The sequence below is a fragment of the Chiloscyllium punctatum genome, chromosome 6, assembly GCF_047496795.1.
Source record: "Chiloscyllium punctatum isolate Juve2018m chromosome 6, sChiPun1.3, whole genome shotgun sequence".
In the NCBI taxonomy this organism is placed as follows: domain Eukaryota; kingdom Metazoa; phylum Chordata; class Chondrichthyes; order Orectolobiformes; family Hemiscylliidae; genus Chiloscyllium; species Chiloscyllium punctatum.
Genome location: NC_092744.1, coordinates 20,293,211 through 20,434,420, shown reverse-complemented (window position 1 = coordinate 20,434,420; position 141,210 = coordinate 20,293,211). Strand labels below are relative to the sequence as shown.

General features: G+C 41.3%; 1 protein-coding gene across 1 annotated transcript; it reads left to right on the top strand.

Annotated features, from left to right (window-relative positions):
* The first annotated feature begins 28,822 nt into the window (after positions 1-28,822).
* On the top strand, positions 28,823-113,437 carry skila (SKI-like proto-oncogene a). The gene is made up of 7 exons (XM_072572094.1): positions 28,823-31,277; positions 86,897-86,989; positions 87,718-87,818; positions 95,461-95,702; positions 101,600-101,862; positions 105,473-105,700; positions 107,481-113,437. Exons 1-7 carry the CDS (start codon positions 30,159-30,161, stop codon positions 107,661-107,663), a joined length of 2,229 nt encoding a protein of 742 aa, XP_072428195.1. The 5' UTR covers positions 28,823-30,158; the 3' UTR covers positions 107,664-113,437.
* Positions 113,438-141,210: the final 27,773 nt, after the last annotated feature.

Sequence of the window (141,210 nt, the reverse complement as noted above, 5' to 3'; positions counted from 1 at the left end):
TCTCTTTTTAGAAACATATGTTGCACCTTCATCTGATGATATTCCTGTCTGAAAACAGCTTCAGAACATTTGAGATTAGAGATAAGATCGTCTGTCAAGGAACAGTTTAGAACCAGCTCAAGGAGGAGTTGTTACATTTGAGTGCTTTTCCTTGATGTTACTTTGTAAATATGTACAGTCTGTTAGCCATAATTGGTAATAGTACATGTTGTTTGTCCCTCTGATACTGGTGTTTTTTAAGATTATAAAATGGTACCAAAGATTAACGAACTGTGAAGGCAGAACTAATCTAAAGCAGCTGAAGGAAGGGTGGATCACATCCTGTCTGCACCACATCCTGTTACCTAGAAGCAGTGGAGCTTTATAAGAAGGGGCATTCACCCCATCTGTACTTATGCACCAATTTCTGCAGTTGACCACAAAGCATCCTTGTACAAAGTTCCATATGATTCATTTATTCAATCTTATATAGAGAGGATGGTTTTCACCAGAAGCAAGCAATGACGATTATCTTCTGCCATGAAATGAGCCTTGATATTATATTGGGCTAGGTTACAATAAAATATCAAATTAGGTTTTCTCTGCCCACAAGCATTGACAGTCCTTCAGTGTTATGACTTTTTAAAAGAAGTTTTAATTATTGGCACACAAAATTACGAAAGGCATTTTGTAACAGTTATTAAACTGTGTTTCATCACTATTCAGAATTCTTTAGTTATGGGCATTGGAGGACTGCATTGGTCCTGGAGAGCTGCTGCACCAAAACTATAATATGGCAAAAGCAGGGCAATTTTGTTTGAAGTAAAAGCAATGACTGCAGATGCTGGAAACCAGATTTTGGATTAGTGGTGCTGGAAGAGCACAGCAGTTCAGGCAGCATCCGAGGAGCAGCAAAATCGACATTTCGGGCAAAAGCCCTTCATCAGGAATAAAGGCAGAGAGCCTGAAGCGTGGAGAGATAAGCTAGAGGAGGGTGGGGGTGGGGAGAAAGGAGCATAGAGTACAATAGGTGGGTGGGGGAGGGGATGAAGGTGATAGGTCAGAGAGGAGGATGGAGTGGATAGGTGGAAAAGAAGATAGGCAGATAGGACAAGTCATGGGGACAGTGCTGAACTGGAAGTTTGGAACTAGGGTGAGGTGGGGGAAGGGGAAATGAGGAAACTGTTGAAGTCCACATTGATGCCCTGGGGTTGAAGTGTTCCGAGGTGGAAGATGAGGTGTTCTTCCTCCAGGCATCTGGTGGTGAGGGAGCAGCGGTGAAGGAGGCCCAGGACCTCCATGTCCTCGGCAGAGTGGCGGGGGCGGGGGCGGGGGGGGGGGGGGGGGGTGGGTGGTGAGTTGAAGTGTTGGGCCACAGGTGTGGTGCAGGTGTCCCGGAGATGTTCCCTCAAGCGCTCTGCTAGGAGGCGTCCAGTCTCCCCAATGTAGAGGAGACCGCATCGGGAGCAACAGATGCAATAAATGATATTAATGGATGTGCAGGTAAAACTTTGATGGATGTGAAAGGCTCCTTTAGGGCCTTGGATGGAGGTGAGGGAGGAGGTGTGGGCGCAGGTTTTACAGTTCCTGCGGTGGCAGGGGAAGGTGCCACGATGGGAGGGTGGGTTGTAGGGGGGTGTGGGTCTGACCAGGTAGTCATGGAGGGGACGGTCTTTGCGGAAGGCGGAAAGGGGTGGGGAGGGAATATATATCCCTGGTGGTGGGGTCTTTTTGGAGGTGGCGGAAATGTTGGCAGATGATTTGGTTTAAGCGAAGGTTGGTAGGGTGGAAAGTGAGCACCAGGGCGTTCTGTCCTTGTTACAGTTGGAGGGGTGGGGTCTGAGGGCGGAGGTGCGGGATGTGGACGAGATGCGTTGGAAGGCATCTTTAACCACGTTGGAAGGGAAATTGCAGTCTCTAAAGAAGGAAGCCATCTGGTGTGTTCTGTGGTGGAACTGGTCCTCCTGGAAGCAGATTCAGCGGAGGCGGAGGAATTGGGAATACAGGATGGCATTTTTGCAAGAGGTAGGGTGGGAAGTGGTGTAATCCAGGTAGCTATGGGAGTTGGTGGGTTTGTAAAAAATGTCACTGTCAAGTTGGTCGTCATTAATGGAGATGGAGAGGTCCAAGAAGGGGAGGGAGGTGTCAGAGATGGTCCAGGTAAATTTGAGGTCAGGGTTGAATGTGTTGTTGAAGTTGATAAATTGCTCAATCTCCTCGTGGGAGCATGAGGTGGTGCCAATGCAGTCATCAATGTAGCGGAGGAAGAGGTGGGGAGTGGTGCCGATGTAATTACGGGAGATCGACTGTTCTATGTAGCCAACAAAAAGACAGGCAGAGCCGGGCCCCTTACATGTGCCCATGGCTACATCTTTGGTCTGGAGGAAGTGGGAGGATTCGAAGGAGAAATTGTAAAGGGTGAGGACCAGTTCGGCCAAATGAATGAGAGTGTCGGTGGAAGGGTACTGTTGGGGACATCGGGAGAGGTAAAAAATGGAGGGCTTGGAGGCCCTGGTCCTGGTGGATTAAGGTGTGGATGGATTGGATATCCATGGTGAGGATGAGGCATTGGGAGCCAGGGAAACGGAAGTCTTGGAGGAGGTGGAGAGCGTGGGTGGTGTCTCAAACGTATGTAGGGAGTTCCTGGACTAGGGAGGATAGGACAGTGTCGAGGGAGGTAGAGATGAGTTCAGTGGGGCAGGAGTATGCTGAGACAATGGTTCGGCCAGGGTGGTCAGGCTTATGGATCTTGGGAAGGAGGTAGAACCGGGCAGTGCGGGGTTCCCGGACTATGAGATTGGAAGCTGTGAGTGGGAGATCTCCCGAGGTGATGAGGTTCTGTATGGTCTGGGAGATGATGGTTTGGTGATGGGGGGGTGGTATCATGGTCGAGGGGGTGGTAGGAAGAGGTGTCCTCGAGTTGGCATTTGGCTTCAGTGGTGTAGAGGTCAGTGCGCCAGACTACAACTGCGCCCCCTTTATCTGCCGGCTTGATGATGAGGTTGGGATTGGAGCAGAAGGATTGGAGGGCTGCGCGTTGTGAGGGTGAGAGGTTGGAGTCGGGGGGGGGGTAGACAGGTTGAGGTGGTTAATGTCCCAGAGGCAGTTGGAAATGAAGAGGTCGAGGGCGGGTAATAGGCCAGTGCGGGGTGTCCAGGTGGATGCAGTGTGTTGGAGGTGGGCAAAGGGGTCCTCAGAAGGTGGGCGGGAGTCCTGATTGTGAAAGTAAGCTCGGAGGCGGAGGTGGCGGCGGAAGAATTGTTTGACATCACGGCGTGTATTAAATTCAGTGATGCGTGGACGGTGGGGGATGAAGGTGAGTCCTTTGCTGAGGACTGATCGTTCGTCCTCAGTGAGGGGAAGGTCTGGAGGGATTGTGAAAACTCAGCAGGGCTGGGAGCTGGGATCTGGTGTGGGTGTGGAGCTGGGAGTGGGGGCGGAGCCAGTAACTGGAGTGGGTGTGATGGTGGGGGGAATGGGGGTGGAGTCATGAACAGGGGTGGTGCTACCCTTAGGGTACTGGGGGCCGGGAATGGTGACAGTGGGATCTGTGGGGGGGCGTGTCAGCAGAATGCAGGTTAAAGTGAGGGTGATAGGCCAGAGTGGGGGTGGGGGCGGAAAGGTCAGGAAGAAGATTGCAGGTTAGGAAAGTGGTGCTGAGTTTGAGGGTTGGGACTGAGACAAGGCAGGGGCAGGGGAAATGAGGAAACTGGAGAAGTCTGAGTTCATCCCTTGTGGTTGGAGGGTTCCTAGGCGGAAGATGAAGTGCTCTTCCTCCAGGTGTCGTGTTGCTATGGTCTGGCGATGGAGGAGTCCAAGGACCTGCATGTCCTTGGTGGAGTGGGAGGGGGAGTTGAAATGTTGAGCCACGGGGTGGTTGGGTTGGTTGGTCCGTGTGTCCCAGAGGTGTTCTCTGAATCGTTCCGCAAGTAGGCGGCCTGTCTCCCCAATATAGTGGAGGCCACATCGGGTGCAGCGAATGCAGTAAATGATGTGCGTGGAGGTGCAGGTGAATTTGTGGTGGATATGGAAGGATCCCTTGGGGCCTTGGAGGGAAGTAAGGGGGGAGGTGTGGGCACAAGTTTTGCATTTCTTGTGGTTGCAGGGGAAGGTACCGGGAGTGGAGGTTGGGTTGGTGGGGGTGTGGACCTGACAAGGGAGTCACAGAGGGAGTGGTCTTTTCAGAATGCTGATAGGGGAGGGAAGGGAAATATATCCCTGGTGATGGGGTCCGTTTGGAGGTGGCAGAAATGACGGATGTTACGATGTATATGGAGGTTGGTGGGGTGGTAGGTGAGGACCAGTGGGTTCTGTTCTGGTGGTGATTGGAGGGGCAGGCCTCCAGGGTGGAGGAGTGGGAAGTGGAGGAGATGCGGTGGAGAGCATTGCTGATTACGTCTGGGGGGAAATTGCGGTCTTTGAAGAAGGAGGCCATCTGGGTTGTACGGTATTGGAACTGATCCTCCTGGGAGCAGATGCGGTGGAGATGAAGGAATTGGGAATATGGGATGGTGTTTTTACAGGGGGCTGGGTGGAAGGAGGTGTAGTCTAGGTAGCTGTGGGAGTCGGTCGGTTTATAGTAAATGTCTGTGTTGATTCAGTGGCCCAAGATAGAAATGGAGAGGTCTAGGAAGGGGAGGGAGGAGTCTAAGACGGTCCAGGTAAATTTGGGGTCAGGGTGGAAGGTGTTGGTAAAGTGGATGAACTGTTCAACCTTCTCGTGTTCCACATATCCTACGATGAGGCAGGCATAGCTGAGGCCCATGCAGCTGCCCATGGCTACTCTTTGGTTTGGAGGAAGTGGGAAGATTGGAAAGAGAAGTTGTTCAGAGTGAGGACCAGTTCAGTCAGTCGAAGGACGGTGTCAGTGGAAGGGTACTGGTTGGTACGGTGGGAAAGAAAGAAGCGGAGGGCTTTGAGTCCTTCGTGATAGGGGATGGAGGTGTACAGGGACTGGATGTCCATGGTGAAGGACTCAAAGCCCTCCGCTTCTTCCTTTCCCGCCATACCGTGGAACAGTCCATCTTCCGCAGCTACACTGGCACCACCCCCCACCTTTTCCTCCACTACATCGATGACTGTATCAGTGCTGCCTTGTGCTCCCAAGAGGAGGTTGAACAGTTCATTCACTTTACCAACACCTTCCACCCCGACCTCAAATTTAACTGGACCGTCTCAGACTCCTCCCTCCCCTTCTTAGACCTCTCCATTTCTATCTCATAGCAACATGATAAGTGGATTGCTGAGTGTTGTTAGTGTGAACCCAGTTCTCCGTGACCAGTGACCAACAGCAATAAGCTATCCTTAGTTTATTACAAAGCTGGCAACCTCAAAGAAACCACAAAGGTGATTCAGGTTGATTTGTGGCATGCTCCTGGAAGATTGAATTAGGGAGGAGAATCATTTAATTTCTGTTGTTGACTTATGTTGGTTAGAACTCTCAGCTCTGAGTCAGAAGACTGGATTCATGTCCAGGGAATTGAGCGTAAGATCTAGATTGGCATTTTGAGGTCTGCACTGTCAAAGGTCCTGTCTTTTGGAAGAGACATTAAATCAGGATTTCTTTCTTCACAGGTGGACGTGTAAGATTCCATAAGACCATAAGGTATAGGAGCAGAATTAGGCCATTCAGCTTATCAAGTCTGTTCCACTGTTCATGGCTAATGTGTTTCGCAATCCTATTCTCCTGCCTTTTCCCCATAACCCTTGATCAAGAACCAGGCTTTCTCTGTCTTAAATATACTCAATAACTTGGCCTCCACAGCCCTCTGCAACAATGAGTACCACAGATTCACCACCCTCTGGCTGAAGAAATTCCACCTCATCTCAGTTCTAAAGGGTCATCTCTTTACTCTGATGCTGTGCCCTTGGGTCCTAGACTCTCCCACAGTGGAAACATCTTCTCCTTGCCCAGTGTATTCAGACCTGTCAGTATTCTGTAAGTTTCAATCAGATTCCTCCTAATCCTTTTAAACTCCATTGAGTACAGACCCAGAGCCCTCAACTGTTGCTCATATGACAAGCCCTTCATCCTCAGGACCATTCTTGGAAGCCTCCTCTGCACTCCTCCAATACCAGCACATTCTTCCTAGATACAGGCCCCAAAACTGCTCACAATATTCCACACGTGGTCTGACCAGAGCCTTGTACAGCCTCTTTCTTGTATTCTAGCCCTCTTGAAATGCATGCTAATGTTGTGTCTGCCTTCCTAATGGTCAACTGAACCTGTATGTTAACCTTAAGAGGATCCTGAACCAGGATTCCCAAGTCCCTTTTTACTTCAAATTTCCAAAGACTTTCCCCATTTAGAAAATAGTGTACACCTCTATTCTTCCTACCGAAGTGCAGAACATCACACTTTCCCACATAATATTCCATTTGCCACTTCTTTGCCCATTCCACTAGCATGTCCAAGTCCTTCTGTTGCCTCCCTGCCTCTTCAACACTACCTGGAGCGAAATCGACGTTTCGGGCAAAAGCCCGATTCCGGATGAAGGGCTTTTGCCCGAAACGTCGATTTCGCTGCTCGTTGGATGCTGCCTGAACTGCTGTGCTCTTCCAGCACCACTAATCCAGTATTTGCTTTCCAGCATCTGCAGTCATTGTTTTTACCTCTTCAACACTACCTGTCCATCCACCCATCTTTATGTTATTTGCAGACTTAGCAATAATGCCTTTAGTTCGTTTGTCCAGATTGTTAATGTATCATGTGAATAGTTATGGTCTTAACATTGTCTTCTGCAGAACTCCACTAGTCACCAGCTGCCATCCTGAAAAAGACCCCTTTGTCTCTATTCTCTGCCAATCAGTCAATCCTCGATCCATGCCATATCTTGCCTCCAACATCATGGGATGTTATCTTGTTTCGCAGTCTCCTGTGCAGCACCTTGTCAAAGGCCTTCTCAAAATCCAAACAGACCATGTCCACTGTCTCACCTTTGTCTAACTTGCTTGTTAACTCCTCAAAGAATCCTAACAGATTTTTCAAACATGACCTCCCCTTGTCGAAGCTTTGCTGACTCTGCGCTGTTTTGCCATGTGCTTCCAAGTACTGCGCAATCTCATCCTGAATAATTGACTCTAAAATCATACAAACACTGAGTTAGAATAACATTCCTATCTGCTGCCTCCCTGCCTTCTTAAATCAGGATGTTATATTCGGCATTCTTCAGGCCTCTGGGATTCTCCCTGACTCCAGTGATTCCTGAAAGATCACGACTAATGCCTCTACAATTGCCTTAGCTGTCTCTCTCAGGGATGAAGTCCATCTAGTATGGGTGATTTATCCACCTTCAGAAATTTCAGCTTCTCTTGTGCCTTCTGCTTAGTGATGGCCACTACACTCAACTCTGCCCCCGACTGTCTTGAAGTTCTGGTATGCTGCTGGTGTCTTTCACTGTGAAAACTGATATAAAATATCTACTCAATTCCTCCACCATTCCACAACACTACCTTGAAGTAAAGATGAGGAGATCATCTTTGTGTTCTGGGTAAAACGTCTCCCTCAATCAACATAATTAAGACAATGGATATGCCTTTTTGTGGGATCTTGCTGTGTGAAAATCGACTGTCGAGTTTCCCAATCTGCAACAATGACTTCGTTTCAACAGAACATGTTCTTCATTGGCTGTAAAGTTAAATAGAAATGCAATTTCTTTCTCTCTTTCCTGTACCCCTGCTAAGAAATCCAGATTGTTTTAAGACTACTTGCAATATGTCGTTGTAGAGGGATGTTTCCCTTTGTGGGGCAATCTAGAACAAGAGGTCACAGTTTGTGGTTAAGGGCTGGCAGACTTAAAATAAGTGTAGGGAGGAATTACATCTTTCAAAGGGTTGTGAATCTGTGGCATTCACTACCTGAGAGTGTGATGGGGTCCAGGATGCTGAAGAAAATTAAGGATTATATAGACTGATTTTTAATGGGGCGGCACGGTGGCTCAGTGCTTAGCACAGGGACCTTGGTTCGATTCCTGCCTCGGGCGAATGTCTGTGTGGAGTTTGCTCATTCTCCCCCTGTCTGCATGGGTTTTCTCCGGTTACCTCCCACAATCCAAAGATATGCAGGTTAGATGAATTGGCCATGCTAAATTGCCCACAGTGTTAGGTGCACTGGTCAGGGGTAAATATAGGGTAGGGGAATGGGTCTAGATGGGTTACTGTATGGAGGGTCGGTGTGGACTTGTTGGGCTTAATGGCCTGTTTCCATACTGTAGGTAATCTAATGTAATCTAATCTAATTATAAATGGATTATTGGATTGTGAGGAACAGACAGGAAGGTGGAGTTAGAGCCAAGATGAGATCAGCCATGATCATATTAAATGGTGGAGCAGGCTCAAGGAGCTGAATTGCTGCCTTCTCCTGCTTCTTATTTTCTTGTGTGATGAAAGATTTTCTGGATGTTTATAGGTCTCAGCATTCACTGGTATGCTGTCTAAGGCCTGCCAAGTGGACATATTCTGAGTTGCAAGGTGCTATGATTCCATGCTTGAACCTTCTTTCTGAATGATTGGGGTCTGAAGAAGATATAGGTACTTCTGCTCATGTCTCTTCAAAATCACTTTTCAAGGGAAATCATAATTATTCTTTCTCTACATGAGGCACGACAAGCTAGACTCTACTTCAATGACACTTCAAGTTCAGATCAATTTTTGACATAAGTTGAATGGTATGTCAATTCATCAATAACTGTAACTTTCATTTACGTAGAATCTTTGACATAGTAAGGCATCTTAAGGCCTTTCACTAAGAGTGTACTCTGACAAGTTGACAGGCATAACAAAGAGAAAGCATTCTTTTCTCTGCCATTCTTGTTACTAAGATGCTCTGTAGACAGAGCGACCATTGGTGCTGATCTTCCTCAGCTTGGGAAGTCCATAGGTTTACCAACAATATTTCAAAATAGTTGTGTCACCATACAGAGTGATGAGAACAAGGCAAGGATACTTTCCTTCCCAGAGCACTTTTTGATTTCCCTTTTAAGTGTGCTGATGAGGAGGCTGCAAGAATTCCAATTAGATGTGGAATGAGTAGGTGAATTCTGAATGCTTTAAATGTAATATTTGATTTCCAAATGACTGCTGCTCGTGTACCTGTTCTATCTAACACCTTAATGACTCATGTGGTGTCTTCTTTTGGGACCCACAGATTGAGGAGAGGATGTATGATCATTTTACACAGTGGGTTATTCAGTTTTGTGTCTGCATTTGATCTGACACACACTATCCAACAGGAATCATGCAAAGAATTGCAATGTGTCAGAAATGCTTCAGAGTTTGATAAAGCTGATATATCTCCTCAGTCTGTATTGCAATAGTTGATTAAAGCCAATGTAACAATAAGGTATTTTAACTGTTCACCAAACTATTTAGTGAGAGAAGGTGTTATCGGCCCAAAGGTTCAATCCTGACCGTGATCCAGTGACCTCTGCTGGCATGTCGGCTTTAGTAGCTATTTAAAAGGTCATTATTGCATTCAATTCTGACAATGTGGAAGGACACAGCTGCAAAGACTAAAGTCCCAGGGCTAAAAGTGCATAGTCTCTGTGATGCAGCATATCCTTTTTAGATCATTCTTGGAATGTGGCAGCACAAGTAATGACAGCATCTAATTGCCAAAAGCTTGAAGGTGGTGTTAAGCCACTTTCCTCTTTATAACTGATTAGCTTGCTATGTCATTTCACTGGGCAGTTAAGAATACATTACTGTAGATTCGGAGTCACATAATGGCCTCACTGGGTAAGGATGGCAGGTTTCCTTCCCAAAAGGAGATTAGCGAACCAGATGAGCGAAATAATTCCACATAGGCTGGTATCCCATCACCAAGTCACCCATTAATTACATGTGGAAAATCCTTGACACAGGTCTGGCTCCCTCAGAGTCAGCTCGCTGAGTGAATAAGATGTCTAATACTCCTGTTCTTATGTCAGTCAGGGCTCCCTGTTTGGAGCTGTTAATCTGATCCAATCAGGGAACTCATATTCTATGATATTGTGACCCTGGCTGACCTCATTATGATAACCACAGTAGGTTTTGTTTTAAGAAAAATTCTTATTTAATTGTAACTATTACTAATATTAGCTTTTTAATTCCAGATTTGTTTTCCATTTAAATGATTAAATTTAAAAACACCAAAGTTGGGGTGAGATTTGAATTTATCTCACAATTTTGCACTCAGCAATGTAACCTCTATATCATTGTTGCCTCTAGTATGTGGAAATTCAGTTGAGTATGATCACGAGGTTGCAGTCAGCCTGGTTGAGACAGTGATTGTAGCTCATCAAAAAAGTCAATTAACTTAAATAAAATTAAGTATATATCTGTTTTCCTACGCTGTAATGAGCCTTAATGAATATAAACATTTATAAAATAAATTATTCATAGGATCTTGCATGTCATGCCTACTGTAGCTTTTTGAAAAAGACAAGCCAATTAGTCCCACCCCTCTGTTCTTTCCCCATAGTCTGAAGTACATTATTTTGACATATTTATTCAATTTTCTTTTGAAAGTTATTGTTGAAGATTCCAGATCATAATACATTGAATTAAAAAGAAAGTTTTTACCTCCCGCTAGTTCTTTTTTTCAATTATTTTGAATCTGTCCCATTTGGTTACTGACCCATTTGCCAGTGGAAACAGTTCTCTTTATTTCCTCTACCAAAGTGCAACATAATTTAGTATGTTTCTGTTAAAATCTCCACTCAAAGTTCTCTGTTCTCATGAGAATAAGCTCATTTCTTGAATTGTTCAAAATTGAAATTTATCATCACTGGGTATCTCCTTAGCATGAATAAAGCACTCCATTGGTTTAAGGAATCATAAATGCCCAAGGGGATGAATGTCCATGATTTTTTCATATGTTCCATTCCTGGAGATTCTTGTCAGAGCCACACCACTTTGAGGAAGCGTTCAAAAGGAATAAATGCTTCCGCAGGGAGAGAAGGGGAACATCCAGTCAGCAGGTTCCAGAGAAGCAAAAGCAAAGCTCTGGACAAGTTGATTGCTATAAAACCCATGATCCTGGCTGTGACAGATATACAGTTCAGTAAAAATGTGATTGCCCCATGTTAAGATAGTGATTTCCATAATGTGGAGCTATACCATGAAACAAAATCAGAAATAACTGCAGAAACTCATCAGGTCTGGCAGCAACAGTGGAGAGTGAGCTGAGTTAACATTTTGAGTCCAATGAGCCTTCTTCAGAACCTTTCAGACCCTTTGTCACTGGACTCCAGCAACTTCAGTTTTCATTTTTTCAACATTTGCAGTTCTTTGTTGCATAAAGCTTCCCAACTGTGGTCATTTCTTAACTGACCACCGAAATACCTGAGCAAACCATTAAATCCTTTCCACGGTAATTATGGATTGAGCAATATATGCCAACACTCTCAACAGTGCCCACATCCTAAGAATTAATTAAAGGCATCCCTTGTGCATGTTAGTCTTCATAATGAGAGATTGAGAATGTAAATGGGAGGAAATACCTATACAGCGTGTGAAGAAAATTGGATAGAATAATTGCTGAGCTAGAGAGAATAGTAAGATGTTTATTTTGAGAATGAATGCTGATATTGACTAATCGGGACAAGTGGCCTGCCTTTTGCGCTGAAAAACTTTTAATGTTTCATTTTCTAGAGGCGCATATTTTATAAGTACTAACAAATCTCCTAATTCTAGATACACACTATTTCCTTTGGGGGTTTCTCCAAATGGGTCATTTCATTTGAAGCATATTAGCTTTAAATCTGTTCTCAGCAGTCCTGTGGTGGCAGTCTAAACAGCGTAATTGTACCGACAGTCATTTTTATAGTGGCACAGTTTAAGTTTGGCTTTCAATGGAGCAGTATCATGTGAGTCATCTCCAACCATTAAGCCACTAGGTTCAGCTTATTTATTGCAGAAGTAAGGCATTTCTGGAGGTATTGGAAATGATGACCTTGTGATGATATGCTAAACTGCCAGTCCTCTCAGGCAGATGTAAAATATCCCGGATCCCTACTTTGAAAAACAGAAGACAATGCAGTCCAATTGGCATGGTTCCATTGATCAACAACTTAAGCAGGTCATACAGTCATAGAGATGTACAGCATGGAAACAGACCTTTTGGTCCAACTCGTCCATGGCGACCAGATATCCTAACCTGATCTAGTCCCATTTACCAGCTCTTGGCCCATATCCCTCCAAACGCTTCCTATTCAGATATACATTCAGATGCCTCTTAAATGTTGCAATTGTACCAGCCTCCACCACTTCCTCTGGCAGCTCATTCCATGTAAGCAGCACCCTCTATATGAAAAGGTTGCCCCTTAGGTCCCTTTGGTACCTTTTCCCTCTCACCCTAAACATATCCCCTCTGGTTCTGCACTCCCCCACTCCAGGGAAAAGACCAATCCATGCCTCTCGTGATTTTATAAACCTCTATAGGGTCCTACACTCCATGGAAAACAGCCTCAGCCTATTCAATCTCTCCCGATAGCTCAAGCCCTCCAACCCTGGCAACATCCTTGTAAATCTCTCTGAACTCTTTCAAGTTTCACAAGAAGATCATTTAGTTCATTGTTGTTGATGAGGACTTGCTGTGTGTAAATTGGCTGCTTTATTTACAACACTACCATTCTGATTACACTTCAAAACTACTTAGCTTTTGGGAATCCTGATGTATGAGAGGCACTCTTCAATCACAAAATTATCCTGACACAGAAGGAGGCCCATTGATCCTGCATCCACTTGTTAAATAAGCATCATTACATGACACCAATCTCCTGCATTTTCCCAGTGGAAGTGCACATTTTAAAAATCTAAATAACCATCCAATAGCCTCTTGAATGCCTAAATAGAACCTGCCTCCACCACATTTCCCTGGCAGCGTATTCCAGACTCCTACCATTCTCTGTGTACACATCTCATTTGAATTTGCTTCCCCCGCCTCTTCCCACCTCCCCCCCCCCCCCCACTCCACCATCTTAAATACATGCCTTCAAGTTATAGAAATTTCAACTCTGGTAGAAAAGATTCTAACCATCAATCCTATCTCTGCATTTCATAACTTTATAGACTTTTATCAAGTCTCCCCTCAGCCTCCACCGTTCCAGAGAAAACAACCTTATATCTCATACCCTGTAATTCAGGCAGCATCCTAATAGACCTTTTCTGCATCCTCTCAAATGCATTCATATCCTTTCTGTAATGTGGCGACCAGACCTGGATGCAATAATCTAAGTGCGGCCGAACCAAAATCTTATAAAGCTGCAATATGACACCCTGACTCTTGTACTCAATTCCCTGACCAATAAAGGCAAGCTTTACCTATCTACTTGAGTGGCCACTTTTAGGCAGCTATGGTCTTGAACCCAAGATCCATCTGTACATGAATGCTGTTCAGGATCCTGCCATTAACTATATACTTTTCCTTAACATTTGACCTCCCAAAGCACAACACCTCACACTTACCCGGACTAAACTCCATCTGCCATCTAAGTATCAAAAATCAAAGATCCAGCTCAATGAAAGACTTGCATTAGTGCAACACCTCTCATATCCTCAAGATTGAGAGTAATAATCCACATACTCTTTCAAAGTGACAGTTCAGATACAATGGGCCAAATAGGTTCCTTCTGTTTTGCATCATTCATTGATAAGATAGAATTTTTTGAACATCTCTAGGGATGAGAAGCATGGCAAATGTGAGACATGTAACACCTGAGGACCTAACAATCTTCAATGCTGCTGGAGCAGTTCACACCAGGATCAGGAAAGGTGAAAAATTATGGTTCATTAACTTAACAAGACAGCAATTTTGTGATGATTTTAATCCAACAACAGGCACAGGTACTCTGCTAATCCATAGAGTGTATATTGACAACTTAATAATGGTTTTGTGTTTAAAATATGTTTTCTTCAAGATAACAAGTTAGAATGAAATTTTTACAAAAAGTACAAGAAATTCTTACAACAAAACAGAAATTGCTGGAAAACCTTTGCAGGTCTGGCAGTATCTGTGGACAGAAAGCAGAATTAACATTGCGGGTCCAGTGACCCTTCTTTAGATTTGATGGTAGCTACGTAAAGGTTGTACTTACGCAGAAGAGGTTCTGATTGCTGGTTGCACACTGTTTCTATGTCAGTTCTGATGAAGTGTCACCTGACGTGAAACAAAAACTCTTCTTTCTTCATGCAGATTGTGCTAGCCCTGCTGAGTTTCACCAGAAATTTCTACGTGGTGGAGGCAGATATGTTAGGGGCATTTAAGTGACTTTTCGATAAGCACATGATTATACAAGAACTGGAGGCATATGGTCCAAGGGCAGGCAGAAAGGGTTAGTTTAATTTGGCATCGTGTTCAGAACAATATTGTGGGCCAAAGGGCATGTTCGTATGCTATACAGTTCTAAGTTCTATACAAATGATTCAGAGCTGACTTTCTGCAGATGTATAGCAGTGGCATCCCAGAATCAAAGCAAACATAGAAGAAGCTTATAGCCATCATGCTTTGTTTAATATGCGCTGTGCTCAGCCAATTAAAGAGATGGAATTCTTTGTAGTGGGGTATTTTTCAAGATTCAATTGACTTTTGGGTACTAAGGGAAGGTGGAGATGAGGTAGAACAACAGTTTCCAATGTATTGATTTGTGTTGCAAGCTTGGAAGGTCAAATGGCCCAGACTTCTCCTAGATTTTGCACATGCAATTACACATGCAATCTGATCAGAGCCATTTCCATACTATCCAAAGTCTTGGGTGATAGATTTTCCCCGAACCCTGAATTTATTTTCTGTTTCAAGTGTAAATCAAAGCTGTTTTGGTTCTGTTCGCTGAGCTGGGAATTTGTGTTGCAGACGTTTCGTCCCCTGTCTAGGTGACATCCTCAGTGCTTGGGAGCCTCAGGTAAAGCACTTCTGTGTTGTTTTCTCCGGCATTTATAGTGGTTTGTCTCTGTCGCTTCCAGTTGTCAGTTCCAGCTGTCCACCTGAATCCGTTCTGTCTGGCTGTGTTCATTCTGACTTGCCACCAGTCAACAACCCACAAGCCAGAGACACAGGGGACGAAACGTCTGCAACACAAATTCCCAGCTCGGCAAACAGAACCACAACAACGAGCACTCGAGCTACAAATCTTCTCACAAACTGTAAATCAAAGCTGTTTTGCAATCCTTCATTCATTTCTCTTTTTCTAAAAAAAAACTCTGCGTTATCTCATTTATAATTGCAACATAAATAGGGCAAAGGTCCTTGTCTGAAATCAAAGAAAATGTTTGCAAACAATTGATTACAATTAAAGGCACTAACCCTTTAGCAATCATGAAAGTAATTGTTTAGCCTTAAGTCAAGGTGTAACCCAGATGACATCTGTTTTCGGCCATAGACTACACATTGTTATTTTTCCTAATACATTGTCATGCATGGTTTCTGTTTACTTGTCTGTTATTCCCCTTGACAACATGTGCCTCACTTGCACTTTTCTGACCAAGAATTTCCTATAGACTAATGCCTTTGTAATAGCATATATACAACATTCTTGAGTGGGAGAAAATAGTGAAGAAATCATGGTTTAAGTAAGTTAAGCCATTACTTATGGTGCATTCATCATCTTTTCCCAAAACTTTTGGCTTCTTGGCACACCTTTTATTAAAACTTATGAGATGTAAATTACAAAAGTCAATTCTGATTGTGAATTTCCTTATACAATGGCAAATTTCACAATGCTGTCACTAAAAGCTGATTAAAAAATAATTGTGTGTTGTCTTAGTACCAAAATGATCAACGATTGAGATAAAGGTTCAATTTATATTTGAAAATATGCAAATGCTGTGCAATTCTTAATGTTTTCACAAATTCAGAATGATCTTAACCTCTGTGTCCATGTTAGGAAGGTGAAGGCCATTCGTTCATAGGTTTGGAAAATCTAGAAATGGTTTCTGTTAAGGTTGCTTGTGCAATTTATGAAGACCGAGAAGAAGACTGGGCCATTTAACTTTGAGCCTACTACACCATTCAACTCAATGCTACCTGATGTTCTACCACAACTTCACCTTCCTTTAGCACTCAAAAGTCTCTTGACATTGGTCTTGAACATACCCTACTTTGAAAAATCCCAGCTCTTTAATTAGTAACACTGTATATATTAAACTACTAGAAATCGTATGAATGATAAACCATTTTAAAGCATAATGTTTTTATTAGGGCTTCATAGACAAAACAAGGCCAGAATGTACAGATCCTGCTTGTTTTGCCAGGATGAAATTAAGTTCATGTTGTCATTATAACTCGAGGGAAACAAAGTCTCTCTTGAAGATGAGGGATCAAACAACAGAACCAGCCATAATTGACTTGACTGGAATATTTCCCAGTCCCATGTTCCTAACCATGCCCTGAGTTCATCTGCCTTCCCTGTTCAGTCTCTTGCACTGATATACACTACATAGGAACATATGAGAAGACCAAATCTATATGGTGGTTTTACCACATTACTTTCTGTAGCATATTCTACTTAGAAGACTCAGAAACTGCAAAATAATTTAGCAAGAGCAAAACGGTAACATTTATGGTATATGTCATTTACAATGTAAATTAATGACTTGGATGATGGAAATGAATGTGCTACAGCCTGGTTTGTGGATGACACAAAACTAGGTGGGAAGGCAATCAGTGAGGATGACACAAATAGTCAACAAAAAGGGATATGGACAGGTTGAGAGAGTGGGTGAAAACTTGGCAGGTGGAATACATTATAGGAAAATGTGAGGTGATGCACTTTGGTAGGAAAAGTAGAAGAACTGAATATTATTTAAATGGGAAGAATATAGAAAGCTTGACTAGGGATAGTCAACACTGTTTTGTGAAGGGTAGGTCATGCTTCACAAACCTTATTGAGTTCTTTGAGAAGGTCACCAAACAGGTGGAGGAGGGTAAAGTGTTTGATGTGGAGTATATGGTTGACTAAACTATGAGACACCTCTCCCAACTTTGGCACTAATCCAGACATTAATAAGGAGGACTTTGTAAGTTGCCCTTGGAGTATTGCGTACAGTTCTGGTCACTGCATCATAGGAAGGATGTGGAAGCATTGGAAAGGGTGCAGAGGAGATTTACCAGGATGTTGCCTGCTATGGAGGGAAGGACTTATGAAGAAAGGCTGAGCGACTTGAGGCTGTTTTCGTTAGAGAGAAGAAGGTTGAAAGGCGACTTAATTGAGACAAATAAGATAATCAGAGGATTAGATAGGGTGGACAATGCAAGCCTTTTTCCTCAGATGGTGATGGCCAGCATAAGGGGATATTGCTTTAAATTGAGGGGTGATAAATATAGAACAGATGTCAGAGATAGGTTCTTTACTCAGAGAGTAGTAAGGATGTAGAATGCCTTGCCTGCAACAGTAGTAGATGTGACCACTTAATGGCATTTAATTGGTCATTGGATAAACATATGAATGATAATGGAATAGTATAGGTTAGATGGGCTTCAGATTGATTTCACAGGTCAGTGCAACATTGAGGGCTGAAGGGCCTGTACTGCGCTGTAATGTTCTATGTTCTATCTATATTGCAAAGGGACTTGGTGGTTCTTATGCATAAATCATACAAATGTAGTATCTATGTTTAATGTTAATAGGAAGACAAATTGACTGTTCGTTTTTATTTCAAAGGAAATGCAGGGTGAATACGTTGAGGTCTTGCTAAACCAAGGCCTCATAGTATTATCCAGAAACCCAGCTAATGTTTTGGGACCCGGGTTGGAATCCTATCATGGCAAATGTTGGAATTTTAATTCAATTTTTAAAAATCTGGAATTAAGAATCTACTGTTGACCATGAAACCATTGTCAATTGTCGGAGAACCCATCTGGTTCACTAATGTTCTTCAGGGATGGAAATCTGCCATCCTCACTTGGCTTGGCTGACATGTGATTCCAGACCCACAGTAATGTGGTTGACTCTCAACTGCTCTCTGAATTGGCCCAGCAAGCCATTCAGTTACATCAATCACAATGAAATTTCAACAAAGAATTGAAACTAATGGACTGCTGAGCATTGACCTAAGCACTGGAAAAGACAACAGCAGAAATAACCCCGGTGAACTTGCAAAGTCCTCCTTAATAATGTCTGGGATTGGTGCCAAAATTGGGAGAGGTATCTCATAGTCTAGTCAAGCAATAGCCTGACATAGTCATACTCATGGAGTCATACCTTACAATGCGCCAGATGTCAAAATCACTATCCCTGGATATGTCCTATCACATCTACAGGAAAAATCCAGCAGAGGTGATGACACAGTGGTATACAGCCAGGAGGGAGTTGACCTAGGAGTCCTCAGCATCGATATTTAGATGCCATGAAGCCTCATTGTTTCAAGTTAAACATGAGCAAAGAAACCTCCTGCTGGTTACCACATACCATCCTCCCTCAGCTGATGAATCTGTACCTCCTACATGATGAACAACACTTGGAGGAAGCACTGCAGGTGGTAAGGGTGAAAAATGTGCTGTGGTGGGGGATTTCATTGTCCACTACCAACAGTGTCTCTGCAGTAGCACTACTGATCGTGGTGGTCAGGACAAAGGACAAAGCTGCTAGACAGGGTCTGAAGCAGATGTTGAGGAAATGAACAGGAGGAAAAATACTTGATCTCAGCCTTACCAATCTGACAGCTGCAGATGGATCTTTCTGTGACAGTATTAATAAGAGTGAGAACCACACAGTCTTTGTGGAGATAAAATCCCATCTTCACATTAAGAATATTCTCCACCATGTTGTGTGGCACTGTCATCGTGCTAAATGGGACAGACTTTGAACAAGCCAAGCAACTCACGACTGGGCATCCATGAGGCACTGTGGGTCATCAACAGCAGCAGAATTGTACTCCAGTACAATCTGGAACCTGATGGCCTAGCATATGTTCCAATAATTCATTATCATCAATCTTAGTTCAATGGAGAATGTAGGAAGGTATACTAGGAGCAGCACTTAAAAATGAGATGTCCGTTTGGTGAAACTACCAAAGGGGTGTGCTTGCATGCCAAACAGCATAAGCAGAACTGATAGAGCTAAGCGATCCCAGAACCTAAGGACCAGATCTAAGCTCTGCAGTTCTGCTACATCCAGTCATGAATGGTGGTAGACAATTAAAGAACTCACTGAAGGAGGAAGCTACACAGGTATCTCTATCCTCAATGATGGAACACATCAGTGCAAAGGATAACACTGAAACATTCACAGCAATCTTCAGCCAGAAGTGCCAAGTCAATGATCCATCTCAGATTCCCAGCATTATCCAGTCTTCAGCTAATTCGATTCAGTCCACATGATACCAAGAAACAGTTGGAGGCACCGGATACTGCAAAATTTATGAGCCCTGGAGATTAGTGCTCCAGAACTTGCTGCTCCACAAGCCAAGATTGCCCAGGTATGTCCTGTTTATAAAAAGGACAAAGCCAAACCAAACAATTAACACCAAATCAGTTTACACTCAGTCATCAGTAAAATGACAGAAGATGTCATCAGCAGCGCCTGCTCAGCAATAACCTGCTCACTGACACCCACTTTGGGGTCCACCAAGGCCACTCAGTTCCTGACCTCATTACAGTGTTTGTTCAAACATTGCCAGAGGTGAGGTGGGAGTGACATACTTTGACATCAAGGCCACATTTGATTACTCCTCAGATACTGAGGACTCATCAAGAACTTGCAGCAAAATTGAAAATGGTTGGTTTTGGGGGTAATCTCTCTCTCTGGTTGGAGTCATACCTGGCACACAGGAAGATGGTTATGGTTATCGCAGCTCCAGAGCATCTCTTCAGGAGTTCTTCAGGTTGGTATCCCAGACCCCACCATCTTTCACTGCTTCATCTTAACCTTCCCTCCATCATTAGTTCAGAAGTAGGGATACATGCCAATGATTGCACGATGTTCAGCACCATTCATGACTCCTCAGATACTGAAGCAGTCTATGTGCAAATGTAACAAGATCTGGATAATATCCAGACTTGGGCTGACAACTGGCAAGGAACATTCATTCCAAGCAATAACCATCTCCAATAATATTTGATCGAATCACCACCCCTTGACATTCGATGGTGTTACCATCATTGAAACCCCTACTATCAACATCTTGGGGTTACCGGTAACCAGAAACTCAGCGGCTACAAGAGGGGTCCGAAGCTAGGAATATAGTGGTGAGTAACTAAACTCCTGACTCCCCAAAGCCTGTCCACAATCTATAAGGCAAAAGTCAGAATTGTGACCCCATTTGCCTGATTGGGTGCAGCTCCAACTACACTCAAGATGCTTCATATCTTCCAGGACAAAGCAGCATGCTGAGAGATTCCACATCCATCGGCATCCACTTACTCTACCACCAATGATTAGTAGCCGCAGTGTGTATGATCTACAAAATGCTTTGCAAAAATTCATCAAAGATAGCACTTTCCAAACCCAAGACTATTTCCATCTAGAACAACAAGGCAGTGGATACATGGGAACAACATCACCTGCAAGTTCCTCTCCAAGGCTCTCTGCAAGTCGCTCACCATCCTGACAAGGAAATATATCATTATTCCTTCACTGAGCTGCCAGAGGAAGTGGTGGAGGCTAGTACAATTGCAACATTTAAGAGTCATTTGGATGGGTATATGAAAAGGAAAGGTTTGGAGAGATATGGGCCGGGTGCTGGCACGTGGGACTAGATTGGGTTGGGATATCTGGTCGGCATGGACAGGTTGGACCGAAGGGTCTATTTCCATGCTGTACATCTCTATGACTCTATGACACTGTCACTGGGTCAAAAACCCTGGAATTCCCTCCCCTAAGGGCATTGTGAGTTAACCTACAGCACATGGACTGCAGCAGATCAAGAAGGCAGCTCACATCCACCTTCTCAAACACACAGAGGAACGGGCAATAAATGCTGACCCACCAGCGATGCCTACATTTCACATGTGAATAATACAAAAACAGAAGACTCCCTTTGCCCGTTGAGTCAGTACTTCCAAAAAGGGTTTGAGGTCAGAGTCAGATAGATGTTTGTAAGAGAAAGGTTTTCTTTCTCTGGTAAGTGAAAGCTATTTAACGAAACTCAATTTGATATAACTGTAAAGACAGCCAATTTTTTGGGGGGGTGATTAACTGGCTCTTTGACACCTTTGGAAGCTTTGTGATGTCAGAAACCCTTCATGTATATGTTCAATCAGGGCATAAAAGTAAATTAAGGTACAAAATTATGTTGTAATTGTAATAAATTAACAACCCAGAGGCCAAGAGTTCAAATCCTAACATCATAATTTTCATAATAAGTTCAGTTAATCTACCCAAGTAAATCTGTGAGCTATTATCAGGAAAATGACAATGAATACTGCACATTGTAAAGCCCAAACTGCTATATATGTTTTTGTGAGAAGGGTCCTGTATACTCAATGTTACTCTAACCCCCCAGTATGTGGTGGACTCTCAAGCTTCTGAGTAATGGATCATACAGTGTTTCCAACATCCTGAGAACCAGTAGAAAATACCTACATTTAGTCCTGAAGAAGAGTCATATTTGTCTTGAAGTATTAATTCTCTCCATCAATGTCACCATCCCTGCTGAGTTTCTCATTATTAAAGATTTCAGGGCATTATTCTGAACTTTTCCATACATTTATCACTCAACTTGAAACAAATTTTCTGGTCGTTTTTTTTTATTTCAAAAATATACTTTATTCATAAATGATTTGATGGTCTGTACATTGGATCATGCCATACATATGTCCATATTTACAAACACAGATTCGACTTTATTCTTGTCCTTTACAATCCTGTGCATTTTTTCAATCTTGTATATATACATATATTTGGCTGAGGCATCAGCAGAGCCCAAAAAAACGTCTGTATGGGCCCCCTGTTCTTCTTTCGGCAGGCCGATCTTACACAGTGGTCTTTCCCCACCGCGCCTTGGCGGCAGCTGCCCCAAGCTTCAGCGCGTCCCTCAACACGTAGTCTTGGACCTTGGAATGTGCCAGTCTGCAACACTCGGTCGGGGTCAACTCCTTCAGCTGGAAGATCAACAGGTTTCGGACCGCCCAGAGAGCGTCCTTCACCGAGTTGATGATCCTCCAGGCGCAGTTAATGTTCGTCTCGGTGTGAGTCCCGGGGAACAGGCCGTAGAGCACGGAGTCCCGCGTCACGGCGCTGCTCGGGACGAACCTCGACAAGCACCACTGCATTCCTCTCCAGACTTCCTCTGCATAGGCACATTCCAGAAGGAGGTGTGTGACAGTCTCGTCCCCCCCGCAGCCACTTCGAGGGCAGCGTGCGGTGCGGCAGAGAGTCCGGGCGTGCATAAAGGATCTCACAGGCAGAGCCCTTCTCACCACCAGCCAAGCCACGTCTTGGTGCTTGTTGGAAAGTTCTGGCGATGAGGCATTCTGCCAAATGGCTTTGACAGTCTGCTCAGGGAACCGCTCGACAGGATCCGCCCTCTCCTTTTCCCGAAGGGTCTCAAGGACGCTACGTGCTGACCACTTCCTGATGGACTTGTGGTCAAAGGTGTTTTTCCTCATAAATTTCTCCACGAAGGACAGGTGATACGGAACGGTCCAACTACTCGGAGCGTTCCGCGGCAGCGAGGCCAGGCCCATCCTTCGCAACACCGGGGACAGGTAGAACCTCAGTACGTAGTGACACTTGGTGTTTGCGTACCGGGGATCCACGCACAGCTTGATGCAGCCACACACAAAGGTGGCCATCAGGGTGAGGGTGGCATTGGGCGTGTTTTTTCCCCCATTGCACCGGTCTTTGTACATAGAGTCTCTTCGGACCCGGTCCATCTTTGATCTCCAAATGAATTGGAAGATGGCCCGGGTGACTGCGGCGGCACAGGTCCTGGGGATAGGCCAGACCTGTGCCACATATAGCAATACTGAGAGTACCTCACACCTGATGACCAGGTTTTTTCCCGCGATGGAGAGCGACCGTTGCCCCCATCTGCCTAGTTTCTGTCTCATCTTCCTGATCCGCTCCTCCCAGGTCTTGGCGCACGCCCCAGCCCCCCCGAACCAAATACCCAGCACCTTCAGGTGGTCAGTCCTGACGGTGAAGGGGATAGAGGATTGGTCGGCCCAGTTCCCGAAGAGCATGGCCTCGCTCTTGCCTCGGTTTACCTTGGCCCCCGAGGCCCGTTCGAACTGGTCGCAGATGCACACGAGTCTGTGCACGGACAGCGGATCCGAGCAGAAAACAGCGACGTCATCCATGTACAGGGAGGCCTTAACCTGCAGGCCCCCGCTGCCAGGAATAGTCACCCCCCTCAGGCTCGCATCCTTCCTGATGGATTCGGCAAATGGCTCTATGCAACACACAAACAAACAAGGCGGGTGAGAGGGGGCATCCCTGCCTGACTCCAGATCTTACAGGGAAGCTATCTGATTCCCACCCATTGATTGAGACTGCACTGACAATGTTGGTGTAGAGCAGTCTGATCCAATTTCCGATTCCCTCCCCAAAGCCCATTTTGGAGAGGACATCCCTCATATATGTATGCGATATCCTGTCAAAGGCTTTCTCCTGGTCCAGGCTGATGAGGCAGGTGTCCACCCCCCTGTCCTGCACGTAGGCGATCGTATCCCTGAGGAGTGCGAGACTCTCAGAGATCTTCCTGCCCGGTACAGCACAGGTTTGGTCCGGGTGGATCACCGATCCCAGAGCAGACCTGACCCGGTTGGCGATGACCTTTGACAGGATTTTGTAGTCTGCATTTAACAGTGAGATCGGTCTCCAATTTCTAATTTCCTCCCTCTCCCCCTTCCGCTTGTAGACGAGGGTGATGATGCCTTTCCTCATGGATTCACTCATGGTACCTGCCCGGAGCATACTGACATACACCTCCAGCAGGTCCTGGCCGATCAAGTCCCAAAGAGCGGAATAAACCTCGACCGGTAAGCCGTCGCTTCCGGGAGTTTTATTCTTTTCGAAGGACTCGAGGGCCTTGGTCAGTTCATCCAGAGATAGCGGCTGGTCCAGCCTCTCTCGTGTTCCGTCATCTAGGACCTCCGTGATAGAGGACAGGAACGACTGGGAGGCCGCGCTGTCGGTCGGCTTCGAGTCATACAGGCTGGCGTAGAAGGATTTGCTGATCCTCATGTTATCACATCACTGTTTTGGTAAAACGATCCTGTTTTCTGTGGACAGTCTGATGAGATACTCTGTCTTCAGCCAAACAATGTTACCAGTTCACTCGAATGAGTGGTGGTGACTGGTCATTAGCTGTAGTCCATTAGGACTGTAGAAATCTCTCTCCATTAGAATGAGACAATTAGTTAAGCTTGAGGGGCATCATAGAGTCATAGACTTATACAGCACAGAAACAAAGCCTTCAATCCAACTCATCCATGCAAACTAGACATCCTAAACTGATTTAGTCCTATTTGCTAGCATTTGGCCCATATCCCTCTAAACCTTTCTATTCTGTACCCATCCAGATACCTTTTAATACCTTTGGGACCAGTGGCCATAGTTCTATTAATTTTAAATTAGTTATGGAGAGGGACAAAACTGTTCCACAAGTTCAAGTTCTAAACTGGGCAAGGCAAATTTTGATGGAATTAGACAGGAATTTGCAGGGTTGACTGGAGTGGTTTGTTTGCAGGTAAAAGGACCTCTGGCAATTGGGAGACCTTTAAAAGTGAGATAGCTAGAGTTTAGTGTCTATATGTTCCTGTGAGGGTGAAGGGCAAGGTTGGCAGGAATAGCAAATCCTGGATGACAAAAGGTATTGAGGCTTAGACCAGAAAAAAGGAGGCGTGGCTCAGGTACAGGCAGGTGGGATTAAAGGAATCCCTGGATAGCTACAGGGAATGTAGGAGTTTACTGAAGAAAGAAATCAAGAGAGTGAAAAGGGGCATGAAATAGCCTTGGCTGAGAAGATTAAGGTGAATCCAAGAGGTACTTTAAGAATATTAAGAAAAAAGAATAACTAGAGAGAGAATAGGGCCCCTCAAGGACCAAAATGGAAATGTATGTGTAGAACTGCAGGAGATGGGCAAGGTTCTCAATTAATATGTCTCCTCTGTGTTTACCATAAAGAAAAACATGAAGACTTATGAACTTGAGGAAGTTGATGGTCATATCTCACAGTAGAGGAGGTGACCATAAATCTCCTGGTCCTGACCAGATATATCCAAGAACCCTGCAAGAGGCTAGAGAGGAGATTGCGGAGGCCCTGGCTGATATTTTTGCATCATTGTTAGCCATGGGTGAGGTACCAAAAGACTGGAGGGTAGCACATGTTGTGCCATTGTTCAAGTAGGGTTGCAAATAAAAGCCTGGGAGCTCTTGTTGGCAAACTTAATATCTGTGGTGGGTAAGTTATTTGGGAAGATTGTTAGAGATAGGATATATGTGTATTTGAAAATACAGGGTTTCATTACGAGTAGTCAGCATAGCTTTGTGAGGGAGAGATCATGCCCCACAAAATTTGCCCGAGTTCTTTGAAGAAGTGACCAGGAAGGTTTTTCGAGGCAGAGCTATAGATGTAGTCTATATTGATTTCACTAAGGCCTTTGATAAGATTCAACATGGTAGGCTGTTTTGGAAGGTTAGATCGCATGGAATCCAGGGGGAGCTGGCAAATTGGATACAAAATTGGCTTGATGGTAAGAAACAGAGGGTAATAATGGAAGGATGCTTGTTGGACTGGAGGCCTGTAACTAGTGGAGTGCCTTGGCTTGATGCTGGCCCCACTACTATTTGTTATCAATATCGATGATTTGGATGAGAATGTACAACGCATGATTTCCCAAGTTTGCTGATGACACTAAAATAGAAGGTGTTGTGGACAGTAAGGAATGCTGTCAGAAATTGCAGCAGGACCTTGATCAGCTGGGGAAGTGGGCCGAGAAATGGGAAATTGAGTATAATATAGAATAAGTGTGAGCTCTTGCATATTGGAAAATCAAACCAAGGTTGGAGTTTCATGGTGAATGGTAGGGCCATAAGGGATGCAGTGGAACAGACGGATCTTAGAAAATGTGTTCAGGTTCACAGGTCTCTGAAAGCAGACTAACAGGTAGACTGGGCAGTGAAGAAGGCTTTTGGCAGACTGGCCTTCATCAGTCAGGGCATTCAGTATAGAAATTGGGAAGTTATGCTGCACTTATACAGGACATTGGTGAGGCCGCAGTTGGATCTGTTGTGTTTTGTTTCAGTCACCTTGCTTTAGGAAGGATGCTATTAAATTGGAAAAACTGCAGAAGAAATTTAGAAGGAAATTGTTTGGATGCAATGGTCTGAGTTAGAGGGAGAGGTTGGACAAGTTAGGACTTTTTTCTTTGGAGCATAGGACACAGAGGAGGGAACCTTATAGAGGTGTATAAGATTATAAGAGGCATGGATAGGGTGATTACACTCAGTCTTTTTCCCAGGGTTAGGGAATCGAGGACTAGAGGGCATCAGTTTAAGGTTAGAGGGGAAAGAATAAAAGGGAACCTGAGGGGCATCAGGTTTACACATAGAGTGGTACGGATATGGAATGATGTGCCAGTGGAAGTGGTTGAGGCGGTTACATTAACAGCATTTAAAAGGCATTTAAATACATGAAAGGGAAAGGTTTAGAAAGATATGGATCAAGTACAGGGAAATGGGGTTAGCAAAGATGGACATTTTGGTCAGCATGGACCAGTTTGGATCAAAGGCCTGCCTCTGTGCAGTAGGACTCTTAATCCAAAATTGTAATTGTATCTGCCTCCATCACTTCCTCTGGGAGCCTGTTCCATACTCTTGTGAAAAAGTTGCCCCCTAGGCCCCTTTCAAATCTTTGCCCTCTCACCTTAGACCTAATGCCCTCCAGTTTAGGACTTCACTACCCCAGGGAAAAGACCTTGTTTATTTACCCTATCCCTGGCCTACATGATTTTATAAAACTCTACAAGGTCACTCCTTAGCCTCTAATGCTCCAGAGAAAATATTCAGACTCTCCCTCTAGCTCAAACACTCTGGCAGCTTGTTCCATGTATGCACTACCCTCTGTATGAAAAAGTTACCCATTAGATCCCTCCTAAATCTGACCCTCTTGCCTATTCAGCCTATCTGTGCCTCTCTAGGCCTCTCTAGATTTTATAAACCTCTATAAGGTCAGCCTCAGCCTCTGATGCTCCAGGGAAAACTTCACATCATTGGGAAATTCAGGGAGATGGGCCTCCACGAATACCACAGCTGGTTCAGATCCAGCATCACATCCTAGCTATCTAATCAACTGAATTAACAAACTTTAATCATGGGCAGTGTATTCCTGAACTATTAAGGGTTATGCAGGTTCAAATCAGGATCCATCTGACATCAAGCTTTCTGTAGTCAGCCAATAAAGTGGGTGTAGCTTAGCAGATTCTGTTCAGTAGGATTGGAGAAATCGCTGAACCAGTACACAGTATATACCATAATAATAAATATTATAAAAAGAAAAGGTGCAGGAATAAAATCTCAGTCTAGTTGCGCTGAGCAGAGAAAGATGAAGGCAGAGGTTATCACCTGAAGTTCAACTTATTTCAACATTTTGTTGTTTCTTTCTTCATCCTTTCAGATGGCCTTTATGTGATTGGTTGTGCCTAGTTTATGCAGGACATCTGTTTCTTCATTATGTCCATTACCAGCTGGAGCTGGACTATGTGGGCATCCTGGGAAAGGGATCAGAGCCAGTCAGTGTTCCCAAACAAGTACGCATTAGACTGTGCCATCCTCTTGTATTTTCAGAAAAAATGGTCACATTAGTCTGTAAGGGGATTAATCTGTGTGCTAAACAAAAACAGTGTCCCTTTTCTGCAGGTAGGCCCATGGAATTGAGGATATTTTGCCTCAACTTTGTTTCAATGGTTGTTGAGATGGCTGATAAATCCCTTACACACTTTTTCTTTATTCTTTCATGGGATGTGAACATCAGGGGCAAGGTCAGCTTTTGTTTCCCATCCTTAATTACCTTTGAACTGAATGGGTTCCAGGTCATTTCAGACCGAAAGTTGGGTTCAACTGCATTGCTATGCATCTGGAGTTACATGTAAGCCAGACAATTAAGGACAGCAGGTTTCCTTCCCTAAGCACATGAGTGAACCAGATTTATTTTTCATCATAATCAATGATAGTTTCAAGCTCACTGTTACTAATACAGTATTACCTTTCAATTCCAGATTGTGAAGTGAATTTACATTCTGCCTGCTGCTGTTAGAATCCTTGTCCCAAAAGAGAACCTTCCTTTTGATTACTAGTCCAATGATGGTAGAACTACGTCACCATCTACCCCAAAACCTCTTTCACTTGTGGGGCACGTTAGTGCTTCATTGAGTTGCTGTGTGGATGGTTTTACAATGATATGACTAATCTACATCCCCAGATCAGCACTGACATTATCTTATAATAGTGACTGTCCATTGGAACTATCTGGTTTAACTTTGGTGGATTCACTGCCACCCATCTTTTTTGGTGCATTGGTCTCAGTTTTAAAAAAACAAATGGGAAGGATAACCATACAAGGTTTTCTGCAGCAGCCTTGATTAAAGATTACATAATAAAGTTACATTACATCTGAGGTGCACTGGAGGCGGTCGTGGTAATGCCACTGGACCAGTAATCTATCTGAATAAATTTTTTATAAAGTGTATTTGATTGATTGTGAAGGTTCTTTAGGATTTCCAGGGTTGGCGTGCCAACGCAGGGTAACTTCCTAGCATTCTGGGCAGTCAGGGTGTCCCTTTAAGGGCGATGTGGTCAGGTGACCGGGCGTCCGCACTGGGTCGGAGAGTGTGAGTCAGCGCTCCGTCTCGCCGGCCGCGTGACGTCGGCGTTTCCTGAGTGGGCGCCGGTGACGTCGGCGCTTTCTGCGCGGCGGTGACGTCACCGGCATAGGTGGTCCGCGGCGGAGGGAGGGAGACAGACAGTCAGTCAGACGGGGGAAACGACAGTCTGTCTGTCTGCCTGCCTGTCTTCGGCAAACAGCTGGCCCCCGGGGGAGGCGAGGATGGTCAAAGAAGTCTTGAGGAGCACGAACTGCGAGTAAGAGAAGCGGGAGAATTGTGCGGGTGAGGGAAGAAGAGGAAGGAAGGCCGGCCGCTGGGAAGAGGAGGGGGCTCGAGTATTTGACAGGTCCCCGGGACAACGAGAAGGCCTCCCTCGGCCTGTCAGCAAGCACCAATCCATCCGACACTGGGACTGTACAATCACTGACATATAGTGATTATGTAATTATTATGTATACAATTCAGAGAGATACATGTGAGGGGATATAAAATTGGAAGCGGTCTGGAACTGTCAGTCCTCAGTCCCCAGGAACCCCCCCCCCCCCCCCCGGCTCCTTTCTCACCCCCGCCCCCACTCCCACTTCTTCATTTACATTTCCAACCTGCTTGTGGATTAGAGGAGCCGCCGTCGATCTCAAGAAACAGGCTGTTCCCCCACCCCCAATCCCTGGGGGAGGCAAGATTTCAGTCGGCAGGCCCTCCTTGCACGTCGCTGCAAAGGAGCGAGACGGAGGGAGAGCGAGAGAGGGAGAGAGAATCGTCGTTTCATCGAAGAGAGGGCAGCGGCGCCTGCTTCCCCCCCCCCCCCCACTCCTTGTTCACTCTACCAAAGTAAGGAGCTCAATATCAGTCTTCAGTCAGTCGCACCAGGCGTGCTTTGGATCGACAATGTGTTAAAATTCAGTCGCGAGAAAGAAAGGAAGAGGAAATTTAAATTAGGACGACAGAAGTACGGACGATTTGCCGTGCCTTTGGCACATCCCACGTGAAATAGTGATTTGGATCCAAGTCCCTTTCTGGTTAGAAGGTGTATTTCCTCCCATCTGGCGAATGATCAAATCAGTGCTGAGAAATTTCAAACAAGGAGAAGGTTGGTTCGCCACCTGCTGAGCAGATCGTGTTTGTATGTGTGTGTGGTTTTCGTTACTCGTCTGAATATTGGCAGCGGAATCAGACTGCACAACCCGGCACTGTGTTGATTTGATAGAGGAGTGCAAATGTGGAATCAACCGAAACTCGTATTGTGCCTTAAGTAGCTTGATCATACAGAGACTTGAGACATTTTGTTCGCGACATTCTAATCTTTATCAATGATATGTGACCAGAATGTGTTGAAATGCATGAAGACCATCGTGTTCTGATTTTGTAGGCGACAGTCATTTAACCTAAAATTGTGGCATATACATTGGAAAAAAATCATCTGGCAGTTTTCCCAGTAATGATGACAAGTGCACAAGCAGCTATGAGAGTGATGGATGTAGTTAACTTGGGTGAGGTAATCGTAAAAAAGGAACCAATATATGATGGAGTGGGAGAACGAAGCAATGCGGAAAAGGAGTTTGATGGTAGTATTACAAACATGCTCAAAACCCCAGGAGTAAAGCAGGAAAGTGGACAGGGCCTTGGAGTGGAGGAGACAGCGCACACAGACATGAGTGTGTCCAAAGCTTGCCTGTTGTCAGGAGTTCGTCCATTGGATCTTAACCCTGCTCTCAAACACACGTTGGCGCAGTTTCACTTGAGCAGTCAGAGTTCTCTGGGTGGGCCAGCAGCATTTTCGGCACGTTGTACTCAAGAATGTATGTCACCAGGAGGGCTTGTGCCCATGACATCACCCCCAGTGCTGCCAGGGCCACTGCTTATACCCTCTGACAGTTCAACTGAGCTCACGCATACTTTACTGGAGGGAGAAACTATCTCATGCTTCATGGTTGGTGGGGAGAAGAGACTATGTTTACCACAGGTCCTGAATTCAGTGCTGAGAGATTTCTCTCTGCAACAGATCAACACTGTCTGTGATGAGCTGTATATTTATTGCTCAAGATGTACTGCAGAACAGCTGCAAATTCTGAAGGTTCTAGGCATCTTGCCTTTCAATGCTCCCTCTTGTGGACTTATAACCCAGACTGATGCTCAGAGGTTATGTAATGCCTTGGTTCATCCAGGCATACTGCCTCCAGATGCCAACAAACTCCCTGGCAAAACATGCCTTGCCCAGTTACAGAACACTGGTTGCAGTTTTGAAGTGGAACATTGGTGTCTTGGGAAATGCCAAGGTCTGTTTGTGCCACAGTTGTACAGCCATCCCGATGCTACCTGCATTCAGTGTCTGGACTGCCACATGATGTTTTCTCCCCAGAAGTTTGTCCTGCATTCACACAGGTCTCCAGACAAGAGAACCTGCCACTGGGGCTTTGATTCAGCTAAATGGCGCTGCTATGTGCAGTTGAGCCGTAAATATGCAGAATCATCTGAAGAAAAGGTCTTACAGCAATGTTTGGAAGAAATGAAAGAGCGATTCAGCCTCAATAACCAGCAGAAAAGAATGCTTCCAAAGGTAAATTCCACATCTCACTTGAAGGATAGCTTTGCTAATGATATATGTTACTATGAGCAAATATTTTCTGGTCAATATTTGTCTCTCAATTAACCTCAGTGAAACAAATTGTCTGGCATGAATTTAATTCTTGTATGTAGTAGGTACGCTGCATTTTAATACTGAATACTACATTGGTTGTAGAGCACTTTGAGATGTCTAAATAGTGTGAGGTAGTCAATTGGAGACCTTTTATCCAAGATGTCATAAATCTGTGTTTTGTGTGAGCTGAGTGGTGCATTAACTTCAACATAGTGATTTTCATGTCTGAGAAATCATTAAAATTCAGCTAGACTGATGGGACAAAAAAAAGTCTTCTCTACCTGCTGCCTAAATGGTCCCAAGTGGGGGAAAAAAGCTTGCAAAGTATCTCTCCAATTCCAGGTGAGCACAATGAGGCTTTAGTACAAAACTGCCTGTAACTTGGCACTGATTGACAGTCTTCCTTAGACCACAGCTTCTGGTTTGGGAAACAGAAAACAAAATATTGTTAATACCCTGGTGTCTTTGGAACTTATACACAATAGGGTGTACAATGTGATATAAAAGCTTGCTGATGCTGGGAATCTGAAACAAAAACAGTGTCGGAAATACTCAGTGGGTGGTAGCATCTAAAGGGAGAGCAGTGTTTTGGGTTGATTTTTTTCATTAGAAATGAGAAATGTCAGGTTTAAAGATTTTATTTTTAAGAGTTAAATAGAAATAATTTAAGCAAGTACAGGCGCAGGGAAGAAGAGAGTGGAGGAAGGAACAAAAAAGGAAAGTCTTTGGGGTAAATGTCTAGTGTGAGGAAGTGGCAAGGTGATAATTGGATAAATAGAAAAAAATGAAAAATGGGTGTAGAGGAAGTGTAAATGGGAAAAGAAGAATCATCAGCTGCTATCTGGAAAAAGTGAGTGCAGTGGTTGTCATTCATATTTTTCCCTGACAAGTTGTCAACCACTCTCATTAACATCCTGAATTTAATAAAATAAAAATGTGTTAAATAAAAAAAATTGTGCTTTTTAGATTCAGATTTTTTTTCCTCATTAGAATAAGTATACAATACGTATGCAAGCTGTGTACAAGGATTTAAAACAAACTCTCATGGGACATGGGTCTCACTGGCTGAGCTAGTACTTATTGTCCATTTCAAGTTGCTTTTGAGAAGGTGGTGGTGAGTTTCCTTGTTGAACCTCTGCAGTCCATGTATTGTAGGTGGACCTACATTAGCGTTAGGGCGTGAATGCTTGAATTTGACTCGATTACATTAAAAGTCAGAAGTCAAAAAAAAATTTCTTCTGCCTGGATTTGCAAAAACTGAATATAGGGTTCCAAGAATTCTTCATTCTGTTTGTTTTTGTATTTGTTTGTTTACTTCCATATTATTCCAAAAAATTTACTAGGATATTGCCAGGACTGGAGGGTTTGACTTACATAAAGAGGCTGGATAGGCTGGGACTTTTTTCACTGGAGCGTAGCAAGTTGAGGGATTTATAAAATCATGAGCATAAATAAGGGCTTTTACCTAGGGTAGGGGAGTTCAAAACTAGAGGGCATATTTTTAAGGTGAGAGGAGACTCTTTCACACACAGAGTGGATCGTATGTGATAAACTGCCAGAGGAAATGGTTGATGCAGGTACAGTTATAGCATTAAAAAAACAATTTGGACAGGTACTTGAATAGGGAAAATTAGAGGGATATAGGCTAAATGCAGGCAAGTGGGACTAGTTTAGTTTGGGAAACTTATTCGACATGGACCATATTTCCATGCTGTATGACTCTAAAACTGCAGAAAATGTTGGACTGATGGCGAATAGAGATACCCTGAGGAAATGCTTTTATTAGTAAAGGTCTCTGAATCCAGACAAGCTTTAAAATTATTTTGCATTAGTTTTAACCTTTAAAATTAACTGCATAGAATTTACAAAACAGGCCATTTGGCCTAACTGAACCTTGCTGGGATTGTACTTCAAATGAAATATCTCCGATAATTCCATAAGAAATAGGAACAGGAGAAGGCTGTCCAGCTCCTTGAGCCTGCTCCACCATTCAGTAGGATAATGGGTAGTCTAACACTCCTCATGTTCAGTTTCCTATCCTTTCCCCATAACCCTCAATTCCTCCATTGATCAAGAATCTATATATCTCAGCCTTAAAAATACACAAGGGCTTTGGAACTCCTTGCCACAGACAGCTGTGTGGGCAAAGACTCTGCCTTCTGAGAAGAAATTCTTCCTCATCTCAGTTTTAATTTGGTGTCCCTTAATTCTGAGACTGTGCCCTCTGGTACTAAATTCTCATATGAAGAGAAACATCCTCTTAGCATTTACCCTGCCAAGCCCCTTAGGAATCTTATGTTTCATTGAAATCACTTCTTATTCTCCTAGTCTATTTCACCCTAGCAGCAACTCTTTGATTTCTTTTCTCACTTATTTAGTCAATGAGCTTATAACTAAAGTATAGCATAAAAGATGCATCAGTGATGATTGTTTTATCTCTCAGATGCAGCTTCTGTGTGAGCTGATCATGGATCAGTTAGATTTATTGCCTAGCTGACATGTTTTATTTTCTTGAATATGATTGCATTGTGATGAAGTTTGCGCTAAACTAAATTGAAATCTTCTTCATTGTGATCTGCAATAGTGATCCCTAAAACTGTGAAAAGTCTTAAAGTTTCGTGACATTGCCAGCTTTATATAGAACATAGAACATAGAAAAATACAGCGCAGTACAGGCCCTTCGGCCCTCGATGTTGCGCCGACTGAAGCCTACCTAACCTACACTAGCCCAATAACCTCCATATGTTTATCCAATGACCGCTTGAATGACCATAAAGAGGGAGAGTCCACCACTGATATTGGCAGGGCATTCCATGAACTCTCAACCCGCTGAGTAAAGAATCTACCCCTAACATCTGTCCTATACCAACCTCCCCTTAATTTAAAGCTGTGTCCCCTAGTAACAGCTGACTCCATACGCGGAAAAAGGTTCTCACTGTCAACCCTATCTAAACCCCTAATCATCTTGTACACCTCTATCAAATCGCCCCTAAACCTTCTTTTCTCCAATGAGAACAGCCCCAAGTGCCTCAGCCTTTCCTCATACGATCTTCCTACCATGCTAGGCAACATCCTGGTAAACCTCCTCTGCACCTGTTCCAGTGCCTCCACATCCTTCCTATAGTATGGCGACCAGAACTGTACACAATAACCGGGGAGGGATTAGACAACCTTGGCTGACAAAGGAAGTCAGGAAATGTATTAAAGAAAAAGAGAGATCCTATAAAGTGGCTAAGAACAGTGGGAAATCAGAAGATTGGGAAGGATACAAAAGCAAACAGAGGATAACAAAGAGTGTAATAAGAAATGAGAGGATCAAATATGAAGGTAGGCTAGCCAGTAATATTAGAAATAATAGTAAAAGTTTCTTTCAGTACATAAGAAACAAACGACAGGCAAAAGTAGACATTGGGCCACTTCAAACTGATGCAGGGAGCCTAGTGATGGGAGATAAGGAAATAGCAGGAGAACTTAACAAGTACTTTGCGTCAGTTTTCACAGTGGAAGACAGGAGTAATATCCCAAAAATTAAAGGGTGTCACGGGGCTGAGTTGAGTATGGTTGCCATTACGAAAGAGATAGTGCTAGAAAAGTTAAAAAGTCTTAAAATTGATAAATCTCCTGGCCCCGATGGGATACACCCTAGAGTTCTGAGAGAGGTTGCTGAGGAAATAGCAGAGGCATTGGTTGAGATCTTTCAAGAGTCACTGGAGTCAGGAAAGGTCCCGGACGATTGGAAGATGGCTGTAGTAACCCCCTTGTTCAAGAAAGGATCAAGGCAAAAGATGGAAAATTATAGGCCAATCAGCTTAACCTCGGTTGTTGGTAAAATTCTAGAATCCATCATTAAGGATGAGGTTTCTAAATTCTTGGAAGAGCAGAGTCTGATTAGAACAAGTCAACATGGATTTAGTAAAGGGAGGTCATGCCTGACAAACCTGTTGGAATTTTTTGAAGAGGTAACAAGTAGGTTAGACCAGGGGAACCCAGTGGATGTGGTCTATCTGGACTTTCAAAAGGCCTTTGATAAGGTGCCACACGGGAGACTGCTGAGCAAGGTGAGGGCCCATGGTGTTCGAGGTGAGCTGCTGGGATGGATTGAGGATTGGCTATCTAACAGAAGGCAGAGAGTTGGGATAAAAGGTTCTTTTTCAGAATGGCAGCCGGTGACGAGCGGTGTCCCGCAGGGTTCGGTGCTGGGGCCACAGCTGTTCGCATTATATATTAATGATTTGGATGAGGGAACCGGGGGCATTCTAGCGAAGTTTGCCGATGATACAAAGTTAGGTAGACAGGCAGGTAGTACTGAGGAAGTGGGGAGACTACAGAAGGATCTAGACAGGTTGGGAGAGTGGTCCAGGAAATGGCTGATGGAATTTAACGTGAGCAAGTGCGAGGTCTTGCACTTTGGCAAAAAGAATATAGGAATGGACTACTTTCTAAATGGTGAGAAACTTAATAAAGCCAAAGCACAAAGGGATCTGGGAGTGCTATTCGAGGATTCTCTAAAGGTAAACATGCAGGTTGAGTCTGTGATTAAGAAAGCGAATGCAATGTTGTCTCTTATCTCAAGAGGGTTGGAATATAAAAGCAGAGATGTACTACTAAGACTTTATAAAGCTCTGGTTAGGCCCCATTTGGAGTACTGTGTCCAGTTTTGGTCCCCACACCTCAGGAAGGACATACTGGCACTGGAACGTGTCCAGCGGAGATTCACACGGATGATCCCTGGAATGACAGGTCTAGCATATGAGGAACGGCTGAGGATACTGGGGTTGTATTCGTTGGAGTTTAGAAGATTAAGGGGAGATCTAATAGAGACGTACAAAATAATACATGGCTTTGAAAAGGTGGATGCTAGAAAATTGTTTCTGTTAGGCGAGGAGACTAGGACCCGTGGACACAGCCTTAGAATTAGAGGGGGTCATTTCAGAACGGAAATGCGGAGACATTTCTTCAGCCAGAGAGTGGTGGGCCTGTGGAATTCATTGCCACGGAGTGCAGTGGAAGCCGGGATGCTAAATGTCTTCAAGGCCGAGATTGATAGGTTCTTGTTGTCTAGAGGAATTAAGGGCTACGGGGAGAACGCTGGCAAGTGGAGCTGAAATGCGCATCAGCCATGATTGAATGGCGGAGTGGACTCGATGGGCCGAATGGCCTTACTTCCACTCCTATGTCTTATGGTCTTATGGTCAATACTCCAGATAAGGCCGCACCAGAGTCTTATACAACTGCAACATGACCTCAGGACTCCGGAACTCAGTTCCTCTACCAATAAAGCCCAGTACACCATATGCCTTCTTCACAGCACTATTTACCTGGGCCACAGCACTAAGTACCTATGCAATAGTATTTTTTTTCTGCATTTGAAGAACTGCTTGCAGCTAATTGTCATTTGTAAGACTTGATTTAGCACACTACTTGGTAGAATTCACAAACCAATTCCATAGCTGATGTCTTATTTTCCCATTATTGGTTGATCAATTTGATGACTGTTGATCTGAAACTTTCTAGTAATATTTAGAGCAACTGGAACAAAGATTTATAATGTCAGAGAATAGCTGTTTTCATAAGTACCATCAATTTGCTGTAGCTGTTTCTGAATTTGCTCTTAATTGCTTGGACTGCCTTGCTGTACTCTGATACAACAACTGAAGGCACAGTCACCAGTGATGGAGTGACTAAAATTAAGTTGTTTCAATCTCAAATCTGATTAGCTGTGATGGTTATTGTAGGCTGTAGGGCTCGAGGCGATGTTGAACATAGGGTGGAGTGAGGCTATGAGTGAATTTGAAAACAAGGATGAGAATTTTGAAGTTGAAAATTTCCAAAGAGCCATTGGAGGTCAGCAAATGGTAATAGGTGAACAGAACTAAATTTAGTTATTCTGTAGACAAGTTCATTAAATTTAAGAGGCATTTGGATGGGTATATGAATAGGAAGGGTTTGGAGGGATATGGGCCGGGTGCTGGCAAGTGGGACTAGATTGGGTTGGGATATCTGGTTGGCATGGACGGGTTGGACCAAAGGGTCTGTTTCCGTGCTGTATATCTCTATGACTCTATGACTACAAAACTTCCTCTGAATTAAGAAATGGTAGCAGTTTTTGGACAACCTCGAGATTACATGAGGTAGAATGTTGGAGATCAGCTCGGAGTGCTTTCAATCAGACAATATGAGAGGAAATAAACATATGCATAAGGGTTTTTGCAACAGAAGAGCTTGACAATGAAGAAGTTTGGCAGTATTATGGAGGTGTAATAGGTGATCTTGGTGATGCTATAAATATGTGGTCAGAGCTCATCTCTGGGTCAGATTTGAAAGCAAGATAAAGTCTTTGTTTCCAGCGAGTACGATGGAATTTGCTGTTAGGGTACAGGATTGGGGCTAAATGGTTGGTCTCTATTACTCTTAGTATAGGATTTATGGTACCACTGGATATGGTGGAACATAAATCAGTGTACGAATATTTGTGTAGCAGCATTATAGTAGATATTCATAATAACATTATGGTTGCTGAAGCTAGAAGAAGAGGGCATAGCCTCAAAATTAAGATTTAAAGCTGAATTAAGGAAGAACTTCTTCACACAAAGGGTTGTGAATCTGTTGAATTCTGTGCTCGGTGAAGTAGTTGAGGCTTCCTCATTGCATGTTTTTAAAGTTAAGATAAATAATTTTTTGAATAGTAAAGAAATTAAGGGTTATAGTGACAAGGTATGTAAATGGAGCTGGGGACTAGTTTAGGTTGGGAAACTTATTTGGCATGGACCGTATTTCCATGATATATGACTCTAATACTCTGTTGGACTGATGGTGGACAGAAATACCCTGAGGAAGAGGCCACAAAAAGATCAGTCATGATCTTATTGAAATGGAGAGCATGCTTGAAGGGCCAGATGGCCTATTCCTCCTGATTTTTATGTTCTTAATATATTAGAAAATTATATAACAGCTATTTATAATATAATCACTACTGGTGAAAATGTTAAGTGTACAGTTTTAAATTGTTATTTTCAAATTAAATCCTAAAATTAAGTTATAAAATTGTACTGATACAGGCTGAGTTTTAAGACCTTAGTGGAAATATTTCAGCTGTTAAGGTCTGTAATTAACCATGTGACTAAGAAATAATTGATTAGTTTCTGCCAACTTGTGTGATGAATTTTGTTTTAGATAACCTGCTTTTGCTTAATCTCCTTACTATGCAAGAGGTACATTGTTTTTGGAAAGAAGGGGACTTCTGAGGTGATCTTCACTTTGTGATTTTGTGGTCAGGTTTCCCAAAGATAATTTTGGCCAATGATAAATGAGAGAATGCCTTTGCTTCTGAAATGAAGGGAATGTTTTAATTTTAGATTGTGGTACTTGATTCCATATACCTCCTGAACTGGAGTAATGCTGATAGCATTATGCATGTCATGCTGCATTTGCTGTATTACATTGAAGTTCGATGCCTATGAAAGCCTGAATATGTGTACTGTTTTCAAAACCACTGCTGAAGCTGATGTTTCTAACATGTTTCTAATACTTCGTATTGATGTTCTAGTTAATATAGAACGTTATAATAATATGAGAAGATTGGAGGGAATATCTATACTCCTTTATTGTATTACTAAAATTACAGAATTCAAAAAAGCTGGTTTTACATATGTTGCTATTTGAAAAGTGGAAAATGTTTTGGTCATTAGTGACCTCTACCCTACAGGTCAGGCCTGCCAACTGAAGGCACACTGCTGATTCAAGCCTTTTTGTTTGGGTTCTGTTCTGAATTAGACTGTCTGTTTGTAAAGCCAAACCTATGACAACCAGCTGGTACAATCTGTGAGCAGTAGTCAGGAGGGCCCATTTTTACCAAGATTTCCCAACTGTTGCTGCACATTCTGTAAGTGCAGCATTCTAGGTGCATTGCGGTCCTTTTGATACATTGTTTCAGTATGTTGATATACTGACAATATTGAAATGAGATATTTTTTGCCCATGCATTGCAGCATGCAGACATTATGGTGGGCACTTTGTATGTGGACAGTGTGTGCCCACTCTGAATAGCTGAATTAATTTTCCAGCTCCTTATACTGAGGTTTCGCTAAGAATGGTTTATATGGGTTATTGTCCTGTCCCCTGATAAACCAAAGAGGCGCAAGTTTAAGGTGAGGAGTAATTGGTTTAGAGGAGATCTGAGGAAAAGGTTTTCACCCAGAGGGTGGTAGACATATGGACTGAGCTGTCTGAGAGAGTGTTAGAGGCAGAATCTCTCACAGCATTCAAGAAGCATTTGGTTGGGCACTTAAAATGCAAAGGCATCGTGGACAATGGACCAAGTTTATATGGTTTTCTTTTAAAAATAGTTTCTGTAGAATTAGCAATTTCCAATTGTTTTGTGAACTGCAGCCTTGGATAGGGAAATGGGAGCAGAGATTTGGGGTAACTGGACAGGCACTGTGCCTGCTCGTGGTACGATCACTTGGTGTAAAGCACAATTACAATTTTGACCAGCAGAGTTGTGGTTGGCCTTTATGAGCAAATCTGTTTCAGACATGTCAGCACTCTCACCTCTGAGTCAGAAGGCTGTGGTTCTCCAAAGATATGAGCACAGATGTCATGTCTCTCACTCCAGTGCGGTGATTAGGGAGTATTGCACAGTTGGAGGCATTGACCTTTAGATGAAATGTTACACCATAGTCCTGCCTGTCCTTTTGGGAAATGTAAACTACCCCATGGTATTATTTTGAAGAAAAGTAGGAGATTGAAGTTCTTGAGAATTATTATGGATTAATTATCTGTAAATCACAAACACAGATCCATGTGGTCATTATCAGACTGATGTGGAAGCTTGCTCTGGGCAAATTGGACGCTGCATTTCCTACATTACAACAGTGAATGACTGCATTGCAAAGGCTGTTTGTGAAGTGCTTTTGAGACCTCTGGTGGTTGTATAAGGTACTATATAAATGCAAGCGTCTCTTTAGATGATTGCCAATGATAAAATTTATGAAAATACATCCATTTTCTTGCTTGAGCATTGCTGGCCTAGTGGTATTAATGAACTGTTGAATTTTGCATTTTGGGATGCATGGGACTAGGTGATGATTAAACCATATCAGTTAGTTTTGAGCTTCATTTTAAGAAATAAGGTGCATTGACATGGCACTTTTCAAAAATTTTTGTGGGTGCTTTTGCAGTTCTGCTGAAAGTACCGTAATTCTCTATGTTTGATATAGCTGTAAGTATGCCGGAATGTTCTTGTGGTTGATGGTATAAAGGAACAGGAAGTGCAAGTGTCAATAAGTAATCTCTGTGGACCTGATGTGTATCCAGTGGTTAGGGCTGTGGCAACCACAGTTTTTTTTTATTTTACATGGAACTAAGTGAGTCATTACTGTCCCCTCCCACTCCTACCTGAAACCTGTCCTCTCCACCCCACCCGTATAGGTCCTGCTGACATCACTGGCATTTCCAGTTGATAAAAGGAGATTGTGTCATGTAGTTTGTCTCCCCTCCTCACTATGGCACCTTTTATCTGGAGCAGTACTAGATTATTGAAAGATTGGCAGATCATGTAAAAGATGAGCAATACAACCCAATTTATTGTGTCATTCACTCACACAGCAACCTTTCCTTGTGTTTGCTCTTTTAATTAAAATTTCTTAAATAATTAGCAAATGAATTATTGAAATCTAGTTTTATTTGTTTAACATATATTGGTGTTCAATTTATTCCCATTTCTAGTACATTTTGTTCATATGGTATCAATGATTTTCTTGAAATCCAATTTTTTCTATAATGTGCCATGATTATTGTAGCCACTTTTTAAAAAAAACTGCGGATATGCAAGTCATTTGTGATGATGATACAAAGTATGTACGACTGAGCTAAGATTTAATCCCTAGTATTGTGCAGAAACCATACTTGATTTATTTCTCTCCCCACATTTTTTGCCAGAGCTGCCAATGTTTTCAAGTGTATTTGTTATCATTTCATATAACGTCATACTGCATTGGCAGCATTTTGCTTTCATTAAAATTTAACTCCATCTCCCTTCGCCCATTTATTAAGCTATCAACTGTCAGTAAATATTCTGGAGATGTCCACTTTAATTACCAAAAAAAGGAGAATTAAGGAGAAATTCTAATCATGTTAATATTGTTCCAGGAGATCTAGTTTAAACTTAATCCGAAGCAATGAAGCTGCGATAAGTATCCCAAGTCCTCCAAGAGTTGAGCGTAAAATCAAGGCCACTAATAACTGAAGGAGTGTTGCACTATCGAGGTACCCACTTTCGTAAGTGACACTAAGCTGAGGTCATGTCTCAGGTGAATGTAAAAGATCCCATTGCATGATTTTGAAGAAGAGTACACTCCAGCATGTCAGGGCCTTCAATTTGAAAATAAAGCAGACTATTCAGATGTACATTGGTGCTAATAGAAGCTTGCTGTGTGCCTGCGTGTGATGAGCCTCCTACATTACTATAATCCTGACACGTCAAAAAGTAAGTCATTGGCTGTAAACTGCTTTGTTACATCAGGGGTCATGAAAACCCATTTGAGGGCAAAACTTACTCTTTTTTTTTACATGCTCTCAGTAAGTAGTGTATAACTGGAAAATTATAGGAACTTTGCCTCATCGGCCTGTTTTTCTTTAATGTGGTTATGGTTGATCTGTAATCTAAATCCATTTATGTGCTTTTGTCCTTATCACACAATTGTTAAGGCGCAGAAGGAGGCTATTTGGTCCATTATGTCTGCCCATTTTTTTTCAAAAGGCCATCATTACCTAGTGCCAATCATCTGCTTTTCTCCCCATACTATTTCTATCCAAATTATCATCCAATGCCCTCTTAAATGCCTCACTTGAATTTGCCTCCACCACATTTCCAGGCAGTGCATTCCACACCCTAATAATTGCTGTGTGAAAAAGTTCTACAAAGGGGAACAGCTTCTTCCTACTCTGTCGACTCCGCTCATGATTTTGAAATGTCTATCTTGTTTCCTCTCAGCCTTCTTTTCTCCAAGGAGAACTGCACCCCTTTTGGTTTACAATGATCTGTCAATCTCAGATTTGAAATGAACATTTATTTCACTATTGATTGCTGTTTGTGCAATAGAGTTTCAAATTTCTATCATCCCTTGTGTGGGGAAATGTTTCATACTGTATTTGAGTGCTGGTTTGAACTTATTGTAAAGCAATAAGAAATTGCCACAACTGGGCATACTTTCAGTTGACTTCCATGATCTGTTTAATTGTTGTCTTGTTCATTTTCCAAGTGTGACATTTGATAAAAACAGTTTAGGATGTTAGTCTTCCAGGCACGAGGGTATCGATTTCCACATTCCCCTTTCTTCTCTTTCAAGATGATGTCTGGTATTCATGTTCCATTCACTTATTTTGATATGTGATATCGTACCAAAATAGTGAATCTTAACTTCCTTTTCAAATATTAGTGTTATTAATAGGCAATTTGCTGCTACCGAAAGTTATGAGCTTAATATGTTTTCTTGTAGGGTATATCTATATATGTACTTTACAGCAACAGTTACGGTATGTTAAAGATTGAGGAAACTGTCTCTAATTAGAGCAACTCTGCTGAGATGTGCAAAATCACTGTTGAACATGGAACGACTCAGAACTACTTTGCCCATGAGGATTAGTGCTGCAAAGGGCTGGCTGACTAGTTGTGGTGCCGAAGGCTTAGTTCATCTTCGATAAAGTTGAAAACAAATTGTATGTCAAAATTCCAAATTCTTTATTTTAAGTCTAGTTGTGTCATTAGAAGTTGTATGCAGCTTCCATGGAATTGGTTAATAAAATAACCATATATTTCGTACATTTGAAATGGAATTGCAATCAGGATCAACAAACAAAGTCGTATTTCAAGACATGAACTTAGGAAAGTCTTAAAAGGACATAAGGAATTGGAATTATTGTAGAGAGTGGCACCCAGTCAGCAGAAGGCATATCCATCAGTTGTAGACAGGATAAAAGAGTCAGGTAAGGAACGTGTGGAAAGCCAAAGCCAAAGGAATGCTGAAGGCTTGGGAATGATATTTTAAATGCCAGTCATTGATTTTGCTGTCTTGCTGTTGTGAGCAGTTTTTTTTGTCTGTATATTTTCAACTATGTCCTTATCTCAGATGGCAGTGCATTTATTTTTAGGACTGCTGATTATCTTTCCACTACTATTATCGCCAGTGTGCTTTCCAGTCAGCGTTGTGCCAGGTAAAGGGCAGTTTTCTGTGAAAGAGTTAATTTTTCCAATTGAAATAAAAATTTTATGACTTGTTTTAAAATGAAAACAGGAGCTTTGTGTCAATGGAAGTATTATACCCAAGTTTAGTTGGGCAGGGTGGTTACAAGAGTTTTTGAACACAATCATTGCACTTTTATGATTATTTAAAAGTGGTGGGAAGCATCTTGTGCTGTTTATAGTAACAGGTTTGGGATCACTAAAAATGTCCATGTTTGTGGAAATATCTTAATTTGAATGCTCATTTGAACCAGTGCATAATTGATGGATTCATACTTGCTTTTCTAAATTTTAAAGAACTTAATGAATGAGAAGCAATCTTATTGAAGCATGCAAGGTTCTTTGGGGAGTTGACAATATAGATGCTGAAAGGATGTCTTCTCCTTGTGGGAGAGTCTAGGACCAGAATGCAAGTATTAGAGTAAAGGGTGGCTTATTTAAGACAGAGGTAAAAACAATGACTGCAGATGCTGGAAACCAGATTTTGGATTAGTGGTGCTGGAAGAGCACAGCAGTTCAGGCAGCATTTGAGGAGCAGCAAAATCGACGTTTCAGGCAAAAGCCCTTCATCACAATAAAGGCAGAGAGCCTGAAGCATGGAGAGATAAGCGAGAGGAGGGTGGGGGTGGGGAGAAAGTAGCATGGAGTACAATAGGTGGGTGGGGGAGGGGATGAAGGTGATAGGTCAGGGAGGAGGGTGATAAGTCAGGGAGGAGGGTGGAGTGGATAGGTGGAAAAGAAGATAGGCAGGTAGGACAAGTCATGGGGACAGGGGGGAGGTGGGGGAAGGGGAAATGAGGAAACTGTTGAAGTCCACATTGATGCCCTGGGGTTGAAGTGTTCCGAGGCGGAAGGTGAGGCATTCTTCCTCCAGGCGTCTGGTGGTGAGGGAGCGGCGGTGAAGGAGGTCCAGGACCTCCATGTTCTCTGCAGAGTGGGAGGCGGAGTTGAAATGTTGGGCCACGGGGCGGTGTGGTTGATTGGTGCGGGTGTCTCAGAGATGTTCCCTAAAGCGCTCTGCTAGGAGGCGTCCAGTCTCCCCAATGTAGAGGAGACCGTGTCGGGAGCAACGGATGCAGTAAATGATATTAGTGGATGTGCAGGTAAAACTTTGGATATGGAAGGCTCCTTTAGGGCCTTGGATGGAGGTGAGGGAGGAGGTGTGGGCGCAGGGGAAGGTGCCAGGATGGGAGGGTGGGTTGTGGGGGGGGGTGCGGACCTGACTAGGTAGTCACGGAGGGAACGGTCTTTGCGGAAGGTGAAAAGGGGTGGGGAGGGAAATATATCCCTGGTGGTGGGGTCTTTTTGGAGGTAGCGGAAATGTCGGCGGATGATTTGGTTTATGTGAAGGTTGGTAGGGTGGAAGATGAGCACCAGGGGCGTTCTGTCCTTGTTACGGTTGGAGGGGTGGGGTCTGAGGGCGGAGGTGCGGGATGAGGACGAGATGCGTTGGAACATAGAACATAGAACAATACAGCACAGAACAGGCCCTTCGGCCCACGATGTTGTGCTGAACTTCTATCCTAGATTAAGCACCCATCCATGTACCTATCCAAATGCCGCTTAAAGGTCGCCAATGAATCTGACTCTACCACTCCCACGGGCAGCGCATTCCAAGCCCCCACCACTCTCTGGGTAAAGAACCCACCCCTGACATCTCCCCTATACCTTCCACCCTTCACCTTAAATTTATGTCCCCTTGTAACACTCTGTTGTACCCGGGGAAAAAGTTTCTGACTGTCTACTCTATCTATTCCTCTGATCATCTTATAAACCTCTATCAAGTCACCCCTCATCCTTCGCCGTTCCAACGAGAAAAGGCCGAGAACTCTCAACCTATCCTCGTACGACCTACTCTCCATTCCAGGCAACATCCTGGTAAATCTTCTCTGCACCCTCTCCAAAGCTTCCACATCTTTCCTAAAGTGAGGCGACCAGAACTGCACACAGTACTCCAAATGTGGCCTAACCAAAGTCCTGTACAGCTGCAACATCACTTCACGACTCTTGAATTCAATCCCTCTGCTAATGAACGATAATACTCCATAGGCCTTCTTACAAACTCTAGCCACCTGAGTGGCAACCTTCAAAGATCTATGTACATAGACCCCAAGATCCCTCTGTTCCTCCACCTGACCAAGAACCCTACCATTAACCCTGTATTCCGCATTCTTATTTGTTCTTCCAAAATGGACAACCTCACACTTGGCAGGGTTGAACTCCATCTGCCACTCCTCAGCCCAGCTCTGCATCCTATCTAAGTCCCTCTGCAGCCGACAACAGCCCTCCTCACTGTCCACAACTCCACCTATCTTTGTATCATCTGCAAATTTACTGACCCACCCTTCGACTCCCTCATCTAAGTCATTAATAAAAATTACAAACAGCAGAGGACCCAGAACTGATCCTTGCGGAACTCCACTTGTAACTGGACTCCATGCTGAATATTTACCATCTACCACCACTCTCTGACTTCGACCGGTTAGCCAGTTTTCTATCCAATTGGCCAAATTTCCCTCTATCCCATACCTCCTGACTTTCCGCATAAGCATACCATGGGGAACCTTATCAAATGCCTTACTAAAATCCATGTACACTACATCCACTGCTCTACCCTCATCCACATGCTTGGTCACCTCCTCGAAGAATTCAATAAGACTTGTAAGGCAAGACCTACCCTTCACAAATCCGTGCTGGCTGTCCCTAATCAAGCAGTGTCTTTCCAGATACACGTAAATCCTATCCCTCAGTACCCTTTCCATTACTTTGCCTACCACAGAAGTAAGACTAACTGGCCTGTAATTCCCGGGGTTATCCCTATTCCCTTTTTTGAACAGGGGCACAACATTCGCTACTCTCCAGTCCCCTGGTCCCACCCCCGTTGCCAGTGAAGACGAGAAGATCATTGCCAACGGTACTGCAATTTCCTCTCTTGCTTCCCACATAATCCTAGGATATATCCCGTCAGGCCCGGGGGACTTGTCTATCCTCAAGTTGTTCAAAATGTCCAACACATCTTCCTTCCTAACAGGTATCTCTTCTAGCTTATCAGTCCATTTCACACTCTCCTCTTCAACAATACAGTCCCTCTCGTTCGTAAATACTGAAGAGAAGTACTTGTTCAAGACCTCTCCTATCTCTTCCGACTCAATACACAGTCTCCCACCACTGTCCTTGATCGGACCTACCCTCGTTCTCGTCATTCTCAGGTTTCTCACATACGCATAGAATGCCTTGGGGTTATCCTTGATCCTATCCGCCAGGGATTTTTCATGCCCTCTCTTAGCTCTCCTAATCCCTTTCTTCAGATCCCTTCTGGCTATCCTGTATCCCTCCACTGCTCTGTCTGAACCTTGTTTCCTCAACCTTATGTAAGCCTCCTTCTTCCTCTTTACTAGACATTCAACCTCCCTCGTCAACCAAGGCTCCCTCACACGACCATTTCTTTCCTGCCTGATCGGTACATACATATCAAGGACACGTCGTATCTGCTCCTTGAAAAAGTTCCACATTTCCACCACATCCTTCCCTGACAGCCTATGCTCCCAACGTATGCTCCTCAAATCCTGTCTTACAGCATCGTAATTTCCCTTCCCCCAATTGTAAAAACTTCCTTGTTGTGCGCACCTATCTCTCTCCATAACCAAGGTGAAAGTCACAGAATTGTGGTCACCATCACCAAAATGTTCACCCACTAACAAGCCCACCACTTGTCCCGGTTCATTACCGAGTACCAAATCCAATATGGCCTCCCCTCTGGTTGGACAATCTACATACTGCGTTAGAAAAGCTTCCTGGACACACTGCACAAACACCGCCCCATCCAATCTACTTGATCTAAAGAGCTTCCAATCAATATTTGGGAAGTTGAAGTCGCCCATGACTACGACCCTGTGGCTTCTGCACCTTTCCAAAATCTGTTTCCCAATCTGTTTCTCCACATCTCTGCTGCTATTGGGGGGCCTATAATAAACACCCAACAAGGTGACTGCACTTTTCCTATTTCTGACTTCAGCCCATACTACCTCCAGAGGCAGATCCCCCTCAAACTTCCTTTCTGCAGCCGTTATACCATTTCTAATTAGCAATGCCACCCCCCCCTCCTTTTTTACCACCCTCCCTAATCTTACTGAAACATCTGTAACCAGGAACCTCCAACAGCCATTCCTGTCCCTCATCTATCCATGTTTCCGTGATGGCCACAACATCGTAGTCCCAGGTACCGATCCACGCCTTAAGTTCACCCACCTTATTTCTGATACTCCTTGCATTGAAGTATACGCACTTGAGCCCATCTCTGTGTCTGCAAGTAGTCCCTGTCAGTGCTACCTTCTCCACAGCCTCCCTACAGTCTTGGACATCCTGACACACAGCTAGCTTACTTGCTGGACTACAAGTCCGGATCCCATCCCCCTGCCAAATTAGTTTAAACCCCCCCCGAAGAGTGCTAGCAAACCTACCCCCCAGGATATTGGTGCCCGTCTGGTTCAGGTGCAACCCGTCCTGTTTATACAGGTCCCACCTTCCCCAGAATGCAGTCCAATTGTCCAAATATCTGAAGCCCTCCCTCCTACACCATCCTTGCAGCCACGTTTCAACTGCACTCTCTGCCTATTCTTTGCCTCTCTGTCACGTGGCACCGGCAACAACCCAGAGATGACGACTCTGTCTGTCCTAGCTTTTAGCTTCCAGCCTAACTCCTTGAGCTCTTGAATGACCTCCCCACCCCTCTTCCTACCTATGTCGTTAACCACGTGGGAAGGGAAATTGCAGTCTCTAAAGAAGGAGGCCATCTGGTGTGTTCTGTGGTGGAACTGGTCCTCCTGGCAGCAGATACGGCAGAGGCGGAGGAATTGGGAATACGGGATGGCATTTTTGCAAGAGGTAGGGTGGGAAGAGGTGTAATCTAGGTAGCTGTGGGAGTCGGTGGGTTTGTAAAAAAATGTCAGTGTCAAAACGGTCGGCATTAATAGAGATAGGGAGGGAGGTGTCAGAGATGGTCCAGGTAAATTTGAGGTCAGGGTGGAAAGTGTTGGTGAAGTTGATTAATTGCTCAACCTCCTTGCGGGAGCATGAGGTGGCACCAATGCAGTCATCAATGTAGCGGAGGAAGAGGTGGGGAGTGGTGCCGGTGTAATTACGGAAGATCGACTGTTCTACGTAGCCAACAAAGAGACAGGCACAGCTGGGGCTCATACATATTTAAGACAGAGATGAGGAATTTCTTTTCTGAGGGTAGTGAATCAACAGGCTGTTGAGGCTGGATCATTATGACTATTCAAGGCTGTGATAGACAGATTTTTAATCATAAGGGAATCAGGATTATGGGGAAAAGACAGGAAGGTGGAGTTGAAAGATTATCAGCAGTAATCTCATTGAATGGCCTACTTCCGCTACATTTTATGGTCTAATGTGGGTTGTAGAGTAAGATGGGAAGTGAAGGTCAGTATACAATGAGGTAATTTTTGGATTTGCTGTGTACATAGCGCAAGGTTGAGCTTATGAAACCATACTAAGTCCCATTTCAACAGTTGTAATTTCATCAGCCAGTTGATGCACATTTGTGCTCAGTATTCTGAAATATTCATGCTGGTAGCATGCGGTGTGCCACCCATTTTGTATAGGCAATGGTCAGGCTTCTGCCACCTCCTTATAAAAAAGAAGGCATTAAAGTCGTAGAGTCATACAGCATGGAAACTGACCCTTCAGTCCAACTAGTCCAAGCCAAACAAGTTCACAAACTAAACTACACCCACCCATATCTCTCCAAATCATTCCTAGTCATTGACATATCCAAATGTCTTTTAAATGTTGTAACTGTACCTACATCCACTACTACCTCTGGAATTTCATTCCATACACTAATACTGTGCGTGCGTGCATGTGTGTGTGTGTAAGTAAAAAAGATTTGCTCTTCACATCCTTTTTAAATCTTTCTCCTCTCACCTTAAAAATATGTCCCCTCATTTTGATGCTGCCAACCATGAGGGAAAACACCTTTGCGATTCACCTTGTGTGTCTGTCATGATTTTACAAACTTATGTAAGGTCACCCTGCCACCTCCTATGCTCTAATGAAAAAGGTCCCAGCCTATCCACCCTCTTTGTATAACTCAACCCTCCATTCCCAGCAATATCCAGTTAAATCTTTTCTGAATCTGCACAAGTTTAATAATAACCTTCCTCTAATAGGGCGATCAGAACTGCACACAGTACTCCAGACGAAGCCTCACAAATGTACAACCTCAACAAGATATCCCAACTCCTATACTCAAAGGTCTGAACAATGAAGGCAAGCATGCTAAATGCTGCCTTAACCACCCTGTCTACCAGTGATGTAAATTTCAAAGAATCATGTACCTGAATCCCTATATCTCTCTGTTCTACAACACTACGGAGGGCCCTACCATTAATTGTATAAGTCCTGCCTTTCTTTGTGATATATTGCATTTTGGTAAAAACAGAGATTATATGGCATAAATTCACTCGGATGATATTGGTAAGGAAAACCCATTTATGAGGGGAGACTTGAGAACATGGGCTATTCCATTGGAGCAGAAAAATCTGAACTATAATTGTTTTTTTTAAACATTTATTAACAATTTTGTTTAGTTAAATCATGAATGTGGCATATGTGGAGTGTATTTGCTCATGAATTATGCGTTCTTTGTGTGGAATTTGTTACTTTGAAAATGGATTATTTTAAGAAAGATATCATTTGTAAAATTATTTGTGCAAATGTTTGACTAGAAGATGGATTGTCTCCTTCAACCACACAACCAAACTCTCCAGTCATCAGATTTTGGTCTTTTTTTCATCAAACTCAGTTTACCTACCAATAGCAGTTATTATTTTAGCTGTGCAGATTTTACTCTCCAGAATTCCTCCTGTACCCCTAGTTCTAGCTACTGTGCAGTCTTCTTTAGCCCATCTCTTCTACTGAACTTTTGGACTTCTATCTTACATTTCCTTGTTTGGCTAAATATACACTTTAAATAAATGAATCTTTTGTTATGCTGCAAAAAAAAATATGGATTTTTTTTTCTCTCTCTTACAGGCATTATATAAATGTAAATACTATGTTTTGGCTTTGAGCCCAGAATATAAAAAACAAGCTAAAGCCGTTTGTATCTTGGAAAATAAGTCAGTCAGTAAAATAGAGTGCTACAAACAGTTGATGCATATTCCTGAGTTTTTGTTAAATCAGCTTGTCCGGATTTAATGACACACTTCTATGGCTATCATGTGGATTTTAAGCCTGGACTTTCTGGCCTACTGGTAGGGATGCCATCACTATGCTGAAAAACTCCCTATTTCTGAGCTATCAGTTCAAATCTACACTTGGTTCATCAAGATAATCCTATCACAGAGAGCAATTGTCAGAAATCACAGTTGGTCATTAGTGTATTTGTTATGGATTGTGCTATGAATTATTCATATATAGTGGCTCTATTTTATAAGCTGATTGCTCAAAGCAAGTACATGTCACAAAGATTTGTAAACTTTTAAAAAAATTATCATGTAGGTACAGTTTTGACACCAAAATATTACAGATGCTGGAAGTCTGAAATAGAATTAATTGCAATAGATACTTGGGTCAGACAGACATCAAAGCACAATATAGTTAACGTTCATCAGGACTATGAAAAGATAGAGATGTAGCAAGTTCAGAGACAGGGTAAGGGTAGTGGGGAGGGGAAGGGTGACAAACAGAAAAACAGCTCTCAGAGGCTGTAAGACTGACGATGGATGATGTGAAAGACGAAATAAGGTGTCAATGTAACAAATAAACAATATTTATGAAGAGAAAGAATAAATGGGAATAGATTCATTAACAAGAGCAGCTGTCTTAAAGGGGGGCAGAAATGTATTGAGTTCAAAGGGCTGTAAAATGTCAAATTACCTGATAAGGCATTGTTCCTCAAACTGACACTCTGCTTCATTTGAGCATTTTATTCTTGTGGATTTCACTAAAGGCATTCAACAGTGTCAGCAGTGTAGGGCTGTGTAAGATTTTGGGAAAATCGGCTATCCACCAAAGTTTTTTCTGCACCTTCAGTGACAACGTGCACTGTATAGTTTGATGGCTCCACCTCTGACAGTTTTGGAGTGAAGAATGGAACAAAGCAAGGCTGGGTCTTGGCCCCCACTCCATTTGTCATGTTTCCCATATAGATATGCTTTCCTAGTAGATATGGAACTACATACACACCAGGGCAGAAGGCAAGCACTGTCATTTGTTAAGACTGAAGCAAAGACAAATTGGGAGCAAACTGGATTTTAGCTAAGAAAGATAAAAGGATTGAGTAAAAAGGGGGAAAAAAAAAAGAATATGAACGTAAGATTATGGAGAACATACAAACTGATTGCAAAACCTTCCAGCAATCAGAAGCATGCAATGCTACAATGGGGAAACAGAGATGGCAAATCAATTAAATACATAAACTAAAACAGAAATTGCAGGAAAAATCTCAATGAGTCTGGCAGTATCGATTTCTCTACCCCACGCACCTATCTCCCTGTGAACTGATATACTCCATGCTCTCCGATCCAATTCTGATTTTGTCATCAAGCCTGTCGACTAGTGTGATGCTATTGTTGTCTGGGGTACTGCCCTGTACATTTGTGAAGACTGAGCGCCAGCTCTCAGCTGCCTCCTCCTTTTCCCCAACAGACCATGATCCCACCATTGAACACCAGGTAATTTTGTCCACCACAGTCACTAATCTAATTTCATCTGGGGATTCACCTACCACCATCTCTAAACTTATAGTCCCCTAACTCTGCACCAGGCTGTCTTTTACCCATTCTTTTGCTCAGCAATATTTCTCTCTCTTTCTCTCTGGGTTGTATCTCCATCAATATGTTACTCCTCACCCCTCCCCCACTCAATCTTCATCAGATATAGTAAGCTTTTTCAAGCTAAAACCAGTTCTGAAGTAGGGTCACTGGATCTTTTCTCCACAGAGTCATAGAGATGTGCAGCATGGAAACAGACCTTTCAGTCCAACTCCTCTATGCTGACCAGATATCCTAAATTAATCAAGTCCTATTTAATTTGCACTTGGCCCATTTCCTTCTAAACCCTTGTATTCATGTACCCATCCAGATGCCTTTTAAATATTGTAATTATACCATAGTGGTGGAGTGCCTTCACCACTTCCTGTGGCAGCTTCCAAACATGCGCCGTCCTTTGTGTGAATAAGTTGCTCCTTAGGTCCTTTTAAATCTTTCCCTTCGCACTGTCAGCCTACGTCCTCCCGCAAACCAGGGAAAAGACCTTGTCTATTTACCCTATCCATGCCCCTCATGATTTTACAAGCCTCTGACACTCCAGGGAACACATTCCCAGCATATTCAGCCTCCCCCAAAACTCAAACACTCCAACTCTGGCGACACCCTTGTAAATCTTTTCTGAACCCTTTAAAGTTTGACAACATCTTTCTGATAAGAGGGAGACCACAATTGCACATAATATTCCAAAAGTATCCTAACCAATATCCTGTACAGCCACAAATACGACTTCCCAACGTCTATACTCAATGCTCTGACCATTAAATGAAAGCATATTAAATGTCTTCTTCACTATCCTATCTACTTGAGACTCCACTTTCAAGGACCTATGAACCTGCACTCCAAGGTCTCTTTGTTCAGCAGGACCTTCTCATTAAGTGTAGAAGTCCTGCTAAGATTTGACTTCCAAAGTGCAGCATCTCACATTTATCTAAATTAAGCTCCATCTGCCGCTCCTCAGCCCATTGGCCGATCTAATCAAGATCCCATTGTACTCTGAGGTAACCTCCTTTGCTGTCCATGGCACTTCCAATTTTGGTGTCATCTGCAAACTTAGTAAATGTATCTCCTATGTTCACATTCAAATCACTTCTATAAATGATAGAATGTAACAAACTAAACAAAAGGAAGAAATGGTTCGTAATTTGAAGGTGTTGAACTCCATATTAAGTCCAAAAGGCTGTAAAGTACCTAGTCTGAAGATGAGATGTTGTTCCTCCAATTTGTGCTGTTATTCACTGGAATGTTGCAGCATGCCGAAGACAGGCATGTGACCATGCGAGTGGGACGCTGTGTTAAAATAACAGGCTGTGGAAAGGGCACAGTCATGCTTGCGCACAGACCAGAGGTGTTTTGCAAAGTGGTTAGCCAGTCTGCATTTGATTTTTTCATTTACCTGCTACCCTACTCCCATTCTTGGCTTACATACTGACTGTTCTGCAGTCACTGTCAAAATGGTTGGCTGTGGTGCTGGACAGAGTACAGCAAACTTAGTGCTTCAAATGGTAGTTTTGCTGATGATTCTTTCCTCTGCTGGGTCTGATATCTCTTGAGCAGGACTATGCTGTTCCATAACAAGACATTTCTGTCAAGGAATCGGCGATTAGATTAGATTACTTACAGTGTGGAAACAGGCCCTTCGGCCCAACAAGTCCACACCGCCCCGCCGAAGCGTAACCCACCCCATACCCAATGTAGAACTGATTTAAAGGTATGTGGGTTCCTGACCTTGATTTGAATATCTCTGCCAACATTTCAGGTTGATGACCTATTCTAACTAAAGGTCATTAACTGAATGTCTGGAAATAAGTTTAGATCGTTAAATATAAAGATATTTTTATAAATGATTTTGATGTGAGCATAAGAGGTATAGTTAGTAAGTTTGCAGATGACACTAAAATGGAGGTATAGTGGACAGCGAAATTTCAACGGGATCTTGATCAGATGGGCTAATAGGTTGAGAAGTGGCAGATGGAGTTTAATTCAGATAAATATAGGTGCTGCATTTTACAAAGCAGATCTTAGCAGGATTTATACACTTATTGATAAGGCCCTCGGGAGTGTTGCTGAACAAAGAGACCTTGGAGTGCAGGTTCATAGCTCCTTGAAAGTAGAGTATGTAGATAGGATAGCGAAGAAGGCGTTTGGTATGCTTTCTTTTATTGGTCAGAGTATTGCGTACAGGAGTTGGGAGGTCATGTTGCGGCTGTACAGGACATTGGTTAGGCCACTGTTGGAATATTGTGTGCATTTCTGGTCTCCATCCTATCGGCTTACAAAGATGTTGCCAGGGTTGGAGGATTTGAGCTATAGGCAGAGGTTGGATAGGGTGGGGCTGTTTTCCCTGAAGCATTGGAGGCTGGGGGTGGCGGGGTGGGGTGGGGGTGGGGGGGTGACCTTTTATAGTGGTTTATAAAATCATGAGGGGTATGGATAAGATAAATAGACAAAGTCTCTTCCCTGGGGTGGAGGAGTCGAGAACTAGACGGCATAGATTTAGGATGAGAGGGGAAAGATATAAAACAGACCTAAAGGCCAACTTTTTCACGCAGAGGGTGGTACGTGTATGGAATGAACTAACGGGCAGTGGTGGAGGATAGTACAATTGAAACATTTAAAAGGCATCTGGATGGGTATATGAATGGTAAGGGTTTGGAGGGATATGGGCTGGGTGCTTGCAGGTGGGACTGGATTGGTTAGGGATATCTAGTTGGCATGAACGAGTTGGACCGAAGGGTCTGTTTCTGTGCTGTACATCTCTGACTCTATATACCCAGGCAGTTCACAGAAGTATCTCCAGAAATTTAGTGTTCACCAGCATGATAGTTGATGAACAAAATTTGTTTAATTTCCTGGAGAAAGGAACTGCTGAGTTGAAATAGTAAAAGAGGTTGGTGGTGGTGGTTTGGGGGAACGGGGTGAGGTGAGGGTTTGGTATTGTAGAGGAAAACAATGAATACAGAGGCGAGAGAGCAAGACGAGAAGACAGGTTGAAATCAGCAAGATCGGTTAATGCAGATTGAGAGGAAGGATATCTTGATGAAAGACCAACAGCTTTCCTATTGAAGTATTTCAGTATACGTTACCTTGCAGTTCGGAATGTACATGGACTTTAAATAGCTCCTGGACTTTGATTCTATTAGCTGATTACAATGTATTAATAGAACAAGAATTATGTTGTGCCTCTTTGAAATGGCACTTCTTTAAAAAGTATTTGGAAATTAACAAAAAAAGGTGTTAAGAGAATAATCTTTTCCAGAAGATCTTGAACTGATGTAAATATTAGCTGGATTTCTTGTGTCTAAGGCCTGCTTTCTGATCCATATATGCCTTCTTAAAAAAAAACACAACTATCCTGTAAAATAGTCTTGCAGCCGTATCCCAGTGCACCCTACACAGGTTGGATGCTCCCTGCAGTACATTGTACAATAGCTAATCTTGATTACACTGGATGTTACGTCACCCTTTTGCATTGCAGCAGTATAATTGTAATTTTCTGTTCCTTCTGCATAGTGGAAAACTGGTCACAGTCATCTATTGAAGCAATATATAGCAGCATAAATGGACCAAATCAAAAAATGAAAACAAAATTGCTCATTTAAATCCAAGTGCATCATTTACTAATTTGTAACTTTAGTAGTATTTTGCTTCTGGTAAATGACATTATCAATCATTCCAGTGATGTTACTAAAGCCAAGTTAAAAGTGTAATCTGATTAAAAGTGTTTATTTTAATATTTATTCCTAAATTGTTAAATAAGAAACATTATATAGTGCCATGCATCTTGATAAGTTATTGCTGCAGATTATTATATAAGCACATTTGTATTTTGAGAACTGTAGTATTCTGGTTCAAAGGCTAACCCAGTGGCTTAGCACTGCTGTTTCACAGCACCAGAGACCCAGGTTCAATTCCACCCTCGGGCATGTGTCTGTTTGGAGTTTGCACATTCTCCCGTGTCTGCGTGGGTTTCCTCCAGATCCTCCGGTTTCCTCCCACAGTCCAAAGATGTGTAGATCAGGTGAATTGGCCATGCTAAATTGCCCGTAGTGTTAGGTGTATTAGTCAGGGGTGAATGTAGGGGAATGAGTCTGGGTGGGTTGCTCTTTGGAGGGTCGGTGTGGACTTGTTGGGCTGAAGGGCCTGTTTCCACACTGTAGGGAATCTAATCTAATTTATGGGTTTACCATTTCTCTAAATGTATTTATTTATAAATCTTTTTCTGTAATGAAGAGCAGCAAACATGACTTATTGGTTATGGTAGGATAATTGTTACTGGTTGAAGGTAGATGTAGATGACAAAATTGATCGTTGCCTCTAGTCTGCCAGTTTAGCCTTTAGCCACCTAAAGAAAAGGGTGTTTGAAGATGAGATTCTGTTCACGATTTACTGGGAAAGAGTAATACCTGTTCTCTTTAGTGCATCAGAAGTGTGAATAAGCTATAACCTGCACTTTAAGGCAATAGAGAAGTACACCAACAGTTTCTTTGCAAGGTCTGCCAAACTTAATGGCAGGAAAGGTAGTCCAACAGCAGCATCTCCCATGCTCATGCCCTAAATCAAGGTCCTGATTACCAACACAGCACAACCAGTATTGAATAATGTGGTTGTAGTTTGACACCAGAATATGGAAGCAATTGCTCTCCTTAGAGCTCCATAGTGGTAGGAGGCTCACAGGATAATGGAATCACATCAGGAATATCCATAACCCTAACCGTAATGTCTCTCTCTGAAGAGGTGAAACATAAGTCACTTCATTAGAGACACTGCCTTGTGCCTGATTAAAATGGAGAAGATTCCTTGGTAAAACTTCGAACATGCTAAGACTTTTTTGGGAGTGTGCAGGACAACGTTGAGGGATCAGAGGGAGTGAACACAGCATTTGAACAAATTATCAAACCAACTCGTAAAGACACACTTTACTTAGGAGTTGTTGCTGGATGAGGAACTGAGAGATCTGGATTAATATCAGAGAATGAATTAAAATCCCACCATAGCAGCTGAGGAATTTAGATTCAATAACTAAGTAATTAAATTTAACGATTAAATAATGAGTTGAAAAGCTGAAATGTGTCAATTGCCATAAAAGCCCATCTGAATGATGTCTGTCCTTTTGGGGAAGAAAATCTGCTGTTCTATCTTGACTGATTGATATGTGACTTTAGATCCAAAGCGGAGCATTTGAAAATTAACTGCCCTCCTAAATAATCTAGTCAGCTACTTGATTGTATTCAAGATGTCAGTTCAGTACTGTCTTTCCAAGGCCAATTAGGAATGGACAATGAGTGCTGACTTTGTGAGTAACACTCTCATCTCTTGGATAAATAGAAAGAACTTTCCGTAAATTTTTTTGATTCGTCTTGAGTCAAAGGTAGAGAAATACAGAAAACCATAAAATATGCATTTTATTTCATTTTATAAAAACAGTCTTGGCTATAATTTTGAATGTGATGTTGAAGCATTACTACTTTGAAGGGTGATGATGGGATCTGAAATCTAGAAGTTGTGTGTTGAAGCACTGATGTGAGTCATTGGAGATTAGTGGGATTCATAATCCAGCTCCTTTACTTGAATCTCAATGAAGACTATGTATGAAAGCCAGAGAGGGAGCGATGTAAAGAAGGAACATTGGACAGCGAATCATTTATAAGCCTTAATGCTGTGGGTGTACTTTGTTTTGGATAATTAACTACAGAACATAACAAATTTAAATGTTCCTGTCACTGGAAGGTTAAAGTGAGGGATGCAATTTAGTTGCATGTACTTGGATGTTGTAGTGAGTTGAGTATTACAGCACTCTACATTGTGAGGACCTGGTACTGACGCAGTCAGGTCTTGAACCCGTGTGTGTACAACATTTTCAATTAGGTATGGACAATAGCCTAATGAGGTCTTTCGAGTGGTAACAATACTCCACTTGGCTGATCCTTCTAGAATTAATAAATGGACTGGTATTTTAAAATTGTACGGTTGCTTTTTAAACTTTTTTGAAATAATTCAAGAACCTAAAGTTTTTTTTATCATTCAGGAAAGGTATAACTGTAATGTATGCTCATGTGCGCAGGATAACTGCTACCAAAAAACAAATTTAGTATTCCATTTAAATATGTAAAGTATATATCAGTGCTATTTGCTCTCCCACTCAGCCACCCACGTAGTCTGATCAATCCAGTCAATTACTGACACATTTACCTATCTTCCCACTGACTCATCTCAGCATGTAATATCAAAAATGCTACAGATATTTAACCTCTTATTTATAAATTACTTTTTAAAATGTGGTTTACTGGTAACTCCAAATGTACTGAATCTATCATTGTGGGAGTATTCAGTTGCACATTGTTATGTGTTGTTGCTCTGAAAACAGCAGGAGCATTCGTTCCTTGAAAAAGGGGAAATGTTATTTATTTAAAGAAAGGCAAAATTGCAGATATTTGGATTATTCGTACGTCCTGCAGTACCAACACAATAATCCATATTACAGAATCGTGGAATTGTTACGGTGCAGAAAATGGCCATTCAGCTCATTGTTTATGCACTAGCTCTTCGAATGAGCTGACTTAATGCCAACCTCTCACCTTTTCCCCCATGACCTCGCACATTATTTAAAACTGCAATAATCACCTAATGCCCTTTTGAACACCTCGATTGAACCTGCTCCCACCACACTTCCAGGCAGTGCATTCTAAGCCAAAACTACTCATTGTGTGAAAATGTATTTTCACACATTGTATTTACTATTTTTGCAAAACACTTTGAATTTATGCCCTCTCATTCTTTATCCTTTTATGAGCAGGATCAGTTTCTCCTTGTTGACTTTACCTGGACCCTCATAATTTTGAAAACTTCAATAAAATCTCATTTTAGTCCCCACCTCTTGAAAGGAAACAGTTCCAGCTTCTCCAATCTGTCTTCAGAACTGGAGTTTCTCATCCCCGGAACCAGATTATCAAGGAAATGATGGTTCGGTGTACTCTTGTGCAGAATTGTTTTTTAGTTTTCAAGTTGTAAAGTGTTGTAGACTTCCTATGATACCATACCAGTAGAGTCCCACTGATTCCACATGGTTTCTTTCAGGAATTTCCTAAATTTTGTTTTTTTTAATCTTAAATTGAGACCTGGCTTTTAGTAGATTTTGCTCCATGCCCCCTTAAGAGATTGTGACAGTATTTGTCAGAAAGGCTGAGCTTGAGCATAAAGATATTAGCGTGTAGCAAGTAATTTTAAGTGTTACATGTGTAATTTTAACAGGCCTTAAAGTTACAAAATCTTATAACTGCTTTGCAATATTTAAGTTTTTGATAATTTTCAACTCATGAGTTTTTTAAAACTGAGTACTGTATAGACCTCCCATTCTGGCACTTTCCCCTGCCACCGCAGGAACTGTAAAACCTGTGCCCACACCTCCTCCCTCACCTCTATCCAAGGCCCTAAAGGAGCCTTCCACATCCATCAAAGTTTTACCTGCACATCCACCAATATCATTTATTGTATCCGTTGCTCCCGATGTGGTCTCCTCTACATTGGGGAGACTGGGCGCCTCCTAGCAGAGCGCTTTAGGGAACATCTCCGAGACACCCGCACCAATCAACCAAACCGCCCCGTGGCCCAACATTTCAACTCCCCCTCCCACTCTGCCGAGGACACTCCCCCTCACCACCAGACGCCTGGAGGAAGAATGCCTCATCTTCCGCCTCGGAACACTTCAACCCCAGGGCATCAATGTGGACTTCAACAGCTTCCTCATTTCCCCTTCCCCCACCTCATCCTAGTTTCAAACTTCCAGCTCAGTAACCGTCTCCTTGACTTGTCTGGACTTGTCCGACCTGCCTATCTTCTTTTCCACCTATCCACTCCACCCTCTCCTCCTTGACCTATCACCTTCATCTCCTCCCCCACTCACCCATTGTACTCTATGCTACTCTCTCCCCACCCCCACCCTCCTCTAGCTTATCTCTCCACGCTTCAGGCTCACTGCCTTTATTCCTGATGAAGGGCTTTTGCCCGAAACGTCGATTTCGCTGCTCCTTGGATGCTGACTGAACTGTTGTGCTCTTCCAGCACCACTAATCCAGTATTTGGTTTTCAGCATCTGCAGTCATTGTTTTTACCTTACTGTATATACCTGTCAACTTATATCAGATTGTAACTCCGTTCCAAAACAATATTGTATATTTATGAAATCAGTAGTGAAAGAAGTTTGTAATCTGGTAATTTCAAGAGAAAAACAATTTGAAAGTTCCCACATAGTCCAGAGTTTCATTTAGCTTCAAAATAAGTAGGAGTTTTACAGAAAAGTGACCTAGGCCTGACAAAGCATCATGCTGAGATGCACAAAATGATTAATTTCCCCGCAAACAAAATTTTAAAACCAACTACTATGTATCTGTGATTAGTTTACTGAAAATTGGTGGGGAAATTCTTTGGTTATTGCTACTACAGAATTTTGTAGGTGGCAGGTAGTAACCACTATTAACATTTGGGGACCGCCCAAACTCTGCTGTATATAATTCTTGTTAGTTAACTGTGTCCTAGTTAACTTTTTTTCTCAGCACAGATGACCTAGCATTAAAATTACTTGCTTTAGCTTATGAAAGCTAAATTTATTTCATAAAATAAATGCTGGACAAATGTCAGAACCATTTTTGAAGCAGTCATTTGTTGTAATTGACTTTGTTATTACATTGTAACTTTGTAGCTTTGTAGCAGTTAAGCTAAATATTTCTAACCTTTCAATGCTAACGTGTTCAATATAAATACCAGAGAAAATATGTCTAGAGGAATTAAGGGCTACGGGGAGAACGCTGGCAAGTGGAGCTGAAATGCGCATCAGCCATGATTGAATGGCGGAGTGGACTCGATGGGCCGAATGGCCTTACTTCCACTCCTATGTCTTATGGTCTTAAAAACAGCTGGTCTGTATAAGACTGAAGATGTTGTGCCTGAGAAGGATTTTAGTTATAATAGGGGACATTGCTGGAATTTGTTTGTAAGCTGGTTTTCTCCCATGCCCCAGGTGATGTTATACAATGATGCAGAAGAGCGATTTTGAAGGACGTAAAAGGTTATTATACTGATGTGGAAGATTGCAATACAACAGAGGGAGAAATAAACTGACTACCTTCTATGTTAGAATAGTAAGGTGCAGATTAACCACTCTGCTTGATAAGATTGTATAAATTGAAATTTGGTTATTTTTAAATTATTTAAACATTCAAGTTTTTAAGTAATTATTTCCACTTTAGTGCATTTTATGCATTTTGTTTTTTTTGTTTCAAAAGAAACAAAGTAACCTGGAGTAGCTTGTACTTTAAAGAAGAACTGCCTATTTTCCTTTAACACACTGCTGCGTGTAGTAGGTTAGAGGGATTGACTATAATTATTTAAATAATTACAAAAAGAGCGTTTTGGGATAGATTCAACGGAATTTTGCCACTTGTAAAAGTGAATAAGGCGCAGAATCACAAGGCTGACATATGTAAAGACAGACGCTATTATGTATTGGCAAAGTAGAGATTGTATCTTGAACAGTTGGATGTTGATTTAGGTCGAGGCAGAGGTGAGGAAGATAGGTCATTAGCCACAGGAATGTGGCTTGGAATTTGTTTATCTGGGTAATTGAGGGCTAGAATTGACTGTGATCGTTTGGTTTCTTGAGTAATTACGTAGCAGTATTATGTACAGTTCAGGGAAGATTCTTTCAACTGATTTCTGGGATAAAGGAGTTATCTTTAATGAAAGTTCGGACACTTTGGAATGAATCCATTTGAGTGTTGAAGAATGAGAGGTGAAACATGTAAGATCTTGAGGTGAATTGACAGATGAAATTTGAGAGGATGATGCCCTTGAGGGAGAGACTAGAAGTAGGGAGCATGATTTCAAAATTAGGGGTCACTCATTTAAGATGGAGATGCGGATTTTTCACCCCCTCTGAAGGGGAATTCTGTTCACCAGAGAGCAGTGGAGGCAGTGCCAATTAATATTTTAAGACTGGGTGGATAAATTCTTGATTGACAAAGGTGTCAAAGAGGATAGTTAAGAAGACTGAATTGAGGCCATAATCAGATTAGCTAAGATCTTGTCAGGTGATGGACAGGCTTAAAGGGCTGAATGGCCTATTCCTACTTGTAATGCACATGCTTGTATGACTGAGTGGATCAAATAAACCTTTTATTTTCCAGCTCAGGTAAACTTGGTTGAATGCAGCAGTTACTGGGTTAATATTGTCTCGCTAAAAATCTGAGGGTTCTTATGGGTCTTATTGTTTCCTGAAGTCTTAGAACTGTACATCTGAGACTTGAGGGTGGAGGGAGGATTTTAAAACCCCCCTGAACATAGACTGAGGTTATGCCAGAGAAGAGAGGTGGGCAGGAAAGTGTGAAAACCTAACAATGAAACCTCACCTCAACCTACTTGCCAGCAACCACTTTTAATTTAGAAAGGGTACTTGATTTTTGGTTCAAATATGCTAGAACTTTAAATATTGAGGCTGCTTTTAAAGAAAACTATGTACCTCAAGATGGATTCCCCTCAGCTTGGAAGGTCCAGGAGTTGAAGGAAGCTGAGAGTGATTGGATCAGAGAGCCAAAGTCAATTTACAGCATTACTTATGTGCTGTGGGAATTGGAACTTTCATTTGATTACTTAATGATTGGCTTGCTTCAAGCCTTGCAATCAGATATCAATCACCAATGATCAATTATTGGCCTTATGACCTGTTCTCTTATCTCACCCATTGCAGCCTGTGATCTCTGTCAGGTCCTTTCCTAACTCCTGGTTGTTGTACCCTGTGGAGTCTTCCAAATATTTTCCCTAACCCTCCCACGATTGATCCAACTCACTGATCCTCCACTCCTATCATCTCTTGCCTTCATTGAATCTTAGGCTTTCATGCTCAATTATTAGCCAGAATATGACTGGGAAGCACAATTGATAATAGTCTGGATTTTCTGCTGAGAACAGTGAACTGCACAAAACTCACATTTAGGTTCACTGTTGCTGCATCTCCCATCTCACCTCACTGTAAATATCAAGGTCTATGAATCACCAGAGATGGGAAAGGTGTCATTCCACTTCCTGTGAGATTTCACAAAAACAGTGTTAATTCTCCTCCCCACCTCAAACTCTTGTGCGAGAATGAGGGAATCCATTCATGTCCATGTAGGTTGAACTTCAACTTTAATGGCAAACAAAAAATCTCTACTTCATGTGTCATAGAATCATGCAGCATGGAAACAGACCTTTTGGTCCAATCAGTCCATGCCGACCATAATGCCAAATTAAACTAATCCCACGTTGGGCTTATATCCCTCCAAACCTTTCTTATTCATGCGCTTAACTAAATTTCTTTTGAACATTGTAACTGTACCCGCATCTACCACTTCCTCTGGAAGTTCATTCCAGACGAACCATTCTCTGCTTTTAAAAAAGTTGCCCCTCAAATCTTTTTAAAATCTTTTTCCTCTCCCCTTAGAAATATCCCTGTAGTCTTGAAATCTCCTACCCTAAGGAAAAGACACCTGCCATTCAGCTTATCTATTCAGCTTACCCTTACGATTTGTAAATCTCTATAAGATCACCCCTCAACCTCCTACATTCCATTGAAAAATGTCCCAGCCTTCCAGGCCTCTTGCTATAACTCAATTACCTCCATTCCTGGCAACATCCTTGTACATTTTTACTGAACCCTCTCCAGCTTAACAATATCATTCCTACAAAAAGGCAACTGAAACTGGACACAGTACTCCTGAAGAGGTCTCACCAATATCCTGTTTAACCTCAACATGACATCCCAACTCCTATACTCAAAGATTTGAGCAATGAAAGCAAGCGTACTAAATGCCTTCTAAATTGCATTCTTAATTACATATGATGCAAACTTCGAGGAATGATGTACCCTAGGTGTCTCTGTTCTACAACAGTGCCCAAAGTCCTACTTTTAGTTGTACAAATCCTGCCCTTGTTTGTTTTACCAAAATGCAACACCTTACATTTATCCAAATTAAACTCCATCTGCCACTCCTCAGTCCATTGATCCAATTGATCAAGATCTTCTTGTAATTTTAAATAACCTCCTTCACTGTCTACTAAACCACCAATTTTGATGTCATCCACAAACTTACTAATTGCATCTTCTCTATTCTCATCTAAATCATGCACATAAATGGTAAGCAAAAGTGGACCCAATGGATGATCCCTATGGAACACTGCTGGTGTAACAGGCTTCCCGTCCAAAAAAGTAACACTCCACCACACTCCATCTTCTGCTGTTAAGCCAATTTTCCAACTGACAAGCTGACCTTGAATCCCATGTGATCTAGCTTTACTAATTAGTCTACCATGTGGAACCTTATCAACGGTTTTACTAAAGTCTAAGGAAACAACGTCTACCATTCTGCCATCATCAGTCTTGGTTACTTCCTCAAAAAATTCAATTAAGTTTGTGAGACACAATTTCCCTCGCACAAAACCATGCTGACTATCCGTAATCCTTCTTTGCCTCTCCAAATGCATGTAAATCCGATCTTTCAGAATCCCCTCAAACAACTTACCTACCATTGAAGTCAAACTCGCAAGTCTGTAGTTCTCGGCTTCTCCTTACACTCCTTCATAGACAAAGTCTTCTGTTTTTATATCATCAGAGAATATAGTATTCAAGGTTTAAAAAAAAGTCTGACTGCACAACCTAAATTTGCTATAATTCTTTGTGAAAGCATTTAAGCTTCAATCCAGCTCGGAGGGAAGGCTGATTTTTAACCTTTAACTTCTAATTAATTTTCATAATTGAAACTATAGTTGTGTTACTCTGTATGCTAGATTAATAATGAGTTGTTTATTTATAATGTTTTCATCTATAAATTCTGGCATATATGTATCATTTTCTCATTTATGAATTCCAGCATATATACACACACTTATTTTTCAAAAGGAACAGAGTTAATTACACCATAACATGAGGCACCTGTGAGTATTCAGAGAAACAATCACTTGCATTTATGCAGTAACTTTAAATGTAGGAAAATGTCATGAGTTGTTTTGTGTAGACAAATCAGACAAAAATGGGGCACTGAGCCAGAGAGGGACATATTAGCTGGGGGAATCTTAAGTTTGAGTAGAGAAATAGATTTTGAGGAGCATCTTGAGGGATGTGGTGGTGAGTCAAAGGGATTTTAGAGAGAGATTTCCAGACAATTGAGCCCAGATGGCTGAAGCCATGGCTGGCAAAGGTGGGGGCTGGAGCACACCACCGAACTGTTCAAAGTTTTCTAGGTTTGGAACTGGAAAACTGTTCATTATATTGTGGAGTTGGACCATGAAGCGATTTAAGTATGAAGATGAATATTTTCAGTCCAAAGTTTGGAGGATTAGCAGAAAATGAGGATCAGCAAAGGCGAAGCAAATGGGTGATCTGAAGTGGTTGCATAACAGAATATGGGCAGCAGAGTTTTGGATGAGCTGAAATGTATGCAGGGTGGAAGATGGGAGGCCAGCCAGGTATGGATGAGAGTTTTAACAGCAGATGGGTTGAAGCAAGTGTGAAAGTAGGTGATATTATGGAGGTGGAAGTAGGCAGTTATTCTGATATGGAGGCTATAGAATCAGGAATTCCACGCAGGGTTAAATTGAAATCTTAAGGTTGCTAAGAGCCTCGTTCAACTTAAAACATCACGCGGTTTTTAAAGATGACATATTTCTTCTTAATTGTAGCATATGATTGGTTCAAGATATCCCCTAATCTGAAGCATAAATAAGGGATTATATATCCATCTTGCAATTTCTATGGCAATATCAGATATTTTCTGATCTCTCAGTGCAGTGCTACTGCATTAAAAAGGATAAGCTGCAATCCATAAAAATATAATTAATGCAACTATCCACATCATAAAGTTTGAATTTATCCTCGAGGGCTAGATTCCTGGTTAGAAACCAAAGACCAGCTGATGGTTGTCATTTTCTGTCTTTTGTTTTTATTTGGTTTTGATTTTTTGCATTCTCATGAAACTCTGTCTTTCTGCATCTGCTTTCAGTTGTCACCTGTGCTGCAGTTGTTAATCATGATCCTGTGTCTTCAATAACAAGAAAGACAATAAGAAAATTTTGGGAAGGCAGGGGTTGGTTAGAGGGAATCAAAACAGTAACAATGAGTGGGAAATGGTGTTTTATCCTTTGGGATTATGGCTTTTTAAAAAAAATGATCATCTGCAAAATCTTAGTCTTCCAACATTTAGTGTTTATTTTACAGTGAAGCAAACCAGTTGATTCAAAACACTGAATACAAAAATTACTTACTTATTATATTCTTAATAACTATTTTAGATTAGAAATTGGTATGAGTTTTTTAATATGTGATTTTCCGCTGCCTATTACTGGATAGTTTCCGTGCCTGTTCTTATGGAAACCAAGGGCATAATAAGGAGTTAGGGTCAGAGTGGTGCTGGAAAAGCGCAGCAAGTCAGGCAGCATCCGAGGAGCAGGAAAATCGACGTTTCAGGCAAAAGCCCTTCATCAGGATTAGAGGCAGGGAGCCTCCAGGGTGGAGAGATAATAAGGAGTTAGCTAACCATAAAGCTAACCTCTGTATATCTTTCGTATGTCTACTGTAAAGCCTTTAGCTCTTCATTTTCATTTCAGGATCTTTCTATTATAAATTTAGAAAAGAGCTGGTCATGTGTGAATTTGCACCTTGCAATTTGTGTATGTTATAAGTTACGGTTTAATAATACAGCATATACTGCAATATGGGAATGGAAAGAACAAGTGCTGCAGAGTAATATTTTGCACAGAAAAGATATATTTGCTGATGTAGCTTCGCAGTTTGCCTTTTAATGTGGATTTAGATCGGCTCAGGTTTGGAGGGGCGAAGGGCCTCTTCCTTGGCTGCAAATTCTTTTGTTCTTTCTTTGTTCTTTGTTTATAAAATACCCATAGTGTGGAAACAGGCCATTCAGCCCATTGAGTCCACACCGATCTGCCGAAGAGCATTCTACCACCCTATCCAATCTCTGTAACCTAGCATTTCCTAGAGTTAATCCACCTAGCCTGAACATCCTTGTATACTGAGTAATTTAGCAAGGACATTTCACCTAATCTGCACATTTTTGGATTGCGGGAGGAAACCGGCATATTTGGAGGAAATCCATGTATACACAGGGAGAATGTGCAACTCCATGCAGACAGTCACTCAAGGGTGGAATTGAACCGGGGTCCCTGCTGCTGTCAGGCAACACTGCTAACCATCTGTGCTGCTCATCCTTGACTGCTGCTCATTCTTGTCCTTTTTGTTAAATGTCTGCTTCTCTGAAAATAATTTAGTTATTCTTCCTCGCTTATGATAGTTTGCAACTGCAAGGCAGTTGACTTTTTAATTTCCAGCCCTATCAGAGCCCCAGAAAATGTAATTACTGTATAAATGCAGAATGATTACATATGACAATGAATGACCTTGTTCTTTATTAATTTTGGGAGCAAAGATGAGAGAAGTTGACATTTGGCACTACTACTTTGTCCTTGGTTTAAAAAAGTATCATTTAAAATAATTTCATAAATGACTTGTTCCCCTTTCTGCCCATTGTCATCTCCTCCTTGATTTGCAAAATTCTCATCCTTTTATTCCTATGTCCTTTCCAAACCATTATGTTATATTTAACCTTTTCTAAGTTTGGGAGAAGATTTGTAGCTCGGGTGCTCGTTGTTGTGGTTCTGTTCGCCGAGCTGGGAATTTGTCTTGCAAACGTTTCATCCCCTGTCTAGGTGACATCCTCAGTGCTTGGGAGCCTCCTGTGAAACGCTTCTGTGCTGTTTTCTCCGGCATTTATAGTGGCCTGTCTCTGCCGCTTCTGGTTGTCAGTTCGAACTGTCCGCTGTAGTGGCCGGTATATTGGGTCCAGGTCGATGTACTTATTGATTGAATCTGTGGATGAGTGCCATGCCTCTAGGAATTCCCTGGCTGTTCTCTGTTTGGCTTGTCCTATAATAGTAGTGTTGTCCCAGTCGAATTCATGTTGCTTGTCGTCTGTGTGTGTGGCTACTAAGGATAACCCAAAGTGCACAAACCAGACATCCCACTCAGACCCATAGTATCACTACCAGGGACACCATCACACAAACTGGCCACAGAACTACAACAGAAACTGAAACACCTGATCAGTGGATCCAGACAATCTATACAATCGACACAGGAATTCTTGGACATCATCAGAAATATACACATAGACAAGGAAGAAAATATGGTCTCATTCGATGTAACGGCACTGTTCACCTCCATCGACAAAACCCTAGCCAAAGAAACAATAGCCAACCTGCTGGACAGACATAACAGACAACAGGACGTTGAACCTATCAACAAAGACGGCATACTTAAACTACTGGACTTGTGCCTCACAACACACTTCACATTCAACAACCAAATATACAAACAAATCAACGGAACACCCATGGGCTCACCGATCTCTGGACTCCTAGCAGAAGCAGTAATGCAAAGGTTAGAACAAACAGTCTTACCATAAATTCAACCCAAACTCTGGGTCAGATATGTGGATGACACCTTTGTAATCATTAAAAACACAGAAATAGAGAACACACACCAGATCAGCAACGCCACACTCATAGGAATCCGATTCACTAGAGAGGAAGAAAAGGACAACCAACTCCCATTCCTAGACGTGATGGTACAGAGAACACCGAACGGAGAACTCACCACAAAGGTTTGCAGGAAAGCCACGCCCACAGACCAAGTCCTAAACTATGAAAGCAACCACCCCAACACACACAAACGAAGTTGCATCAGGACACTATTCAAAAGGGCCACAACAAACTGCAGCACACCAGAACTGCAAAAAGAGGAAGAGGAACACCTATACAAGGTATTCGCCAAAAACAGATACCCTCGCAATTTCATCAACAGATGCCTAAGGGAGAGATAACGGAACGAGGACATGCCGCAACCCAAAGGACTAGCCGCACTACCATACATCAGGAGCATTTCTGAACTGGCAGCCAGACTACTGCGACCACTAGGACTCATAACAGCACACAAACCAACAGCCATGCTCAGACAACAACTCACCAGAACGAAGGACCCGATACTCAACGTGAGCAAAACTAATGTAGTGTACAAAATCCCATGCAAGGACTGCACAAAACAATACATCGCACAAACAGGAAGACAGTTAACGATCCGTATACATGAACACCAACTAGCCACGAAACGACACGACCAGCTATCCTTAGTAGCCATACACACAGATGACAAGCAACATGAATTCGACTGGGACAACACTACTATTATAGGACAAGCCAAACAGAGAACAGTCAGGGAATTCCTAGAGGCATGGCACTCATCCACAGACTCTATCAACAAACACGTCGGCCTGGACCCAATATACCGGCCACTACAGCGGACAGCTCGAACTGACAACCAGAAGCGGCAGAGACAGGCCACTATAAATGCCAGAGAAAACAGCACAGAAGTGCTTCACAGGAGGCTCCCAAGCACTGAGGATGTCACCTAGACAGGGGACGAAATGTTTGCAAGACAAATTCCCAGCTCGGCGAACAGAACCACATTAACCTTTTCTCACTGAAAATCCCTTGGTCTGTGATAAAAGATAATCTTTTGAGCCTAGATTTCAAACTGTCCACAACTGCAAATGCATTCTCATTAGTCTTTTTTTAAAAAACGTGACTGGAAATGAGCACATTCTTCATATAATCAAGTCTGTGCTATTCATTTTGATGAATAACTAAGCCTAACCCTGATCTTTAAAGGCCTGAAGAGAGTGCAAAGGAAATTTACGAGAAGGAAACTAAGTATGAGGGATTTTAGATTCAATGCAATCTTGGAGAAATTGGGCTTATTCTTGCTGGAGCAGGGAAGATTAAGATGTGATTTTATAGATTATTAATAATTTTGACATGGTAACGAGGATATTCTGTTTTTAAAAGTTGGTATGTCTGTAACCAGAGGTCACAATTTCAAGATTGTTAGCAGGAGAGCATGGTGTGAGGAGAAACTTCTTTACTCAGAGAGTTGTTTGGATTTGGAATGCACTGCCTAGGAGAGTGGTGGAGGAGAATTCCATAAGAGGGCTTTCAAAAATGCGCTGGATATATATTTGAAAGTAGTGATTTTAGAGCGCTGTGGTGATCGGGGTGGATATTGGGACTCAGTGGTTTTTTTGGGAGTTACGGACGTGATGAGTTGAATGGCCTCCTTCTGTACTGTAAAAATTCTACAATTCGTCACTTTCCGTGATCTACTTTCCTAGAATCCTCCTTGCTGTCTAATCATAAATGTCCATCGTACCTTTGACATTTATTTTGGGATGTGGGCAAAACTAGCAAACCTCTCCCAAGTTGTCCAGATGAAAATAAGAGTCAACCACATTCTCTGTAGTGATTCTTTTTTTTTCTCTTCTTCCTCCTCCTCCTCTCACATGTTCATTCCAGAATATTCAAGATTCCACATCTTTTGCTATTTGTTGCCTTTCTCTATGTTGCTTCTTGGAATTTCTGCCCATAGGATTGCAACCTATTTTCGCAGAAGGTTTTATGCCGTTCTATTCAACCTCTACTTAAAGCCTTCATTCCGTGATATTCTATTGTCAAACTGCCTATGGGACTATTTAATGTAGTTTTAATAATTATGACATTGGTAATCAAACATTATTGCATGAAAGCACAGGGCACATCTTTGGTATGTTTCTATTTCTTACACGTGGTCAATTTCACTTCTTCTGACTTGTATTTAACCTTTCATTATTAAGAATTGTCACCATCTCGTTTCTCTCTGCAGTGTGTGAGAATAGGAAATTATCTATAAATGAGACAAAAATAAATAATAGCGTGATGCGAATGCATGCAAATAGGTCTGTGGCCGTTTGCTAGCATGATTCTCAAGGCAACTTTGGTTGGAAAATCTGATTTTTTTTTTCTTGACATTACGAATCTCATTTTTCTGATCTAGCCATATTTTCCCAGTTGGTTTGCCATTGCCATGCTGTTCAGGAGTTGAGAATATTCTGCCAACTGTGACAAATTCTACCTGGTTCTGTTTCTTGTTGTGATGCAAGCAGGAATCAATCTTGTTAGTTTTGATTTTAATGCTGTTTTTGTAGCATTGAAGGAAAATGCAGTAATGATCAATTTCAATAAAGTCTATAGGGTCCTGACAGTCAAAAACCCTGAACGTTGGGTGTCGCATTGCCCCGTTCTGCTACTTAATTCCTGCTCCAATTCTTTTTTATTTAAACATGACTGTTGCAGTGCTTTTCAGACAGATTTCCAATTTACATGCTATGTAATCCCTAACTGGTTCTAAATTGCCCCACCCATTTCCTAATTCTCATCAAATCCTTTTCATCTATTACTTGTGCATGTCTGCTTTAAATCCCAGTACTGTAACATCTCAATTTCAAAAGCTTCATCCTTGTTTTCAGTTCCTTCCATTGTTTTACCCCACCCTTTCCATCTAATTCCAACCTACAACCTTCTGAGATACCTCTGCTCTTCAAATTCTGGCCTCTTTTATGTCTTCAATTTTCTTGGGCATTCCTTCAGCTGCTAAGCTCTAAATTCTGGATTTTCCAATTTACCTCTCTATCTTTGTCTCTTTTTTTTTGAAAAATATCTGACCCAATATATCCACATTTGGCTCTGTAAATATAATGAATCGCCTTTGTGTAGAACATCAGGGGATTTTGCCATATCAGAAGTGTTATATGATGCAAATTATTATTATAGTAAAGCGAACCATTTGGATCCTGGAGTTTAGTGTTACAGCGATGCATACAAATTGACCTTCTTCTTTAAGGACTTACGTTTCAGATTTCTGGAACAAGGTGGCATGGTGGCTCAGTGGTTAGCACTGCTGCCTCACAGTGCCAAGAACCTGTGTTCGATTCTAGCCTCGGGCGACTGTCGGTTTGGAATTTGCACATTCTCCCCATGTCTGTGTGGGTTTCCTCCAGGTGACCTGGTTTCCTCCCACAATCCAAAGATGTAAATGTTGGGTAAATTGGCCACATTAAATTGCCCATAGCGTTCAGGGATGTGTAGATTAGGTGCATTAGTCAGGGGACAAAATGTAGATTAGTACAGTCGGGAAATAGGTCTGGGTGTGTTACTCTTCAAGGGGTTGTTGTGGACTTGTTGGGCTGAAAAATGTGTTGCTGGAAAAGCGCAGCAGGTCAGGCAGCATCTAAGGAGCAGGAGAATCGACGTTTTGGGCATAAGCCCTTCTTCAGGAATGAGGCATTTGTGCCAAGCAGGCTAAGATAAAGGTAGGGGGGAGGGACTTGGGGGAGGGGCGTTGGGAATGCGATAGGTGGAAGGAGGTTAAGGGGAGGGTGATAGGCCGGAGAGGGGGTGGGGATGGAGAGAGGTCGGGAAGAAGATTGCAGGTTAAGAAGGCGGTTCTGAGTCCGAGGGTTGGGACTGAGATTAGGTGGGGGAAGGGGAAATGAGGAAGCTGGAGAAACCTACATTCATCCCTTGTGGTTGGAGGGTTCCTGGGCAGAAGATGAGGCGCTCTTCCTCCAGGCGTTGTGTTGCCATGGTGTGGTGATGGAGGAGGCCAAGGACCTGCATGTCCTTGGCGGAGTGGGAGGGGGAGTTAAAGTGTTCAGCCACAGGGCAGTTGGGTTGGCTGGTGCGGGTGTCCCAGAGATGTTCTCTGAAAAGTTCCGCAAGTAGGCGGCCTGTCTCCCCAATAGAGAGGAGGCCACATCGGGTGCAGCGGATGCAGTAAATGATGTGTGTGGAGGTGCAGGTGAATTTGTGACGGATATGGAAGGATCCCCTGGGGCCTTGGAGGGAAGTGAGGGGGGAGGTGTGCCCGCAAGTTTCGCATTTCTTGCGGTTGCAGGGGAAGGTGCCGGGAGTGGAGGTTGGGTTGGTGGGGGGTGTGGACGTGATGAGGGAGTCGTGGAGGGAGTGGTCTTTCCGGAACACTGATAGGGGAGGGGAGGGAAATATATCCTTGGTGGTGGGGTCTGTTTGGAGGTGGCGGAAATGACGAAGGATGATAACGATGTATCTGGAGGTTGTTGGGGTGGTGGGTGAGGATCAGTGGAGTTCTGTCCTGGTGGTGATTGGAGGGGCGGGGTTCAAGGGTGGAGGAGATGCGATGGAGAGCATTGTCAACCACGTCTGAGGGGAAATTGCGGTCTTTGAAGAAGGAGGCCATCTGGGTTGTTCGGTATTGGAATTAGTCCTCCTGGGTGCAGATGCGGCAGAGGCGAAGGAATTGGGAATATGGGATGGCTTTTTTACAGGGGTCAGGGTGGGAGGAGGTGTAATCTAAGTAGCTGTGGGAGTCGGTCGGTTTATAGTAAGTGTCCGTGTTGATTCGGTCGCCCGAGATAGAAATGGAGAGGCCTCGGAAGGGGAGGGAGGAGTCTGAGACGGTCCAGGTAAATTTGAGGTTGGGGTGGAAGGTGGTGGTAAAGTGGATGAACTGTTCAACCTCCTCGTGGGAGCACGAGTTAGCGGCGATACAGTCATCGATGTAGCGGAGGAAAAGGTGAGGGGTGGTGCCAGTGTAGCTGCGGAAGATGGACTCTTCCACATATTATTGGGCTGAAGGGCCTGTTTCCACGCTGTAGGGATTCTGAGACTCTTTTATGAGAAAGTATGAGAATAAAATAAATTTATTAGAGGTTCAATTTTATATATAAAAAGAGAATGGGCGGCATGGTGGCACAGTAGTTAGCAGTGCTGCCTCACAATGCCAGAGATCCGAGTTCAATTCCCGCCTCAGGCGACTCTCTGTATGGAGTTTGCACATTCTCCCCATGTCTGCGTGGGTTTCCTCCGGGTGCTCTGGTTTCCTCCCACAATCCAAAAATGTGTAGGTTAGGTGAATTGGCCTGGCTAAATTGCCCGTAGTGTTAGGTGAAGGGGTGAATGTAGGGGAATGGGTTGGGTTGCGCTTTGGCGGGTCGGTGTGGACTTGATGGGCCAAAGGGCCTGTTTCCACACTGTAAGTAATCTAATCTGTAAGAATCAGTCTTGTTTTCTCTCTTGGTACTATGTCCTTTCTATTTTGATCATGAAGCACTGAAAGACAACGCATTGGTCAATTAACTAGTGCTATTGAATTTTCCATGTATTCTTGAACCTCTTGGTTGGCACTGGCCTTTGGGGGGGAATAAAATTAAATGATTCTTCTATCCTGGGGTATATATTAGGAATGATGATGAAAAGAAAGGATGAAGAACGCTTCACTTGGCAGAGATCTAATGTCCAAACTGAGAGATTGTGAATTCAGAAGCGATTGGTGAAAAGCAAAGAAATCTTAAAAAATATTTGCTTTGAATTGAGTTATTTTCAGGGTTTACAATTAACACCAATCCTTTTTATGTTTTGTTAGTGAGAATGTTTTCTGTGGTAGGTAAAGTATGCAGTAAAATTCAAGAATGCATATATTATAATAGCAAGTAGCTGTCTGGAAAATTCTTCACTTAGTTTGCTCAATACATTTCATTTGAACATCTGGAAGAGCTTTTTCTTTTCAAACTGCAATTTAGAATGAGCTTCCTTCTTGATAATACTGTCTGAATACTTTTGTGTAGAGGCAGGGTCTTTAAGTATATTCAAGGCTAAGATAGACAGATTTTTCATCAATAAGAGGATCAAAGGTTATGGGGAAAAGGTTGGATGGTGGAGTTGAGGATTCTCAGAGCAGCAATGATCCTATTGAATGGTAGAGCAGACTTGGTGGACTGAATGGTCTAACTATGCTCCTTCATCTAATGGTCTTAGTCATGTTTTGTAGCCTTGTCTTCTCCATGACATGGTTCACTTTAGGGATCTTGTTAAGTTGAAATTGCCCTCTGTATTATAACCCGAAAGAGCATTGTCCTAATTGTATGGCAAAAACATCAGTGCTGAAGCTAACCTTTTTTAATCATAACACTATACGTTGATGAGACTGCTAGATAATTAATTCGATTCAATTACTTCAAAGAAAATGATTAAAAAATTATTTTTTAAATAAGGGTATACTGACATATTACCCTTTATGTACCTTGCAGATTTCATTTTTAATGGATTTTGATCTTTAAAGAAAGCTCTTATAGAGTTGATACATCGAACTTGGGGAACACCATCAGTTTGTACATCTATTGCACTTTAGTATAGAAAAACATCCTCAGCAGCTTGATCTTTCTATCAACTGGACGTGAAAGGGGAGGATGTGTGGGAAAAGTATGTTGTCTATCAAAGTTGTCTGTAAGCATCACACATAGCAATGAAACTGACTTTTTAAAATATCTGTTAGCATTTTTTATGTAAACGGGTTGCAGTGGGTTCTGAGGAAGGGCCTCTCAACCTGAAATGTTAAATCTGGTTTTTCTCCACAAATGCTGTTTTTGTTGGTACAGGTTATAATAGGCACTGGGCATCATCACAGCTGTGATCTTGGATGTGCATCGCATTTGCACTTTAACCTGATAAAAATGCTTCTTCCTTGGATTTTAAGAATTCCAATTGCCGAGTTTTGCAAAGTATAAAACAATTAAAGTTTTAACTGCATAAGCGCAGCAAGCATTTTAAAAAGATAAAGGGTATGTTACCTTTGATTACGATAGAGTTTGGGTATAAGGATAAAAGTGACTTGCAGTAATTATATCAAGCCTTGTTGAAAGTTTGATAAAATGATTAGATCCCAGTTTGACTCTTGTGAGCAGTTTATATCTGCATATCTTTGACAGGGGAAATTTAAAAACGTTTCATCAAACTAATCCCTGGAATAGAGAGAGTGGTTGTATGGGAAAAAAATTTAATAGACAATGCCTTTGTTCTCTAGAGTTTAGAAGGATGACAGGTGATGTCGTTCAAACATTCAAAACTCTTACAGGGCTTGACAGGTTTATTTTTGTATTCATTTGTACTGGATAAGTGGGCAGTTTCTGAATGTTATAACATTCTGAGAAGGTGTTCTCAAATGGGTACTATGTTCAGTGTTCAGGATGAAGGATGGGGTTTATGATGTTTTCAATAGATCATTCAGAACAGTTCAACAGTTACTAAGAAGTTTGTTTGAGTTAGTTGGAGACATGTAAGAAAGAGTCAGACAGAAGCAGAGTCCATGTAGAAAGGTACAAGTGTTAAACTGTGCTGAGAAAGTCACTGATTCTGTGTAACTGGGACTCAATGAGAGGTCTCGAGAATTTAGACAGCTCTTGGTGGAAGTCCTAGGAGCTAGAAAATGCAGCTAAGTATTAGAGTTAGGACTTGACGGTCCTGGAATCTATGAGAGGCTTGACATAAGCTGTGAACAGTTAATATCTTAGTTCATCTGAAAATGGGGTTTGAAAAGCTTGCAGCATTGGAGGGCATAGAACTGGGGAACATGGTCACGGAAAAACGAGCAGAACACTTAGTACTGAGATGGGGAGGAATTGCTTCACTCAGGTTAGTGAATCTTTGAAATTCTGCTTCACAGAGCTGTGGAGACCAGTCATTTAGTTTGTTCAAGTCTGGGAACGATTGGGCAAGAAAATAGCATTGATGTAGATCAGCCATGATTTCATCGTGAATGGTGTAGCAATATTGAAGGTCTGAATGGCCAGCTTCCAACTCCTATTTTTCATGTCCTTATGGAGTCTATTTGCCCCATGGTACAGATCTAGTTTGGATGTTCTTGGCAATAGCTTGATTGGGTGGATCACATTTAATGGCATCTGAAGGATTAAATGCTGTTTTGTCAATTTTTAGTTAGGACTTTAGCCACTAACTTCCCCAATGAGTCAAAGGTGGGCACAATGCCTGTCTGAACAAATGTGCTATAGCAGATTATGAGTAAATCTTATTTTTGAAAGATGGGGTTTACATGAGCTGGTGAAGCTACCAATGTGAGGAAGTACCACACTTGACCTCAACTTCATCAATCAATCTGTAGCAGATGTACACCCGATGCCTGGAGGAAGAACACCTCATCTTCTGCCACGAGACCATCCAACCCCATGGCATCAATGCGCGTTTCACCAGTTTCCTCATTTCCCCTCTCCCACATTATCCCAGTTCCAACCTTCCACCTCAGCACCACCCTCGTGACTTGTCACACCTGTCCATCTTCCTTCCCACCAATCTGCTCCATCCTCCCCTCCAACCTTTCACCATTAACCCCATCTCCATCCACCTATTGCACTCTCAGCTACCTTCCCTCCAGTCCTATCCCCCTCCTGTTTATCTCTCCACTCCCAAGGATCCCAGCTTCATTCCCGATGAAGAGTTTTTGCCTGATGTTGATTTTCCTGCTTCTCTGATGCTGCCTGACCTCCTGTGCTTTTCCAGCACCACACTCTCATCTCCAGCATATGCTGTCCTCACTTGTGCCTAGTTGATTTTAACCTCCCTGTGAATCCTCTTCCAAGGATGCCTACCTTGAAGAAATTCTCCTCATGTCTCTGCAAAGATCTCAGTGTGTCTCACTCTCGCTCTCACACTGCAACCCCCAGGTCATCTCCTCTGCCCTGAAGCTCTTCAGCCGTGTCCTGAAACAGACTCAACACTGGCATTTTCTACAAACCCACCGACTCCCACAGCTACCTGGATTACACCACCTCCCACCCTGCCTCCTGCAAAAATGCTATCTTTTTTTTCCCAATTCTTCCACCTCCATTGCATCTGCTTCCAGGAGGGCCAGCTCCACCACAGAACACGTGAGATGGCCTCCTTTTTTAAAGGCTGCAATTTCCCCTCCCACATGGTTGCTGATGCCCTCCAGTGCATCTCATCGACTTCCCGTATCTTCACCCTCAAGCCCCATCCCTCCAACCGCAACAAGGACAGAATGCCCCTGGTTCTCGCCTTCAACCCCACCAACATCTGTATACATCACATCATCCTCCGCCATTTCTGCTACCTACAAACGGACCCCACCACCAGAGATATATTTCCCTCCCTACCCCATCTGCTTTCCATAAAGACTGTTCCCTCCGCGACTACCTCATCAGGTCCACGCCCACCAACAATCCACCCTCGCCTTCCGGCATCTTCCCCTGCCACAGCAGGATTGAAAAACCAGCTCCCACACCTCCGTCCAAGGCCACAAGGGAGCCTTCTACATCCATCAATGTTTCACCTGCACTTCCACACATGTCATTTACTGTATCTGTTTCTCCCGATGCGGTCTCCTCTACATTGGAGAGACAGGACGCCTACTCACAGAGCGTTTCAGAGAACATCTCTGGGACATCTGCACTAACCAAACCCACTGCCCCTTGGCCGAACACTTCAACTCCCCCTCCCACTTTGCCAAGGACATGCAGGTCCAGGGCCTCCTCCATCACCACTCCCTTACCACATGACACCTGGAGGAAGAATTCCTCATATTCCGCCTTTGGACCCTCCAACCCCATGGCATCAATGTGGATTTCATCCTTTCCTCATTTCCCTTCCCCCTCACCTTATTCCAGATCCAATCTTCCAGCTCAGCAACGCTCTCATGAACTGTCCCACCTGTCCATCTTCCTTCCAACCTATCCGTCCCCCCCCCCCCCCCCCCCACCATTGACCTATCACCATTATCCCCACCTCCATCCACCTCCATTTATCTCTCCACCCCCAAGGCTCCCAGCCTCATTCCTGATGAAGGGCTTTTGCCTGAAAGGTCGATTTCACTGTGAGGGAATCCTCTATCATAAAAGGCAGAATTAATTCAATGGTGAGTGGGACAGACGTGAGAAGTTAGTAGCCAAAGACTGAACATCATACTGTTGCTTGGGCATCAGCCTCAGGAGAAGTATTTAATATCACAAATTAAAGCCTTTGGTACATTTCTGCCTGGTAATCATTTTCAAGACAAGAAACCAACTCTGGTTAATACAGATTTGTAGAGGTCCAGGTTAGTACTGAGCATAGGTGAAAGATTGAATTGAAATTTGATCAAGCTACTACACGTGGGTGGATAGCAGGAGAGCAGATTATTATGTAAAAAAAAGAGTTGCAAGACGTCAGAACTTGCAGTAAAAGACCTTTCTTAAATTAGCTGAATTCCTATGTCGTTCAGTGAATTCAACAGGTGTTTGTCAGTTGTTTTGTATTAATTTGATTGTATTCTCTAAAGAATAATATAGTAAGCATTCTGTGAACTTGATAAATATTCTCAAAGTAAAGTCTGTCTAAAACTGCCTAGTGGTTACCTGATGCACCACCTTACATAGTTCTACATTGTTGTCACAAGACTTCTCTCAAACAGTCAAGAAAGAATAACAACATCTTTATTTCCTCGGGAGGCTAATTTGCCATGTCCACAAGGAATCTTACCAATTTTTATCAATAGAAAGCCTCCTACCTGGGTACATTTCAGTGTGATTTGGCAATTGCTCTCCTCAACGCAGCAAGGAACTACAAAGGTTGTGAATAGAGCCCTTTCCATCCATTGACCCCATCTATATTTCCTGATGCCTTGGGAAGGCAACCAACATAATCAAAGACTCCTCTCACCTTTGTATGCTCTCTTCCACCTCTCGGGAAGAAGATATAAAAGTTTGAATGCACGTATGAAAACAGGTTGTTCTTCTATAATGTGACTGTTGTATTCTTGTGCAATCCTGTGTTAAAGAAAAACCATGCTTGGTGTTGGCGATGTAATCACATTACAGCCAATACATGTTTTAAAAGTTTGTGCATGAGAAACAATGTCTCCGATTCGTCAATTGCGTTATAGCTAATTTGCAGTGACGAAACGTGTTATAACAGAATGAGCTGTAGATACAAGAATAGTTTCTCCACTTCTGTAGTTAGTGTTGAACAGAACTCTCAAATGTTATTTCAGATCTCTCTCTCTTTCACTCTCTCTGCACCTTCTCTGCAGCTGTTCCACTCTATTCTGCACTCTGTTATAGATGTACAGTACGGAAACAGACCCTACAGTCCAATTTGTCCATGCCGACCAGATATTCTAACCTAATCTAGTCCCATTTGCCAGCACTTGGCCCATATCCCTCCTAAACCCTTCCTATTCAGATACCTACCCAGTTGCCTTTTAAATGCTGTCATTGTACCAGCCTCCACCACTTCCTCTGGCAGCTCATTCCATACATGTACCACCCTCTGCGTGAAAAAGTTGCCCCTTAGATTCCTTTTATATCTTTCCCCTTTCACTGTAAACCTATGCCCTCTAGTTTTGGACTCCCCCACCTGAGGGAAAGGACCTTGTTGATTTATCCTAGCCACATGATTTTATAAACCTCTATCAGATCACCCCTCATCCTCTGATGCTCCAGGGAAAACAGCCCCAGCCTGTTCAGCCTCTCATTATAGCTCAAATCCTCCAACCCTGGCAACATCCTTGTAAATCTTTTCTGAACCCTTTCAAGTTTCACAATGTCTTTCTGATAGGAAGGAGACCAGAATTGCATGCAATATTCCAACAGTGGCCTAACTAATGTCCTGTACAGCCGCAACATAACCTCCCAACTCCTGTACTCAATACTCTGACCAATAAAGGAAAGCATACCAAACGCCGCCTTCACTATCCTATCTACCTGCAACTCCACTTTCAAGGAGCTATGAACCTGCACTCCAAGGTCCCTTTGTTCAGCAGTACTCCCTAGGACCTTACCATTAAGTGTATAAGTCCTGCTAAGATTTGCTTTCCCAAAATGCAGCACCTCGCATTTATCTGAATTAAACTCCATCTACCACTTCTTAGCCCATTGGCCCATCTGGTCCAGATCCTGTTGTAATCTGAGGTATCCCTCTTAGTACAACTCCAATTTTGGTGTCATCTGCAAACATACTAACTGTACCTCTTATGCTCGCATCCAAATCCATTTATGTAAATGTCAAAAAGTAGAGGGCCCAGCACCGATCCTTATAGCACTCCACCTACTTCGTATACCTCCTCTGTTCACATTCAAATCATTCATGTATGTGATGAAAAGTCTAGCACCGATCCTTGTAGCACACCACTGGACACAGGCCTCCAATCTGAAAAGCAACCCTCCACCACCACCCTCTGTCTTTTGCCTTCGAGTCAGTTCTGTATCCAAATGTCTAGTCCCCCCTGTATTCCATAAGATTTAACCATGGTAACCAGTCTCTCATGAGGAACATTGTCGAATGCCTTACTGAACTCCATATAGATCACATCCATTGCTCTGTTCTCATCAATCCTCTTTGTTACTACTTAGAGCTGCTCATGAGGATTTAAACTAGTGAGGTGGGGTGATGAGATCCAAGGAAATAGTGGGGAAAGAGATCAATCTGAGACCGGTACAGTTGGGAAAGGGAGCAAAGCAGACAGTCAGGGCAGGCAGGAACAAAACTGAGAATAAGGTAGGACTGATAAATTAAACTGCATTTACTTCAATGCAAGAGGCCTAACCGGGAAGTCAGATGAACTCAGGGCGTGGTTAAGAACATGGGACTGGGATATCATAGCAATTACAGAAACGTGGCTCAGGGATGAACAGAACTGTCAGCTGAATGTTCCAGAATACAAATGCTATTGGAGGATAGGAAGAGAGCAAGAGAGGAGGGGGAGTAGCGTTTTTGATAAGGGATAACATTACTGCTGTACTTAGGGAGGATATTCCTGGGGATATATCCAGGAAAGTTATCTGGGTGGAACTGAGAAATAAAAAAGGCATGATCACCTTATTGAGATTGTATTATAGATCCCTAATAGTCAGTGGGAAATTGAGAAACAGATTTGTGAGGGGATTTCAGTTATTTGTACGAATAATAGGGTGGTTATGGGAGGGGATTTTAACTTTCCAAACATTGACTGGAACTGCCATCATGTTAAGGGTTTGGGTGGAGAGGAATTTAAGTGTATACAAGAAAATTTTCTGATTCAGTATGTGGATGTACCTATTAGCGAAGGTACAAAACTTGATCTTCTCCTGATGAAGGGCTTTTGCCTGAAACATCGATTTCGAAGCTACTTGGATGCTGCCTGAACTGCTGTGCTCTTCCAGCACCACTAATCCAGAATCAGGCTTCCAGCATCTGCAGTCATTGTTTTTACCTTGTTGGGAAATAAGACAGGGCAGGTAACTGAGATGTCAGTGGGGGAGCACTTTGGGGCCAGCAACCATAATTCTATTATTTGTAAAATTGTGATGGAAAAGGATAGACCGGATCTAAAAGTTGAAGTTCTAAATTGGATGATGGCTAATTTTGACAGTATTAGGCAAGAACTTTTCAAAAGCTGAATTGGGGGCAGATGTTCGTTGGTAAAGGGATGGTTGGAAAATGGGAAGCCTTCAAAAATGAGATAGTATATTCCTGTTAGGGTGAAAAGAAAGGCTGGTAGGTGTCGGGAATGCTGGGTGACTAGAGAAACTGAGGTTTTGGTTAAGAAAAAGAAGGGAGCATATGTCAGGTATAGACAGGAGAGATCGAGTGAATCCTTAGAGTATAAAGGAAGTAGGTGTATACTTAATAGGGAAACCGGGAGGGCAAAAAGGGTACATGAGATATCTGTGGCAAATAGAGGTAAGGAGAATCCAAAGGACTTTTACAAATACTTTAAGGATAAAGGATAACTAGGGAGAGAAGAAGGTCCAGACAGCCTGCTGTGTTTTTCCAGCACCACATTTTTCAACTCTGGTCTCCAGCATCGGCAGTCCTCACTTTCCCCCAGAGAAGAGGGTCCCTCAAAATCAGCAAGGCGGCCTGTGTGTGGAGTCACAGGATATGAGGGTGATACTAAACGAGTAATTTGCATCAGCGTTTACTATGCGAAGCACATTAACGGTATAGAATGTGGGGGAATGGATGGTGACATCTTGAAAAATGTCCATGTTACAGAGGAGGTGGTGCTGGATGTCTTGAAATGCATAAAAGTGGATCAGTCCCCAGGACCTGATCATGTGTACCCGAGAATTCTGTGGGAAGCTGGGGAAGTGATTGTTGGGCCCCTTGCTGAGAGATTTGTATCATCGGTAGTCACAGGTGTGGTGGTAGAAGACTGGAGTTTGGCTAACTTGGTGCCACTATTTAAGAAAGATGGTAAGGAAAAGCCAGGGAATTATAGAGCAGTGAGCCTGACATCAGTGGTGGGCAAGTTATTGGAGGGAATCCTGAGGGACAGGGTTTACATGTATTTGGAAAAGCAAGGACTGATAAGGGATAGTCAGCATGGCTTTGTGTGTGGGAAATCATGTCTCATGAACTTGGTTGAGTTTCTGCAACCCTGATGCACTTTGTATGATATGATCTGCCTGTGTAGCACACAAAGCCACTGACACATTTTTCCCCCACTGTATCTCGGTACATATGACAACAATAAATCAATTATGAATGTGGCATAAAATCTAAAATTATAGGTTAAATCAGCAATATTATCTGATGGCATATAATCTGTTGCGTGGAGGAGTTCACAGAGGCATTTTATTTTGTGTTGGACAGAAAGGTCCATGAGGCTGAACAATGAATGACAAAGTACTAACATGGCCAGGCATGTTGTTTTCATGTCTGGCCATGACATTTTCATTTTTGGCTTTCTTGCCCTATGATTTGGTTTTAGTTTATTCACATGATGTGTGTGTTACTGGCCAATATGGGTTTATTTCCCATCGCTAACTGCCCTAAAGATAAGTCATTAGAAATAACTATACACGTTCAGTTCAGTAAGATCTATTTACGATGTTCACTTCCAAATTGTTTCCAACATAGTATAGGTTTGGCTGAGACTCCTAACTAACAACACAGAAATGTAATAATATCAAAGGTCATTGGGATAACCCAGGAAAGTGGCACTGAGGTAGATGATCAGCCATGATCTAACTAAATAGTGGAGCAGCCTGATGTACTGAATGACCCACTCTAGCTCCTATGTTTTCGACAAACATATACCCTGGACTGCTTTGCTGTTTAAATTGGTGTACAATCCTAAATGTCTTAAAGGGAAATGTTGGAAACATTTCAGTCACCTTGTGGTCCCTGTTCTACTTTGCAGCTGATGGTTAGAAACTCCTTGTAATGTTATGAAATTCTGAACTTGTTACATAGAACATTACAGCACAGTACAGGCCGCTCAGCCCTCAATGTTGCGCTGACCTGAAAAATAATGTGAGGCCCATCTAACCTATACTATTTCATTATTATCCATATGTATGTCCAATGCCCATTTAAACTCCCTCAACATCAGTGGGACTACTACTGTTGCAGGCAGGCCATTCCACACCCCTACTACTGAGTGAAGAAACTACCCCTAATATCTGTCCTAAATCTATCAGCCCTCAGTTTAAAGCTATAGCCCCTTATGTTTGCCTTCACCATCCAAGGAAAAAGTCTCTCACTGTCCACTCTATCTATTCCTCTGATTATCATATACGTTTTGATTAAGTCACCTCTCAACCATCTTCTCTCCAATGGAAACAGCCTCGGTTCCCTCGGCCTTTCCTCTTAAGACTTTCCTTCCATACTAGGCAACATCCTAGTAAATCTCCTCTGAACCCTTTCCAAAGCTTCCACATCCTTCCACAGGTGTTGATAGTGGAGGACTCAGTGATAGTAACACAGTTACTACACTTCTCAGCTAATCAGTAATTCAAGGGGAAAACATGATGCGAACATTAAACTAAAATTTGAAGAGGAAAGGTAATATTGATCACCCAGAATTTTACTGGCAAATGCTTGCCAAACCTGTCAGAGTAAGATTGGTCATCTTCAAGTTGTTCCAACATCTTACCCCCTTTTGTCAACATTAGACAATTATGTTGTATTCTTAAAGAAATTATGATAACTAAAATGCTGCCCCACTGGCACCTCGAACACCTGTCTAGCTTCATTCTCCAGAATTAGGACCAGCACTGCAGCATACTTTGTTGGACCACTTTACGTCTTGACAGAAAGAGCTCTTCTGTGTACATTTTAAAACACTTACCTCCTTTCCCCCCCCCCCCAAAACCTTTCATACTGAAGAAGGAAATGAAACCAGACAGACCCTCTGGCATCAACTTAGGCACCAGAAATGAGAACAGCATTCCCTTTGTGGATGTTTCACTGGAGTCGAGTTGGCCAGAATGGTGTTAGCAGTGACTCCTGGCTCATAGGCCCAGTGTGTGGCCTCCTGGAATGGCACAGCAGAGACTCTTGACTGCAGCAAGCAGCAGCAGGCATCAACTGTGGTGGTGTCGGTGCCTAGAGCAGGGGCTTCCTGTTGTGGTAGGCCCTGAGTCGGAACCCTGCAGATGTCCCAGAGCCGTGTTTGGGACACCAGCCAATGTCTATGTGAGTGTTTTCTTTTTCTTTTCCTTTTATACCTCAAAATCATACCAGATTGTGATGACAGAACACTTTTAACTATATCTCCCTAAATATACAGATAGTTTTTCTATAACACGATGGTTGCATTCTTGTGCAACCCCATATTATAGAACAATCATAATTTAGAAATAGTGCTTAAAGTGTTGGCGCTGTAATCACATTACAGCCAACACACATTTTAAAATTTGCACTTTAGAATAAATGTCCCCAACTCGCCAATCACTTAACAGCAAATTCACATTAACATAATGCGTGTTTCAGTAGAAAAACCTGTATGTTACAATAAGTCATTCATTTATGCAAAAACAGCTCTATCGAACCTGTAAAGTCCTCCTTACCAGCATCTAGGACTTGCGCCAAATTTGGGAAGTTGTCTCACATAGTCAAGCAACATCATGAGATAGTCACACACTCAGAATCAAACCTTACAATGCCCCAGATACCATCTCGTCATCCCTGGATATGTCCTGTTGTATTGGCAACAGAGACTCTTCCAGTGGTCATCAACACCACAGATGCCATACGTCACTGACTCAAATTGCTCAATGTGATATCAAGAAACAGTTGGAGGCACTGGATTCTGCAAAAGCTTTGACAACATGCTGGCAATGTTATTGAAGGCTTGTGTTCCAGAACATGCCGCTCCCCTAGCTAAGGTCTTTTAATACAGGTATCTACCCAACAATATTGAAAATTGCCCAGGTATGTCCTATAAACAAAGATCAGGACATATTCAGCTTAGCCAGTTACTGCAGGAGTTTCTCCGGGTAGTGTCCTAGGCCCAACCACCTTCAGCTGCTTCTTCAATGACTTTACCGCCATAATAAGGTCAGAAGTAGGGATGTTCACCAATGATTGCACCATTTGCGACTCTAGATACTGAAGCAGTCTATGTTCAAATGCAGCAAGATTTGGACAATATCCAGGCTTGGCCTGAGAAGTAGCAAGTAACATTCACAACACATAAATGCCAGTCTCTGATCATCTCCTATAAGAGATAATCTAATCAGGTCTCTTACCATTCAACTGTGTTACTATCACTGAGTCCTCCACTGTCAACACCCTGGGGATGACCATTGACCAGAACCTAAACTGGACTAACTATATAAATACCGTCTGACATCCCAAAGTCTTTAAGTCCAAATCCACAACCACTTCATCTAGAAGGACAAGGGCAGCAAATACATGGAAACACCACAATACAACAAAGAAGTATGGACTTTTATGTTCGCCAAATGTATTGATTCTTCAAATCTAATTTTGTTTTTATTTTGTAGCAATCTGATTCTGAAGAACTTCAGCTGAAAAAAATGCGGGTGGAGCATAAAGATCCTCAAGATGACCTGCATGAGAAAAGTCTTGACAGAAAGGTACTCTATAAATGCAATGCCCAATTCTTTTTTTGGGATGTGGTTCAGCATCACTAGAAAGATTTCAGCATTTTGGAAATTATCTTACTCCACCCATTTTCTTTTGCTTGAGTTTGTAATTTTGGAAATAAAAATACTGAGGAAAGAAAATCAATCGCTATAGTCATGTGGTTGTTTGCCCAACAAATCATTGTTACATGACCAACAATTTATCAAGTCTTTCTAAACTGTTAGTAACTTGCTGTTTCCTTAAATGATGAAGTTTGTGTTGAATGTACTGACAGCAGTCCATGCTGCCTATGCATGAGCATTATCAGATCGTCTATAATCTCATTGGATAGCAGAGTAGACTCTGCTGAGTAGGCTGAGTTGCCTACTTCTCCTCCTATACCTAATGGTTTTATAATTACTTGTTTCTCACTTAAATGAAATGTCATTCCATTGAATAGCAGTAGTATCTGCTCCTGTCCAATATATTTTCAAAGCATTTTTGTAGAGCAGCTTAGCACTTATAGTTATCATATTATCATCACCATAAAAGACTGCTCTAATGTTTTAGTTTTACATGATTTACTGAAAGGTGTCACTTTTGATGTAATGGAAGCTGTTGTTAATTTAGTGTCACAAAAGACTGGTACTTTAGAAATGGTGGTTTGAAATGGTATTGGCATCTGTTTTATTCTGAATTTGTCAATGTTTTTCTTCCTTCCATGTTTGTTTTATTGCAGGCTGACTCCCAGCATCCTTTGACATTCCAGCACTGGTATCCAGTCATCAAACAAGAAATGGATCATCTGACTCAGCAACATACTTCAGTTATCCATCCCAGGTAAATATCATCTGGATTACATTTACTCAGTCAACGTCTGCTGTAGAAGATGACTTGGAAAAACTTGGATACACTTTGTTGACTAATTTTCTTCTTTTGGAAATTGATGATGACAAATTATCTGCTGAACCTAATGATATATTGTACTTTGATAGTGACAGTAATCAACCCATCTAAATTTATATTTATTGTTAAATTAAAACAGCTTTGAATTCTCTCCCATCAATGCCGTAAGTAAACCTGTGTCAGTTTCAAGCTTGCATTACAAGTTACATCGCCTATAGCACTTAGAACATGGAATTAAGAATGCAATTAGGTCATTTGTTACCCCACCTACACTACTGTCTGGGAAGAGAACGCCACAGACTAGGAACCCTCTGGGAGGGGGGGCAAAAAGACTTCTCTGCCTTAAAAGGGAGTTCTTCTATTCTTGAACTGTGCCCTGGTTTGAGAATCTATCACAAAAAAGAAATCTCCTCCCAATATCCACTCGATCAAGTCCTGTCAAAATCTTGGATGTTTAAATAAGATTACCCATCAATGCAAAAGGCAAGGCAGAAATGCTGTGAACATTCAAATGGACATAAAATTATTAATGTCTAAGATAGCAAGTGAAGAACACTGAGGCGCTCCTACACTGTTGCATGAGTTGGTTGCTGGTCCTGGTGCACAAAGAGGTCTGCAGCAGAATTGTAATGAAAGGGGTCTTTGCACTTCACACTGCAGCATGAAAATAGGTATTACATTCTAAATCAGTCGCAAATGTGCCCATGACGTGGTGAGGCAAGTGTAAGTCTGATGTCAGTCTCCATTGATGCAAGGTTTCAGGTAATTGCTACCGAGGAATTGTGCCCTGAGGTATTGAGGACTGTTGGCCAATATGGAGGCTCAGAAGAGCAAGGGGGCAAAGCTAGAGCTGCCAGGGGTTGCTCATGTTGACAGTTGTTGCGATCTGCTTTCTGTCTGCCATGTGGGAAATTAATTTGGTACCCATGAGGATGGCCTCAACTGGGACCTTGGGTTCATGTCACACTACAGGTCAACTACACCTTATACTCTCTCGCCCACATACTCACACGCTTATGCAGACCCTCTCTCATATACATGCTCTCTGTCACTCACTCACTCACACACTCGCGCTCACACACGCTCACACACACCCACACACACCCTCTCTCTCAGGCTTATACCCCATCACGCACTCTCTCACACACTTTACCAAGCTTGCACACACACAAACACACACTCTCTCTCATTCCCGCACATGCATAAACACATGAATTATTTGTATTTGCTGAATTATATTTACAGATGCATTCTATTTTGTGCAAAAAAAATTCACAACCTGTAGGCGGTCATTGCAGCCAGTCAATCCACATAATATTTTGTAAATTTCACTTTGGAAATAGGACCAATCTGACTCCAGATTGGAATACAGACAGACTCTGACCTTTAATGCATTGTCTGAGCTGAGATGTCACCTTTTTTTTGTATAAAGCCTTAAGTTATCTTCAGAATGTGACTTAAAAGAAGTTCTGGGATTTACATAAGAGTCATAGTCGTAGAGTTATAGAGATGTACTGCACGGAAACAGACCCTTTGGTCCAACTCGTCCATGCTGACCAGATATCCCAAACCAATATAGTCCCACCTGCCAGCACCCACCCCATATCCCTCCAAACCCTTCCTATTCATATACCCATCCGGATGCATTTTAAATATTGCAATTGTACTAGCCTCCACCACTTCCTGTGGAAGCTTATTCTATACATGTACCTCCCTCTGTGTGAAAAAGCTGCCCCTTAGGTCTCTTTTATATCTTTCCCCTGTCACCCTAAACCTATGCCCTCTAGTTCTGGACTGCCCCATCCAGTGAAGAGAGTATGTCTATTTTATCCTATCCATGCCCCTTGTGATTTTATAAACCTCTATAAGGTCACCCCTCAGCCTCCGACACTCCAGGGAAAACAGCACCAGTCTAGTCAACCTCTCTCTCTAGCTCATATTCTCCAATCCTGGCAACATCCTTGTAAATCTTTTCTGAACCCTTTCAAGTTTCACAACATCCTTCCGATAGGAAGGAGACCAGAATTGCACCCAATATTCCAAAAGTGGCCTAACCAATGTCCTGTATAGCTGCAGCATGTCCTCCCAACTCCTGTACTCAATACTCTGACCAATAAAAGAAAGCATACCAAATGCCTTCTTCACTATTCTATCTACCTGCGACTCTACTTTCAAGGAGCTATGAGCGTGCACCTCAAGGTCGTTAAGTGTATAAGTCCTGCCAAGATTTGCTTTCCCAAACTGCAGTACCTCACATTTATCTAAATTAAATTCCATGTGCCACTTTTCAGCACATCTGATCAAGATCCCGTTGTAATCTGAGGTAACCTTCTTCGCTGTCAATGACACCTCAAATTTTGGTATCATCTGCAATCTTATTAACTATATCTCTTATCCTCACATCCAAATCTTTAATATTAATGGCTAATGAACCAAAACCTGTAACCCATTCTAAAAGATGAAAGACTTAACAGCAATACCCCGAGGCTCCCAGCCTCATTCCTGATGAAGGGCTCCGGCCCGAAACATTGATTTTCCTGCTCCTCAGATGGTGCCTGACCTGCTGTGCTTTTCCAGCAACACACTCTCAACAGCAATCTAAGTTTGTTAAATATATAATTTTTACTTGCGGAACACTAATCTTTTGCTGTAAATTCTGGGTCTTCTGGTCCTGCTTCACAACCACCTGAAGGAGATGCAGCGCTCTGAAATCTAGTACTTCTAAATAAACCTGTTGGACTATAACTTGGTGTTGTGTGATTTTTAACTTTGTCCACCTCAGTCCAGTACTGGCTCTTCCATGTGGAATATTAGAAGCTGTATATAAATGAAGTTTAATTAAATAATTCCAGTCACTAGTAAGATTCCTGGTTCACTTTCATACCTTGGTTGGAAATGCTGACTTTTTTTTTCTTGATGACAAAAAATCTCATTATTCTGGTCGTTTCATATTTTCCCAACTGACTCACCATTGCTCATGTCATTCAGGGCTGGGAACTTCTGCCCATTACAGAGGAACCTCGATTATCCAAGTATCAATTATCCAAATTTGGGATTATCTGAAGAAGATCTCAAGATCCTGATAGAAACATTACGTCAAAGAGGTGTTACCAACACTGATCACATCATTTGTTTATAGTGATTAAAGGTGAATTGGCTTACTGAAATGCTGCCAAGAACAGTCCTGGACATCTATGGGAGCCCAGGCACCATCACCAAATGACTGACCTCCCGCCACCCCCCTCTTTCCCTGTAGTTTCCCCAGAGTTCTACACAGGGGTGTACCCTAAACCCCCTTCCCTAGATAATCTCTCCAACATTGTCCTGTACAGGGCAAAGTTGTGTGCGTGCCATTTTGAGACTCATCCCCAAAGGCAGCAGCAGTCTGGCTGTTTGTGTCATTTCAGGCTGCTGTCTCCATTTGGGGGCATGGCTGGGCGGGGTGGGGGTGTTGTGCTGTGTGCTGCTGCCTAGTCTCCTGAAGTGTGAACGGACATAGCAAGTGTTCACTCTCAGTCCCGTTGAGTGTCTGCTCAGAAACAAACTCTGAGACAGAAAAAAGGAGCATGATAGGCAGAGTGAGGAAAAAGGCAACTTCAGAAAACTCCACATCCCAGAGGAGAGGCATTGAATCAGTTATCCGAATAATCAGTTATCCAAATGAAATACTGCTCGTCCATTTCATTTGGATAATCGGGGTTCCTCTGTATAGAGTCGAACTGCACAGAAATTGACCCTTCAGTTGAGTTCATCCATGCCAATCAGCCATCCCAATCTGGCCTAGTCCCATTGGCCAGCATTTGGCCCATATCCCTCTAAACCCTTTGTATTCATATATCCATCCAGATGTCTTTTAAATTTTGTAATTGTACTTGCCTCCACCACTTCCTCTAGTTCCAGACGTGCGCCACCTGCGTGAAAAAGTTAATCTTTGGCTATCTTTTAGTTTTTCGATGTTCTTTAGTTTTGGACTCCCTGACCATAGGAAGAAATTCTTGCCTATTCATCTTATCCATGCCCCTCATGATTTTATAAACTTATATAACCTCAGTCTCTAGTGCTCCAGGAAAAAGAGAAAAGCCCCAGCCTATTCAGCCTCTCCTTTTAGCCCAAACCCTCCAGTCCTCGCAACATTCTTGTAACTCATTTCTACACCCTCTCAATTTTAACAGCAGCCTTTCTATAGAAAGGCATTAATTCAATAAAAGTGAGATGCCAATGCAATGTGTGCAATTAATTTAGTATAGTTCTTGATCACAGCTGAATTTGCAGACCATTCCAACTGTACTAAAACAAAGGAGTACAAATGCGAACTAAACAAGACTGTACATATCCATACTGCAGCCCATAGTCAGACCAAAATCTTCAGCCCATAGTACAATTTGTGCTTCCTTGTCTCTGATTCAGTTTCCCCATATTTAGAGTGAATTTTCACTTTTATTTCCTCTTTTGTCACTTTCTCTCTTATTGAATCAGACTGTTTGCATTCTTAACATTCTGTTCAACCCTGAACTGAGCTTGAAATCCTTCCATTGTGTAGACTGCTTGCTTTCAACTCCAGAATTTAATTCCTTCTTGCTGGCTGTTTAGCTCCTCTACTCCTGGAATATTTAGACATGCCTTTAGACTTGTCCATCTAAAGTCAGCTCTAGACTTGTCCATCGCTTTCTCCTTACTTTATGCTTTATGATTCACCCACCATAAACTGTTGAAACTTCTTTTTATTAATGTTCTGTCCCACATTGCTCTGTTCACTCATCATCCCCATCCTGGCTGATCTACATAGTCTGATGAGTCACAATGTAATGCATTCAAAGTCCTCTTCTCAACTTATTGATCCCATATTGTCATATCACTCCACTCTTACTTCCACAGTCTTTGTAGCCTTCTATTATCTCCTCAACTAGTTGATTCTTTGACCTTGACATCTCATGCATCCTGTCCTGCCCCCTCAAAGCAAGGATGTTTCAGTGGCAAAATAAAAACTTTTGGATCAGATTTTTTTTCTCTCTCTGCTGGTCCATCTTTTGTAAACCTATAAACTCACTTCTTCACTAAAGCTTTCAGTTAAACTTCAGGGATGTTATTCCTTCTAGCTTCTTTCTGAATATTTGTCCAAATAAACGTTTGAAGCTTCTGTAATAATAATATGTATATGAAAGTTTGATTCTGGATTAGTGGTGCTGGAAGAGCACAGCAGTTCAGGCAGCATCCAAGTAGCTTCGAAATTGATGTTTCGGGCAAAAGCCCTTCATTCAGGAATAAAGGCAGTGAGCCTGAAGCATGGAGAGATAAGCTAGAGGAGGGTGGGGGTGGGGAGAAAGTAGCATAGAGTACAGTGGGTGAGTGGGGGAGGGGATGAAGGTGATCGGTCAAGGAGGAGAGGGTGGAGTGGATAGGTGGAAAAGGAGATAGGCAGGTAGGACAAGTCCGGACAAGTCAAGGAGACAGTGCTGAGCTGGAAGTTTAGAACTAGGGTGAGGTGGGGGAAGGGGAAATGAGGAAACTGTTGAAGTCCATATTGATGCCCTGGGGTTGAAGTGTTCCGAGGCGGAAGATGAGGCGTTCTTCCTCCAGGCGTCTGGTGGTGAGGGAGCGGCGGTGAAGGATGCCCAGGCCCTCCATGTCCTCGGCAGAGTGGGAGGGGGAGTTGAAATGTTGGGCCACGGGGCGGTTTGGTTGATTGGTGTGGGTGTCCCGGAGATGTTCCCTAAAGCGCTCTGCTAGGAGGCGCCCAGTCTCCCCAATGTAGAGGAGACCGCATCGGGAGCAACGGATACAATAAATGATATTAGTGGATGTGCAAGTAAAACTTTGATGGATGTGGAAGGCTCCTTTAGGACTTTGGATAGAGGTGAGGGAAGAAGTGTGGGCGCAGGTTTTACAGTTCCTGTGGTGGCAGGGGAAAGTGCCAGGATTGGAGGGTGGGCTGTTTTTGATGCTAATCATATTTGGATTTAAAATTGCACGTTCAGGGGCACAGATTTAAGGGTTTGAGCAGGAGGGTGAATTGAGGAAGAACTTTTCTATTCAGTGAGTTGTAATAACCTGGAATTTGCTGCTTACAAGGATGATAATAGCAGAGACAATTAATTATTTCAAAAGGAAATTAGGTTTGCACTTGAATGAAAGTTAAATTTAATGAATCACATGGCTAGAGCTGGAAAATTGAACTGATTAGATTGCTTTACAGAGAATGGGATGAATGGCCTCTGACTCAGAATCAGAAATTGGACATTTAGTATGTGATTGCAGGATACTGTAGTTGCATGCAAGTTTTGCAATCTTTTTGTGACACTTGATTCTAAGCCTGAAAGTCTTGGGTTTCTTCACCATTTGGAACCCAGTGCAATTAAAAGGTGCTTTTCTAAATTAGGAAGAGTTTGTCTTTTGCGGAGCTCAACATTTTATCTTTATTACTTCTTAAATTAATGTAATTGAAAAAATTTAACTAATGATTTTTAGTTCTATCTAAAGTGCATTGCTTTGTGGACAGCTGTGACCTACACTTGGGCACCACCTAGTGGCTAATAGTTAAATGACATTAATGAAAAAGAATTATAGGGAAACCATTTAGAACCAGAAACGGTCCAATTGTATTGGTAGTACTTATTTAAGAAAATATTAATTATTTCACTTTGCGTTGTTTTATATCTATTCAAATAGATGATGGTTGAAGCAAGAGTCAAAAGTTATTGTTTTATATTAGATGTAATGGAGCTGGGAATTAAATTCTCAATCAATTTTAAATATAATGAAATAAACTGTTACAATTTTAAGTTCTTTTGCACTGTTTGCACATTAATGATTTGAACCCAATTTCTATAAATGGACTTCTCCTCTGCTTTCCCAAAGAGTACATGCCTATCAATGGATTTAACTTTATCTTAATTCCATTACAACTACTTAGACTTGTCCCATGTTGTCTCATTCAGATAGACACCAAACATTGCCCTTAGGCTGCAGATTCAAATAAAATTGGGTAGAATTATAAATAATGTGGATAGCTTGCTGTTTGGGTGTGCAACTGGCGTGGCAGGTTGGACCTTTCCACCATTGTAAAAATGGTCTTGAGTTCTATTTGGGCATAACAGGCAGCTGAACTGCAATACTGGTTTTAAGCTTAAGCAGTTATTTGGAAGTTCACTTTAGTAGGTCAATTCAGTGAGACCGTATAGCACAGCTGGATTTTTTAAAGGAGCCTGCAAGCTAATACCAGTTTTATCTGCTTAATTTCTTTGAAGAAAGAAAACAAATGAATTACAAAGACATTAACATACAAAATCAAATGCAATAACAGTTCGTAGCTTTGGAATGTGAAAAAGACTTAATTCATTGAAGTAGCTTCCCAGGCAATGGAAACAGCATTCTAACTTTAGCCATTGTTTGGAAGGACTAGTGCAACAACAGTAACAATTTGCTTTTAATGCAGGAAAATATCCCCACACATTATGAAAAAAGCAAAGTTTGATATCCCTGTCAAGGCTATTGGGATAGATGCACAGATTTCACAATATATGATACAAGAATGTATATAATTTATTTTTACTAAAAAGCTGTGTTTGAAATTCTGCAGCTGTCTTCTCTATATGTACGATAAAGTGATAGCTCCAAATGTCTCATTGGCTCCACCTTTACAACGATGTAGAGATGCTACTAAGTCAGTGAACAAGGATTCTGTGATGAGCGCACCAACAACCTTCGAAGAAGAGGCAAAACGTCAGAAGGATAATAAGAATAAGAAATTGATTTCTCGTTTTGCATCCTCTCCAGAAGAGGAAGTGAATAACATTCCGAGTGCAGATTCCTACAATCCATGTGAGTTCAGTATGATGATATTACATTATTTTCTGTAGACAGATCCATTTTCATATGGCTATTGAGTCTCAAATGGATCTTTTGTAACAACGGGACATAAACATGTGGTTGGATTATTTGATAATGTCTTAAAAAATAAAATTAATTTCAAGTGATTTTGAGCATTAAATACCTTGCATGTAAGCAAAAACTAGGGCGCGTGGAATTCGAAGTTGCCTTGTCATGAGTTGGAAATTCTTTGGCAAGGTGAAACCCAGTGATAAATTTTTTATTCTCAAGTTTTGAAGATATGAGAAGTGTGAAACCTAGAAATATGTCTGCGACTTCAGTTTTATGTTGTGCATATTAACTTGAATAAGATAATAGATAACTGCATATGCAAGTTTGAAGAGACAATGTTAATAGCATAAAAATTCTTAAAGAAGAGAGTAAAGTCATAAAGTTATTGCAGAAAACTGTGGAAACTGGATTTAAACATTAGGAAACACCAAAATTGGAGGTGTACCACCAAAAGTGGTAGCTAAGAAGATTATCTCAGAATACAGCGGGATCCTGATCAGATTGACCGATGTGCAGAGGGGGGCAGATGGAGTTTAATTTAGATAAATGTGAGATGCAGCATTTCGGAAAGTCAAGTCAGGGTAGGACTCATACACTTAAGGAAATAAAATTTTGGTGTCCCTGCTACAGGAAGAATGTTGTGAAACCTGAAAGGGTTCAGAAAAGATTTACAAGGATGTTGTTAGGGTTGGAGGGTTTGAACTATAGAAAGAGGCTGAATAGGCCAGGGCTGTTTTCCCTGGAGCATTGGAGGCTGAAGGATGACCTTTTAGAGGTTTATAAAATTATGAGGGGCATGGATAGGGTAAATAGTCAAGGTCTTTTCCCCAGGGTGGTTGAGTCCAAAACTAGAGTTCAAAGGTTTAGGGTGCGGGGGGAAAATTTAAAAGGGATCGGAGTAGCAACCTTTTCATGCAGAGGGTGGTGTGTATATGGGATGATCTGCCAGAGGAAGTGGTGGAGGCTGGATCAAGAGCTCTGCTTTATTCCAAATGATGTTGAGCTTCTTGAGTGTAATTGAAACTGATCACATTTAACAGACATCTGGATGGGTATATGAATAGGGGTGGTTTGGAGCCATATCTGGTCAGCATGGCCGAGTGAGATCAAAGGGTCTGTTTCTGTGCTGTACATCTCTAACACTGTATAACTGTAAAAAAGACATAATTCAATCTGATCTTGGAAAGTCAAATTGGGTTAGATCTTACTTGAGAGGCTAGGCTTTTGTGGAGAAGCAAAGGATCTATAGTGTGCATACGCTTAAGTCACGAAAATTTGATACAGTTTGAAAGTAAATATAAGGTTAATGGGATGTCAACTTTAACTCGAAGTTTGGAAATCAAATGTGAAAACGTAACCCCAACTGTGGTACATATTAAATATTGGACTTTGAACTTTGGGGAACATGTTTTTTTAAATTCATGGGAGAAAGGCTGGCAAGGTCATATGGTGTAGCTGCACCAATGATGCTCTCAGACAGGGAGTTCCTAGATTTTGATTTAGTGGCAGTCTGGGACAGCAATATAATTCCAAAGCATATGGTGTCCAACTGGGAGAGAGACTTGAAGATCATGGTGTTCCCTCACATCCGTTACCATTGGCGATCACAGGAGAAGGTGCTGCCAAAGGAGTCTTGACAAGTTGTTGCAGTACACCTTATAAATTATGCAGCAGAGCTGACACTGCACTAGTTGTGTTGAAAGTGTTAGCTGAAGTGCTGATCAAGAGCTCTGCTTTATTCCAAATGATGTTGAGCTTCTTGAGTGTAATTGAAACTGATCACATACAGGCAAATGAAGAGTTTGCACCACATTCCTGACCTGTGCCCTGCAGATGGTGGAGAGACAGAAGATGAGCTCCTGTCATTGTATTTCCAGAATATAACCTGCTGTAGCATTAATTTTTTTTTGAAAAATTCATTCATGGCATGTGGCCGTGGCTGGCTAGGCCTGTATTTATTGCCCATCTTTAGTTCATAAGATATAGGAGCAGAATTAGATCATTCGGCCCATCGGATCTGCTCTGCCATATGACTGATATACTTCACCCCTATTTTCCGTCTAACTCCTCCTTAAATTTACTCACTGTCCCAGCATCCACCACACTTTGGGGTAGTGAATTCCACAGATTCACAACCCTTTGGGAGAACTAGTTTCTCCACAACTCTGTTTTAAATTTGCTACCCTTTATCCTAAAACTATTGCTACGACACTGGGTAAACTCTCCTAGTTAATTTAAAAGCCAACAACACAGAAGGTTTATCCCATGCAGTAATCTGTGAAAATTCGATAGGCCAAGAAGTATTTAGAGTGAAAACTAACAAGTTTATTTCTTAAAGTATAATAGAGAATAATTAACTAACACTATTTACAATTACTTCCTCTAACCTATATTTTACCTTCCAATCTATAATACCAGTCTGATAAAACTCCCAATTAAGATTTACAAAACAACACTTTTTATCTCCAAATCAGGCAGCTTTCAGTTTTCTTTGAATTCCTGCCTTCTTTTCTTCTTGGAAGTCTGCTTCACAGGTTACTGATCGATTTAAGGTACCTTTTAAGAGAACTATTCTCTGAGCAGTGTGCACATGTCATTGACTTGGCAGTTCTCTTCTCAATTGTCCAATTTTCCATGGTCTTATACCCCAAAAGCATTGAATTGTCATTGGCTTTTAAGATTGTCAATATACTAAATTCAAACTGGATTGGAGTTTGGTTTTTTTTTTAGGGGTATAATTTAAACTGATTGGCCTAATTTGAATCTGTTTTGACATTTCCAGGCAACCAGCTAATCGAGTTGTTCAACCAAATGTTAGATTTTTTTTTCAGAACACTTAGTTCTGTTGGGTAGTTTTTGCTAGCTTTTAACTCTTTTTATAGGTACAGTACATCCATATCTTCATAACACAATGAACTCTTGTCGTTGAATGCCACACAAGAGGAAGCATCCACTCCATATCTATTTTATCCATACCTTTCATCATCTTGAATACCTCAATTTTATCTCCCCTTTTTCTTCTAAATTCCAGAGAGTGTAGGCATAAACTGTTCAATCTCTCTTCATATGACAAGCCCCTCATCTCTGGGGTCAATGTAGTGAACCTCCTCTGAACTGCCTCCAATACCACTACATCTTTCCTCAAATAAGGGGACTAAACCTGTGTAGAATACTCCAGGTATGGTCTCACCCATACCTTGTATAGTTGCAACAGTACTTCTTATCTTTATATTCCATTGATTTAGCTACAGAAGCCAACATTTCATTTGCTTTCTTTATTGCTGGTTTTGTGTCCTTGAGAAGCTGCTACCTCGAACTATTGCAGTCTGTCTGGTGTAGGTACACTCAATGCCACTTGACAGGGAATTTCAGGACTTTGACCCAGCAACCCCGAAGGAACAGTGATATATTTTGAACAGTGATATGGCTTGGAGGGACCTTGCAGGTAGTGCTGTTCCCATACATCAGTTGCCCTTGTCCTTCTAGGTGGTAGTGGTTGTGGGTTTGGAAAATGCTTTCTGACGATCTTTGGTGGAATTTCTGAAGTGCACACTTCTGCTACTGAATATAGGTGGTGGGGGGACTGAATCTTTGTGGATGTCGTGCCAATCAATTGGCCTGTTTTGTCCTGAATGATATAAAGCTTCTTGCGTGTTGTTGGAGCTGCACTCATCCAGACAGGTGGGGAGTATTCCATCACACTCCTGACCTGTGCCTTGGAGATGTTGGGCAGGCTTTGGGGGGGGTCAAAAAGTGAGTTATTCACAATATTCCTGGTCTCTAACCTGATCCCATACCCACAGTTCTTACATAACCATTCTGGTCAATATTTGTTTGATTATATGTTATGTTTCTGGTCAGTCGTAACCCTGAATGTTGATAGTTGGGATTCAACAAAATTGATACTCTTGAACATGAAGGTTGAAAGTTTTATTCTGTCTTGGAGATTTTCACCGGCTGCTGTTTAAGTTGTAAATTATATTTGCATCACATCAGTTCCAACCCAAAAGATGCCCAGTTATTTATACATGCAGGCACAAACTGCTAGGTTTTATCTGAGTAGGTGCAAATTGGAATGCAAGACTGCCAGTGAATATCCTGAGTGTTGGTTATATGCTGGAGAGGTCATTGGTGAAGCAGTTGAAAATTGTTGGGCCTCAGAGTGACACTGTCCCGAAGAAATCCTGCAGCAAAATCCTTCGGCAGTTGTGACCCTGAAAAATCGCCAGAATGATGCTAAGGCTGAAAGGCTCAAATTGAGCACAGGCTGCATGACCCTTGATTTGTGTTCCCTTGACTTTATACGGATGAGAAGTGATTGATGATTTAACTTGAGTGTTAGATTCAATAGGGTAGATCAAGTGGAAGTGTTGATTCTAGTAATTGAATGGTCTTGAAGAAGGAGATGCTATCTGAAAATTGGAGCTAATCCATTTAGGAGTGAAATCAGGAAATACTTATTTCACAAAGTGACATAGAGGGTGTATATTGAAACTTACTCACCAGGTTAGGTTAGGGATAAGGTTAGACCATGATCTAGTTGAATCATGGAATGGGGTGAAGAGGCTGAATGACCTATATAATTAGTTTTGATAGTGAAGCATGAATTATCATTTAGAGTCATAGAGTTAGCATGGAAACAGACCCTTTGGTTCAACTCGTCCATGCCAGCCAAATATCTCAACATAATCTAGTCCCACCTGCCAACACCTGGCCCATATCCCTCCAAACCCTTCCTATTCATATACCCATCCAAATGCCTTTTAAATGTTACAATTGTACCAGCTTCCACCTCTTCCTCTAGCAGCTCATTCCATACATGCACCAACCTCTGCATGAAAACGTTGCCCCTTAGATCCCTTTTATATCTTTCCCCTCTCACCCTAAACCTATGCCTTCTAGTTCTGGACTTCCCCACTACAGGAAAAAGACTTTGTCTATTTATCCTATCCATGCCTCTTGTGATTTTATAAACCTCTATAAGGTCACCCCTCAGCCTCTGAAGCTCCAGGGAAAACAACTCCAGCCTGTTCAGCCTCTCGCCATAGCTCAAATCTTCCAACCCTGGCAACATCCTTGTAAATCTTTACTGAACACTTTCAAGTTTCACAGCATCTTTCTGATAGGAAGGAGACCAGAATTGCACGCAATATTCCAACAGTGGCCTAACCAATGTTCTGTACAGCCGCAGCATGACTTCCCAACTCCTGTACTCAATACTCTGACCAATAAAGGAAAGCATACCAAACGCCACCTTCACTATCCTATTTACCTGCGACTCCACTTTCAAGGAGCTATGAACCTGCACTCCAAGATATCTCAGTTCAGGAACACTCTCTAGGACCTTACCATGAAATGTATAAGTCCTGCTAAGATTTACTTTGCCAAAATGCAGCACCTTGCATTTATTTGAATTAAACTCCGTCTGCCACTTCTCAGCCCATTGGCCCATCTGATCAAGATCCCGTTGTAATCTGAGGTAACCATCTTCACTGTCCACTATACCTCCAATTTTGGTGTCATCTGCAAACTTACTAACTGTACCTCTTATGCTCGCATCCAAATCATTTATATAAATGACAATTTCATTTTTGTTATTGGATTAGATCCTTACCTAACTTCCAGTTTATTTTAATGGTGACTTAATTTGTGATCTTTGGAAAGTATTTTCTTGAGATCTTGGTTATACAATTTGGAACTTTATTTTCTGTTTTAGTCTGTGTGGCAATAATGAGTTCACTGGTCCTGTTATATTGACCTTTAAATGTGGTGATTTATATGCGCTTAGGACCAGCTAGGTGGTGGTTGAAATTTTGGTTTATTTATCTCATTCATAGGTTATCGAGCCTCAGAGTCCTCTACTGAACATGCAGAAGAATACATAAAATCTAAACATTCCAACCACAAAAATAAACACGGGTTTGCTGTGGAACCGACTGAAAATACAAATGCTAACAGAGAGATTGGGAGTTCACCTCAACGCATTGGAATGAATGTGGAAGAGGAGAATGAAAAAATAGTGGAACAAATTATGAAAACGTACTGTAAACAGCAAGAGAAGCTAAACACAACTATTCAACAGAAGAAACATTTACAAATGGTAAAGATCAATACTGGCTATTATGACCAACTGGAAGAAATGTTGGAGATTAAAGTCAAAAGTGTGGTGCTGGAAAAGCACAGCAGGTCAGACAGCATCCGAGAAACAGGAGAATTGAAGTTTCGGGCAAAAGCCTTTTATCAGGAATTCCTGATGTAGGGCTTTTGCCCAAAACATGGATTCTCCTGCTCCTCGGATGCTACCTGACCTCCTGTGCTTTTCCAGCACCACACACCCAACTTATTACCAACTGGTTCAGGATCATTAACATTTCAAAAAGAAACCCGAATATCTTATTTTAACCAATAGAACTACACCATGAAATTTAATAATTTTTTTAAAAAACAAACAAAAGGTAATGTGTACAAAAAATTAAACAAAAGCACTATTGATAAAGTTTATAAATATGTAAGTCATAGGTTTATTTAGTTTTGCTTCCAATAATTCTCCTTTTATCAGACTCATGAATCTTTACTTTATTTACTTCTGTAGGGAACACTGATAGATATACCGACAATCGGCTGAAAACTTTTCCCTAGCTTCATCTGTTCTCAGACATTAAACTTTCATTTGCCTTGTCTTGCCGGCAGAAGCCTCAGCACCTTACCCTGATAACTTTTCAAAATGTCCAAGCTAAACTGCTGATTCCTTTCCTGATAAAACATTATGAAGACTATTGTATATTCTCTTACTAGCTTCAAATTAGGTAATTTTCCAGCTTCTGTTATTCATAGGATTCAAAAAATAAGTCTCACTTTCCTTTTTACACAGTTGATAATGAATTTGGGGCTTTCTTGGCTTACGGCGCAAGTCTGTCTAGCTGTCACTTATTGTGGCTAACTTTTGTCATTGAGCTGAAAACTGCATCAAGTCGAAACTGTAACTAACATTCAGCAGCCACTGATAAATTCAGATAAATTGAAACCAGAGAGACTTCCTAAGTTCTACCTTTCTTCACGACAATGTACCTGCTTTAGACTATCTTAAACTAACTTCTAAAATAATTATCCCACATTTGATTTTTAAAAATCTGATGAAGTAAAAGGGTTTTGCAGCCTTTCAAGGCTTTCTGAAGGCTCTTGAATTAATTTAGATCTAATTCCCAAAACAAAAACTTCTTTAGGAACTTCCTTTATTTGCAAGCATTATAGACATCATGTCTTCAACTGAGTACTCCATCAGCTGTTTTATAACTCTTAAGTGGAGCCAGGATGGAGGCAAAAATGCATATCCCACAGAATGCCATGTTTTGTTTCTTGCTAAAACTAGATTCTGCATGTTAATTACCTTATCTTTACAACAATAGAACTAAGCATTATGTCAAAAATGTTAATATGGACCATAAACTAGATATTAACAAGTTTACTTAAAAAAGTTTTGTACATGAGGAAGCATGTATACTAGCTTTCATAAGCAATATATTTTAAAAAAAAGAATTTTGAGTTATAATGGAATTGACCTAAAATCTGTATCTGCCATAGGTTTGTATGGTGTTCTTTTGCCAATAGAAGAAAGGAATGCATTTATATAGCACATTTCATAATGTGGCTCATTCCAAAGTCCTTTCCATTCAACAAAGTGCCTTTGAGGTATAGTTATTGTTGTACGAAATGCAGCAAAATGCTCAGAGCGACCACTATTTTATTAAGAAATACAACTCAGCAGTTTAATAACATCCAAAAACTTTTTTTAAAGAAGTGATATTAATTGAAGAGTAAGTATTGGAATTTTGCTGTTAGGCTTTTTAATATCTCCTGGATGCCTAGTTTCAGTTAGAAGTTTATCCCATTCAAAATGTTGGTAGCACCACAGATGATGGATAGTATCCTCAATGTCCTTTCTCTCCACAAGGACCGTGTGGTTGTCCCTCCTTCCAACACTGACCTGGATAACTGCATCTGTGACACACATATTTGGGCGTATGAGGTCAAATACATGCTTGCTTCTTGTTGGATTCCTCACCACTGACTGCTGGGCCAGATTAGTGGCCTTAAATTTTAGGGTGTAACTAGCGCAGTCAATTATGTTGCTATCAAGCCATTCTGAGTGATGGATATCAAAGTCCTCCACTCAAAGTACATGCTGTGCCCTTTTCTCCCTCAGTGCTTCCTCCAAATAGTGTTCAACATGGAGAAGTACTGACTGTAATCAGTAGGAGGTTTCCTAAAGCTGTCCTCCTCAACGCATTCACAATGAAACAACAGAAATCAACCTTGAAGCTACATACTGTTCTGTCCAGTTTTGAAGTCGAAATTCCAAACAAAACTAGTATGTCAAGAACCTTCTTTACACTGTCATTACTTGCTAGCCTTTTCTATTTTAAACAGGTTGGCATAGATTTGTCATAAAATATTACACTGGTTAGACAGCACAATTTTACAGATTAAAAACTAACCACCAAGTTTAATAAAAAACAGAAATTGCTGGAAAAACTCAGCAAGTCTGGCAGCGTCAGTGGAGTCAGATCAGGGAGTTTCTTGGTTGAATGACCTTTCAGAACTGAACTACGTGTTGAACCAGAAGTAGGAGGTGGTTATGATGCTACTAGTTTATTTTGATTTTTTAACTGAATTTTCTGAAAGTTGATGCCTTTTTAAAAAAAAATTCAGACTGACAAGACATTCAACCCAATAATTGGCATTTACAAACTCCTGCATTTCAGGTGGTTACACTGAGTTTATTTAGCAAGTGAAAATATTTCTAAGAAAACCTTAAGCAACTGATGGTAATCTTTCCAATGACTATATGGCTGTAGTTTTTTGAGATGATTAATAGTCCAGGGGACTAAATGCGTACTCTGCATTACATAACTGAACAAAGCAGGAAATTCAAATACGAGCAAATAATTAAATAATTAATTTGTGTTATAACTAGATAGTTACTTTGAAATATGTTCCTTGAATTAAATGGCTTTCTGCTGCCACTTTTCTTTTTGCCAGGAGCTACTTTATGGTGAAAATTATGAATTGAGACTAGGACCAAAATTTATAGTAATTTTTTGGTTATAACCTCCAATTACAAATGGTCACTTGGTTTTTGATGGCTGCGTATACTTTAATGCAAAAACCCAACGTAGAGATGTATTTTCACTCCCCTGGAAGTCTTGTTATTTTGAATCATGACTCCTTGTATCACAATGGAAGATGATCATAAATAGCGTAAAATTTCAGTGTGTTAATTTATAATAAGCATTTGCTTATTAAGATGACCATGCATATGAGCATATTTGCCCTCGTGTATTAAAACTAATGTTTTAAGATTGATTCCAAGATCTATGCTTGTTACTGAGTATTTGAATATTGATAATTTCACATTTGTTGTGACATTGACCTGCATAAATGGATGAAAACGACTGAAGAATCTAAAGCTGTTTTTCTAACATAACAAATACCATTTTCTTATAAGTAACAAAAGTAACTTTTAACCTACTTTATAAAATTTAAATATTTAATCACAGGTGCAATAATATTTTTGGGTTTACTGGCTAGAATTTGTGGTCAGGATTATCTATTGCTTTGCACAGTTACAAAGAGTGGGAGTGTAGAAAACCTGGATCAAGTGTCCAATCTATTAGACATATAATTTAAATCTCTGCTTATTTTCTGTTCAGGAAGTGGAATTATTGCAAGTTACAAAGCGAATGAAACTCAAAGAATTGACTGAAGAGAAGCTTGGGCTGCAGCAAGAGCTGGATTCTCTGCAGTCTGAGCATGCTCAGAGAATGAATGCAGTCTGTGATGAACAGGCAGAGTTGGAGTGGCGACTGGATCAGCTGAAGCAGGGTTGTTTGTGTGACCATACAACAGAAAGGAGCCAAGAGGCTGAGTACACAGCACAGGTATAGGCTTACTGAAAGTGTTATTTACAATAGAAATAAAAAGAAAACAAGACTTATAAATTCATGGCTAAGCTTAAAAGAAATGAAAAATAAAATGCTATATTTGCAACACATATCTTTATAGAGAACATTTCTAAGTTTGAATCAGTAATGCAGACTCAACTATATTTGGAAGACACCTGTGAATTTTTCAATTGAGATCTATTTTGGATCTGCATGACATTGTGTGTTAGAATATTGCTTCTCATTGCAAAATAGTAATTTGTCGAGTAGAGATTTGATTTATAATCACTCTTTTTAATGGATGGAAATCATGACTGGTGTGTATCTGAATTTCTGTTTAAAGCAAAACAGTAGCGGCAGATGGTGGAATTTGAATTCAATAAAAACAGCATGGAATTAAGAATCTAATTATGACCATGGATCTATTGCTGTTTGTCAGAAAAACTCATTTGATTCACAAATGTCCTTCAGGGCAAAAAATTGCCATCCTGACGTGGCCTGGTCTACTTGTGACTTTAGGTCCAGAGTGACAAGGTAGAATCTTCACTGCCCTCTGGGCCTCTATGCATAGGCAATAAATGCTGGCCTAGCCAGCGAAGTCCTAATGTCATTAATGAAGGGCTTTTTGAACAATATTTTGAGGATTGAATATTCATGAATAAACTATGAGTCAACCTTCGTTTGATAAACAGGTGAACACTCCCAAGATTTCCACTTTTAAAGATAAAATGCATGCTTATTTAAAGGGATTAGAATTAGAGGTGTAAAAACCTTCAACAGCAGGTAGTCCTCTCTTAGTTTTTAAGGGTATGAGTGAACCTGGTGAGATTGCAGTTACTCCCGTTAGTTACAAATTGGGTCCCAGAATTGAAGGGATGATTTGAAGGCCAAGTTACTTTTGTAACATCTCTGTATTGGACATCCGAGGTATGCCAAATTGCCATGAGAGATAGACTGGAAGCAGTTTTCTTGTTTTGGGTTTATTAGTGAGATTTTGGACAGAAGCTGGTAGTCAGCTTAGGAGCAGCTTGAGACAAGAGTTAGTGTATCAGGTGCTGTTTGTTAAAGCAAAAGCTGTAGACCAATAACAGAAGGTTATCAGAAAGTAAAGGTATTATCAGATTTGGAATCACTAAGCAAAAAGGAAGTGAAGCACATGCTTGAACCGTGGAATACATAGTTAAGTGTTTGGGTTTGTCTAGTCAGATCTTAATGTAAAGGTCCCAGGAAATCTCATACCCCAGCTGCGGGAGTATTGAGGAGAATCAGAATGAATCCTTCAGAACTGTGGCACATTTGGATATCGTCCCAGGAGTTGTATAGAGTGGTTTAGTTGTTCAGGAGATCTTTTGAAGTAGAGTGGCAGTGTCTGTTGATTTTTTTTTGACTTAAATAAGCATTTATGAAATAACATTGTTAGTAATACCAGCCTTGTTTCAACCCTGTACAGTAATTATTTTTCTTTAAGATGTGAAATCTTGAGGAGCAATTCTGTTAATGAGTGATAGTTTGAATTTATTATTAAAAGTTATTGGCCTCCAATGGGATAGTAACAATGGCAGAAAATTACAGTTTTTGGTAGGGTTGCCCATTCTGAACTGTGCATGTTCCAGACATGATGTTCACGCAGTCTGACAGAAGTTTCTGTTTTCTTTTTCAAAGTTGTTACTGAAATATTATTTAAATATTAGTCAAATAAACTTGCTGCTGAAGTAGCTCTGAGTCCAGCTTTAACTTCGGTCTGTTCTTATCCCCTCGTTTCCACGATATTGTACAGTTATCAGAGTTGAGGCAGAGACTGGACCGAGCAGAAGCAGATCGCCGAGAACTTCAAGAAGAACTGAGATGTGAGCGTGAAGCTCGAGAAAAACTGGAAGCCATGGTTAAAGAACTGAAGCTTCAGATCTTAGAAAGCTCTGGAAATAAAGCTGGCACTGAGGTGAACTCTGTGGCAAATTGATAATAAAAGCTCGACTGATGACCAGCTACTGGAAGTGAGCAATTACTCTAAAAAAGGAAAGACTGTTGAGTTCAGTTCTTGAACCTACAGCTGCAAGAAATCTTTTCAACTCAGTAGCGGCTGCATTGGGATACTAGAGTTTATTTTAACTGATTCAGTTTAGAGCAAAAAGTAGAAACCTTGGTTGAAACTCATTCAGTTTTGTGTATATAATGCGTGCACACACTCAATACAAAGTGAAATGCCATAGCATGGGAAAAATGTTGTTTTGTTAACTTCGAAAAATTTATATGCATGGAGAGCCAGTCAAACGTCATAATAGTCCTCTTTCTCAATGCCTTTGTAAATGGCTTTTGTTAAAAGCATCAGCAGCATCAGTACCGGTCCTTTTGTTTATTGCAGAATCCTGTTTACTTTATAAATTGCATAGATATGCTGGCAGCTTGTTTTGTAATTTGTTACTATTTGAAGATTCAAAAAAACACCTCAAATGTTTGGTCTGGATTTGCATGTGTTCTTATTGGTGCTCGTACTCCTTATCTCCTCTGAGCTACTTGTCCTAATATATAGGATAAACCATAGCTTGGGATTTTGAAAAATCCGGAAGGGTGTGATTTATTAATGTCACAGCTCAAAAAGACCTCGGCAGATGTTTTTCACTTTTTTTGTTTCAAAAAACGGGCTAGGTGGTAACTAAATTGCCACCTCATATCAAGTCCTGTAAACATGCAGTTTTAACAGGCACGGTCACAGTTTCACGTAATTTTCTCAAAGTGTTGACTAAGTGTATAATAACTTTTACTAAACTGTCCAATTTTTTTTTTGCTACTTCCCTATCTTTAAGACACTCACTCTACTGATATGACTCCTTTTGGGATTTTGCCTGCTGAAAGTTGTGACCATTGTTAATGAGTTCCAGCCAGGCATCTATAACCTGATTTGTACCATCACATAATGTCCACACACATGCTTGTCCAATTGGAGCCACTTGGCAGTAATCATGGAATTAGGAATGGCTTCCAGTTTGTTTCCCTCCAAATTGTGGGAAGCTAGAGAGCTATTTTTTAGAACCCACTGTTGCCATCTCAGTTAAGATTAACCAATGCAAAATTGACTTGGCATCGAATCTGGGACATCCCTGGTCTGTGCATGGGAATGTGTTGTCTGTTAAAAACCATTTTAATTGGTTTTATATTGTTCTATGACAAAATGTAAGATGGTTCTGAAACAAACATGCAAAATAAATGAGAACTATGTATATTAATGGGAACTAAAATACTCAACTATATGGTTTTAAATATGGATGGAGAATCTAAGAGCTCACTGGCTTTTCATTGCAGATGCAACTTGCATTCTTGTATATACTTAACACTCATAGAAAAAAAAGAGTATTTTATTCTGAACTTATGTAAGGAGACCTTTTAATTTCCATGTGTGAGGTTACACATCTACCTCTTTTACTGACCTTTTAGCTGCTATGGTAACATAAATATGGCACTATTCAGGTCCGGTGACATTGCAATAGATGTATTGCATCATGCAATACCAATCCTATTGGCAAGATAAGAAACTAGATTATTATTTCAGTTTCTGTTCGGAATTTATAATTTTGTTAAAGTTTTACGTTGACAATTTAATCAACAACATCTATCTGGTCTTCCACACCAAATAGGATGTCCACCAGTTTGGTAGTTAACGTTCACACTGGTCTGCCAAAGGGCTGGTATTTGTACCAGTTGATCTGATTCTTTGTTTCAGTGTTTCATATTTTGTTTATTCCAAGTTTCTCTACTTAATTTTGTTGTGCAGAAATATATGATGCAAAACTTAAAATGCATATTTCCTCCCAGATGTTTACATAACTGTACCTCACTATTGCAAACCTGGCCTTTTATGTATTGAGATCCCTTTTTGCACAAGTTGACCTAACAGTGGCATTTAAAGTTAACATTATTAGTAAAGGTACTAGTAGCTATTGAATTTGCAATTATAGTTTTTTTTTATAAATTACTTATGGATTAAAGACATAGTCAAATCTGGAAAGTGATCTGGACTTTGAAAACAGATGAAGATGGTGAGATTAATAAAATAGTAAATAAGTGTCAAATGTTAGACTTGAGCAAATTTGATTGAATTTATAAATCAACTTAGCTAGTAGTCTTAACGAATAATCTTGAAGTTAAATTGCATGCCACAACTTCCAAGATTCTCTGTTATGCAGTTACATAGACAAAAAGTTGATGGGGCTATAATTTTACCCATTCTAATTACCAAAAGAGGTTCACTTTACATGATTTATGTCAGGGAAGTGTTCAAAAAGAATCATACCTATTGAATGATGGATGATGTGAATTTTGATTTATGTAATCTAATTTCATTGGCTTGGTGAAACAATGACTTATGTTACAGTGCAAGTTGACAGCATTTGAAATTTTTTAAAAAGGGAGTAACTGTAGACCATGCATGTGTAATTTTTTTTTGGGCTCTACTGGATGAAGAAATGCAACTTGCACAATGTAGGAGTGCTATAATTGGCCATTTTGGCACAATGTAGGGGTGTTATAATTGGCATTAGTCCATTTTGGGTTAGGGTCAGATTAAAGCAGTCATGATTCTGACTCCTGATTGCTGTGAATTGGAAAGTTGGGTCATGCTGAGTGAAAGAGGACAGGATTAAACTTTAATATCTTCATGATTGAATAACATACTGAGATTCATTACACAAGAGTCAGGAGTTAAGTAGGGTATTGATAGTCTGTAGAACAGTCAATAAGTTCATGAAACCCGAGAAATTGAACTTGCCTAGAAGTACAATTTTCTACCTCTATAGTGTTTTCTTATATAAACAGTTTTAGTTTCAGCCATTTGTCATTGTTAAGTCAATTGACTGCAAACTCAGAAAGTTGGGCCATTTGTGAAATCTGCATCTTGAGCTAGATCAAGAACAGCTTTCCTTTTGGGAAGTTGGGAATCTCCATGGAATTTAAACTTCCTCCATAAATAATAAGGTTTGACGTCAACAGGTTTTTAGTTAGTGTGATATAATAATTTCCTCTCAATCATTTCTGGATTCCTATTTCAAAATAATCACACTAGAAAAGTTCTGTTCTTGATATGAATGTATGTAGTAATTGAACACTAATTGGCTACTCAGTAACTCAGTTTTATCATTTGCTAGCAGATTGATAGGAGATTCATGTCAGATGTAATAAAATTGTAAACATATTTATAAAGAATTAATTTAATACTTGGCAGTACATAAAATACAGTGAAAATGTGGTCCATTAGAAAATTAGTTCTTGCTGAAAATTGCTTGCCTGTACATAACTAAATTTCAGGTAAATGGACTTGTTTAAAGAAAAATTAAGTTTTCCTATCCATTTAGTTTGCAAATGTTGAGATTGATATTTGGTTAAGCACACCCTAAATATGTATATTTACACTTTTGTTGTGGAAAAATACTTTCACTGTTCCTCAAATCCAGGACAAATCAAACCATTTGATAAGACAGGAAAGGCATACTGCTATCTTTCCTTCCAATTATTTAACTTTCCCCTCAATGCGAGAGGGAATAAATCTTCTCAAAATAATTAAAGGGAATATATCATAAAAGTTACTGCTGACAGGTTAATGCAAAGTGAATTATTTCTCCATTCAGCTTGCACTCTCACAAAGGTTCTGACCGAAAGGTGGCCTATAATTTCAGAAGTACTATGAAAAGATACACTTGTGACCAAGCATTAAATTAGATGTAGGATGTTGAAATTAGGAAATTATTTCTTTGCTTATTTTCAGGTCTCTGATGTTGGAGGAATCACATTGATTGTTCCATTACATTTTTCTCTCCAGCTGTGATTAAAATTCTTCAGAAATATATATTTGAGGATTGTTGGCATTTTGTGGTAGTTGCCCTCTTTTTGTATTGTATTTGGCTCTGCTTTGATCTGTCAATGTTATCTAATGGAAAACCAAACCTTCATTGGGCTTTTGAATTTAGTCTGAACTTCAATGTTGCTAAGTGACAAAAAATATTATAGCATGCATAGGTAGGCAGGCCTATGTCATATCAAAATATTTTCGATGAACGCTTTGGAAAAAAAAGTCTTAATTTGAATCCGTATATGTTTAGTAGATTTTCCAGTAAATGTAAAGCAGAATTGACATTAGCAGGTAGTGGTAATGGAAAGCTTTCCATGTAACAGAAGCTGTGAATTTTACAGCAAAAAGAAAAGATATATTGCAAAAAAAGGAATGTAATGCAGAGTGCATTACTCAATACAGCATCAGCCAAGGCACTCTTGAGTTTTCTCTTGCACATAGGAGAGATAGGAGAATGATAATGCGTGAAAATGAATGTTATTTTTGTCAATAACATTAGTGTGTAATTTGAATGCAATTTTAAATTATTTTATATTTGCTTTTAAATGGTTAGAGTAAATGTGGTGTCTGGATTTATCTGAACCCTGACTGATGACACAATCCCAATAACTATCTGGCTTTAGCTCCACGTTGAAGTACAAGGGATAGTGCTGTATGAAATCTAGTAACGAGTGAGCTTTCATTGAAGATTTTTGTTTGCTTCTTGCCTTGAAGCATTTTAATTTTAGGGGAATAGTAGGGGAGGGATGTGGGTGGGACCTGTTTATATCAGAGATATCTGTGGTCAGGTAGGGCATCTGCAGTGTTTGGCCAGTGACATCCCAGCCATTGTGTACATCACCAAGGACTTTTGGATTTAACCCACACAGCTAGGAACAGTTGACCCACACGTTGTGAGCAAAGATGAATCCACACAGCATACAGTATTAATACAATGTGATAATGCTTCCATTTACACATTTCAGAACTGACAGAGGTCTCTCCACTCACCAGTTAAACCTTTTGAAGGTTTAATGACGTTCCTGCAACAAAAGAAGTCGACAGTTTTGAAAAAAATACAGTACTGTGACATAAAAAGCAATTCTATGTTTAGATTCCAGTGATTGTATTTTATAATCCACTTTTGAAATTTACACAATTTCTACAAATACTATAACAGATGATGTGTACAGTATAATTGTTAAATGCAATATGTCACAATGTTGCATATATCTAAACTTGTATATAATGGGAATGCTTATATCAATTCAGGCAAAGTCGGGAACATATATGAACTGGGTAAATCCTTGCTTTTATCAGGTACTTCCTTATATCAGATTGTACAGAAGTAGATTTTAATTATATGTACCTGGGAAGCAGAGAAAAAGGTATTGGTACTCAAAGGTTGAGATAAACTAACAAACTTAGTTAATTCATGTTTGATCGTTCTTTGCTATTACCAAGTAGTGATGAAAAGTGTTACCAACACCTTAACCCAAAGAGACTTCCTGTCAAAGAAGTAATCTTGTGATTGCCTGCAACGCATTATTACATGGACATTTTTCCAGTATTTACCTCATATGAAAGCAATGCAGATTTTCTATTGTCTTGCCAACATAATTACAAGGTGGTAAACATAAAATATTTACAGATGTACAGTACCTGGTTATTGTAATGTAAAATGTCTGTTGTATTTATTTTCCAGAATCTTGTATAAGCAGCACACTGAACCAAAATGGTGATGATTGAAGCTGTGCATGTAACCAATAGTTTACATTTTTTGTACATTGTTCACCTTTGTAAGAGTCCATATTTAAACCATGATTAAAAAATAATCATCTGAAACCAAAACAATTTCAGACGAAACTGCATGAACAGTCGGTCTGGAGCACAATGATTAAAAGTTTCTGAATTACTATATTAGTTAATTTCTGTGTCTGTACTAAAGCTCATGGAATTTAGGAAGACTATTCATGACATTTTATTTAAAGATGAACTCAGCGTAGAGTAGTGGGGTTTCAGCCACATTTTTTAAAGCAGAAATGTACAATAGAAGCGAGTCTCTTTGGTTTATATCTTGGCTTTCAAATTATTTATTCAGTTTGTTTTCTATTTAGATTATTTCGAGTTCTGCATATCTCAACTTCTTATAGTTACCAGTAGGATATTATTTTTTAACAAAAGTAATTTAGTGTTAACTCTCAAAATGAGTATTGCAGTTAACATGTTCGGTACATACTTCAGCTCTTTGTCGGGATAGCGTTATTGGACAATTGAATCTTTAGTTTTTTTTCCTAGTGAGTCGGAAGGGGTAGCACTTTTGGATCAATGTTATTGTAAATCTTGCTGCAGATAACTCAAGAGGCCAAGTTCTATACAGTGGTGTGAATAACCCTTCTGCTTTCTAAACAGCAAAGGCATTTGAGTAAGTGTTACAGTTTATGATACTTTTGCTATTATTGACTAAACCTACGCTTATGTAGCAGCTTGAATGTAATATGTCCCAAGATATTCTAGGAGATTCTTGTTAAAGCTTGACACTAAGTTATCAATGCATGAGAATCGACATTTCGGCGAATGAGCCCTTCCATTCCTGAAGAAGGGCTCATGCCTGAAACGTCAATTTTCCTGCTCCTTGGATTCTACCTGACCTGCTGCGCTTTTCCAGCAACACTCTGATCTCCAGCAGCTGCAGTCCTCACTTTCTCCACCAAGTCATCAATGTTTGCCTTCGTCTTGTTCAGCGATGTTATTGGAGCAGGTGGGACTTGGAGCAGGGCCTCTTGGCCAGGGGTGGGGATACTACCGCTGCTCCAACGATACCAAGTTATATATGAAAATATTAGGACAGATTGCCAAAAGCTTGGGCAAGGAGGAAGGTTTAAAGAAACTTCTTAAAGGAGTATAGGCACATACAGTTGGAGGTGGAATCCAGATACTTGGATTAAGACAGTTGATAGCATATCTATTAATCATAGAGTGGTGAAAATTGGGGATAAATACAAAGCTATACTTAAAGGAGAGTAGAAATTTTGGTTCTCAAGCCGGTGGAAGAAAAGGCTAAAATTCCATCTCAACTTCACTTATCCACTTTATATCTATAGTCCCTTAGTCTCCTTGATGTGATGTTTTGAACATATCCATTGGCTAGGTGTCTATAGCCCTCTAGGGTGGATAATTTCAAAAATTCTCAACCCTGTGCTTGAAGACATTTCTCATTTAAATGGTCATTTCTGACAATGAGTGGATTTATGATTCTGAACAGTCAGTTTGAAGGCCCTCTTGCACTGGAATGTACCACACCCTTGAGATGGAGATGCCTTTTGGGAATTTTGAATGTGTGGAAATAATTTGGTCATTCCTGTCAGTTTATAAGAATAATGTTTTTTAGCTGTAGCCATGATCCTTGAAAAATGGCACTAAGGTATGGAGTTGGAAGGTACAAGACTGGAAGACACGAGAGAGGAAGATGACAAAGACAAATAAGAAATAATTTGCAATTTAGCTGTGCGATCCCCCTTGGGGGAGATTGACCATAAAAGGAAACTATAATGGTATGAGGCTCAAGCTGTCTGTGAAAAATTGAGGAGCATTGTCATTGCTCATTCACTATCATTACTTAAAGTAATGAATTGCAACAATTATTCATTCCTCTCTGACATAAAATGAAAAAGATGACCTGACCATGCTTAACAAGGAAATTTAAATCCAAGAAAGGGACCTATTTAAAAAGGAAACAGCTGATCAGAGAATCAGCTAATGAGATCAAATGGATTAATTAAGGGGGAGGAAATAAAGTATGAGAGCAAGCTTATAGAGACCACAACTAAAGGTTACTATAGGTACATGAAGAGGAACAGATTAACGAAAGCAAATATTATTTCTGGCAAATGTCAGAAAGAGGGGAAGTTATATTTTATTAACCAATACAAATTACAAACAAACTGTTAATGTTAACAGCTATATACAAGAAACAACAGTTTACAGGGGAAAGGGGCAGCAAAGCCAAAACCCATCATACAATCCGTTCACAGGGAAATGAGGACGAACCTCGAATCCCACCTTATGTTGATCGAGGAAACAGTAAATGCAATCTCACACAGACAGTCTGATAAACCAAACAATAAAACAGTGCAAATATATCATGGGCACCCCCTGTCAACCCAGCAAAACACTTGTCCCTCCCAACTTCCGTCCACTCAAAGTGCCCACCTTTTCTGGCTCATGGTCCTCCCCATGTCCGTTCCTGCTCTTGGTGAGAGGGCAAGTTATAATGGGGAGCAAAGAGATGGCAGACTAATTAAATATATACTTTCTGGTTCAACCTTCACAAAGGAGGACACAACATCCCAAAAACATTGGGAAACATCGGGTCCAAGGAAAGTGAGAAAATGAACAAAATCTGTATGAGTAAGGAAATGCTTTTGGGCTAATTGATGAGATTAAAGGCTGCTACAATCCCCAGAGCTCATAATATGCATCCTAGTGTATATAAGGAAGTAGCCATAGACGTGGAAGATGCTTTGGCAATCTTCTTTCAATAGATTCTGGCACAAGTCCTATGGATTAAAAGGTAACTACTGTAACTACACCATATTGGAAAAAAGACAGTAGTATGAAGATGGAATTATATACCAGTGCTTCTGATGTTGGTAGTAGGGAAGATGCTCATTATCAAGGATTTAATAGCAGAATGCTTGGAAATGAATAATAGGATCAGGCAGTTAGCTTGTAGTTACAAAAGAGAAATTATATTTGGCAGATCTGGAACTTTTCAAGAATGCAACTGGTAGAGTTGATGGGTGTGGGACAGTGAATGTGGTTTGCTTGGATTTTCAGAAGCTTTTGGTAAGATCCAACATGTAAACATAAAGTGCATGGGATTTATGGTGCACTGATATGGATAGAGAACTATTTGGCAGATCGGAAACAAAGAGTAGGAATAAATGCATTTTTCTAAGTGACAAGCTATGGGACAGATTTTGAACAGATTTCGCAACTCAAGACTGGGCATTAATGAGGCACTGTGGACCATCAACAGCAGCAGAATTGTACTCCAGTACAATCTGTAGCATCATAGCCTGACATATCCCCCATTCAACCATTATGATCAAGCGGGGATTAACCATCATTCAATGGAGAGTGCTGTAAGGCAGGCCAGGAGCAGCATCAGGCATACATGAAGATGAGGTGTCAACCTTGTGACACCACCAAAAAAGACTACTTGCACGCCAAACAGCATAAGTAGTAAGTGATAGACAAAGCTAAGCATTCCCACAACCAATGGATCAGACCTAAGCTCTGCAGTTCTATCACATCCAGTCGTGAGTGGTGGTGGACGATAACACAACTTACTGGAGGAGGATCCTCCACAAATATCCACATCCTCAAATGATGGAAGAGCCCAGCACATCAGTGCAAAAGATAAGGCTGAAGCTTTTGTATCAGTCTTCAGCCAGAAGTGCCATGTGGATGATCCAAATTGGCATCCTCCAGTGACCACCAGTATTACAGTTACCAGTCTTCAGCCAATTCGATTCATTCCACATGATATTAAGGAAGAGTTGGAGACACTGGATACTGCAAAGGTTATGGGCCTTAACAACATTCTGACAATAGCACTGAAGATGTCCTCTAGAAGATGCTGCTCCCCTCGTCAAGCTGTTCTAGTACAATATTGGTTTCTACTTGACTATATGGAAAATTGCCCAAGTATGTCCTGTGCATAAAAAAGACACAACCAACCTAACCAATTACTACCCCATCAATCTACTCTCGATCTCAGGAAAGTGATGTAAGGTATCATCAACAATGCTATCAAGCAGCACCTGCTCAGCAATAACATACTGATGCCCAGTTCAGATTCAACTAGGGTCACGCAACACAACTCCTGACCTTGGTTCAAACATGGATGAAAGGCAATATTCCAAAAGTGACCTAACCAATGTTCTGTACAGCTGCAACATTACCTCCTAACTTCTGTACTCAATGCTCTGACCAATAAAGGAAAGCTTACCAAACGCCTTTTTCACTATTCTATCCACCTGCGACTCCACTTTCAAGGAGCTATGAACCTGCACTCCAAGGTCTCTTTGTTCAGGAACACTCCCTAGGACCTTACCATTAAGTGTATAAGTCCTGCTAAGATTTGCTTTCCCAAAATGCAGCACCTCGCATTTATCTAAATTAAACTCCATCTGCCACTTCTCAGCCCATTGGCCCATCTGAACAAGATCCTGTTGTAATCTGAGGTAACCTTCTTCGCTGTCCGCTATGCCTCCAATTTTGGTGTCATCTGCAAACTTACTAACTGTACCTCTTATGCTCACATCCAAATCATTTACATAAATGATGAAAAGTAGTGATCCTTGTGGAAATTCTGGTCTCCTTTCTATCGGAAAGATATTGTGAAACTTGAAAGTGTTCAGAAAAGATTTACAAGGATGTTGCCAGGGTTGGAGGATTTGAGCTACAGGCAGAGGTTGAATAGGCTGGGGCAGTTTTCCCTGGAACGTTGGAGGCTGAGGGGTGACCTTATAGAGGCTTACAAAATTATGAGGGGCATGGATAGGCTAAATAGACAAAGTTCTTCCCTGGGGTGGGGGAGTCCAGAGCTAGAGGACATAGGTTTAGGATGAAAGGGGAAAGATATAGAAGAAACCTAAGGGGCAACATTTTCACACAGAGAGTGGTACATGTATGGAATGAGCAGCCAGAGGAAGTGGTGGAGGCTAGTACGATTGCAACATTTAAAAGGCATCTGGATGGGTATATGAAAAGGAAGTATTTGGAGGGATATGGGGTGGGTGCTGGCAGGTGGGACTAAATTGGGTTGGGATATCTGTTTGGCATGGACAGGTTGGACTGAAGAGTCTGTTTCCTTGCTCTGCATCTCTATGAATCTTTGACTCTATGACCTGAGTTGCAACAGTGACGTGAGAGTGACAGTCCTTGACATGAGGGCTGCATTCAACCCAGTGTGGCAACAAGGAGCTCTAGCAAAACTGGAATCAATGGGAATCTGGGGACAAACATTCTAGCAGTTAAAGTCATACGTGACACATAGGAAGATGGTCGTGGTTGTTGGTGTTCAGTCATGTCAGCTCTTAGATATGTCTGCAGGGGTTCCTCAGGGTGATATCCTTGGCCCAACCATCTTTGGCTGCTTCATTAATGACCTTGCCTGCATCATAAGGTCAGAAGTGGGGATGTTCGCTGATAATTGCACAATGTTCAACACTAATTGCAACTCCTCAGATTGCAAAGCAGTCCATGTTCAAATGCAATAAGATCTGGTCAGTATCCATGCTTCAGCTGACAAGTGGCAAGTAACATTTGTGCCATACAAATACCAGGGTATGGCCATCACCAATAAGAAACAATCTAACCACCGCCCCTTGACATTTAATGGTGTTACCATCACTGAATCCCCTACTGTAACATCCTGGGAGTTATCATTGACCAGAAATTCAGCTGAACTCACAACATAAACACAAATGGTTGCAAGAGCAGGTCAGAGGCTAGGAACAGCATGGAAAGTAACTCACCTCTTGACTCCCCAAAGCTTGTCCACAGTCATGTGTGTGATGGAATACTTCCCACTTGTTTGGATGACTGCAGCTGCAACAATACTCAAGAAGCTTGACATCCAGGGCAAAGCAGCCTGCTTGATTGGCACTATAACAACAACCATCCACTTCTTCCACCACTGATGCTCAGTAGCAGCAGTATGTACTATCTGCAAGATGCAATGCAGAAATTTAACAAAGGTCCTCAAACAGCATCTTTCAAACTCACAATCACTTCCCACTAGAAGGACAAAGACAGCAGATAGATGCTACCACCTTCAATTTCCCCTCCAATTCACTCACCATCCTGACTTGGAAATGTATCACCATTCCCTCTTTGTCACTGGGTCAAAATCCTGAAATTCCCTCCCTAATGACATTGTGGGTCAACCCACAGCAGGTGGACTGCAGCGGTTCAAGAGGCAGCTCAGCATCACCTTCTCAACGGCAACTAGGGTCAGGCAATAAATGGCCAGTCAGTGATGCCTAGATCCAACAAAATGCATAAATAAAAAAAACAGTGACTATGGAGCACCACGGGATCAGTGCTTGGACCCCAGCATTCGCAATATATATTAATGATTTAGATGAGGGAACAAAATGTAATGTTTCCATATTTATAGATAACTCTCTCTCACTCAGCTTTGAGGATGATGCGGAGATTCTTCAGTGTGATTTGAACAAATTGTGAATGGTCAAATGCATGGTGTATGGAGTATAATGTGGATAATTATGAGATTATCCACTTTTGTTGCAAAAACAGGAAAGCAGATTATTATCTGAATGGTGATAGATTGGGCAATGGGACCTGGATGTTCTTGTATACCAATTGCTGAAAGTATGTATGTAGGTTCAGCAGATAGTGAAGGAAGAAAAGGGTATGCTGGCTTTCATAGTGCGAGGATTTCAGTACAGGAGCGGGAATGTCATACTACAATTGGACAAGGCCTTGCTGAGGCCACTCCTTGAGTTTTGTGTTTAGGTTATGTTTCATTTTCTGAGCAAGGATGCTCTGACTATCAAGGGAGTGCAACAAAGATTTACTAAAGTGATTGCTAGGATGGCAGGACTGATGTATGAAGAGAGATTGGATCTCTATATTCACTGGCATTTAGAAGAATGGGGGAAATCTCCTAGAATCGTATATACATTTAACAGGAATGGGCAGGATAAATACTGAAAATTTTTTACTGATGACTGGGGAGTCCAGAACCAGTGGTCACATTTTTGGAATATGGAGTAGGCTATTTAGGAGATGAGAAATTTCTTCACCCAAAGAGTGGTGAGTCTGGAATTCTTCACCAAAGAAAGCAGATAAGGTCAAAGTGTGATTCAGATCTCAGGCTTAAAAGGATTAAAGGAGATGGGAGCAAAAGGGAACAGCATACTCAATTGGACGATCAGCTTTTACATTGAATGACAGAGCAGGCATGAAGGGTTGAATGGGTTATCTCTGTTCTATATTCCATGTTTTACACATGAATGATATGGTTTCCTGGGAAGCTGCAGCTGTTTAATCGATGGCCTCCTGACTCAACAAGTATCCTGTATGCCAGCTGGATAATTCATTTGGTATTGGGAGAGAGCCCTTTAATGACCATAAATGGTAGGATAAGCAGTTCAGCCATCAAACTTTTCCCTGTCCTGCCATTGGAGTGAGAGCATGTTGGTGAGTTTTCCTCACAGGGTTTCCCTCTCCTCTTTTGGCACCCTTGGTTTCAGACCCGCATCCAAGAGCTAATGAATTTGCAATGCTTCATTATTCCCACCAGGAGAAGGAGTCTGTTAACACTCACCCTGTCAAACCCATTCAGAGATTATGTATGTTTCAGTGAGATCCCATTCATCTGAATGCCAGAGATGTAAATGTATTCTACTCAATCTCTCCTTGTGGGACAGTCCTCCCATTCCATGAATCACCCTGATGAACCTTTGTTGTATTACTGTAATGGAATATATATCCTTAGGAGACAAAACTATACAAAGCATTTCATCTATGATCTTGCCAAAGTTCTCTATTATTACAGCATAAGATATAAAAGAGACCTTAAGAGGCAACTTTTTCACGTAGAGGATGGTACGTGTATGGAATGAGCTGCCAGAGGATGTGGTGGAGGCTGGTACAATTGCAACATTTAAGAGGCATTTGGATGGGTATATGAATAGGAAGGTTGTGGAGGGATATGGGCCGGGTGCTGGCAGGTGGGACTAGATTGGGTTGGGCTATCTGGTCGGCATGGACAGGTTGGACCGAAGGGTCTGTTTCCATGCTGTACATCTCTATGACTCTATATACTATAAATTTCTTGCAATAGAGAGCCAATGAGGCAATGGCAAGATTTCAAAGTCACATATTGTTAACTTGCCTGCATGTGTGACATTTTAGAAGTTTATTAATAATCATATATGGACATATCAAACTCAATACAGCTCATTCTGTTATAATGTGTGTTGCATCAATGCGAATTTGCTGTAACGTGATTGATGAATTGGGGACACTGTTTCTATAGCGCGAACTTTTTAAAGATGTGTTGGCCGTAATGATATTACAGTAGCAACACTTTACTTGCTGTTCCTAAAGCAAGATAGTTTCTATAATGCAGAACTGTTCAAGAATGCAACCATTGAACTATAGAAAAGCTGACTGTAGTTAACTTTGAAATTAAACTTTAAAAAATTTAAATGAAGAAAACCTACAAAATTTAGACTTTTTTAATATCCTGGGACCATATTCAATGTTAGCTCTATCAGTACTGATGAAAGTAGTTGGAAATCATAAAAAAAAGATATTGGCTGGAGGCAGAAGGGCAATCACATAAATACAAACAAATCCCTGAAACTGAACAGGAATTAAATTTGAGGTCAGTATCTATCCTTGTAGGCATAATTACATTCAGAGAATTTCTGCAATTTTGAAATGCATTCCAGAATTGGATGTGCTGATTCCAATTTTCAATTGCTACAAATCTCAGAAGTGTTCTATACTGAGAAGAATGATAGTAGACTTCAAGAGCACAAAGGTAGGTAAAATGGGTGGGCAGTTGGCAGAAGAAATGTAATACAGAAAATGATGAAATAATGCATTCCATAGGAAGAATCAGGAGTGAAATATGACTCTATTCAAAACTGGGCATAGGGCCGAGGAAGCTGGAGGTATATGTGCACAAATCCTGTGAGGCTGGCAGGTTGAAGAAGTGATCATTTAAGTCTGCAGGATCCTGGATCTTATGAATAGAGGTATAGAGGAGGAAAACAAGGAGGTTATAGTAGACTATAATCAAAATAATGAAGATCTGGAAAATTGAAATTAAATGCTGAAAATACTCTGATTAAATCTGTTTCTTGCCCCACAGATAAGTCTAACATTTCAGGGCTGAACTTTCATCAGAACTGAGAAAGGTTGGAAATGTGATAGGTTTCCAGCAAATGAAAAGTGGAGAGGGTGGGGGAGAAAGGACATAGGTAAAACAATTAAAAGGAAGGTCTGTGATAGGTTCGAGGACAGGACAATAAATAATAAAAGATTTTGTGGTACAAAAGCTAACGGGTGTAATTGTGGGACAAATAAAATACATTAAAAGTTGGATCACTTGTTTAACAAATAATTTATACAGCTTCAACTGGAATATCATTCAATTCTCTTACATTCTGGAGAATGAGTTGACAATTTGGGCCTCCTTTCGAAAACTGAAGGCCTATGAATTTGGAAAGGTTTTGATTTTGGATTGAGGTTGGTGCAGATTGGATAGTTTCCTGTTTATTCTATCATTTATCTCCATGCCTTTTGAGGGTTTGCTGGAGATGAGGTGCAATATTGCAACAAAGGAAATGGAGAAAAAAGTAAATACAATATGTTTTGGCCTTGTTTGACCATGGTTTTCACTGTTTATGATGGTTCTGTTGGTGAGAACAGCATGCATGTCATCATAGAGTAAGTAGAGTTTAATAAGAAATGTTTGAGGGTAGCCAAATTTGAGGAGCATATTTCATAAACCTTTGAGAGAATCAAATACATTTGTGAGACTGAGAAAGGCGATTTACAGTATTTGGTGTTTTTCCTTGCATTTCCCTTAAATTTCCTTCTCCAATGCTCCTTTTCAACTAAAATCAAGGCAGAATTTTGGATACTGCCAGACCTGCTGAGTTTCTCCAGTCTTCATGCTATTTGTTTTGGATTTTCAGCTTTTGCAGTAATTTGCTTTTTTATAAATTGCATAATACGGGTCCTGAATACATTGAATATAATCAACTACATTAATAAATTCAAGACTGAATTGAATAGAAACCAAAGCAAATAATACATAATATGTAAGATAGCATGCTATGATTCCTGTACAGGTTTTAGAGGATTTGGGTTTGACACTGATAATTTTTACAGCGAATATTTCATTAGAAGACATCATTTGTTAGAGGATTTCACATCTATTTACAAGGATACAACGTAATTAACAATTCAGTCAAAATGCCTTTTCTTGTCCTTTACTGAGTTAATGGATGTGTTAGGCCCTATCAGTCTTTACATTCACCTACATAGGCCAACGGTCTTGTGTGAAACAGAAAGGACTGTAACTACTCAGCAAGTCTGACAGCTTACATGGAGAAATACAAAAGATTAACACTTCAAATCTGATTACTTTGGAACGTCAGTGTTTACTGGTGTTTTGAAGAACAGAACTGGAAGTCTCATTAAGTAAATAAATTTAAAAACATTGAATGTTACCTAAATGCCAAATATTCAGCTATGTTTTATTCATTCACAGGATGTGGGTGAATAGTTTTTTTTGTCAGTGCAGGCACAATGAGCTGAATGGCCTTTTTTTCAAGTTATAATTTTTCTGTGGTTTTGTGTGAGGCATGGCAGATGCTAGTGACCATGAGATTGCTACTTTGGCATTGAAGAACACGGGGCTTTGAGGGATATTGGATTGGGTATGAGGACATAGGACAGACCCAGCAGAAGTGGCAGCACAGTGGTAGACAGTCAGGGGACAGTTGTCCTTGGAGTCCTCAACATTAACACCAGACCCCATGAAGTCTCATGGCTTCAGGTTAATCATGGGCAAGGAAACCTCCTGCCAATCACCATGTACCATTCTCCTTCAGCTGAAGAATCAGTATTCTTCCATGTTGAACAACACTTGGAGAAAGCACTGAGGATGGCAAGAACACAAAATGTACTGTAGGTGGGGGATTTCAATGTTCATCAGTGGGAGTGGCTTGGCAGCAGTACTATTGATCAGGCTGGCCAGGTCCTAAAGAATACAGCTCCTAGACTGGATCTGCAGCAGCTTGTGAGGGAAGAACATTTTAACCTCATCACTATAAATCTGATGGCTGCAGATGCATTTGTCCATGACAATAACAGTTAAGAGTGACCTTGTCGACAACAAGCCCTGCCTTCACACTGAGAAAACCTCCATCATCTTTTGTACTATCACTATCACAGTACTAAATGGGACAGATTTCAAACAGATCTAGCGCCTCAAAGATTGGGGATTCATAAAGCGCTGTGGTCCATCAACTGCAACAGAATTGTACTCCAACACAATCTGCAACTTCGTGGCCCGAGATATCCCTCACTCAAACGGCCAGGGCATCAAGCCAGGGCATCAGCCCTAGTCCAATGGAGAGCACAGGAGGGCAAGCTCGGTGCAGCATCAGGCATAATGAAAACTGAGATGTCAACCTGGTGAAGCTACCAAACAGCATAAACAGCAACTGATAGAGCTAAATGATCCCACAAGCAACAGATCAGATCTAAGCTCTGCAGTCCTGCCACACCCAGTCATAGAGTCATAGAGCCATAGAGATGTACAGCGTAGAAACAGACCCTTCAGTCCAACTCGTCCATGCTGAGCAGATATCCCAACCCAATCTAGTCCCGCCTGCCAGCACCTGGCCCATATCCTTCCAAACCCTCCCTATTCATATACCCATCTAGATGCCTTTTAAATGTTGTAATTGTACTAGCATCCACCACTTCCTCTGTTCATTCCATACACGTACCACCCTATGGCTAGAAAAGTTGCCCCTTAGGTCTCTTTTATATCTTTCCCCTCTCACCCTAAACCTATGCCATCTAGTTCTGGACTCCCCCCACCCCAGGGAAAAGACTTTGTCTACTTATCCTATTCATATCCCTCATGATTTAATAAACCTCTATAAGGTCACCCTCCAGCCTCAGATGCTGAGGGGAAAACAGCCCTAGCCTATTCAACCTCTCTTTATAGCTCAAATCCTCCAACCTTGTCAATCTTTTCTGAACCCTTTCAAATTTCACAATATCCTTCTGACAGGAGTACCAGAATTCCATGCAATATTCCAAAAGTGGCCTAACCAATGTCCTGTACAGCTGCAACATGACCTCCCAACTCCTGAACTCAATACTCTGACCAATAAAGGAAAGCATACCAAATGCCTTCTTCACTATCAATTTACCTGCAACTCCACTTTCAAGGAACTTTGAACCTGCACTCCAAGATCTCTTTGTTCAGCAACACTCCCTGGGGACCTTTTATCATGAATGGTGATAAATAATTAAACAATTGTCTGGAGGAGGAGTTCAAAGTTTGGTAGAAGATTTGTAGCTCGGGTGCTCGTTGTTGTGGTTCTGTTCGCCGAGCTGGGAATTTGTCTTGCAAACGTTTCGTCCCCTGTCTAGGTGACATCGTCAGTGCTTGGGAGCCTCCTGTGAAGCGCTTCTGTGCTGTTTCCTCTGGCATTTATAGTGGCCTGTCTCTGCCGCTTCCGGTTGTCTGTTTGAGCTGTCCACTGTAGTGGCCGGTATATTGGGTCCAGGTCGATGTGTTTGTTGATAGAGTCTGTGGACGAGTGCCATGCCTCTAGGAATTCCCTGGCTGTTCTCTGTTTGGCTTGTCCTATAATGGTAGTGTTGTCCCAGTTGAATTCATGTTGCTTGTCGTCTGTGTGTGTGGAGGAGGAGTCTCCCAAAACCTGTCCATCATCTACCAGGCACGGGTCAGGAGTGTGATGGAATACTTCCTGCTTGTCTGGATAGCAGCATACTCAACAATACTCAAGAAGTTTGACACTATCCAGGACAAAGCATCCAACTTAACTGGCACCACATCCACAACTATTGAGTCCCTTTACCCTTGACACTCAGCAGCAGCAATGTATACTATCTACAGGTGCATTGCAGAAATTCACCAAAGATCCTCAGAAATCACTTTCCAAGTTCACAACCACTTCCATCTAGAAGGACAAGAGCCACAGATACATTGCAACACCACCACCAACAAGTTCATCTCCAACTCACTCGCTATCCTGTTTTAGTTTTGCAATTTCTGTTCGTGGTGGTTAGCTCCTGAACACATTTACAGGAGCCTGTCAATGCAGCTTTAAGAAAAGAAAATCAAAGTTTATGACACATAAAAGTGAAGTAACAAACTAGTTTTACAATACATAAGAACTATTTGAAATGGTGTTATTGCAAATGACAGCAGTACAGATGCAATCCTTTTACCTTCAATGGAAAACAATGAAGTCGTTACAATGTTTCCACTTTAATCCAGCCTAGTTTTGCACAGTTGTACTTTATGAAGCAACACAGGCTTATAACTCTTTTTTTCTCTACTTTTATTCAGGCAAATTCTGCATTCATTCATGTCCATCATCTTTAACCATTTCAGCCAAGATTCTGTTGAGTTTGAAAACTGATACTTAACAACCCCAATGTAAAACTGTCAATTTTTTTGAGAAAGAGGATTGTCACAACTCAATGGCATAGTGCACTGGAAATCAAGGCCCACTCTTCCTGGAATCAACACAAACATGAAGGTATGATGAAACTACCAAAATCCCCTCTTGCTTCTGAATGACCCAGAGCAAAAGGAAAACATATCACCGTTCTTCAGTAACAATGATTCATTTACGTAATGCTCTTGACTTTAGCAAGGACATCAAAAGGCCAGGACTTTTGATTATGTATCTTAAGATTTACCTCTTTTAAATAACACACACACACTCACTCTCTCTCTTTTTGCCTCTTTCGCTCCCTTCTGGAAATACCTAGGGCTGAAAGTATATGTGGAGAGAGAAGAGAGTCATTAGTCTGTGATGCTTCATAACTATAATAGTAGCCTGCAGATGTCTAAAAGTTGTGTCAAAGGTTTATAATGTATGTTATTATCATCATGAATATGGATGTTAAAATAGAGGCACAGAATTTTAGCCAGTTCCATGAAGGCTCTTTTTTTTCAACAGGGTCAGGAAGTCATTTTGAACAGTGATCTAAATATATATTCTCTGGAGGCATATGATTTCAGTCAGTTGTATGGCAAGACACTTATTTTTAATGGATAGAATATTTGTGCTGCTGAGCTTACAACAGATTAGAGGCCATTAGTTTAGCTTTTGATTTCAGTTCAGAAGAATCAGAAGTTCAATTCAGAAGGGGGTGCAGTTTCCTCCCAGCAGGACAGAACAAATGTTCTGTTCAGGGAACCAGTCACCCGAATAGAAATGTTTTTGATTGATGAAGCTTCCAAGCTGGAAGTTAGAACTAAAAATATTGAGGCCATCAAAATTGAAAATGTTTATGTCAGCAGACTCAGAAAGGAATTGTAAAGTTGGCTCAGTAGACTAAGGTAAAGAAATTGGGAAGAGTCAGTTAAGTAAGGAACTAAAGAGTTAGGATAGGAGTGATAGTTCTCTCGAATTGAATTTCTGTAGAATGACGATGTTGAAAAAACAAACTGAAACTTTGTTTTTCTGTTTCTATTAAGATCTTTCAAACTGTCTTTAATTTTAATTTTTTTTCTGTTTTGTATAATAAACATACATTCCACTGTTACTCACACCAGGTCATATTGTCAACAGAGCAAAACATTTTAGTTGGAATAATTTTCTCAGTTACATCAATTCAGGAAAGAATGAAGATAAAATGTTGAGCTCCTCAGAAAAAAGACTCATAGTTGAGAAATTAACCTGTTGTGTCCTGGCATACTAAAGATGGTAGTGGATTAGGGCTTCTGAGTTTAGGGCTCATTCACTCCATTTGCTTTTCTTTTTGTTTCTTTTCCTTTTTTTCTTCTCTTTTCTCAGTTATTTTCTTCCTCTCGCTTCTGTTTTACTTACCTCTTATCGAAGAGCTAAGTCATTGCGACTGCATTGGTGGCGAGTGGGTCCAGCATGGACTCATGGCAGTGATCTTGGACACGGTTTAGATTCCCAGTGGCTTCTGCATTGACAAGGTGGTCCTAGCACTGACTCATGGCGCTGCACTGGGATTGAGTTTGGGTTCCTGGTGGCATCTACATCCAACATAAATTAATGAAGGAGGTGGAGTCAAATTTGAGCTAGTGTGACACCCAATGGCATCAATGGTGCCTGAATGGGTGAGGTTCAATGAGGACTCATAGTGGTGAGGACATCCGTGGTGATGAGATGGCGCTGAACTGGGGCAAATTTCGTTTCAGTGGTGGTGGCACAGTGAAGGGACTTTCGCCTGGCTAGCAGGTCCATTGCCCATAGCGGAGAACTTAACAAGAAGGACTGTAAAGTTGAACACGTTATTTCTTTATTCTTCTGCCTTTATATTCTATGGTTTTTTTTGGAGTTTAAGATGGCACCTGAGTGGCAACACTAACACTTTTCACTGTATTTTGTAACAAAATACATGTGCCAATAAATAAATTAAATAAAGAACATCCACATATCATCTGTTTAAGTGACTAATGACCATGGTAAGCAACTGCAAAAGTTAAACATGATTTGTTAGACTGGTATTTCATTCTGAAATCTGATTTGTCCAGTATTACCATCAGCTGGAATCAAGGGAAAAAATGGGGCTTATATGGGATCGGAATAATTTCAATTTAAGAGGGATCTGCTCTTCTTTTAAAGAAATGAGCACAGGTGATACAGGACATAAAGTAAAAGTGTTATGGTGAAGTATATTGCATGGATTTGACTTTGAAAATGGCTTGAAATGTCAGTAAGATTTTTCTGGAACTAGGCAATATAGCATTATTTACCATTATTGAAATGGTAAAATTATATTTTGATCATTAATATTACAGTGTGTTTGATAGGTACAGCTACAACTTGTATTGTACACCAGTTTGCCAGAAGATCAAACTGCAAACAATGGAGTGGTTAAAGAAAAGCAATACTCAATACATATAAACTAATTGCCTGGAAGTTTAATACTTACTGTTTAGGATTTAAAGAAAAAAATGTGATCAGAGATTTGTAAAATTTGTAAGAGAAAAATAAGTTGAAAGGGATCAGTGGTTTCAATCATTTACATTAGAGGGAAAAAATTAAAACAAGGAACATCATAGTTATGAACAGTACATAATTTTTATATATTAATGTCATTTTTAGGATTTGAATTTCAAAGTAGAGCTAAATGATATTAGTTACATGTGTGAAGTTCTTTCTTTAAAATAACGCTTATCCTGCAATGGCTAAATCCAATGTTTATCACACAGCAGGTGGCTGCACAGTCCTGTAGTGTTAATGGAAAGATGTTTATATTGTTGGGTTTATAACAAGTAGGTAAACTTATAAAGCTATTAGCTTTGTTTACAATTCAGAAAAACCTAGGATGAGCAAGCTTTTAAAAGCTTGTTTCACAACACTTCAGGATTTAGTTCAGAAGCAAGTTTAGTTTTTCTCCTCAAAGGATGTTAGGACAGTTAAGGGAACAAGCCACTTCAGCTGAAGGGTTCAATTCATAAAATTTCTAAATGAGGAGAATTTGGTCACAAACCAGTAGGCCATTAGAATAGGGAATGTTTCGGCGTTCAGATTAACGAAAAAGTTCACGTTGGTAGGTTTGGAAAGGATTCACTGAATTGTTTCCATAGTCGATAGGGGAAAAAAAGTGTCACTTATGTGGAAAGATAAGAGTTGAGAAAAAGGTATCATTTTTCTCTGGGTTTCTGTGACAGCTAGTGTTGGTAAACACATGGAAACTTTGTTTTGTGCCTTAAGTGGCATCAGTACTCAATTATTTTGGCTTTTAAAAATTTCTTCTTTACTGCATTAAATTTCTATTCTTTTGTTATAGAAAATCTGCAGCCTCATGTGAATATATATCAGTATGTTAACTTAAAAAACTTTCAATCCAGGTTTTATTCTAGGATCTCACTTGTAGAACTTTCAGCTGGGCGCATAACTTATGGAAGATTTCAGAAATATTATTCATGTAAAATTTAAGATCTATTTAGATGGATATCAAATACTAATGATCTAAGAAACAGCAGTTCTAGCAGATAGCTATGATAGCTTGCGTAAGGAGTTAGATGTGGAGAAATAGTCATTTGGAATGTCACAAAGCAATTGGTGGAATGGAAAATCCGGGAATGGAAAAGCCATTATTTTTAGGGTAAAAACAGGAGGATGCCAAAAATAATAAAGGAGGAAGACTAGATAGTGGAATTTGAATTCAATTTTTAAAAAATCTAAAGATGACCATGAATCCATTGTTTGTTGTCAGGAAAAACCCATCTGTTTCACTAATATCTTTTCGGGAAGGAAACTACCATCCTTATATGATCTGACCTACATGTGCCTCAGGACCCACTGTAATGTGGTTGACTCTTCACTGCCCCCTGGGCAATTAAAGATGTGTAATGAATGCTGGCCTAGCCAGTGACACCCTCATCCTGTGAATGACTTTAAAAGGTATTCCATCAGGTAGTGGTATCAGATGAGTATTTTAATGAATGTCTGCGACATGCTCATGAAATTCAAATGCTAGACAAATAAGGCTAAAATCCTAATAATTTTTATTGGCAAGGATTATATAAAGATGTGGCGAAATTTTGCCAGACATGCCATATATAAGTTAGTGGGGAAAACCAGTCAGCAAATAAAGCTCATCTTTAATTCTGATATCAACTTTCAAAAAACTGTTTAGCAGGACCGTAATAAGTTATGTAGGGTCCCTACCTAAAGTTAAGGGTCAGAGTCAGTATCTTTAAGCCAATTTGCATGTTTCAACAGAATTTTCTGAAACCATGTCTTTGAGTTAAAAAAAATGGCAAAAGTGGTGGTGAGAAAAATTGCTCTATTTATATGGACTTCTCAAAGAAATACATTCAGGTTAAGGTTCAAAGATTATGGCACAAAAATTTAAGAAATGATTAATAGTTTGGGAATAAAATAACTTACATCTTCAATTTATAATCCACAATATCAAGGAACATTGGAATAATATCATCAAACTTCAATGAGCATAATCCGAGCATATTATCAGGCATGTTCCAATATTAGGAAACATGAATTCCTTTGTTAACTGTTTGCCCTTAGGAATATCCTGATGAAGGGCTTTTGCCTGAAACATCGATTTTCCTGCTCCTTGGATGCTGCCTGGCCTGCTGTGCTTTTCCAGCACCACTCTAATCTTGGCACTATTAGGGATCACAGGATCCAGTTCTTTGAACTGATAAATCGATATGAGATAACAGTAACCATCAAACTTGATTAAAATCTAGAAATTGACATTAAAAAAACTAATAAACACACACAGAAACTACATTAAACAAAACACTGAAAGAACTGCAGATGCTGGAAATCAGAAACAAAAGCAAAAATAGAAATTGGTAAAATCACTCAGCAGGTCTGGCAGCAAATAAATCAAAGTATACATTTCAGGTCCAGTAGAAGAGTTAAATATTACTCTGATTTTTCTCTATGGCTGCTGCCAGTCCTGCTGAGTTTTTGCAGCAAGTTCTGTTGTTGTCTTTATAACACAAACTATATTTCATGTTTTGAAGCAGGTGCATAAATGCGGACTCCAGTTTCACAATGAGAGGACTGTCCTGAAGAAACTTAACAGGCATGATTTGTTCTGAAATTTGATTTCTTAAAAGAAGATTACCAAGTTTTGTTTTGACTAGTAAAGCCAAAGAGATTATAAAACCAAATGAATATTATCAATGTAAGTCATGTCATTTAGAATGCAAAAATACACCAGAAACTTTTCAACAATTATATGCAGAACAGCAACAACAGCCATCCTGTAGACGGCTTTACTCCTCACAGGGTGGGACCCCATCTCTGGCAACCAGTTAACTGTGACATACAGTCATAGCAAATTAGCTGAAGATTCTGCCCTAACATTTGACATTGGATCATCCAGGATCATCCAAGGAATGTTCTGCCAAATGCATCACAATGCATAAAGCTCCAAAACTTACCAGGAACCAAGTAATGTACAGATAGACGCAAAAGATTATGTAGGCAAAAGTGAGGACTGCAGATGCTGGAAACCAGAGTTTAAATCAGAGTGGTGCTGGTCAGGCAGTATCCGAGGAGCAGGAAAATCGACGTTTCAGGCAAAAGCCCTTCATCAGCCCTTCATTCGTGATGAAGGGATTTTGCTTGAAAAGTCAATTTTCCTGCTCCTCGGATGCTGCCTGACCTGCTGTGCTTTTCCAGCACCACTCTGATCTAAGCAAAAGATTATGTAGCCTAGAAGCTCTCAAAGCTGCCTGGCTGGCCAGAAAATGCAGGTAAGGCCTGTTAATGCTACCAAGGACATACTTTGAGTACAAATATTCCTTCAAATACAGAAAGACTGGAAGACAGCAAGACCACAACTGCTGAAATCAACTTCAACTTTTCAGGACTGGGCCTCATTGTCATGGGTTACAAATATCGCCAATCAGTTTCTTCAGGTATGACTTGGTTCCAGGACAAGTGGGATTTGAACCCAAATCTTCAGGTCTAAAGGCAGAGATGCTGCCACTAAACCACAAGAGCCTCTGTCATAAATTATATTGATCTCCCCATCTGTTATTACTTAATAATTTGCTCAATAACTCACTCAGAAAGCATACGTGAGCTTTCACAATTTTGGGTGTATCTGTGACCTCTGAACTTAAAGTTTAGAGCAGATTTCCTCTATTCTGGATGTGGGTTTGCTCGCTGAGCTGCAAGGTTCATTTTCAGACATTTCATCACCATACTAGGTAACATCTCCAGACGAAACACTGCTGATGGGTTTCTATGTTTGAGTTGGTGATGTCATTTCCTGTTCTTTTTCTCAGTTGGTGATAAATGGGGTCCGTGTCAATTTGTTTGTTGATAGAGTTCTAGTTGGACTGCAATGCTTCTAGGCATTCTCGTGTGTATATCTGTTTGGCTTGTCCTAGGATGGATATGTTGTCCCAGTTGAAGTCATGTTCTTCCTTATCTGTATGTAAGGATACTAGTTAGACAGGATCATGTCGTTTTGTGGCTAGTTGATGTTCATGTATCCTGGTGGCTAATTTTCTGCCTGTTTGTCCAATGTGGTGTTTGTTACAGTTATTGCACAGTAAATGATATTAGTTTTGCTTGTTGTCTGTATAGGGTCTTTCAAGTTCATTAGCTGGTGTTTTAGTGTGTTGGTGGGTTTGTGGGCTACCATGATGCCAAGGGGTCTGAATAGTCTGGCAGTCATTTACGAGATGTCTTTGATGTAGGGGAGAATGGCTAGGGTTTCTGGACACATTTTGTCTGCTTGTTTGGGTTTGTTGCTGAGAAATCTGTGTTCATTGGGTACTCATTCTTTTTGAATACATGGTATAGGTGATTTTCCTCTACTCTGCGTAGTTCCTCTGCAGTGTATGGTGGCTCATTGAAATAATGTTCTGATGCAGCTTCTTTTGTGAATGTTGAGATAATTGCTTCTGCAGTTCAATATTTGGTCTGTATATGTTGTTTTCCTGTAGACACCAGTTTGAAGTTGCCCATTGGCTGTTCGCTCTACTGTGACATCTAGGAATGACAGTTTGTTGTTGTTTTCCTCCTCTTTAGTGAATTTTATGCCAGTAAGGGTATTATGGATGGTCTTGAAGGTTTCCTTTAATTTGTTTCATTTAGTGATGACAAAGCTGTCATCCACATAGCAGACCCAAAGTTTGGATTGAATGGTTGGCAGAGCTGTTTGTTCAAATCTCTGCATTACTGTCTCTGCTAAGAACCCTGATTTTGGAGATCCCATGGGTGTTCTGTTGGTTTGTCTGTAGATTTTGCTGTTGAAGGTGAAGTGGGTGGTAAGGCATAGGTCCACAAGCTTGACGATACTCTCCTTGCTGATGAAGTTGGTAGTGTCTGGTGTATGTGTCTTTGAGTCTTCTAATAGTATAGTCAGTGTTTCCTTGGCCAGGTTGATGTTGATTGATGTGAACAGGGCTGTTACATCAAAGGAGACCATTATTTCATCCTCTTCTATCTTAGTGTTTTTGATGGTCTTCCAGAATTCTTGGATGGAGTGGATAGAGTGGTGTGAGTTATCTACTAAGTGCTTTAGTCTTTGGTGTAGTTCCTTGGCCAGTCAGTAAGTTGGTGTTCCAGGTAGTGAGATTATGGGTCTGAGAGGGGCTCCTGGTTTGTGAATTTTAGGTAATCCGTAGATGCATGGTGCGTTGGATCCATCTGGTTTCATTTTTTGGAAGTTGGTCTTATTTATTGCGTCCATAGGTGTTAGTGAAATGTCTGAAAATGAACCTTCCAGCTCAGTGAGCAAACCTATATCCAGAACCTCAACCTGAGCTGCAAATCTTCTCAAAACTCACTAAGATTTCCTATATGGTACATTACAGGATATTTATCCTTTGGATGAGATAAATTCCTCCCCAAATTATCTCGCCAGTCCAGTTTAGAAGGAGCATAGTGCATCGGTTTTCACTGATGAGCCTATACTACCAGATTCTATATCTCTTAATATGATTATGGGTTTAGCTACATCATGGTGACATCTTGAAAAATGTCCATATTACAGAGGAGAAGGTGGCGGTTTATTTGAAATGACCACCATGCATACCTTCTTTCCTGACAAAGAAGCTCATTGGACATGGAACCTAGTTCTATTTTTAGATCATTTGTCAACATGACCCCAGTGCTCCTAACCCAGGATTTGATCAAACGAGTGCTGCATGTGATATGTTCCACATGAATATCAGGCACTAGCTCGGTTCAAATGGGAAAGAGTCTATACAGGCAAGGCCTTTACATTCAACTATATTGCCTTTACTAACTCACAGTGAGGAACATCCTGAAATTTATAATTGAACAGAAGCTTAGCTGGATTAGTAATATCATTCGGCATTGTTATAACAGCAGAGCAGAGATTTGGGATTGTCAATTGGAAAATAATTAAGATTCTGACCCTACAGATTGTCATTTATGAGACTCAAGAGAAGAATATAAGGGAATTCCCATTAGTTATCTGAATCCTGTCTCACATTTACTTCAAAAACTGGATACTGTTTCTGGTAATGAGTATAATGAAGGTGGTGTAGTGTACTGTAAGGGCTAAGTGTCTTGAAGGTCCATGTTATTTTCCATCTGGATGCAATAATTTTTAATATTTATGTTTGGTGTATTGCATTTGTGACTTTTTGTCAAATGGAAATATGACTCTTCAAATGGTCACAAAGTAATAGTGATGTACAGCAATGGAAACTGACCCTTCCATCCAACTCGTCCATGCCAACCAGATATCCTAACCTAGTCTAGTCCCATTTGCCAGCACTTGGACCATATCACTCTAAACTCTTCCTATTCATATACATATCCAAATGCCTTTTAAATACTGCAATTGTACCAGCCTCTACCACTTCCTCTGGCAGTTCATTCCATGTACACACCATGCCCTGTGTGAAGAAATTGCCCCTTAGATCTCTATTATATCTTTCCCCTTTCAATCTAAACCTATGCTCTGTAGTTCTGGACTCCCCCACCCCAGAGAAAAGACTTTCTCTATTTATCCTATCTAGCCCCTCATGATTTTATAAACATCTGTAAGGTCACCCCTCAGCCTTCGACACTCCAGGGAAAACAACCCCAGCCTATTCAGCCTCTCCCTATAGCTCAGATCCTCCAACCCTTGCAACATCCTTGTAAGTCTTATCTGAACCCTTTCAAGTTTCACAACATCTTTCCAATAGGAAGGAGAACACGATTGCACACAATATTCAAAAGTGGCCTAATCAACATCCTGTACAGCTGCAACATGACCTCCCAACTCCTGTACTCAGTACTCTGACCAATAAAGGAAAGCATACCAAACGCCTTCTTCACAATTTTATCTACCTGTGACTCTACTTTCAAGGAAATATGAACCTGCACTCCAAGGTCTTTTGTTCAGCAAACCCCCTTGGACCTTACCATTAAGTGTTTAAGTCCTGCCTGATTTGCTTTTCCAAAATGCAGCACCTCACATTATTTAACTTAAAATCCATTTGATCAAGATCCCATTGTATTCTGAGGTAACCTTCTTCATTGTCCACTACACATCATATTTTGGTGTTATCTGCAAACTTACTAACTATACTTTCTATGTTTACATCCAAATTATTTATATAACCGACAAAAGAGTAGTGGACCCTGCACTGATCCTTGTGGCATTCCACTGGTCACAGGCCTCCAGTCTGAAGAGCAACACTCCAACATCACCATCTATCTTCTACCATCAAGTTACTTCTGTATCCAAATGGTTCTGTCTCCCTGTATTCCATGTGATCTAACCTTGCTAACTAGTCTCCCATATAAGATCACGTCCACCGTTCTGCTGTCATCAATCCTCTTTGTTACTTCTTCAAAAAAACTCAATCAAGTTTGTGAGACATGATTTCCCATAAAAACAGCCATGTTGACTATCCCTAATCAGTCCTTGCCTTTCCAAGTACATGTAAATCCTGTCCTTCAGGATTCCCCCCAACAACATGCTCACCACTGATGTCAGTCCCACCGGTCTGTAGTTCCCTGGCTTTTCCTTACCACCTTTCTGAAATAGTGGTATGAAGTTAGCCATCCTCCAATCTTCCAGCACCTCACCTGTGACTATCAATGATACAAATATCCCAGCAATAGACAATAGACGAGGTAAAAACAATGACTGCAGATGCTGGAAGCCAGATTCTGGATTAGTGGTGCTGGAAGAGCACAGCAGTTCAGGCAGCATCCAAGTAGCTTTGAAATCGACGTTTCGGTCAAAAGCCCTTCATCAGGAATAAAGGCAGTGAGCCTGAAGCGTGGAGAGCTCACTGCCTTTATTCCTGATGAAGGGCTTTTGCCTGAAACGTCGATTTCGAAACTACTTGGATGCTGCCTGAACTGCTGTGCTCTTCCAGCACCACTAATCCAGAAAATAGACAATAGACAATAGGTGCAGGAGTAGGCCATTCTGCCCTTCGAGCCTGCACCACCATTCAATATGATCATGGCTGATCATCCTTAATCAGTATCCTGTTCCTGCCTTATCTCCATAACCCTTGATTCCACTATCCTTGAGAGCTCTATCCAACTCTTTCTTAAATGAATCCAGAGACTGGGCCTCCACTGACCTCTGGGGCAGAGCATTCCACACAGCCACCACTCTCTGGGTGAAGAAGTTCCTCCTCATCTCTGTCCTAAATGGTCTACCCCGTATTTTTAAGCTGAGTCCTCTGGTTCGGCACTCATCCATCAGCGGAAACAAGTTTCTGCATCCAGAGTGTCCAATCCTTTAATAATCTTATATGTCTCAATCATATCCCCTCCCAGTCTTCTAACATCAAGGGTATACAAGCCTAGTCGCTCCAGTCTTTCAGTGTAAGGCTATTCAAGGAATTGACCTCATGAACCTACGCTGCACTCCCTTAATAGCCAGAATTCCCACAGAATCACTTCCCACAGAATTCTGGGGTACACCTGATCAGATCCTGGGGATTTATCCACTTTTGTCCTTTTCAAATAAACCACCACCTCCTCCTCTGTAATATGGACATTTTTCAAGATGTCACCATAATGTAGCTAAACCCATAATCATATTAAGAGATATAGAATCTGGTTGAAGTCTTTTGAGGGAGAAGGGCTCAGGTTTCCCTCTAAATGATGAAATGAAAGCCAAAGTGTCAATGAACAGAATAAGCATGGAATATATCCAAGTTGAACTGTGTCAAGTGCTGTGTCCAGGGCACTAACAGTAGCAGTTGTGAATAAATTACCCACGGATAGAGTTGGCTTACATTTAGAAATGATATGGTGGAAGTAAAAGTTATAGCTTTGCCTCCAATCACAGAAAGCCCAAATGAGGATACAGAACAGTTACAGAAACAAGTTCAATGTATTTTTTTCTTCATGTGGTAACCAGCGCAATGGCTAACCAAAATACACAAAAAGACATGTGAATAAGGAATAGATGGGTGGTACCACTATTTGATGAATACCCAACTATAAGACATTGCATAAAAGCAAATTACTGCGGATGCTGGAATCTGAAACCAAGGTTCCAGCATCCGCTGTAATTTGCTTGTATCCAGTGTTTAACCGACTGCCACCTCTCTTCCAGGAATGCTTACCCTGAAGAAGTACTGCTCTTCTCTCCAACAGGATTTTCATTTGTCTCTCTCTCCCCCCCTGTCCACCTTCACTGCTTTTCTCTCTCAGCGTAAAACAGCTTTGACAAAGGGTCAGTTAGACTCGAAACGTCAGCTCTTTTCTCTCATTACAGATGCTGCCACACCTGCTGAGATTTTCCAGCATTTTCTCTTTTGGTATAAGACATTGCAAGTGGCACAAGAAATCTTTACAACAGTGCACATAGGAAAGCAAAAAACTCAAGCATCAATAAACAAGCATTTTACCTGGGCAAAACTTCATAAGGACATAATGCAGTATTGTAAGACATGCCATACATGTGTTTTGGACCAGGCCAGAACTCCCTCAAAATATGTTAAGAAGATAGCTGAGGAGATTCAAGATGGCGGCAGTCTAGGAAGATTGTGTTGCAGAGCTCCGCACTGCATTGCAAGTGGGACAAAGTCCTAGCCCACCCTACTCTGACCACCGCAATATTGTGGGACACTGGAAAAGTCATGGAGTCCCAGGGAATGGTCAGAGAGCAACTTACCTTGGTTTTCACTTTTCCAGGGATGCCAAAGAAGGGAGGAGATACGTCCAAGGCCAGGCTCATGCCCCAAGCTGCAGGATCCTTGGACTCGATTTCTTAAGAGGTTCTGGTGAAGGAGCTCGTGAAATCTCGCGAGATGTTGGGCAAGTAGTTAGAGGAGAAGCTGGCCAATCTCCATCATGCTGCAGAAGCATGAACAACAGCTGGGAGACCTGGAGAAAAGGGCAGTTGAGGTAGAACACAGAATCACAGTCATGGAAGCTGATACCGAGTCTTCCAAGGATAGGATCCAGGCCCTAGAGACGTAGATCCAGACTTTGCTTGACCAGTTTAATGGCCTCGTGGAAAAATATTCAGATCATCGGTCTGCCAGAGGGTAAGGAAGGTGAGCGACTGGTGGAATTTATTGAGGACTGGTTGCCAAAATTCCTTAACTTGGAGACAGGAATGCGAGACTTGAAGATTGAGTGGGCTCACCGGGTCACGGTGCAGAGGTAAGGTCTAGACTGATGTCCTCATCCTATCTTGGTACAGTTTCATCACTATGGAGATAAGGAGAGAACCATGGAAGCTTCCAGAATCCAGGGGAAGGATCTAAAGGCCCTAGTTTATGAGGGCTCTAAGATCATGTTCTTGCAGGACTTCTCAGCCGAGGTGATCTGGAAAAGAAAGTCCTATGATCGTGTCAAGAGAAGACTGAGGGAGCTCAGGATTCAGTACTCTGAGGTATCTGGCAGTGCTTCAGGTCACCTTAGATGCATCTGTGCATCTCTTTGACACATCGGAGAAGGCAAGAGACTTTGTGGACAAATTAACTTAATCTGAACAATTTAGTATGTATAAATAGTAGTGGTTGTTTATGTATGGCTCTGTTTTCCTTTAAGAAAAAGAGGAAGTCCAGCTGGGGTTTTCTTTTCCTATTTTATATTATTGGTAATAATCTGGTCTAAACTATGTTCAGGGGTAGTAGGGATGTGTACTTTCAATTTCTAATTTAATTTATATCAGAGGATGGGTGAGTACTTAACCTTTTTTTTCAAAATGTTTTTGTTCACAATGTTTTGTGGTGTATTTTCTTTATTTTACACTTGTGTTTGTGGTGCGGCTCCAGCTAGGAGGAGGGAAAATGGTTGGGATGGCTTGATGCTTATTTATGGGCATTTTATGCCTGGATCAGATATTTAAATGCCCTGGCTGCAGTATTGACAGCAGAGTAGGAAGATGGGTTCTGGGATGTGTTGATGCCCCCTTTGGGCAGGGGGTGAGTTTTCCTATTCAGTGTGACCCGAGTCCCAAAACTGTTATGACATGGGGTAAACCCTCCTGCTAAATTTAAAACCAGCAACACAGAAAAGATTCATCCCGTGCAATAATCTATAAAAATTTGAGTGGCCAAGAACAATTTAAAGTAAAAATTAACAACTTTATTTTCTAATGTATAACAGAGAATAAGTAACTAACCACTATTTATAACTCTTTCCTCTAACCTATCTAATAGCTTCCTTTCTATAATACTAGTCTGATAAAACACCCAATTAAGATTTACAAAACGACATTCTTATCTCAAAACCAGGCAGCTGTAAGTTCTTGTCTGCTGAGCTTCCTGTGTCTTCTTTTCTCCTTGTTAGGAATTTCCACATTACAGGCTACTGATTGAAAAGGGACTTTTCAGAGACCTTTTTTTTCAAGCAGTCTCTTACATGCTTAGACGTGGCAGATCTCCCCTTAACTGTTCAATTTTCCCTTGGTCTTATACCCCAGACCATCAAATTGTGTCATTGGCTTTTAAGATTGTCAATATACTCAATTCAAACTTGATTGGAATTGGTATTTTTATCAGGGTATAATTGAAACTGATTGGTCAGATTCAAATTCGTTTTTATCTCCAGGCAACGAACTACTCAAGTTGTTCAACCCAATGTTACATACATTCTTGCCCTTTTGAGAACACTTAGTGCTGTCCGGTAGTTCTGCTGCTTTTAACATGTGGTACACCCACATCTTCATACAATACCTTGTGAGGTTAAACCTGTTGGACTATCACACCTGTTGTGTGATTTTTAACTTTCTACACCTCAGTCCAACACTGGCATCTCCAAATTGAGAGGTTGGATATCCGAAAATCCCCCGGGCCTGCCGGGTTGGTGGAAGATTGTTATGGAGCATATCCCCTTGGATTTTCTCACAAGTATGGTACACTACAAAACTGAGCATTTCTATGAGACATGGTGACTCTTTTTTGGAATACCTGGACACAGATTTGTCT

Coding starts and splice junctions, on each gene's coding strand:
- skila (XM_072572094.1), top strand. CDS start 30,159: ATGATGACAAGTGCACAAGCAGCTATGAGAGTGATGGATGTAGTTAAC. Junction 86,990..87,717: donor AGAAAAGTCTTGACAGAAAG/GTACTCTATAAA, acceptor GTTTTATTGCAG/GCTGACTCCCAGCATCCTTT. Junction 101,863..105,472: donor AGAAGAAACATTTACAAATG/GTAAAGATCAAT, acceptor TTTTCTGTTCAG/GAAGTGGAATTATTGCAAGT.